This window comes from Ictalurus furcatus, chromosome 1, assembly GCF_023375685.1.
Source record: "Ictalurus furcatus strain D&B chromosome 1, Billie_1.0, whole genome shotgun sequence".
Classification (NCBI taxonomy): domain Eukaryota; kingdom Metazoa; phylum Chordata; class Actinopteri; order Siluriformes; family Ictaluridae; genus Ictalurus; species Ictalurus furcatus.
Window position 1 is genome coordinate 15,073,678 of NC_071255.1, and position 122,942 is coordinate 15,196,619.

At 40.2% G+C, this 122,942-nt stretch overlaps 6 protein-coding genes and 1 long non-coding RNA gene across 14 annotated transcripts in view; 3 read left to right on the forward strand and 4 right to left on the reverse strand.

The window, feature by feature from the left end:
• LOC128619420 (immunoglobulin superfamily DCC subclass member 3) overlaps nt 1–7,269 on the forward strand; it is a 10,802-nt gene extending 3,533 nt beyond the window's left edge. The window contains exons 7-13 of the mRNA XM_053643994.1: nt 1–127; nt 4,110–4,275; nt 4,417–4,705; nt 4,833–5,034; nt 5,231–5,419; nt 6,055–6,171; nt 6,973–7,269. The exon at nt 1–127 is cut by the window's left edge and continues 32 nt beyond it. Coding sequence (XP_053499969.1) covers nt 1–127; nt 4,110–4,275; nt 4,417–4,705; nt 4,833–5,034; nt 5,231–5,419; nt 6,055–6,171; nt 6,973–7,106 — 1,224 coding nt within the window. The 3' untranslated portion in view covers nt 7,107–7,269. The remainder of the gene's footprint in view (nt 128–4,109; nt 4,276–4,416; nt 4,706–4,832; nt 5,035–5,230; nt 5,420–6,054; nt 6,172–6,972) is intronic.
• A 16,674-nt stretch (nt 7,270–23,943) lies between these two features.
• Nucleotides 23,944–27,775, reverse strand: LOC128620774 (gonadotropin-releasing hormone II receptor-like). The gene is made up of 3 exons (XM_053646447.1): nt 27,248–27,775; nt 25,475–25,676; nt 23,944–24,341 (listed from the first exon to the last, which is right to left on the reverse strand). The coding sequence occupies exons 1-3, from the start codon at nt 27,773–27,775 to the stop codon at nt 23,944–23,946; spliced, it is 1,128 nt and encodes a 375-aa protein (XP_053502422.1).
• Nucleotides 27,776–36,904: 9,129 nt separating this feature from the next.
• LOC128609591 (tetratricopeptide repeat protein 24) lies at nt 36,905–47,022 on the reverse strand. 5 transcript variants are annotated; one of them, XM_053628166.1, is made up of 14 exons: nt 46,440–47,022; nt 45,840–45,975; nt 45,316–45,609; nt 44,519–44,720; nt 44,115–44,321; nt 43,334–43,462; nt 43,106–43,227; nt 42,613–42,690; nt 42,459–42,517; nt 42,223–42,308; nt 40,949–41,066; nt 38,965–39,041; nt 38,793–38,841; nt 36,905–38,708 (listed from the first exon to the last, which is right to left on the reverse strand). In XM_053628166.1, the coding sequence occupies exons 2-14, from the start codon at nt 45,936–45,938 to the stop codon at nt 38,597–38,599; spliced, it is 1,632 nt and encodes a 543-aa protein (XP_053484141.1). In that variant the 5' UTR covers nt 45,939–45,975; nt 46,440–47,022; the 3' UTR covers nt 36,905–38,596. The 5 variants fall into 5 exon arrangements, with proteins under 5 accessions (XP_053484141.1, XP_053484132.1, XP_053484150.1 ...); XM_053628157.1 differs by having other exon boundaries at nt 45,741–45,975; nt 46,440–47,021; XM_053628175.1 differs by having other exon boundaries at nt 38,549–38,708; nt 38,793–38,812; nt 45,741–45,975; nt 46,440–47,021.
• A 1,365-nt stretch (nt 47,023–48,387) lies between these two features.
• iqgap3 (IQ motif containing GTPase activating protein 3) lies at nt 48,388–68,621 on the forward strand. The gene is made up of 38 exons (XM_053628208.1): nt 48,388–48,712; nt 49,069–49,156; nt 49,759–49,915; nt 50,614–50,691; nt 50,803–50,879; nt 51,022–51,089; nt 51,209–51,322; nt 51,649–51,827; nt 51,924–52,005; nt 52,130–52,293; nt 52,401–52,488; nt 52,603–52,766; nt 53,189–53,349; nt 54,088–54,203; nt 54,322–54,485; nt 54,612–54,702; nt 54,904–55,071; nt 55,207–55,349; nt 56,313–56,483; nt 56,635–56,718; nt 56,801–56,872; nt 56,959–57,028; nt 57,236–57,444; nt 57,653–57,805; nt 58,496–58,659; nt 58,791–59,015; nt 59,156–59,296; nt 60,610–60,694; nt 60,854–61,086; nt 61,180–61,312; nt 61,437–61,539; nt 61,846–61,993; nt 63,328–63,415; nt 63,574–63,786; nt 66,128–66,288; nt 66,492–66,620; nt 67,040–67,148; nt 67,394–68,621. Exons 1-38 carry the CDS (start codon nt 48,679–48,681, stop codon nt 67,505–67,507), a joined length of 4,941 nt encoding a protein of 1,646 aa, XP_053484183.1. The 5' UTR covers nt 48,388–48,678; the 3' UTR covers nt 67,508–68,621.
• Nucleotides 68,622–69,205: 584 nt separating this feature from the next.
• Nucleotides 69,206–99,361, forward strand: LOC128609615 (transcriptional repressor p66-beta-like). Of its 4 annotated transcripts, none has more exons than XM_053628223.1 (11): nt 69,206–69,393; nt 83,877–84,254; nt 85,204–85,330; nt 85,415–85,546; nt 89,510–89,641; nt 89,877–90,047; nt 91,754–92,117; nt 92,218–92,420; nt 92,540–92,650; nt 95,243–95,456; nt 96,186–99,361. In XM_053628223.1, exons 2-11 carry the CDS (start codon nt 83,878–83,880, stop codon nt 96,320–96,322), a joined length of 1,968 nt encoding a protein of 655 aa, XP_053484198.1. In that variant the 5' UTR covers nt 69,206–69,393; nt 83,877; the 3' UTR covers nt 96,323–99,361. The 4 variants fall into 4 exon arrangements, with proteins under 4 accessions (XP_053484198.1, XP_053484207.1, XP_053484225.1 ...); XM_053628232.1 differs by lacking the exon at nt 69,206–69,393 and adding an exon at nt 69,445–69,528; XM_053628250.1 differs by lacking the exon at nt 69,206–69,393 and adding an exon at nt 78,108–79,211.
• A 6,685-nt stretch (nt 99,362–106,046) lies between these two features.
• Nucleotides 106,047–107,753, reverse strand: LOC128612829 (ankyrin repeat domain-containing protein 34A). The gene has a single exon (XM_053633300.1). The coding sequence runs from the start codon at nt 107,607–107,609 to the stop codon at nt 106,047–106,049; it is 1,563 nt and encodes a 520-aa protein (XP_053489275.1). The 5' UTR covers nt 107,610–107,753.
• Nucleotides 107,754–117,872: 10,119 nt separating this feature from the next.
• Nucleotides 117,873–119,539, reverse strand: LOC128609649 (uncharacterized). Its single transcript, XR_008386267.1, has 2 exons — nt 118,659–119,539; nt 117,873–118,368 (listed from the first exon to the last, which is right to left on the reverse strand). It is a non-coding gene; the product is annotated as an uncharacterized LOC128609649 (long non-coding RNA).
• Between the last annotated feature and the right edge of the window lie 3,403 nt (nt 119,540–122,942).

Consider the following 122,942-nt stretch of genomic DNA (forward strand, 5'->3'; position numbering starts at 1 on the left):
GTGTTGGGCACGGGTAATCTTATGATCTCCGACGTTTCCCTACAGCACTCTGGAGTATACGTGTGCTCAGCCAACAGACCCGGAAGCAGGATGAGACGTACCGCGTTGGGTAGACTGGTGGTACAAGGTAGGAAAAAAATTCCATTCAGACTGGTCCAATACCTCCACCATTTACTTACCTTATATTTTTCTGCTAGTTATGCTAGTGCACTGGGGAAAAACATTTTCTCAAGTAGATAATAATAGGCATTAGGTAGCTGATATCAAACTGGTTTACACACTACAATTCAATAATAAGTAACAACTAAAAGGGGATAGTTTTAGCTGTTTTTATTTTTACAGAATTCAGCCATGGCAACATCCATTGGGTTTTCCCTGACCAACACACATAATAGTAACCTGCAACTTTAGCATAACAGAAATACTCTTTTTGGGGTCTCTCACTACTTTGCATAGAATAAGGGTAGAGCAGACAAATAATACTTTTCCTCTATAGCATCTTCATTCACATACAGTACATAACATCTTTTCTGATTATTCTTACTGTTTCTACAGAAACGTAATTATAAATATGGATAGTAAGAAAGCATTTCTTATATTCAGTCAAGGTCTGATACCTGTGATATTAACCTGGTATATGAGGTACACTGTATATGTACTGAATATTTGCTCTTTAAATGGAATATGGCTGACCTAGGACTGCTGTCATTCAGACTTTTGGCTAATGTCAAGTATCAGATGCTGATCATAAGCAACGTGCAGCTGCCCTGAGGAGGTCACATATGAAATGAAATTGGCTCAGAGCAGATCTGGTTGGTTTTATGTGTATAGCCCCAAGCCCTTCCATTCAGCCATATCTTAATTCTGTCCACACATGCACACACACACACACACACACACACACACACACTGATGTGTATGAGAGTAGGTTTGCGCTTTTGGGTAGGCCAGACTAGATTAACTTGGCCCAGGCCTGACTGTGACCTCTGAGCTGAGCTCACACTCTTTCCTTCAAAACCCCTGACCTTCTGCACACACACACACACATAGACACACACCCGCATTTCGTGATAAATGAGTGGGACTCCAGCTGGACTCTGATAATGCCCTATAAGCCACTCCAGTGTGAATTACCCTCCCTGCCTCCCACACCAGGGTGGGAGGGGGTTCATATAATCATGTACATATTGCAGTAAGCTCTTAGTACAATGCTGCTTGCATTCAAACAATAACACAACATCCAGTGCTTTACTATGAAGCTACTGAAATTAACAAGACTTCAGAATTATTTATAAATGTACATATGTAATTCTTTCTGTGCTTAATTCATTCAGGTCAAAACATTGTACATGTAAAGAACATTGCAATTTTATTTGAAATGAAAGATAATATATAAATCTATAGTTTGATATATTTGATATGATTACATGTTTCTTATATCTACGTAAAGATGCACATATGTGGTAAGCATACAATTAAAGGTTGAATGTCTGTCATTTGTGTCAGAGATTTTCTGCTTCTGTCCTCATAAACCAGTCAGTCAATCACTCCGTCTATCAGCCTTTCCCCCTCACAGACTCTTGCAGTGACTGGATAATGCATTCATTCATTTATTGATTGAGCTGGTAGAGGAACAAAGAAAAAGAAACACTCCTGCCTTTCCACCTCTGCTTCACCTCCCAGTAGTAGTCCTGTTCAGAATTTTGCTTATCTGTGCTTTTTTTGTTGTTGTTATTGTTCTAATGTCACAGAATCACTGCTTTAGATAACACATTCCCTGGTAATGTTAATTTAACACTTCTTTTTATCACCTTAGGTTTAACTGACTCTCTACCATTTGTGACTCAGCATCCAGCTTCAGTGTTAATTAAATTTCTGCTATATGCAGCAATGCAGGTGCCACATATATGTGCAATTACTAGGCTGTCTGGTGCTTATTCTTACTCATCCTGCTCATCACACCATCTGCTTGCGGTTCCCAGACAGATTCTCCTGTTTTGCCCCAGGCCCTTGAACTTGAGCTGTTTTTTTTTATAGATTTGATTAGCTTTGAGCATGGGAAGCTCTAGTTTGCATAAAATGGAAGTATGTAAATGAGAATTAGTCATGGGTTGGCCTGCTCTGACCCTGTCTGCTCTCTGTCCTCATGCTAGGCAAGCTTGAACAAGTTTGGCATATGTGGCCTGATATGATTCAGACAATGATAAGCCATCTTGGTGCAGAAAGACAGAGAGAGAACTTTTAAGTTTCTACTTTGTTTGGACAGTACATATTAGATAAGGTTTAGGGATTAGATTTGACTATAAATTTACACTCACTTTGACAGAGAGAAAAAGAGATGTGCATGGAAAGGATTATAAATAAAGAACATATTAGGACTTTATAGACAGAGAGAATAAGGAAGAGGGGACGAGGCCGGGTTGATGCATAAAGGTGGAGCAGTGTGAGAGAGACAATAAGAGGGTGAGAATGAAAGAATAGGAGAAGGGAGGGGGAAAAAGGAGGAGTGGCAGAATAATGTGTCTCAGTGTAGGATCACCTCCCACCTTTGACCCCTGACCCTATTCCAGCAGGAATCTAGGAAATGGTGTGTGTTAGGGGTGGGGGTGGGAGTGTGCCTGGGAGTGGGTGGGGTGCTGTGAGAGGTTGGGGATTGGGGGGACTGATGCTTGCAGTCTTTGGGGATTGCAGGCGGCCTATCAGCGACATGCAGCCGACAAATTGACGTAGAATGACTAGAGAGATGGAAGACAAAATGGAGTAGGTCCATTGTGTTTGCACAACAGAGTATTCTGATGTGGTTCTGTCCACTCAATCATTTCCCATGACCATGAACTTCTTCAGCTGAACTTCTTGTGTACGCCGAGGAGCCTCTCGAGTCATCCTTTCTCTTTCAGCACCAAACTGAGACAAACTACCTCATTCAGCCTGAGAGAGAAGCGTAGTTAGTTCACAAAGACAGACAGACGAATACAGCGCCTCGGTGTATACGATAATGAAGCTTGTGCTTCATTCAGTGCGCCTCTGTTTGCAGAGCATTCAGCTCTATGGGAGTTAATGCTTTCGCTTATACTCGCTTGTGAAGAGCTCTTCAAACTGCTAGGCAGGTCCGATAGGGTGGATTTATTACAAGAAAGCACCCCCCTCCGTCTCCCTGCAATGTACTGCCATTAAAATGAGCTCTGAACACACACATGAGCACCGGTCTCAGTGTATGCTTTACACTTCACTTGAGGTTAGTGTGTAAAGATTGTTGAGTGGTCTCTATTCCTGGGCATAAAGGGCTTTGGAAGTGGAGCAAAAAAAATGCTTAGCTTCTTTTAGATACTTGTACACATACATGCTCATTCTCTACATTTTTATTAATTGCACAAAAAATTGTATTATTATTCATAATAACACTAATCCTGCCTGTCTGTCAGCCTGCATACAGTAAAGCAAATTTAGATATTTTCTAACTATTTGGTCAGAAATTATAGTAGATCACGTTTTCTTATTTGCGCTACATGTTGTCGAGTGTGTACTCTGCTGTATGTGATCTCTTTACTGTCGCACCAAGGCCTTGGAGAATACTATTTCATTCTACTGTATACATGTATATGACTAGGATGGCAATAAAAACTCCCGAACTATATCAAATAGATCCGGACCTGAAGGATCTATTTATCTGAGTTATAAACTCTATGCTGCCAATGACTGATGTCTTCTTTTGTCTTTTTTTGTTATGTACTGTTAGTCAGATCCTGCATATGTGTCTCTTTTGTTGATAGCTGGTACATTTTTTGCTCCCTGTAGGAAAGGTCAATGATAGACTGATTAATCTTGCTGTTCATAGAAAATGTGTATGCTCATTATTTACAACCAGTTATGCATAGTTTAAGAAGAATAATCCAGTTTAAGATGTGGCCTGGTTCTGTAAAGGGGCTGTGCTTCATACTACATTTATTTTAGGGATTGGACTGTATTAAACCTCCCCTTCTGTTAGTAAAATATGTCTACAGACACACAGTTAAAGAAATAATGTGGACTTTGTTTATAATGTGAATAATGAATGTGATCTCTCTCTCTCTCTCTCTCTCTCTCTCTCTCTCTCTCTCTCTCTCTCTCAGCCCCACCCGAGTTCCTGCAGTGGCCGCAATCCGTGTCTAAACCAGTAGGGGGCAGCGCAGTGTTTACCTGCCAGGCTCAGGGAGTCCCAGAGCCTCACCTCATCTGGCTGAAAAATGGCAAGATCCTCACTCCTGGAGACAACGTCAAACTTACCAACAACAACAGGTACAATCTCACATCTGTTCAGATTCCCTTTCTGCTCTTATCAAAGCTCATACTGACACTCCATATTAATCACAAAATTCAGCGCACTTCATATTCTCCGAATATATAATTTCACCTTTGATGATGCTTGTTGCTTTGCAGCACTCTGGCTGTGACCCGGATCACTGCTGAGGATGAGGCCATCTATCAGTGCATAGCAGAGAACAGCGCCGGCACCAACCAGGCCAGTGCACGCTTAGCTGTGTCCCAATCTCCTGAGAATCCGCATCCTGAGGCTCCGCAGGACCTGACAGCCACACCGCTCACACACACATCCCTGCAGCTCAGCTGGAACCAGCCTGAAAGCCACGTGACTGAAAACATCATCGGCTACGTCCTGCACATCCGCATGCTTGGCGGTGAGAGAGGACAGGAATTTCTAGGGTTGTGGGTTTGATTGTAGGAATTATAATATGATTCTGACATGGGTTAAACCAAATAAACTAGTGGTGGTGTGGAGATTGCAGAAATGGTCTTCAACTACTTACCTTTTTAGTGAAGCTGGAATTCTGTGCAAGTATCTGATCAATAAAATTCACATTATTTCATTTCCAGAGCCAGACAGTAAAGAGCTCCAGGAGGCTGTGAGTAAGGACACATTCGAGCATGAGTTTAATAATCTGGAACCAGCAACCACTTATTCCATTTACCTCAAAGCTTACTCTCCTCTGGGGGCCAGCCAGAAGTCCAACACTGTCATTGCCACAACACTAGGGGGCGGTAAGTCGTCACACATCATGCTGATACCAAAACACAGCAAGTCAATGAGGATGACATGAAATGCATTAAATACTAACAACTAAGCCTTCAGAATAATAAAACTGATTCTTGACATATTTATTAATGTGTAAGCTCTCTCTCTGTCTCTCTCTCTCTCTCTCTCTCTCTCTCCATATCTTTCTGTCTCTCGCTATAGTTCCCACCATGCCCAATTTCTTCACTAAAGTTCTGAACAGCACGGCAATGCAGATTTATTGGGAACTGCCCAGTAAACCAGGGAAGCTGGAAGGATTTAAACTGTCGCACCGTGTCGTGCCTCAGGAGCAGTTTGGTCCAGAGGAGCTCTTCCCCAGCCACATAAACACACACACCATCTCACACCTCGGTTAGCTTTACACACACACACACACACCCACACAGAGCTGCATAGCTAGACTGATTTTTAACACTGTACCATACGACTACTAATATTATATAACGGCACTTTTAAAAAAAAAAATTGGCAAAACGGTTTAATTCGGACATGAGGAAGTTCTAAGAAATTTGACCAGTGCAGAGAAGTATATTGTCAGCTAATTACTTACGTTTATGTTTTAAGTATATAGCCTATGAAAATATTCTTGACTTGACATACTTTGTGATATACTTTGTATGCTTTAGTAACCTGCAAGTTACATTTCCGCATAATTTTTATACACTGTAGCGTCAGTAATCTGAAAATATTCTTGATTGTAGACATGGAAAACTATTTAAATACTCACATAACGATTTATTGAAATTTCCCTTACCGATGCTCAAGTGAATTATCACTAGAGTAGTAGTACTTTTACTCATGTCATATTCTTTCAATACGCTTGCCACTACTGATCACGTCACTTAAAACATTTGCAAATAATTCTGGATTAGCCCTGCAATGTACATACAGACATACTGAACATATTCATGACGTGATATTTAATAGTAATCGCTATATTGATTGGATTGTCACAGTTAATGGTGATTGTCTATGTGTCTTCACAGAGCCAGCAGCTGTGTATGAGATCCAGCTGGTCGCGTTTAATGGGAACGGAGACAGCATCGGCAATAAGCGCCTTGTCTCTTTGGCAGAGAATGGAACAGGAGACAAGAACAGTGCTGGTGAGCTACAATATACACTCGGCACCCGATAATCAGTCCATCTTAGTTCACCTTTTTCACCATTTATATATTTACATAAAGGCAGATATTCATACATCACATGTTTCTGAGTACATCTTATTGCCCTTAGCATAATTTCATCCAGCTCTCTGTAGTGAGCTTTCTCTACCACAAGATGAGGACAGAATGTTAAGAAAGCTTATGGTGCTGCTGTATCTGACTTATATATATATTTCCTATCTATGGTAATGTTAAGAGCACCGCCAGTAATTTTTTTTGTAGCATGTACAATGTAATTTTTTTTTTTTAATTTTTTTATAAGTGTAAAGATATCTTGCTGCCAACACTTCATATATTCTCAGAATATAATTGGGTTTTATTTGTACAAACCTTAAACACAATCCCACAGCGTTTAGTTTATTAATGAAGTTAAGTGTACAGCAGAGAGCTTCTTGCTTCATTACAAGATCAGTTGATGGTCTATACTTCAGAGATCCTGGGATTTAGATATTTCGAGGTTTAAACTATTGCTGTCTGAAGGGCATTTCAGAGCTTCCATATAAATGAGTTTGTTAGAGGAAGACAGAGCTGTGTAGAGGGAGTTGTCTCCTGTGAGATGTAGGTTTAGGAAGGAGTGTTAAATCAATTACCACTTTTCCCAAAAAAACAGCTCGGCTGATTGGGCTTTACGAATTGGCAGCAAACCAACATGGAACATTGACAATTTTTTTCAGACTGTCCCGGCTGCGGAGAAAAGGTGGTAATCATGTGAAATGTGTGTGTCTGTGTGTATGGAAACAGGAGGGCAAAGCATGTGTAACTGCAGGCAGGATGGAGAGAGCTCTGTAACTGGCATAGTGGTTGGCATCCACATTGGAATGGCCTGCATCATCTTCTGCGTGCTGTTCCTCATGTTCGCATACCGCCGCAGGTGAGCTTTCCACTCCACAAATACTTATCCAATCAGAGAGTCATGCCATTTAGTGTCAGTGAAGCTTTTCCTTCAGTGCTGATCTGTAACCAGCTGTTTTACATTCTGTTGGTCCATGGTTTAAGCTGGGTGAATTTGGTGGCAGGTTTGCACCAGATTTGTACAGGTTTGAAAAATACTATTCAAATAGGTGTATAGTATTGTTTTATGGGATTTGTAATGTGAATGTAAATTAATATTTGCATGAAAATTTATACTTTGACCCCCTACATTTTCATTTAGACCCCGTGCTCATTAAGATTTTGACACAATACCCATATTTTCACTGAAGTCTATCCTTTTAACCCTTGACTATATGTACCTATACTGATACACTTGATCTGTGTGTCTGTGTGTGTACCCATGAGTAGCTCAGTTTGTAAAAAGGGCACCCAGGATGACTGGACAGTACCACAGAGAGGAGCAGGACCACTGGGAGACGCAGTGCCTAAAGAGGGAGTGATACGGACCACTGAGGCTATTGAGCTAATGCCACAGGTAAACACACACACACACACACACACACACACACACACACACACACACACACACACACACACAGACAGACAGACACACACACACACACACACACACACACACACACACCTAAAGAGCCCATTCCTTGCTGTTCTCACTACTAGCCGTAGTGTCATTAACTCATGTGCCATTTGCTCTGTGTTCACAGCCTCAGAGTAGCTCTGCAGTGAGCCAGCCTGCAGGGGCACACTGCCATGTTCTCATTGAGCAGCAAGCCAACTGCCAACAAGGCACAAGCATGAGTACAGACACTGGCACAGGCTAAGGATAACCCCTTACACCCTGTTTTCTACCCTTCTACCCTTCAAAGTGCAGTGCTTGGCCACTCCATTTCACACTATTCACCAAAGCCTTATTCCAACCTGCCCATTGCAACCTTTACCACATTCACATTTTAGTAATAATTCTGATTTTATGTTCTTGTTACAAACACTTTAATTTTCATTATTGTAATTTTACAGATAAGAAAGGGCAATTACTGATTCTGTTGGTTCTCCAGTTTCTTTACATAAGAATTTATAAAGGTGGACCAAAATAAAGTAGAAAATATAGTAGAAAACTGCCAAACTGAAAATTCTGAGGCCTTAGCTTGACTGAACAGATACTGTAGATTCCTATTTTATGTGATGTTTATGAGTACATAGCATAATAGTAGAATTGTTATTGTCAGTTCAATTCAGCTGTGAGTGAGACGCCCCAGTGTAGCCTTATAAATGTGATAGTGTCACCGCGTTAGCCTCCCAGAAGAGTGGAATGGAGTGGCTAACCTTGCACCGTCTGTCCTCCTGTCCCTTCCTCCCCTCGCACCAAATTACCTCCAAAGATAGCTACCTCAGCCTGACGAGAACGTCGGAGCTATCAAGGTAAACCATCTGCCTGCCTTGCTGCTGGTTAAGCATACCTACCTCGACCAAAAGCTCTGTGCACATCAGAGCCAATTTTTTTTTGTCATTCGGGCGCTAGTGCCAGTGTCCTGTGCCATTCAGACAACAATGTTGATACTTTTGCCTTCGACCAGCACCAGCCACTCTGTCCCCTGTGTCTCACACTCTACAAGTTCCACACTTAAACCTTTCCACAATGCTCAAGCCTTCACTCTGAGCCTTAGGATGACTCCCTGACTTGGGGCTTTTTTTGGATGTGTTGTTAACAGAGATGCTGCCCTTAAGGTACAAAATTTCTCTCCTGTCCAGACAGAGTGAATGTGAGAGAGCTTGCTATCGATGTATGTGACCTCTGTGTCGATGTTGCGAGACTCTGCAGAGAAGAGACCAGCACAGAGGAGCACATTCTGCTTTTGGAATACAACATACAGTTCAAAACAAGCCTAAAAATAACACTGGTAGGAAGGAATAGACTTTGAGAGCACTATTTCATCAGCCTGCTGTGGCTGATGGAGGTGTTCTAGCACTTTCCTATCAGCACCGCACACAGGAGGAAGGCTATCAGAGAACCAGCGGTTGTCCTGGAATTCTGTTATTGTTTTTAAGTACTTACTAACCAATGTCCAGGTTTCTTTGGTGACCCTTTTTCATGAAAGTCTTTGCTGTCAAAAAGCTAGGCACAAAGCTAGTTTCTGTCTTTTTCTGCTTTTAACCTCTCCAAATACTCAGTGAAAGCCAAGTTGAGTGATATCCAAAGATGTTGTATTGTAATGGTTTTCGTTGCTTTCTAAAATCTTTCTATTCGTCTTTTCCTTCAGTGGACATTTTAGATGTCATGCTTTTTCCTGTTTTAAGGGTAGCCATGATATTAAAAACATTAGTATATCAGCTTCCCGTTAACCAAAGCAAAAACAGAAAAACAAAAAACAAAACCCAGTAGAGTTCCTCACATTTTAGTTCAAGTCTTTCTACGGTTACCTTTAAGACATGGAATTCTATATAGAACTAGCATATATAACTTAAAATAAAATAATAACTAGTGAATAATGCATATATTTTCATACACTGATACCAGAAAGTAATAACTGCTTTTCTCTTTTTACTGATGGAGTTGATATTGCCAAATAACTCTGATGATTTACTGTATAGTGAAATGTCAAGAAAATACCTCATATGTACTTTACCTTTTGTATGAATTGTTCTCTTTGAGTAAGGCACATAATATGCTCAGTGCTTTTTTACTCTGTTTGGCATAGTCATGCTTTTTCACATGTTGGTATATATGAGCGCTGAATTGCTGACAGTTCTAATTACACTGCACAAGGAAGATACCGCTGTTTTACTGGTTGTGAATGAACTGTTAGGGTTTCACATGTGAAAGTTGTCTTTAATAGAGAATGATCTCACAGTTTTATATAGTGAGAGTGCATTGCTTATGAGAGCAACAAGTATGCCAAAATGTGAAAATATAAAAAAAAACTAATGTAAAAAAAAAAAAACCAGACGAAACCTAATATCCAGAAAAAAAATGAAACAAAAAAGAATATTTTTTACCTGTTCTCTTGAGAATTATTATTTTAATTTTTTTTAATTTTGGGTTTCCTCTCATTTGTTTCCTTCTGTTATAAATGGAAAACATTGCCAAAAACTTTTTGACATTTTGATAAGTTCCTAAAAACTGGTTATTGTAATTATTATTATTTATAATAATAATGTAATTGGATTTCTTGTCATACTCAAATTTGATTTTCAGTGATTTTTTTTCTTTCTCAGTAGATTGAAAGAAGAATGTTAGAACATGTTTGAGAATTTGAAACAGAACTGCATGTTGATGGCAAGCTGGGCGTGACCTTTTTTTTTTTTTTGCTTCATTCTCTGTTCATCGTAGTTATTTATTCACAATGTTCATAATATGTTTCTTCAGAATATGTTTATTATTTGGACTTTTGCCATAGTTTAATAAGCCATATATGAATTAGTTTAATGCATAATTAAAAAAAAGATTTTACCTTATTAATCTATTCCATCCATTGATTTCAGTATTACATCATGCAGTACTTCAGATTTATCTTAATTTGTATATTCATTTGGCTTGTCAGTACTGCAACATTTGCTGCTACGTGTCACATGCCCCAGTGTTAATACGTTCACGAGGGACATTACTAGAATAAGTTCATGTGCTCTTGCTTGCCCAACATGTGTATTATTTAGAATAAGTGATCAAATGAGTAGAGATGTAGTGAATGCCTGATGCTTGTACCAATGAGAAAGCAATGCTTTAATGTTTGTATTTTCTGTTTTGTTTATAACATACTTGTGTGATTCAGAACCAAACTCACCATAGCTTTAAATTACTGTTCAATTGGTGCAGCTCCATACTGTGGAGTCATTTATCCTGAGACACATTGAAGTACATAAAACAAACGTCTACTGCAAACCTGATTAAATTCCTGAATTGTTCCTGGAAAACAGTTTGAAACCATCTAGTGAATACAGAAGGACTCTGATTGCTGAGTGTGTCTCAGTTTAAATAAATACGATTCTTTTTCTGTTTTCATTCGGTCATACTGATGCCTATGTACCAAATAAAAGACTGCTAAGTAGATGTCAGTGTTTCCAGATTTATTGAACTTTTGTAGTTGACACATTTAATGTCCGATTCTTCGTGTCTTCACTCCTGTGTTGTGTCTGAAACTGCACCCTTTATTTACTACGTAATGCACTGTTTTTGGAGTTTGCCATTTTGTATCCATGCCAGAAAGCCTCTTCCATGTCATGAATTGAATTTATTCTCTACCATACAGGGCACTGTTTGAGAAGTACTGTAGAGTTGTTAAATTTCCCTGTAGATAAATTATATTCCCTGGTTATTTTCCTATATTATTACCTTTGTGCACCATAAATCCAGTGTTGTGTACACTATTACTACTCTATTACTACTACAATCTGAAATATTTTCCAGTTCCAAATGGTTACTCATGGATAATTAATTAACATAACATACATACAGCACAGCTCATTATATATACATTTATGTATATCGTTATAGCTAAATTACTGCATAAAGCATTGTTAATCAACTGCACAACAATTGAGCTGTAATGTGTAATTTATTGTGCAAAGTACAAACAAAAGGTTTAAAACAAGAAGCATCAATATGAACTATGAATGCAAGGCACATACGGACTATAGGCTATAATAGGGTACACACGACAACAATAAAAGCTTCCAGCGAGACGCAGAAAAACTGGAACTTAAATAGTGGTGCTAATCAAGGTGAAACAGGAAACCGGTGCAAATGATCTGTGATGGTGTGGCAAGATCATGTGACATGCAGGGACTGATGAGTATTGTAGTTCTGCTCCATTTGGCACTACCATGACATGATGTTCTTAACAGGTCAATAGAGTCATCGTATTTAGAATTCCATATTTACCTACCCAAACCTCAAATGAGCAAATGAATATGTCTCTGTGTGTAATCATATTTTATTGGCTCTGTGCACAGGGATATTGAGGTGATGGGTAACGAAGTAAGACATATTTTAATCAATTTCATTGGAACTGACAAAAATGTATTTTTTGCCAACATTATTAATATATCAAGATTGGTTTAGAATGGGTTATGCGTGCGCATGGTGGCTTAGTGGTTAGCACGTTTTCCTCACACCTCCAGGGTTGTGCGTTTGATTCCTGTCATCACTCTGTGTGTGTGGAGTTTGCATGTTTTCCCCGTGCTTTGGGGGTTTCCTCCTGGTAATTGGGTTTCCTCCCAAGTCCTAAGAGATGTGTTGTAGGCTGATTGGCATCTCTAAATTTTCCAAATTGTGTGAATGGGTGTGTGAGTGGGTTGGCATCCCATACAGGGTGTCCCCTGCCTTGTGCCTGAGTTCCCTGGGATAGGCTCCAGGCTCCCCGTGACCCTGTGTAGGATATGTGGTACAGAAAATGGATGTTTGGATGTATGGATCATGCCTTAAATGATGAAGAATAACTGTCTGGTTCCACCATAATTACATGAGTGCGGATCATGTGGTGACTGAGGAGAAGAACATACAAAACACAACACATACAGTATCCCAGCCTCAGAAACATACCGACCATGGGTTGGACATGATTAAGCCGCCTCACATGAGTACTGTATCTAGTGGCGTGAACAGATGTTTGGGTAGATGCTGATGCTTGTCTGTTGTGTGTTTTGTGTTTTGTGTGTGAGTGTGTGTTCAAGTCTCATTGCCAGTTCAGAAGTCATGCTGAAATGTATGCCCATTCTGCACCATTGGGCAGTGTGCCAACTCAGACAGAGTCAAGATGAGAGCAGCATCAGCGAAATCTTCACTACAGGAAGCCGAAATGCAAATGTATATTTTCACTAAAGAGAAATGATATCATCTATTTCCTTATTTCTCTCAGACATTGTAAAGCTTTTTTTTTTTTTTTGCTTTATTCAGTGATATAGCATATTCTCCTTAAAATATATTGTTTAGTGTGTGTTCATTAATGCAAATATTTTAATGTGAAAATTTATGGGGATATTTATGTAAATGAATAAATTTAAAAAAACAACAACAACAAAATGCAATAATATCACATTTCCCTAACAGAGCTAGACTATGTTCTTAATCTCTGTTGCTGATTACATCAGCGTCAGGAGCTGACAGATTATGCATGCTTTCCATGCATAAAAAGAACACTTCATGATCCAGTTGTACACCAGACTTTGAGATTTTCTAGAATCTCTCATAGCACTTCTTTGTCAGCACTTCTGTGTTCTCTGTTTTGGACCCTGTTCATTAATATCTCTTATGTATGTGTGTGTGTGTTTTCCCCCCAGAACATAAGGAAAGGGTACAGCAGCCTGGTAAGTAAGACAATCTCATCAGTGCGTGACTCATAGAAGGTGCAGGACTGCGGTGCAGCAGCGTCTGCAGTCTGCCACAGAAGTAAACAGCTTCCACCCACATACTACAGGCTCACGCCTATCTATTACTGAGTGCTCCAAAAATACACATACTGCTGCCACACTGAACTACGAGCACAAACAATCAATATGGATTTTCACAGATATTCCACTTTCTTCATCCAGGATGTCACTGGATGGTTGGCTCAGATTACAGTAACATGGTCAGATCGAATCCCTGCAATCCATTAACAATTGTAGTCTTCAGCACCATAATAAGCCACAATGTTGTAAAGGTCATAAAGCTGTTGCTGTTTTCTTTTGAGAGACATGTTCCAAATATGGTGCAAAGAAACAGAAGTCCAGATTCTTCTACTATGGAACATTTTCAAAACTTTTCTGCAAGGGTTTTCTGCAATATTTTTCTGACACGTCCATCCACTCCATCACAACATGCCCATCTAGACAATTAAAGCGGTTCCTGCTTCACCTCGCAAACATGTCTGAGTGCAATTTCAAAGCAGCTCATGAAGGACCATTAGACATTTTCAAAATCAACACTTATGGATAAAGAGCTCTACTTTAAATTCACCGTGAGTAGCATAGACCCCAGAAATCCAGTTTCATAGAAAAGTATGGATAGTGTTCAAAGCTTTTCTACAACGTGACCAATAGACAATAAGTGAAACACATTTTTTTGGATAGACTTACATCCAGGTCTAACCACTCCATCATGACCATTAGACATTTTCAAAATATATACTTCTGGATAAAGAGCTCAACTTTTAAATTCACTGTGAGTAGCATACATATATTGCTGCAGGTAAAAAAATAAATAAATAAAGATGGAAATGGAAAAAAAAGAAGGAAAAATGAAATTTGCTCAAGTACAATTTGCTCAAATGAAATTATTTGTTCTTGTGCAGATCTTCTCATGCAAATTGTACCTGTAAAATAATACCCTTGTAATGGTTTAGGAAGATTTCATGCAACAATTAGTAATCATGTTGAAAGTGAAGGCTTTTCCCAAAATAACACTCAAATTGAAAAATCTACAGAGCCATAGCAAAGACCTCAAACATCCCTGTCAGTACAACTGGTTCAATAATATGCAGGTGAAAAGTTCATGGAACCACAACTACACCTCACAGCTGAGATTAATGATAAGGAAGTTAGGAGAGAAGCCAGCAATCACGCGAAAATAGTTGCAGGATGACCTGAAGACAGCAGGAACAACAATTACACAGAGAACCATAAGCAATTCACTTCATCTCCATTACTAAACCCCATGCAAAACGTCTCTGCTAAAAAAAAAACCCCAGAAGCACAGAGATGCGAATCTAAAATCAAATCAGAACTCATTTGAAACAATATACTCTGGTCAAACTCAAAATTAGAACTCTCTGGCAATAATTCAGCTCAACATGTTTGAAGAACGAAAGGTTGCATGTGCGATCCCAAGAACACCACACCCACAGTGAAGTACAGAAGCAGGACCATCATGATATGGGGGCTGCTTCTCTGCAACATTACATGTCACTGAAGGAAACATGAATGGAGCAGTGTAACAGGGTATATTGGAGGAATATTTAATCTCATCGGTAAAGAAACTGAATCTGGAGACAACATGGATATTTCAACAAGACAATGAACCTAAACATACTGTCAAAATAACTCAAGAAGGCCTTTCATTTCTCCTGAGTTTGATCCCAATGAAAACTTATGGAGGATTTCGAAATTACAAATCCAACTAGATGGTCAACAACAGCTTTGCAACAGAGTGTTGATGTTGATCATTTGTGGTACTTTTTCACTATCAATTTCAGGTTTTAAACATATCTTTACTTATGCTTATGAATACAGGCATGGGGGGCATGGTGGCTTAGTGGTGATCACATTTGCATTGCACTTCCAGGGTTTGGGGTTCAAATCCCACCTCCACCCTGAGTGCACTGAGTTGGCATGTTCTCCTCGTGCTTCAGGGGTTTCCTCCTTCAGTCCTCCCCCAAAGACATGCGTTGTAGGCTGATTGGCATTACCAAATTGTCCGTAGTGTGTGAATGTGTGTCCTGCAAAGGGTTTGTACCCCATCCAGGGTGTCCCCTGCCTTGTGCCCCAAGTTTGCACAAGGCAGGCATGGCTGTGATTTGGCCGTAGAGTAGACACGAGCTTGCAGGACGAGTGTAATCTAATATTCTGAATAAGCACATGATTGCGAGTGTGATATTGCATTTATACAAAAGTTTATAAACAAGAAATTAACATTGGGTAAGTGACATTTTGGATACAGTATGGCCAAATCTTCTGTATTTTTTTTGCTCTGCTAGCGGAAATAGATCCCGAAGAAGCCACACTCACTTTATAGCACATCGGCTAACTCGGTAGCTAGCTCACATTGATTTGTACATCCCCATTCAAGGTGTATCCGGTCAAATTGGTTTCCTGTTTAGTTTAAGTCAAAAGTTATATTTCTGAAATTATTGTTTGCCACTGATGATGTCACTACCGCTACTGTAGAAATGGCTTTGAAATTGGAAATGGAATATTGTTGGTGGTGAATATAGGTGAGGGGAGTGATACACACAATGAAACGTGGTTAAAGGAAATATAGGCACTTGGAACGCTGCTCAAATTAGTGGACTGGAACAAAATGTTGTAAAACCTGTTAAAGGTGAAAAAAGATTATACTGCAGCTCTGAAATTCTTTGCTTACAGCTTATTGATTATGGTCGATAGATGATCATTTTATCATATAAAAATGTATTAATGCATGGTCTTTTCCATGTCTAAAAGACTAGCTCAGAGCTGTTTCTTTATCATGCCTCTGTCTTCTATAGCAGCTTCATGCTGGCTGATCGCCTGTGTGTGGATTTGCCTTTCTGATAGGACAGTAGTATAATCAGGATTGATGATGGCAATCTAAGGCAGAAGACCTGTAGTGTCCCAGGAGACTGCAGTAAGTCTGAATATCACTGCACACTGTTTATTGCAGTGAGTGTAAGTGGCTTACAGAATGGTCTCATACAGACCAACAAAGCAGGTGAATAGTTTATGCTTTATAGTCTTCAAATGTAATACTTTAAAGGGGAGAATGACACAAGCTTCGTATTTGGGCTGTCACTTTGAAATATCAGACATGAATAAAGCATGACTCACGAACTCCATTCACACCCACACTATCCTCTGTATGCTGGTCATTTTGATGTCACTGATCAGCCAGTTACATAAAAAAAAAACCTGTGATGACACTTAACTCCTGCTCTGGGAATTTAAAGGAAAGATGGAAAGTACAAAATAAATACCTCGGTACATACTGATGTTAAGCTCAGCTGATTCTTTTGTTGTCATATCCTGGGCTTTTTTGTGTGACAATATTCTCCAAATGTACCTCATCTACATCTATTTTTGTCAAGCCTCTTAACCCTAGAGTAGGGATGTATCAATAACATTTTTTTCCAACTATACATACTTACCATTACATGTTTTTTTTGGTTTTTTTTGTTTTTTTAAATACAGATCCTGAAATGAGTAAGCTATTTAGTAGTAATCAATCAGGGGCATCAGAACATTTGATGTATTTCTGTTTATGTTTCCTCAGTTTACATAGTGACCATGAAAAGCACACGTGTCCACACACATACATAGCTTGTTCTTTATAATGTTAGCTAGTTGGTTTTAAAGAAGTGCATTAGCTAGCTACATGAGTTACCTAGGATTGAGCAGAGGTGAAGTAGAGATGAGTTGATTTTGTTTCAATTTGGAGAAATGTTTCACTTGTCAATACCCGATAGTGGCTGATCGCTAAGACTGATATACTGGTTAAGAGTTTCATTTATTTTTTTGTCTTGCCTAGATAGGTGCAGCATTGGGTGATATTCTGTATTACTAGCAATGAACTCCTCAAGTTTTTTTTTTTTAGATGTTTTATCAGGTTATGTATATATTTCCTGCTGTTGATATTTTCACAGAGTAGAGTTTGCAGTCTGCTTTGCTTTGATTGCCATCAATAATCGTGAAAAACAGTCCAGATCGGTATCGTTTTGCACAGCAACGCACACTAGGCTTATGTCACATAATAGCATAGTATTGGATGTTAGTATTGGAGCATTTTTACAAGTATGAGTAGGAGTATTGGACAGATACTTGATAGCAGTATCAGCATCCCTACCCTCAAGTGCTCATTTGTATGAATTTAATTTAGCTCTTAGAGACTAAGATATAAGCCCCAGGTAGACCTATGCATAGAGTTATAGAGCTGAAAACTGAGTTATGGAAGTGCAAAAGGCCATTTATTTTCACCACAAAGAATTGAATTATTATCAGTAACGTAGAATATACAGTGGTATATGGTTCTGTGCTACTCACAATCCTAAGCAAAGCCCAGCAGTCACAGTTTCACTATTCTAGATGGTGTAGCTTTTTTTTGTTTAGGTTTGTTTAAGTATAGGTTTAAAAAATTACTTTAAATCAGGCCATTTGGTTGAGTGCACTGTGTCTGAAGGAGAATATTTTTCAGTACGAAAGACAAAACATACAGGGTTGAGGTGAGTTTCTACTGGATAGGTAGCTAATTATTAATGTGAAATGTTAATCAACATCTCACAGTGCACATTATAAAATAAGATCTACCAATAATATTTTGTATGATTTTAGACAATATATATACATGGCTCAGCCATAACATTAAAACCACGGACAGGTGATGCGAATAATATTGATTATCTCGTTACAGTGGCACCTGTCGAGGGGTGAGATATATTAGGCAGCAAGTGAACAGTCAGTTCTCAAAATTTATGTATTTCTAAGCAGGAAAAATAGGAAAGCGTAAGGATCTGAGTAACTTTGACAACGGCCAAATTGTGATGTCTAGACGACTGGGTCTGAGCATCTCTTGTGGGGAGTTCCTACCAAAACTGCTCCAAGCAAGGACAACCTGCGACAGGGTCATGGGCTCCCAAGGCTCACTGATGCGCATGGGGTAGCAAAGGATAATCTGTCTGGTCTGATCCCACAGAAAAGCTTCTGTAGAACAAATTGCTGAAAAAGTTAATGCTGGCTGTGAGAGAAAGATGTTAGAACACACAGTGCATCACAGGGTGTATGGGGCTGTGTAGCCAAAGGCTGGTCAGTGTGCCCATGCTGACCCCTGTCCACCACTGAAAGCTCCTACAATGTGCATGTGAACACCAGAACTGGACCATGGAGCAATGGAAGAAGGTGGCCTTGAAACTTACAGGACTTAAAGGATCAGCTGCTAATTTCTTGGGCCCAGACACCACAGCACACCTTCAGAGGTCTTGTGAAGTCCATGCTTCCATGTTATGGCTGGCTGATATATATATATATATATATATATATATATATATACACACACACACACAAACACAGCAGATACACTGTACACCAAACACCAAAAAAAATCCCTGTGCTATTTTAGTGGTTTTCAGACCATAAAACACAATAGTGACATTTTTGCCAAGAAAACACAGAGGAAAAAAAAAATCAGAAATGTGTACATTTTATTAACCACACAAACACATTATGTCTTCACAATCTCAATGAAAAATACAAAACTGTTATTCTGCATAAGAAAACACACTCACAACTCATTGCAGTAGGCACATCTAAGTCCTGTATGGCCTAAGAAAAACACACATGGCCCCTGTCAGTAATTTCATTGTTTTACATGTTGAGACATTTTGCTAAATGAACAACAGTCAGGAACACTGGAATAATAGTCACAGAACCACCATCGGTGTGCTAGTCACTGTCAACAACAGAGATTCACTCGAATCAATGTTTTAAAGAATGAATGCAGAATTGTCCAAAAGCCAAATGTAATTAGTTCCATAAGGTGAACAATCTGTATTACACTTAGGAAACAAAATTGGAAGGATGAACTATTGGTAAGGGTAAAATCTTTGCCAGTGTATATTTGTGATAAAATATGATGCTACATTACAAGTTAATTATAATATATGACCACATTGCATGCTGAAGAACTATTACAGCTGTACTGAGACTGAAGTGAACCATACGCATCAGTTTCAGACATCAGACTATGAGGAAAGCATCCTCTCAGAATGTTCTGGCTTGGCTACCTGCTTACAAATCAATCAATCAATTAATCAACCAATCAGAGGTAAAGCTTCAGTCAATACCAGAAGGAAAATGGTAAATGAGGATTTATAATATCCTCTTCAGGCCAATAAACCGTTTAATAGCCAAAAAGCCTAATGTGGCTCCTCCAGATAGCCTCTGGGTTGCCTTCCTCTAATTATATATTGACTGCACCCAGAGTACTTAAGAAGAAGAAAATTCCTTTAGCACTCCCCCGGTCCAGTAATGCTACAAAAAGAAGCCAAAGGCAGATTTTCATTAAGAATTAACAGTTTAAATGAGTAGTGAAAATCAACATTTTTTTACAATGCAAAGATATGCAAGGCAGATCCATTTGCACACACGGTGGTTCATATACAGCCTGAGAATCCCAGTTGGTTTAGTTTTATATGGATACTGAATAATTCATGATCTGGGAGCATAATTAGCCTGAAGGAGCCAAATTCAGAAGGATGAGCTTTAGATTATACACACAGTGGCCCGTATTCATCAAGGTTGTGTAGAATTGAGTGCAGATTTGAGCGTCTAAGATGGAGATGTCTGGAAGATTTGTGACAAAAGTGTATTTTGCCTTTACATACAGTATGGATTTGCAGAAGATGGTAGCATTTTGGGGTCTCGAGTCTCCATATCTACAATCAGACACCACCTACATCCATCCATCCATTTTCTATATCGCTTATCCTACAGGGTCATGGAAACCTGGCGCCTATCCCAGGGAGCATCGGGCACAAGGCGGGTACACACTGGACAGGGTGCCAACCCATTGCAGGGCACAATCACATACACATAACACACCCATTCATACACTACGGACACTTTGGAAATGCCAATCAGCCTACGATGCATGTCTTTATACTGGGGGAGGAAACCGGAGTACCCGGAGGAAACCCCCGCAGCACGGGGAGAACATGCAAACTCCACATACACAGAGCTGCATACACAGCAGGAATCGTGCTAACATGCTAACCACTAAGCCACCGTGTGCCCGATACCACCTACATGCTAATTGGAATGAAATGGTCTTCAATCTAACCTCATACTGTACATGAGCACATGGGGTATAGAGCTTTCTGGCAACAAATACTAAGGAAGGTTTTTCGGGGGAAAAGAAGGATGGTTATACAGAAATGAACCTAATCCCCACTGTTAATTATGGTGGAGGATCTGTGATGTGATGCTGTGGTGCTTTGTCCCTCCAAAGACCCTGTGAACATTGTTAGGATACAGGACATCACAGACTCTGTGAAGTACCACGAGATTTTTCAACCCATTTTCTCCCAAAGGTCATTTGCTAATTGCCAACCACTTGCTAGTTCTCTCGCATCAGCAGGGCTTAACACATGTTTCATCCAAGACACTCAGAGGAAAGCGTTTACAGACCTCTTCTGCGTAAACAAGCTTTTCAGGTTGTTACAATGTTATGCTCATTTTTACACTCACTGAGACCAGGCATAAATACAGACAACCACGGCCATGCCCAACTTTGATGAACGAGGGCCAATTTTTTTTAAACCATGATTTAAAACAGCAACAGTTTAATAGATGTATTGAATTTAGACTACTGGTCTATGCATCAGATCTGATCAGGACAGCATTTTTCATTTGCTCAGAAAACAGGGGAGATGACATGCAGTAATTGCTTTTCTTTTGGCCACACCATCCAGAAATCTTCATCACACCAGCAAAATGGACTTGAAGTGTTGCCATGGCAGCTAGCAGGACCCTGGGGACCTTTCTACAGAGGCAGACCCCGTGTATGTGTGTTCTGTAGGGTGTGTTTGAGAGTGTATGTGTGAGCTCAAGGAAGAACGTGGAAGACGTTCTGGTGATATCTCAATCTTAAAAGATGCCGACTTGCTTTTATAGACTCACTGACATCCCTGCTTTATTATGTACAGGAACATTTGTTGCGCGTGTTAGCTCACAGTAGGAATTAATCCTGACACAATCCCTGCTTTAACCATCCACGCAAAAGGGAAAATTCCATTAAGACTCAAGCCTGAAAATTAGTTTAATTATTTCAGATAAGCTATTCAGTAATTTCACACAGGACTATACAGTTTCCCATGACATTTCCCATTATTATAAACAACTGATATCTTGTTTGTATGTGTAGTATGTACATATAAAACGTACTGATTATGTTATGTAAGCAGGTTTGGTAACTAAGCTGAATCTCTCATTACTGAGTCTGTGGGCAATACTGAGTTTAGGAGGTAAACTAATGCAGGAGATTTCACTGCATTCTCATCTCTCTTACCTTTAAATAATTTTGATCCTATCGTCACTGACAACAAAATAATAATATCTTGTATAAACTCACATCCAGAGCAGAGAAATGATTGCCTGCCAGGTGTGCATTAATTACTTATACCTCTAAAATACATACTGTGACAGTTTAGACTAGGTCTGTAGCATGATCCGCTCTTGCCTGTCTGCATTCATGGCAGCTAAATGAAAATGATATTGGATTTAATTTGTTTCGAGAGTGCAAACTGTAGACAACGTGAAGCAGCAGAGTTTTAGAGCTTTTTTCGAGAAGCCGGAGAGACACTGCATTACCACATCACTCTCAATGTGGCAGTGAAAAAGTCTCCTCTATTGGTCCTGATATTCAAGGTATAACATCTTAGCAGAAATACCAAAGAATATGCTCTGCCTTTTTCACCATTAAAATTCAACATTGATGAAGACTAATTTTAATTTAATTTTGTTTCGCTGGCTGATTAACCTGAGCTCCCTGCAAGCAAGAGTGCTTTATAAAGAAGCCTGTATACCAGTAGCCAGTATACAGTCAATGTCGATTAAAGCCTGGGCTTATTAATCTTCATTACAAGTTTTTGTTTTATTTCATGGGGCATATGGTGGCTTAGTGGTTAGCATGTTTCCTCGCACTTCCGGTATAGGCGGGTCGATTCCCACCTCCACCCTGTGTGTGTCGAATTTGCATGTTCTTCATGTGCTTCCGGGGGTTTCCTCTGGGTACACCGGTTTCCTCCCCCAGACCAAAGACATGCTGACTGGCATCTCTAAACTGTTCGTGGTATGTGAATGTGTGTGATTGTGTCCTACGATGTGCTGGCACCCCATCCAGGGTGTCCCCTGCCTTGTGTCCCAAGTTCCTTGGGATAGGCTCCAGGCTCCCTGTGACCCTGTGTAGGATAAGCAGTACAGAAAATGGATGGAGGTTTTATTTCATATTTGTCCTCACCTTTTACATTATCAAATAACTACTGTTGCATTTGGAAATAATAATAATAATAATAATAATAATAATAATAACAGACTTGGTGGAGGAAACCCACAAGCCTTCATCTTGTCTTTTATTCTGTAATATCAGGAAACTTTGGGGTTGTTCTCTCTTACTTAATTTAGCACAAGTGTTAGTCAATATCCCATAATAGACAAACTGAGATGGGAGAAAATTGTGTGCGTACAACTCCTCTTCCTCAGATTATTATTCAGTTGTCTTTAATGTGCACACTGGGTGACAAAGCAAGCACTGAGCCTATGTACAGCAGTGACCAGAGCCCATTACAGTAATCTGCAGTGAACGCAGCTCTGTTGATTAGACCCAAGTGCTATTGCTGAATTTATTTAAGACATATTAACACTTATAAACATCTCTCTCTTTCTCATACTGCATACATTGATCCGGAATTCAAACATACCAAACTCACAACTCACAAAGCATTAATAAGCGGACTTGTGACTCACTGAAGACCATGCAGTTTATGCGTGACTTGTACAAGGTCTCCATTTAATTCTGTGCTAAGCCAGTTTCAGTGTGGAACAATGTGAAATCAGATTCCTTTTCAATTTCAAAATGAGTTAAAGCCTGCAGTCTGACGAGGCAGAGTGCCGTTCTGGCTTTAAACACACTTTTAACACACTTAATCAGTCACTGTGGTCTCTGTGAAGGCCATGCAAGGTTATTAAACTTAATTATGTAACTATGAAATGGTGTAAGATTTGTTCTTTAAAGAGTAGCACAGAGACTCAGACTTGCAGCAAGAAATGTCACTCACTGCAGTTGTAAAAATGTAAACTATTGCTAAAGTTCAAAGTACCAGCTGTGCACCTGGCAGCATCACAGAAATCAGTGGCAACGCTAATGTATTTGCTGCAATGCATGTCTTATAAGAGTAATTCATCCAACAACAGTATTTATGTTCTGACATTATAGAGTTTTACATTACATTACATTTCTAAATAAAAACATTGCTTCCCTTGTAATCCACCCTCGGTGAACTTTCTTATATATTTCAAGGTATGCATGTCTGCTTGCGGGTGTGTATATATATATATATATATATATATATATATATATATATATATATATATATATGCACACACACATTACCTCTCAGTCCCTTTCACACTGGCAGGATCGGACTCCTGCTCTGCGCTGTGATGCCCCTGTCGAGTGGAGAGTCGTTCCAGAGAGCGAGGAGAGTCGCTGGTTGATCGGCAGCCCCAGCAACGTGCAAGGTCAGCACGGAAAGAGGGAGTGTACAGGCCGTAGATTACTGGGTCACAGCAGGTATTCAGGTTACCAAAGACAAAGAGCACGTGGTGGACATACTCTGGAGTGACCTTCAGCATCTCTGGCTGGAACCAGTACCAAATCCCCAACAGGTAATATGGAGTCCAACAGACTATGAATGACAGGACGATGATTATGGTCATCTTCAGCGTCTTCATTCTTGCTTTAGGGATCATATCTGTTCGGCTGCGCCGGAGACATGACTCCCCCGCTGCACAGAGGAAGCAGATTGCATCAGCTGAAATACTTTATATGGAACCTAGAATGGGAATAACTTGAATTCTGCATTAAAATTGGATTAAATTGTATTAAATATTAATAGATGCTAGAGTCACATAGGACTTCTCTTATAAAGTTAAATCATGATGGCCTCTGATCTGGAAAAATGCACTGCATTATGCAATATTAATGTGCCTACTTTACAGTCCTAGATGCAGGCTTAACTATGTGACAATAACTGCTCCTTCAGCAGGTTTAAGTGTGTGTCGCAAAAGAGTATGCAAGTGCATGGAACATACTGACACATCATGTAACGGAAGAGAACACTGCTGCCTAGTTATGAACACAGTCACTGTAAACAAACTCATCGTAACATTTCAGCTTTTCTTCATTCATTATTCCTTTATACTATATCATTTAATTTCCCTTGATTTATTTTCCCATATTTCAGTTCTAAAATGCGAGTTACACTCGTCTGCCATGTTTGCAGGTTGAAATCTCCTCCTCCCTCGCACAAGGAGGGCAATATTAGCTGAAAAAGTGTCCACGGATCCACACCAGAATATCTACTGGAAATATTAAACCATCCAGGTACCTTTGGGATGCTAATTTCAACATACTGCAATTTGTAGTATGTAATTCTAATCTCCGGTACTATTTAGGACGGATAGTACGCGAATTGGGACGCAGCATTTGTCTTTATCTGCATCAGAGAGATTAGCTTTATCCCTCGATTTATGCAATTTCAAAATGCTTGAGAACGACAGATACATACATACATTAGGTTTTATTCCATTTATCATATATTTAGTTTAACATGGTAAATGTAGAGTAGACTGACTGGTCTGTGGATAGCCGTTGACACAGTGTGCTACTGATTTAAAAATGGATGCAAAACTCTGAGGATTGTGCAAGCATGTGCAGAACAAAGAATTGTTGCACTGAGCTGTACTATCACTAAGTTCACTCCACCAAGCCTTGCATTGAGCTACATTAGCAGAATGCTAAGTTACCAATAAATCTACTACCTACAAAGAGCTGACTGGATACCCAGGATGGTGAAAAAGAAATTAATGGTTGCTGCTGTCTGAGGTAGTTAGTTCAGTATAAAATTACTGCAGTTACCTTTATTTTTGTGCTCCTGTCTGCTGATCTCGACAAGGATGCGGGTGTAACAGCAGCTCATGACTAGCAGTGGGATAACGTAGAGCGTGACAAAGTGGAACATGTTGTAGACCGTCTCCTGCCATCGCTCGTGGAAACTCCCGTGTGTCACACATTGAGTGAAATCCACTTTTTCAGCTTTGACTGCTCTGAAGATAAATAACTGAAGAAGAGGCAAACTTTTGAGGTTCAGTATAGAAAAATGTCACATTTTTCAACAATCCACCAAACCAACCAATATAGATGTCATTTAAAATGCTTTCATATGTTATTATCCCATGGCATATTTTAATCTGGACACAACATATCTTGACACACACACCACTGTGATGATGCATAGAAGCCTGCATTTTTATTCAGTCCATTTATTTCCTGCTTTGTATATAAAGTGTACTTTATCGGGTGGAGATCATGGATCTCTCCGTGTTGATCATGGATATACTGTCAAGTATTTTGCATTTCTTTTCATATTGTGCTTTGGGTACACAGACGTTTGATGTCATATAAATGCCAAAATTCACACTGATGATAAGCATACTATTATTAGCCTTTATACCACAGTGCTGTCCATTTATTCTTCATAATCTTCAGTAGTTCACCTGTTTATAGCTGTTATAGCAAAAGAGATAGTAGGAACTTACTTGGACCTTGCACAACATTTAGTGTAACTTTAAACAGATTTATTTTTTTTAATTATGATGTGTTGTTCTTTAATAAATAAAAAGTTGTTGGCGATTTTTATCATATAAGATGAGTAAAGATGTATTCCTATAAACCTGTTTATAGTTACATTTAATGTTGTGCAAGGTTTGTGGCATGCCTCAGTAATATGTGTGCTTTGAGCCCTCTTAATTACTACTGCATTTTTCATACCATGACCCCCACATGACCCTCTGAGCCAATGTTTTGGGCAGAAAAAAGCCAAAGCAATTATGGCTGAAAAAGCCTTATTCATGGCTTCAGTTTATACCTGATATATACAAATTGCACAGGGCGTACAGCAATGAGCTCAATGTGTGTGTCAGTCTGGAAAGGATCTGTCAGAGGGCTTGCAGGTGGATTGAATCTCATCCTCTTCAACTTGGTGGTGAAAATATGCCATAATACATTCAGTAAGCAACATAATGTTAGGGTGGAAATGTCACCCACAGCAGATTCTAACTCACTATGTAAGACACAGCATATGTAAAAATAGATATGTACTTATGCATGTGGGAGGATGAGCTACTTATTCAAGGCAATTGTTCGAGGTCTTCAGTACATTAGTTTATAAAAGAAGCTTCATAGGTCTCTACTGTACACAGTTCTTTGATCTGTTAAATAATGGTTGTCCTGAACTCTATGGAAGCAGCAGTATTCAGATTGGGTTTACTTCATACCACATTAATGAAAGACCACATAAAAATTCACTGGAAGTTGTCATCAAATATGGATTCACCCTCTTCCTTATTTCCCCAATTTAGATAACCGTTTATCTTTATCAATTAGGTAAACTGTTTGAATGAGTGAATTAGCAAAATATTCACTTTAACTAATTAAACTACTCAATATCTGCAATTAATCCAATATCACAGAGGCCTTAATGGGCCATTTGAGCAGTGACTTTGGGTCAAAGAACCAAGAAAAATTACACTATTAACATAGTGCACAGTGCATGCTTGTGCATCTATGAGGAAAATAGCACTACATAGTTTCACCTTCTTTTTTTTTTATGTGGGAGGTGCTGTAGCCCACCTGTGGGGAGGCGAGGAGCAAGCTGAGGCTCCATGCAAACACTAGCATTCTCTTGTTGCGCCGATGTGCATTAATGGTGTCGAGAGGGTTCAGGATGGCATGCTGTCGGTCCAGACTGATCACCACCAGGATAAATGCAGAGGCCTGCATGGCAAACAACTTAAGGAAGCTAAGCAACTTGCAAAGACCATCACCACCATGCCACTGCACCGTCACATTCCACACCATGTCCAGTGGCATCATGATGAACGTCATCATAAGATCTGCGGCAGCCAGGCTCGTAATGAGGGGCCGCAGGTGGGAGGCCAGGCGTCGTCCCCGTCCGTGGCACACGCTGATGAGAAGTGCCAGGTTACTGACTGCAGCAAACAGGAAGAGCACCAGTGTGGCACCAACTCGGAACTGTGCCGCCCGTGTGAATGTGGGAGCTTCCCAATCAGCCAGCGGGGGGGAGAGAGAAGAGTTTGAGACATTCTGCAGAGAGATGTCCAGCTCTGAGGGCGAAAAGAGAGAGTTGTTCCTCGGCATCCAGTTATCCAGAATCCACAACCTCTAAAGAAAAACAGCAGGTCATTACATTGTTCTATATTTTGTACAGAAAAGAAAACTGGTTTGAACACTGCAAGAGCTGACATCTTAGCAAGTGAAAATATATTGAATATAGTCAAATGTATCTAGTATTTTCTATTAAAAGATTACAATAAAACAAATACAAGTTTATTAAACCTATTTTGAGACATTGTTTACTCATTTTAAGCTTTCCATTTTCTTATTCTATTAGCAAATCATTTTGCTTCTTTCTAGAAAAAATCCTTTTTCTCATCTCATCTGCCAATAGAACAAGAATATTTCAAGATTAAGATTAGTACAAAAAAGTCTAGAAATAGGTTTTATAATCTTATATTTGGTTTATGGTAATCTTATCATAGGAAATACTAGATAGATTTGACAACATTCAAGATATTATCACTTGCTAAGATGCCATTTTTTGCAGTGAAAGAGGTCTGAAGGCTGCGATGTTGTCATTCCAGTGTGTTTGCACCAACAGATTCACACCAATGCTCACCTCCAGAACTTAATGACATCACTGGAGCAGATGAGACAGAGGTTTAAATGTCAAAAGTCAGGTGACCTTGACATTCACTAGCTAGTTTGCTAGTTTTACCTAGTATTTTCTTCACTACATACAGTATCTCACAAAAGCGAGTACACCCCTCACATTTTTGTAAATATTTGATTATATCTTTTCATGTGACAACACTGAAGAAATGACACTTTGCTACAATGTAAAGTAGTGAGTGTACAGCTTGTGTAACAGTGTAAATTTGCTGTCCCCTCAAAATAACTCAACACACAGACATTAATGTCAAACCGCTGGCAACAAAAGTGAGTACACCCCTAAGTGAAAATGTCCAAATTGGGCCCAATTAGCCATTTTCCCTGACTGGTGTCATATGACTTGTTATGTTACAAGGTCTCAGGTGTGAATGGGGAGCAGGTGTGTTAAATTTGGTGTCATCGCTCTCACACTCCCTCATACTGGTCACTGGAAGTTCAACATGGCACCTCATGGCAAAGAACTCTCTGAGGATCTGAAAAAAAGAATTGTTGCTCTACATAAAGATGGCCTAGGCTATAATAAGATTGCCAAGACCCTGACACTGAGCTGCAGCACGGTGGCCAAGACCATACAGCGGTTTAACAGGACAGGTTCCACTCAGAACAGGCCTCGCCATGGTCGACCAAAGAAGTTGAGTGCACGTGCTCAGCGTCATATCCAGAGGTTGTCTTTGGGAAACAGACGTATGAGTGCTGCCAGCATTGCTGCAGAGGTTGAAGGGGTGGGGGGTCAGCCTGTCAGTGCTCAGACCATATGCCGAACACTGCATCAAATTGGTCTGCATGGTTGTCGTCCCAGAAGGAAGCCTCTTCTAAAGATGATGCACAAGAAAGCCCGCAAACAGTTTGCTGAAGACAAGCAGACTAAGGACATGGATTACTGGAACCATGTCCTGTGGTCTGATGAGACCAAGATAAACTTATTTGTTTCAGATGGTGTCGAGCGTGTGTGGCGGCAACCAGGTGAGGAGTACAAAGACAAGTGTGTCTTGCCTACAGTTAAGCATGGTGGTGAGAGTGTCATGGTCTGGGGCTGCATGAGTGCTGCCAGCACTGGGGAGCTACAGTTCATTGAGGGAACCATGAATGACAACATGTACTGTGACATACTGAAGCAGTGCATGATCAGTATGCAGTATTCCAGCATGATAACGATCCCAAACACACCTCCAAGACGACCACTGCCTTGCTAAAGAAGCTGAAGGTGATGGACTGGCCAAGCATGTCTCCAGGCCTAAACCCTATTGAGCATCTGTGGGGCATCCTCAAACGGAAGGTGGAGGAGCACAAGGTGTCTAACATCCACCAGCTCCGTGATGTCGTCATGGAGGAGTGGAAGAGGACTCCAGTGGCAACCTGTGAAGCTCTGGAGAACTCCATGCCCAAGAGGGTTAAGGCAGTACTGGAAAATAATGGTGGCCACACAAAATATTGACACTTTGGGCCCAATTTGGACATTTTCACTTAGGGGTGTACTCACTTTTGTTGCCAGCGGTTTAGACATTATTGGCTGTGTGTTGAGTTATTTTGAGGGGACAGCAAATTTACACTGTTACACAAGCTGTACACTCACTACTTTACATTGTAGCAAAGTGTCATTTATTCAGTGTTGTCACATGAAAAGATATAATCAAATATTTACAAAAATGTGAGGGGTGTACTCACTTTTGTGAGATACTGTAGCCTATCCAAGCTTTAATTGGCCTTAACTCCACAAGACATAATTGTAAACAAACACTTAAACTACGCTATCAGCATGTGCAGTACATGGGGAATGTGGTTGCTAACTGAAAACAGCATAATTCTGAACCATTACTGCTACTTTATTAAGCTGTGCCAAAAAAGACAGCAATTTATTAGATAATATAGACCGCCCATAAAGTTTGATTTGGTTTGAGGCCATTTATCTTTCTTCGAAATTTTTCACTCACACTGTCAGTAGGGAAATGGCAGCCCCAGTAAGAGCTGGATTAAAAAACATTTTCAACACAATCCTCTGGGAATGCCTTCAAAAACATGACAGAATGTATTTAAGGCATGTCTGGAGAATCGCCATGTTTGTATAAGAAAAATATTCACAGCAGAAAGGTTTTTTTTTAAGGTATTTAATGCTTAATTTTTTTAGTCATTATCACAAATCAAATGTGCTTTTCTCCAAATATACATTGCTTTAGTTTTTAATTTTTCATTCTAACCAGACAAAGAAAATACTGCTTCATTAAAAATCTAGGAACCCCTAACCCTCTCATCTAACTGCTTTAATATTCCCAGCAGCACAGCAGAAAGCGCAGACATGAATCAAATTTGCCACTGAAAGCAGATGAGACTCACAGCTCCAGAGAAAATGAGTAATGAGTAAATTATTTGGCAACTGTAAAGCTATTTTTAGATGCACCTCTAAAGGGCAATTGAAGTATCAGTTTCTTTCTGTATACAATGGGGTGGTCGCTTCAACAGCATGTATAGCACCACATGTGAATGAGAATGCGGTGTACCTTTAAAACTCATGTGTATATATCTTGATATTGCACTTTTACATTGTCCATACCTCTGGAAAATAAAATGTTTCTATTCAATACATATTTGCTTATGTGTGTATAAGGGTGTAAAAATGTCAGCGTGAATACATTTAGCACTAGCTAAGCTGTAGTTGGACAGTGATAGAGCGTATTGCCTTCAATTGCCTGAATTCGGTCTTTACTGTATTGCTAACAAGCCTGAAGTGCACAGAGAACACCAGATGCTCAAATAGTAATGCTAGAAGAATTTATTACATGTAAGTGATCCTGTCGTTTGATGCAGAGATTTGCTGCAAAATGGGAGTAAAGAACTCGCATTCTCACTCAGTATATAATACGTGTGGCAATGGATCTCCACCAGGACTACTGAAATATGCACTACTGAAATCTACAAGAGAGCTGAAACATTTTGGTTGATGTTGTCTTGAAAGTATGATGCCCAAATACTGTCAAATGATCTGGAAAGATCATGGAACTGCTTGCATATGTCCTTGTTGAAAATCACTCTGCTGAATTCATTACCTTCAATCTATTTCTGCATGTACACAAAGCTGCAAAAATAAATTTAAAAAATAAAAATGAAAGGATCAATGGCCTCCAAATCCACACTACTCGGACATGTACTGTAACTTGACAAATTTACTTAGAAAGAACATTGTGTAATTGAACAGATAATACTGAACTTTATTTTACTGCAGTACTGGGTCTCTAAACGATTACAGAGGTTCATTCACATTGTAGAATACATAATCTTCTTTGAGACATTGATTTAATCAATCAGAAAATAGACAGCAAATCAATCCATCTTATTTATAGAAATGCTTTAAACAATAGTGCACTGGTTTGACCTCTCAGTGCATTTTAAAGGTCAGCCAAAATGGAATTATAATTAAAACCTAAACTACATATAATAAATATTACTTAAGGGCAGTATGTCTGGCATGCATCAACACTGTAGTGCAGTGATAGTGCAGGAAAACCAATTGCAGAAAAATGTCCGTTCTTTGCAGCTATCACTGTAAAGAAGATACAGAAATAAAAATATTACTACACACACTGTAGATTCAGCAGCAGTGCACTTATGTAAATGTAGTGCGACTGGGCTCTCTGGTTGTTATATAAATGGTGTTTAAAGTAATTTAATTAAGTTAAATTAACTTAAGCAATAAGTAGTTCAAATGTATTACATATTACTTGAGGTTAATGAAGTTAACTGCTGTACTACAGGAGCTCATCCACACAAATGAAGACATTTTAATTAGCTCTACTCTGTCCTGGTGCTTCTTAAAGGCCCAGTCTCACCTATTCCCTTTTCAATTAGACAATCTTATGTCAGCTCACTTGTAAGGAACCTGTTAAGAAGAATACCTCTTAGTGAGCCTGAATAGTGTTTGATGCTTGTGTAAGTGTATTGATCTATTTTCAGCAACTGGCAGATTGACCACTCCCCCCCACCCGCTACAGTGGATCCCCACCTGAGGCAGGCCATCATTCAGGCTGATCACAGGCTGATAGCAGTGGGAGCAGTGACAAAACCTGTCCTCATCTCCTTTGTGCTCTCCTACTCAAAGTCTGACCTGTGTGCTGCATTTCAGATCACATACTGAAAGGCCAGGCTTTAAGACTGTACAGGTAGGAGCAGTGTCTTGTCTATAGAGCCTTCCCAGTCTGCCTTTTCAAAAGCTCAGTGTTTTTTAAACCTTCATGCTGAAAAACGAATCATTTCAAGTCAACTTGCTAATCCGATTCATAATGACTGGACACCCACTAAGCTCAGTATGTCCTCATGAGGACTTTCAGCCTTAAGCCTGAGGAATTTCTTATTAATGTGCAATGGGATTTTAAGAGTGAAAGAAAAAAGAGGGGTCTGTCATATCATAGTATGGCACAGAACAGACTTGCAATGACTTATTACACATGTAACTAAGAAGTCAGATAATTCTAAGCACTATTTCCCCCTCAAGTTGTTATATAACACTGGTTATATACGGTATTTGGGGGTCTAAATTGACAAAAAACAAGAAAGAAGTAAATTTCCATCCATCCATCTTCTATACCACTTATCCTTTCCAGGGTCACGGGGAACCTGGAGCCTATCCCAGGAAGCATCGGGCACAAGGCGGGGTACACCCTGGACCAGGGTGCCAATCCATCGTAGGCACAATCACATACACATTCATACTCTACGGACATTTTAGACATGCCAATCAACCTACCATGCATGTCTTTAGACTGGGGGAGGAAACCCCTGCAGCACGGGGAGAACATGCAAAGTCTGCACACACAGGGCCACGGGAATCAAACCCCCGACCCTGGAGGTGTGAGGCAAACGTGCTAACCACTAAGCCACTGTGTGCCCCAGAAGTAAATTTATTCCTAGTAAATAAAAAAACTAATATTTGAAACATATATTTGTATATTTATTTTTGTCCACAGTCATCGAATATATGAAGGATATAATAGTAAATCTTACATTGGCATTATATTGTTACACAGTGAGATTCCAGTGAATCTAGAAATATTTTTAAAATGTTGCCATTGGTCTTGCTTGGTTAGAGATGTGTCATGGTTCAAGATGGCCTGAAACCAAAATCATTTAGGTTTGTTTGACTACATGGATGTGAAAAATCAGAACTCTTATAGAAACACTTACTTGGAACCTCCATGATTGGTCAGGATGCTCACAGCACACAATAAAACAAAATAGATCATTTGGGAAAGAAGGAATCTAAAGATAGCCATGGCCCAGGGGTCAACAGTGGTACAAAATGCAATAGTATCGCATGAATAATTGTAATACAATAGTTTTTACTTATTAGTTAATGCACATCCGACTGCTTATTTAAGAGATTCCATTGTATAGCCAATTATACATTTTACGTGCACCCTCTACAGTGTAAGTACTGTGAGAACCAATACAATGATAGCAGCTTACAAATGACTTTCTAATCAGCAGTCGTAGCATGACCGATGGTAGAGCCACTGCACCAAATGACTTTTCCCTCCCACCTGCCATTTGAAATTACACGACATTAAATTCCCTCTTTAATTAAAGCTTTTTAATTAAAGCAAGAATGTTTCAGTCATGGCTGTGAACTTAATCTCAACAGGAATGAGCTCTATTTACAGTAAAGCCCTGTAAGAGCCCTGCCTGTGAGAGTCCAAACTGTCTCACCAGCTCTAACTTAGATAATAGGCTATAGTTATTGCTGAGACAAATGACAGTTTATCAAAACCCTGTATGGACAGCTGTAGGTTGTGAATTCAAATCAACACCACCAAGCTGCCACTGCTGGGCCCTTGAGCAAGGCCCTTAACCCTCAACTGCTCAGCTGTGTTTAAAAAAAAAAGAAGAGAGAGACAGAGAGAGAGAGAGAGAGAGAGAGAGAGAGAGAGAGAGAGAAATGTAAGCTGCTCTGGATAAGGGCTTTGGCCAAATGCTGTAAATGTTAATGTAAAAAAAGTTATATATAGGAAGTAAATGTAGGCTATATAGCCTATGTATATTGGGAAAGAAAGACGAACTACTACTACAGAGGGGCATCTGTTGTTGTTTTTTTTATCCATTGGTAGTTTACCTTATTATACTGTTATAGACACAGCCTCAGTCTAGCTATTAAACAATTATATCTTTTCTAGCATCAAGCAGGATCCGTCCAAATCTGAGGTACATATACTTCTGATTTCCTAATAAATATGAACATACCCTGGTTATTAGACACTGATTAACATTCATGGAGAATAAAAACAATTCACAATTCAATAATAATAATAAAACGATCCTACCTACTTCATGTAATGCAGACTCCACCTACAAAGAGTCGCGTCCTTTAGAACGACAAAAAAAAACACGTTTCTTCTTCCTCAACAATACTCAGTCGAGTCCTAGTACTCTTTCCACTGTAAAGCTCCATTTCTGAAATAAATCTGTTTGGGTTTTTTTTTTTTAATCACGGGAAAAGTCCAGGAAGGTGTGATGCTGTTGTGCTGGGACACTGCAGCAGGTGAGCTCAATCCGGTATCCAGTAAGAAACACAGCGCGCGGCGGTGTTAAAGCGTCAGCACTCAGCACATCATGCGTCATGACGCAGAAACCGAGCTCTTCACTGTGACCTGCTCACACACCTCGACATCTAACACGCTTCTCACTGCGGACAATAAAAGCCCGTGGACAGCTTGCAGTCTACACTGAATTCACTTAGGACCGAGATTGCTGTAAGACCGAGCAGATGTCTGAATATCTTAACTGATTATTAACAACGACCTCTGGGAGAGAGAGTGTTATACTTTACACTATGAGTTGTATATGTGGGCAGAGAAGATCTCCATTTCCCACTGAAGTGCCTTGACAAGGAGACTTGGGAGAAAAGCTGTTAGACTTTTCTATTTCGTTAGCACACAAGGTTGCATCTCCACCATTTAAAAAAAAAAAAAAATGAGGACCCAATATATTATTTAGATTGCACCTTTGAGAACCCTTTTAAGCTGAACTAAATATATAAAGAAAGAATTACAGCTCCTTGCATAAGTATTAAACCCACTCATGCATAGTGGTCCCTACAGTGGACAGTGGACATTTTCTGGCTATTGCAAGGATTTCAATTGAATAAATGTATAACAGCCACTAGAGTGGACACTAATTCTTCATTTGAGCGCATGCAGTCCACTGGACACTTCAATAACGTTTTGAAGAATGTATGCAAAAGTAAAATGAAGGTAAAATAAGTTTTTTTTATGCCTAAAGAAGAGTAAAAAAAAAAAAACCAAGAAAAAAAATCCTCGAACAGGATTTCATCGTTCATGCGTGAAAGGGTTAAAGGTTTCAGAGTTTATAAGAAACCATAGAAACAAACAAATAAACAAACAAATAAACAACAAATCAACTGAGATATCAAAACTGGTTATTAAAAGATATATCCCAAACTTTTAATGTCCCATGGAGCACCATAAATTCATTATTTAAATATTGGAAGAAAAAAAAAAAAAGATAACCACAACTGTGCCAAGAGGAGGCTGTCCAACAAAATCAGCGACCAGGTAAGGAGGACATTTCAGTTATGACAACTCTGAGATTGACGACTTTTATTGATAGGAATGGAGTGCAAGTTGGTTTGGTCTTGGTGGACTAGATCTGCTATGCTGGGATAGACATGCACGGATAGACATGCACAGATATAGAGATGTAGAGAACCATGCTGCTACTGCAAAGGGTACAGTAGGAGGAACCCCCCATAGCAGATCTATATGGTGGTGCTGGGGGAGAGGGGGGGGGAGGGGGTGCATTGGGGTGGGATGCAAAATCTTGTAGCACAAGCAGAGACCATAGCCAATGAATTAGTTGGGATAATAAAGGATTACTTAGACAGAGAAGCGTGGCTGATAGACTGCTGCACCGGTATCATGGGAAACAATCAGTGTGTAGATACAGCTTCATGACTGAACTAGACATTAATCAGAGAATCAACCAAGAGTCCAAGGGTAACTCTGAAGTAGATGGAAAGATCCACATCAGATTGGAGGAGCCACTCTATAGCCACTGACACTCCACAAAACTGGGCTTTATGGAAGAGTGATGAGTCGAGTGAAATCCAATTTCATGCCAAAAGGCATGTTGGAGAGTCAAAAACATGTGGAAAATAGTTCTCTGGTCTGATGAGAGCAAAATTGAATTTTTGGCCTTGGCACAAAGCCAAAAAATCTAACATTGCTCAATGTCATGAGAACACCACCCCCACAGTGAAGCATGGTAGCATCATGTTGAGCATTACCCTTGGCCTCTTGGTTGTTAAAGAACTGTAGGACATATCTAAATAAAGCTGCATTATGACTATTTCAGTTGCCAAGTCATGAAATAGCTCTGTATTACCATGTTTTCATCGGTTTTTCAAAAAAGTAATTCAAAAAGAAAGTAATTGAACTGATTCTCTATAAATAGTTTTAGATATGTCCGCTTGAGTAGATGTGGGTGACTGTGCTTGTATAACACTGAATAGGTGGAATGTTAAAAGGAATGAATTTAGCCTTTGGTTAACTTAAATCAGGTTTAGGTTTTAATCTTTGCTTCAAACATTGAAAGCAACAATATCAATTAGGGAAAATATAAACACTTTTTTTGCCTGAAAGTTGTAATCATTGAATGGAGTCAACACTTACTCTCTAAATGTAGCTTAGTCTAGAGTGTTACAGTGTATAAATGTTTTCTCTGATTTACATCTGATATGTACACTCACTGAACACATTATTAGGAACACCTGTATGCCTACTATTTATGCAATTATCTAAACGAGCAGCAGTGCAATGCATAAAATCATGTATACACGGGACAGCAGCTTTGGGTAAAGTTCACATCAGCCATCAGAATGGGGAAAATGATTTTAACCATGGCGTGATTGTTGGTGCCAGGCAGGCTTGTTTTAGTATTTTTATAACTGCTGATCTCCTGGGATTTTCAAGCACAAGTCTCTAGAGTTTACTCAGAATGGTGCAATAAAGAAAAAAAATCCAGTGAGCAGCAGTTCTGCACACGGAAACGCTTTGTTGATGAGAGAGGTTAATGGAGAATGGCTAGACTGGTTTCGGCTCCAGAAAGGCTACAGTATCTCAGATAACCACGCTGTACAATTGTGGTAAGCAGAAAAGCATCTCAGAATGTACAATACATCAAAACTTGAGGCGGATGAGCTACAACAGCAGAAGAACACATCAGGTTCCACTTCTGTCAGCCGAGAACAGAAAGCTGAGGCTTCAGTGGGCACAGGTTCACCAAAACTGACAGCTGAAGACTGGAAAAACGTAGCCTGAGCTGATGGATCTCAAGTTCTGCTGGATAATGATTTCTGCTCAATTTCTGCTGGACAGAATTGGAGTTCAATGTTCTTCAGTGGCCTTCCCAGTTACTGGATCTGAATCCAATAAAACTCCTTTGGGATGTTTTTAGAACGGGAGATTCACAGCATGAAAGTGCACCTGAAAAATCTGCAGGAATTGTGTGATGTAATCATGTCAACATGGACCAGAATCTCAAAGAAATGTTTCCAACATCTTGTGGAATCCATGCCATAATGAATTGAGGCTGTTTTGAGGCAAAGAGAGGCCCAACCAAGTATTAGTATAGTGTTCCTAATAAAGTGCTCGGTGAGTGTATGTTTGTTCTTTAAAATGTAGGTTACCCTATTTATCACACCTATACTGATATAATATAATGTTAACAGTATAAATATTTTAGATTCCCTCAGTATCTTAGTATACCAGCATAGTGCCATATTGTCACAGTCCTCGAAAGCTGGCACATAAACTCTCTGTCTTCAGCAAACTAAGATAAGAACAATTTCACACAATATCAATATCAGCCTTGGAGGCAGTGCTGTATTCAATAATCCAGTGATAGTATTTCAAGTCCCAATTAGGGCAAACTTTCATCACACAGATGCTCATTTGTGGCAGATAAGTGAGGAAGAAAATGGATGCATAGACTATAAAAGCAGGACAATCAGTAGATAATTTGAGATTATGAACATTGTTTAAAAATTAGATTTTCATATGGCATCAGTAGATTTAATCAATATTTATAACAGGATATAATGTGTCCTTGGTCTTTTTTTTGCTCCAGGTCACCCAGAAAGAATATAGTTCAGTTTCGATTTGAAAATGAACCTGAAGCTGTTCTGATAAAATCCCCGGGAGAGGAAAGACAGATATGACCTGGCCGTGGTCACATGACTGTGCAGAATCTGGACTTTAAGGTCCTGTGTATGGATGTCGACTCCTCACTGTGAAGATGCGCTGAAGGTAAGGCCTCAGTGCGCTCCTCCAATGGGGGTGCACTAAAAATGGTCACGTATCATCAGTCAGATTTCACCATCCACATCTGGTTAGACGATTATAATAAACGAGCTGGAGTCTCATACCTGGTTGATTCCAGTGGGTTCTGTATGGAGGTTTCACACATGGCTTCATCTATGGTAAGATATACATTTGTTCACACAGTGTAATCAGTACAAATTTAAAAAGACAAAATATTTAAGTATTATCTTATGAATGAGCAGCTCTGAATAGATATTTGAGTATGCGTATACCTACCCTGCTGTGAGTGTAAATGGGAGTCTGTGGGATTCTTATACTCAAGACGAGGTTTCTCATATGTGTTATTCAGATTCCTGCCATGGATAAGACATTTACATTTTAAAATCAATATTAGACTTCATTAAATCACACAAAGTAAAAACTAAAATTGGTATTGTATGTGAGCAGCACAGCGACAGAGGTGGGCTGATAACACTGAAATATCACGCCTATGGGAGGAACATCACTGCATGTTGTGCAGTTTACACCAAAGGACAGCCTCTGTCCCCATGGAAGAACTGCTGCCCCAAAGGGAAATTTCCTTCTCTTCAGTGATATTTTAAATTCACACTTGTAGAGCCCAGCAGTATGTGTCTAAAACCTCAGGCAGTATGTGTCTAAAACCTCAGGCTGAGTTCTAGCAGTTATATTGTATGACAGTAGAATGAGGACAGATATCACGTTTGCCCAAATGTAGAAATATTAGCACCTTTCTTCCGAGGTCTGAGTATTGTTCAAAGATGTACTAGGTTCAGTATGTGTCCAACTGAATATGAAGTACTCACATGAAATTGAAGGTACAGACCAAAGCCTCATGCCACTCTGAATCAAACATTTGTGCTAGTAGCTGTTAGTTACGAGGGAATAATCAAAAATGAATACTGTTTGGAAAACAGTATATGAAAAGCACTATTGCACGAGCAGCCAACTAGAACACATACTGTCCTGTTTTACTCAGTTACAGTCAAACTGTAGCATTTCTATTCATGTTTTCAGAACTCGGATGGATGCATTAATGCACACGTATTAATAAACTGTGCCTAAACTTGCACTTCAGACCCACGAAATAAACTCTTATTCATCAGATACATAAAATTGAGCACAGCCTTGAACGCATGGAATGACATAAAACAATGAATGTTGATCATGCTGAACAATATCAAGAACTCACTAGTCCCTTATTTTCATGTCAGATTTATACAGCATGCCCCAACTGACCTCATATACTGTAGGTTGAAATGAAATGAAGCACATTAAGTTACACTAATATGCATATACAGGTTTTTCTGATGATGAGCCATGAAAAGATTTGAGGAAAAGCAAATCTGAGTTTGCCCGAGTGTGTGGAAAACAAAGATGATCTTTTTGGAATCCTCAAATGAAAACTTAACAAAACATCAAATAAAATCAACTGTTTCAACTGAAGAACACTGGCTGCCTTTGAAATCATTTCCTTTTAGCAAAATTATTTATATGAAGTAAGTACATAAAGATTTACTTACTTAATACAAATAAGCACGTAAAGATGTATAAAGATTTATGGAGGTCTGCTGTTTTTTATAAAACAGAAAACTGAACCATTTTCCAACTTCACCTGTAGGTAGTTATGTGACTTTTTAGATTTATAGCTAGGTCAGAATAGGTCAGGCTTCATTTTTAAATATATAGATAACCAAAGTTTCAAACAGTTTAAAGCAACCAAAAAATGTATCTAAAAGCATGTTCAGCATGTTGGAACTAAGTCACCATAATCTAAAAGGGAAAAAAAACACAATTACTGGAGAAATATTTACTTACTCACTTCTGTAAATAATTAAATGACTGAAGTCAATAAAGGTTGGAAGCAAAAAGATATCCATTGTGATTTTTGCTAAAATCAATACACCCTGCGTGGGACATAAGTCGCTTGCACACACACACATTTGCTTACTCATTCACACCTAGGCACAATTTAGAGCAGCTAAGTTATCCATCAACTTGTTTTTAGTAGGCAGGAGCAAACTGAAGATAGAGTTTAGTGTAAATTGTTCATCAAAACTGTTACTTTTCATTCAGCCATTGCTATAATTAACCTGAATGCCAAAAGGCCAATGCAATGCCTGGACAGTAAAAAATGACTTAAATAATAAAATGACAGCTCTCGGCTTCCAAAACAATGAGAAATGAGCAGACAGTCCACAGCAGAACATTTTATCTTCAGAGTATCTACCTATGTATCTACCTATTGGCTTCTGGTAGCGTGTTCATGTGATCAGGACACTCTGTTTGTGTTGCTCTTGATGATATTAACATATCACCGTGAGGTTTCCTCTGTTCACATGTTTCTGTAGGTCTCCATTCTGCAAAGCAAAATACAGCAGAAATGTGGTGTTATACCAAAGTCCTTATAGTAAATTCTGCCTTATCAACTTAGCAACCATCTTAACAACGCTCGTGGGCAGCTACTGTATTTGCAGTAATCCAAGAACAGGCTGCTGTTTACTTAAATACGGAAAGACCCATAAAGCAGAAACAGATTGACAAGATGGCATTTCAAACATGGATTTAAATTTGCTGATAAAATCAGACACAAATGGCATAAGCAGTGTGTCGTTTTTGGCTGCAGTATGAAAAACCTTTTTCTTCAGGTTACTCCGGATACTGCGCATGAACGTTTCTCCTTAACTGATAGGACAAAGTGCCCTATGCATCAGGATAAGATTCAGATAAGTCAGGCCTTTTCACTAACATCTGTATCAAGAATACTGACTGGCTCTTTCTATTACAGGTCAGTCCGTACAGGTTTCGCAGAGTATTTTTGTGATTGTTGCGGCCAAAAATGCTTGATTTTGCTGCGGCTTCTTTCAAAATTTGTGATACATTTTGCGTTGTTGTTTTTGTGCTTTTTTGACACGTCTTGGCCCAAATCTGCAGAAAATCTGCAGTAATTTTGAAAAATTGCAAGCTCCTCCGCAAATATTGCAGAGTTTGCTTGATTTTGCGTTCATTTCAACAATCGTAAACTTACGAAATCCTGGAGGGATTGAAAGGTGGTACTTGTGTATTATAGCCACTTTGCTGAGTGTTACATGCTGCCCTATTCATGCAGTCTGTTACTATATAACATTTCTCTAACATCTCAGAAATATTTTCCTTACACTCTGAATCTTTGCAAGAATTTGACCAAGAGTTATTTACAATTAATGTTCCAAAATGTACTCGAAGTTAAAGATTTTTAAAGAATTTTTGCAATATTCTCCTACTGGTCATCCTTTCAACACACTTAATACTGCTTGCCTTTACTCTTGCTCACTTGCCTTTATGCTTGTAATGTCACCCAGAAGAGGATGAGTTCCTTTTTTGAATCTGGTTCTTCTCAAGATTTCCTCAAATGAAGACATCTAAATCTAAATCGAGATTTCTGTACTGCTGCTTTGTGCCAACATCTATTGTTAAAAGCGCTACACAAATAAAAATGAATTGAATTGAATATGGAACTGAAGTATCACATCTTACCTTTATCCTCTATCCTGTGACTACTCAATGGTTCTTTTCTGCTGTGCTCGGCCATCAATTCCTCAGTGTTCCTCATCTGAGTTATTCTGCATGAAAGCAATTACAGGGAACCAATGGGATACGGCAAAATTCTCTTCAGCTCTTTGTCAAAAATCACTTAACACATGAGAAGAGTGAGTATAGAGCCATGGGCTTTGGAAATAAGATACGGTATTATCAGTGCTGCGCAGTATTACCGCAGGTGTTGCCTGTTCATGTTTCTCTCCTTGATAGCTTGCCTTACAAGGGGACCTCTCTGTGTGGGAGAATGTTGCAATACAGTGACATTTCTGCTGTATCGAGATCAAATAAACATAGTCCCAGCTTAGAATGTTAAAACCAGGAGTTTACCTGCTGGATGGCCAGTTTCATCTGTAAAGCCTCACTTAGCTTATTGACAAGGCTTTCCTGCACAGAGCTAGAGACATCCTGGAAGCAAGACGTTGATGTGTTCAGCAACAGCTATGATGTACATCAATCAATACATATTTAATAAATCAAAAAGAGTAGAGGGCAAAAATGCCAAGCTCGCGAGAATTTACTCAGCTCTGGTGTGTCGATCATACAAAATGTGTTGAGCTCGTTTACCATAATAAATATATTTTTAATTTTTCACTTATTTTGCTCTACTTTCTGTCATAACGAGCTCTGTGTAGTTCTTTACTCTGTCATGTGCCTGATAGTTTGAATTTGCTTACTGGATCCTTTTTGAACTGCTGGCCACACAGCTTGAGTTGACTGCTAACTGTACAAATTCATCTAGCAGATGTCCAGATTGGCAAGTGCATTACTCAAAGTGGGAGTATTTTTGCCTAATGAATAGGTTTGGGATCAAACCTTTTACCTTGCACTTGGAGAGCAGTGCTAGTGCCTGCTTATAACAGAGAATGGCTTTGTCTGGGTCCCTCAGTCTCATTTTGATTCCACCCAGACCTTCACACGCTTGCCACTGCCCTGACGAATCATCTATAGACAAACAGACAGGCAGAATTAGCATTTAAGTAGAGTAATTGATTTCAAGCAGTTTGCCACTGAAGCATGACAATTTCTATGGACATATTCAGGTGAGTACCGCTGTCTTTGAAAGCCTGTTGAGCATGTAGGTAGCTCTCTCCTGCCTCATCCAGTTCCCCTAGTTCACTGAGAGCGTAAGCCAGGTTACAGAAACAGCAGCCCTGAGCCCGACGGCTACCCAACGACCCTACCAAGACAGCAGGAGAAATATAATGAGCAAGATAAATAGTGGTGGCTTTGCTATAACCTTCAGGATTATGAGTTATCTGACATGCTCCAGTTCATTACTGTTGTCCAATTAAACATATTCATAAACACATGAGCACATGCAAAGAACAAAAACACTAACAAATGTAGTGAATAAATTGCAAGCTGTGTCACTCAGCTGTGAATGTTTACATCCCTTCTGTGTAATTAGCATTAAAGAAAGGGGCAATAAAATACAGCGGTGGATTTTAAAGCCGCAACATACAGCAATGCCAGCAGATGGAAACATATAAAGGCAGCCCATGCATTTGAGGGAGGAGATAGAAAGAGGGAAACATAGCAAGTGACAGAAAGATGCTGGTATAAGCTTTTTCTCACTGTCCCCTGAGACTGAGACATGGCCTGCAGTGATGTATTTCATGGATGCTGCCACTGACAAGAGCATTGCAATTCCAGCAAAGAAACTTCGAAGTAATACAGGAGAAATAACTTACACTTAACTAGAAGTGTGCATGGATATTGACGGTAGGGCTGTTTAACATTGTAGTTTAGTGACTGAAAGCATTTTTGTGATTTAATATTAGAATGCATTGAAATATATTTTATATCACTTGGCTTGGTGGTTTGCTAACCATGCAGTGCAGCTGCTTCTCTGTGGTATTCCAGAGCTTTCCGGTATTGCGCCAGGGAGTTGTGGACCGCACCCAGATTCTGCATGACCACGGCTAGCCTACGTGGAGTGGAGCGCACCAGAGGCAGAGCCAGCTCATAGCACTCAGCAGCCTCAGGAAAAAGCTTCAGCTGAGAGAAACTCAACCCCACTGCATTATACAGCTTACCTGAAAAAAACGTAAAATAAATAGTACAGGATAAATGTCTCAAGGATTTACAGTGGTTTCCTGTCTCACTGCTGTACGTAGAAAAGTTTAGTCATCAAGCCCATTAATCTTTATAGCAGTTGAGGCTAATCACCATATATATTCCCTATTTAAGATAACAGGCGATTACTACTAATATATTATTGCTTATAATTTACCTAATGTCTCTGGTTCTGTGATTTTGGCACTCAGCTCCAAACACTCCGTGAGAACACTAATGACATCATCTGTTGTGAAGCAGTCACATTTCAACATGTGATTCCCAGCATCCTTCAGGGCCACAGCAGAAGAGGCCAGCTTCCCTGACACCTTATAGCTTTCTGCTGCACGCAGGTAATTCTCTGCTGCGCCACTCCACTCCTAAAACACAGGAAAGGTGTCTGAGCAATTCACTGATAATGCTATGAACTCCACACAACAGATGGCATGTCACTGCATGGAATCAGGTTTTTAATACAAAATCATATAACATTTGGCACATAATGATTGCAAACCGTAACTGTGGAATCAACAAGCAATGGCCACGCCGGTATAAAATCAAAGATTCACATATGATAAAATTAAAGGAGCAGTCTGTAATTTTAAAGCCCTCTGATGCTTGCACTCACAACAGATCACGTCACCTCTTCTGCTGAAACTCAGGACACTTGCATACCAACCTCGTTCGGTGTAGATGAATTGAACTTTATCTACAGTACAGATTTGATTAAACAGACTAGGTGTGAAAACAACCTAAATACGCCTAGTGAGTTACGAGTTAGAGAAGACGCAGAGCTGAGAAGCACTAATTTATCTTGGCGCTATAGTGGGCCAATCATAGTTTACGATGTCTAAGATATTTTTTGTAAATCTATGATAATGTATATGGGTTTTTAAAAACTCCACCTAAAAATAACTAACTCCCACTCTAATATTCCACTACGTTTCGTACACTTTTTCTTACAGAGACACTGACCTTCCTGCGCAGGTGACAGTGGGCCAGTCTGATGCAGGTGTCCCCTTCACTACTCCCATCACCTTGTGAGCAATAAAGGTGTGTAGCTTGTTGGTAGTGTCTGACAGCTTGCACATGGTCATCCAGAGCCTCATGTGCTGCTGCTAGATTAAACTGCAGATCCGCCACGCGCTCACCTTTCTCACTTGGCTCAGCTTGTGACAGAAAATCAAGCCCTTTCTGGGGCTTACCTGCCTCCACATATGCTGCTCCAAGGTTAAAAGCACAAGCCCGCTGTACTTTAGTCTCTTTGAGCTGAGAAAGGAGGAATAAAAGTTGTTTTCGTTAATGCAACACACAGGGATAGATTATAAACCATAAACGCTGCAGCAGGCGGAGTCTAAAACATTGTTGGAGTTAAATTAATCCCTCAACACCTTCCTTACGTTCACGGCAGTTTTGAAAGCCTTTTTGAAGTATTCAAGAGCCTTTGAGCTGTCTCCCTGTTGTAGAGCGCCGTGTCCACATGCTGTAAGACTCTCTACCTGGATCTCTGTGTCCTTTACGCCTTCACCCTTTCCCTTTCTACTCGTTTTCTTTTTCTTCTTCTGAGAATCTTGGGATGGTGAACCATCAGAGGCCATGACAGGAAACAGATTAAGGTCATGTGCTGGTGTCGTACTAAAATAAATAAATAAATAAATAAATAAATAAACAAACAAACAAACAAACAAACTGAATCAATTTTCCAGAAACGGACAAATATGTGACTCAGTAGTTTTGTTGCAAGAGAAATTGTATCCTAATGCTGTAAGGGTGTGTAAGTAGGATACAATCCTCAAACCATTAGTGATGTTAAGTCACAGATACTGTTGTTGTGAGCAGTTGCGAGGATTCACGCTTCACTAATGAATGTTTTATCACCAGTCTAAAGTATCAGCACTACACACCCTTTCCCAAGCACATTAGTCTCTTTTTTGTATGGCTTAAAGTGTAAAACAACACTTTAGATCACTTCAGTGCATAAAAAGCTATATATAATTAGCTAACACTACCTATTACATTAAGACATGCACTGTAGCATTAGTTAAGACGCACATTAGCCAACTAGCAAACCATATAACGTTACTACTTGTTCAACTTACTCTTTTTGGAAGTGAAGCCATGTTTACTGAAGTCTTCAGCTGGAGCAGCTAGCAGGGGAATAATACCTACTGCCTAAATATAAGCTACAGCATCTACACAGTCATCTGGGTAATTACACGATTACTAATAAAACCGTAATTTGACAGGTGCAGAGTATGGACGTCTGGCTCTGACCACGTGATTGTCTGACTCCGTTACCATGGTGACAAAATTGGAAACATTTCAGTGACTGTAATAAAGTGAAATGAATACCACCACACGAAAGTTGTTTGTTTGATATTGATACATTTTGCTAAAGTTCACTCGTTGTGGCGGTTTTAGTTAAAAAAAAAAAAAGTAGTGAACTAGTGATGTGCCGTTCATGAACGATTCGTTCATTTTGAACGAATCTTTAATATGACTCGGGAACAACGAGTTGTCTCAGAGAGTGGAGTGAGTCGTTCATTTTTGACCGCGCATGCGCAGCAACATCCCCATAGGTTAGAAACAGAAATGATTAGTTCACGTCTCAAGTCTTCGGGTTCGAGTCGTTCGTTCTTCCTGAGACCAATGCGTAGGCAAAGCACCATGCAATACCGCAATAGGGATGAACCAACGACTCGAACCCGAAGACTCGAGAGTAGAAATGAACCGATATATCGGCCAATATCAGCCGATAAAGGCAATTTTTTTTTAAAAAAGAGGGCGGGAAAACATCGCATTCATGCTGTGTATAAAAAAAGATGTCTCTTGTGTGGAATAGCAACAAAGCTGCAGTTTGTAAGCTCTGCACTGCTAAAATTTTACACCGCACACTTTAGCAGAGCAGAAGCTGTGCATATTTTTTTCGGTGTACATGTTAACGAATGAGTGCTTTTTCACCAGACGCTGCAGCAGTGAAGCGGGCGTATCAGTGTCGAGTCTAAATGTATTTTTTGGCACATGCTCGAGCTGAATTAAAGTGCCAGTACGTTGATGAGGATTTAAATGAAGATGAGTTTATATAAGTATATAGGCTATTGCACAGAAATATATATTTGTAGAGTAGTATATTTCATATCCAGTTAATGTTAATATATAAAAAAGTTGATATTATATATTACCAGTTTGATGTTCAGTGATGAAGTAGAAATGCCTTTGTTTGTGGTGAGTGAATATGAAGCCTAACAGGAGGTTTTTTAGAATTCAGTCAATGTTAATATGAATTAATAACATTCAATAAATTAAGAAATCTTACTTTAATCTTCAGAATGTAGTTCATGTGTTAATGTTAATTTGAGTAATGTGTTTTCTGTTTATGAGACCAGTTACTGTGAAACAATTTGTTGAAATGGAGAGAATAAAATTTTTATTTGCATTTCTTTCAAAATTGTGGAATTAATTATGATTCATTTTAAAGAAGGCATAAAAGGCAGAAATCTCAGTATCGGTATTGGTATCGGCCGATATCGGCTGAGAAATTTAGTATCGATGCATCTCTACACGAGAGGTGATCTAATCATTTCTATTTCCAGGGAACAGACAGGACAAATGTGTCCTGACAAAAGAAAGAACGACTCGGCTCGGCAGGTGAGGTGAACTAACAGACTGCATCGCCTGAAGACCAGCTAAACAATTAATTAATCATTTCTTTTTCTCATAATTCGGACCTGGCTGCATTAGCCTATAGTTTATTTTATAGTTTATTAAGTACTAGATGTGTTGGGGAATTTAACATGTAACATTTTAATTATATTCTACTGAAATGAACGAACTGACTCGAAAAAAAGATTCGTTCATTTTGCTGAACGAGATTCAAAGATCCGAGTCAGTAAAATGATCCGAACTTCCCATCACTATAGTGGACTAGTTGAATGCGGAAGTGTCATTCCAAGTTAGGACAACAATGACCATCATGCCTTGCGCGCGCCAGGCTCGCCAATGGGATCGCGGCGGGATATTCAAACTCACCGGAAAGTGAAAACACTCCCAAGTGTGACTTTCCTCTTTCAAACAACAAGCGTGTTAGATCGCGGATTATTATATTCGTTTGGCGCCGAAGTCGATTTTATTCTAAAGGCTCTTGTAGTTGATGAAGCCACATTATTGTAGGATTTGTTTTTAAACAGCGTTTCAGTTGTTGTTTTGTCAGATACACGGATATATAGCCAGGAGACGTTAGTGTTTTGTGCTGGGATAAATTTATAACTGGAAGCAGAGAGCTGTAAACTATTAAAAACAATAAAAACTTGCTCTGTCCATAACCATAACGAAGACAAAATGGGAGAATCCGGTGGTGAACTCCGGTCAGGATGTAAGTAAACGACTTATATTTCTGACGCATAAATGGCAGCTAGCTAATCAGATTAATTAATGCAGTTTGCACAGAAACAGCTATTGAAGTGTTTTCATAACTTCACGTAATTCAATTTAACAACACAATTTAATAAAAGGTGCCTATTATTTATAAAATAACTGTTATCTGGAGTCAGCACTAAGTTATATTGTGAGCTCTGTAGGTTAGTTTCTACTGAAACTTACCTCGCGGCCCTAATGAACCTCTACTGCTGTGAAAATACTTACACCCTTATCCTCGTCACATACTTTAGAAGCTGTTTCAGGTTTATGTTCAGGTTTAAACCTTTCTTATTGGAACTTATTATTTTATAGATGAAAGGTTGACAGCAGAAGAAATGGATGAACAGCGTATCCAAAATGTGGCGTACCAGTACCTGTGCCGCTTAGAGGAAGCAAAGAGGCAAGACACTTCTACTGTACACACTTCTGACTGCTTCAAAGAAAACTCCACCCTGAAGCACATTAAATATGTTTTTATATTGAAATAGTTCTGATGTGTTGATGGATACTGAGGCTAATTTGTTGGTTGGTGAGGTATTTTTGTTAGCATTATGTGATGCACTTTGGCATGTAATAGGGAGAGGAAAAAATCTCAAGCATCAACCTCAAGTGCTGTTAGCTCCTTAAACAAGAGCTTGTTTTCCCTTCACTTACCGTTGATGTTCAATGTCATATTGATGAGAAATGCAATGTAAAAGTGGTGAAGACGACAAACATTGGACTGAAATGTCCAGAGTTTGAGTTCGGTTGTAAAACTGAGTAGTGCAGTGTTGTAGCAGAGCTTTGGAAGCTGATCTGTTCGAGCTTTGTGTACAGTTATAACCATTAATATGCAAGTCATTCAGGGTGGATTTGAACTTTAACGTTCTACATTCATTTGGAAGTTGTGATTATTATTTTTTTTTTTTAATGTTGTATGTATGGTTTTTTTTGTTGTTGTGTGTTTTTATTTTTATTTATTTATTTATTTATTTATTTATTTTAAATGAACCTTGCTTTCAGGTGGATGGAGGCTTGCCTGAATGAGGAACTTCCACCTCCGACTGAGCTGGAGGAGGCACTGAGGAATGGAGTTGTGTTAGCTAAGCTTGGCCACTGCTTTGCTCCAAAAATTGTTCCTCTGAAGAAGATCTATGACCTCAACCAGGAGCGTTACAAGGTCTGTCTAATATTTTGTTGAGAACAGTCCACCTACCAAAAATATCCAAACATCATTATTATATAGTCAGACTTTGATAAGGGCAATTATCAGTCCATACAGGAATCTACCGTTTTGTTTTTTTGTTTTTTAAGATTGTTGCAGCCAAAAAATGCTTGATTTTGCTGTGTCTTTTTTCAAAATTTGCAGACAGTGTTGTGCTTTTCTTGCAGAAGGCTACATGAATTGGCACAATGATATTTGTTGGTAAATGAGACCTCTCAGCTGTACTCATGTTTGACACATGGCTTTGATCTAATGCGCTTTGTGATGTCCTATGATGCGTGTTGGCCCAAATCTGCTGAAAATCTGCTGTAGTTTTGAAAAATTGCAAACTCCTGTAATATCGTGGTGTTGTGTTGGTTTTGCGTTAATTTCCGCAATCCTGTAGGGACTGTGTGATCTTTTTACACACACAGGGTACATGTGTCTAATGGGGGAAAGAATAGGCCTATGTATCTAATGATTGGAAAAAACACTAGCATTGCTGCTTCCCCTGATGCACACTACTATGCTAAAATTATCCACCACATAAATGATGTGTAGCACCAGATACCAGTAATATTCTATGTACTGTGTATGGTAGGTGTGTCTAATAAACAAGCCACTGAGTGCATTTGACCATAAAATGCAAACCGATACATTGTTTGTGTTTATAGGGGGTAGGTCTGCAGTTCCGCCACACCGATAACATCAATCATTGGAGGAATGCACTAGTGGAGGTTGGCCTGCCAACGGTAAATTAAACTGATCTAGCATATTTCCCTTACACATGCATGTTCTTTCATTCAAAATAATGACCACACACAAACATCACTGTAATACATGTATATTTCCTCTCCTGTCAGATGTTCTACCCTGAGACCACAGACATCTATGATAAGAAGAATATGCCACGAACTGTCTACTGTATCCATGCTCTCAGGTCTGTACTAGCTTTTCTACTGATGCTGAAAATTGGAGATAAGTGGTGTATTTACAGGGCTAATACTTCTTTAAAAGGAGATTTCTGGTAGAATTACACTGTAATGTTTATCTACATTTGGTGTCTTTTTATTGTCTTGTAGTCTGTACCTTTTCCGTCAGGGTCTGGCTCCTCAAATCCATGACCTGTATGGCAAAGTCAAGTTCACAGGTAAAATCATACCTTTTTTTTTTTTTTTTCTTTCCCCAAGCCAGATTACATTTATTGTTTTGTTATTCTGAATGCTTAGTCTGAATATCGATATACCGTTTTTTTCATTCTATGCCTAGATGAGGAGATCAACAACATGAAGCTGGAACTGGATAAATACGGTATCCAGATGCCTGCTTTCAGCAAGATTGGTGGAATTCTAGCTAATGAGCTATCAGTGGATGAGGCTGCTGGTAAGGACAATCATGTGTAGGTTTAGCTGTAATGTGATTGAACAGGCATGCAGGTATGTGTTTGTGGACCACCAAACAAGAGAAGCCTGCTGTCATTGCTGATGCTTATAAATATTTTACGTTTCTACAAGGCCGTCATGAGTGTATGATGTTTTTATTATTACCATAAAATGAAGAATAGCCTATATACTATTACTCCTTACAAATAACAATAGTTTATGGTGTTTGCACAGGACAGTATATTATTTTCTGCTATATAGAGGCTAAATTAAGCAAATTGTGGATGTGAAAATCTTCTTTGATCACTTTAATGCTCATGTGTGCAGTGCATGCAGCAGTGATAGCCATTAATGAGGCGGTGGAGCGGGGCTGTGTGAAGGACACTGCACAAGCACTGCGCAATCCCAACGCCATGCTCACTAACCTGCAGGAGCAGCTCATGGCTGTCTATCAGGAGATGCTGCGCCAGGCTCGTGCTCACAAAGCGGCCAAAGCTTCTGCTAAAGTGAGGGGGAGGGTCTTTTGTCTGGTCCTGTCATAACATAAATGTAATATGTCTGAAACAGAATGCAATTAAGATGAATTCTTCAATGGTTTTTAGGCAAATGGCTCCATGGAGAAGGACATTTATGAAGAGTATCTGACACAAAGTGAGATTCAAGACAACATCACTAAAGTTAATGGTGAGTCAGTGCTCCAGTGTTGTGCCTATGGGGATGTTTGATCTTGTATCACAATTTGGTTATAATATGATCTATTTGTGATGTGTGTGTGTGTGTGTGTGTGTGTGTGTGTGTGTGTTTGTAGTGCGTGCAGCTGTAGAGCATGTGGATGAGGCAATAGACTGTGGCGATGCCCTGGCTCTACTCTCAGCCTTGCAGAACCCGAGTCTTGGCTTAAGAGGGCTGCTTAGAGATCACTCTGACTGGTATCTGGAGCAGCTCACATCAGACCGAGAACAGAAAGCTCTGGTGAGTAGAATTGCCTTGCATTACATATTCTTTACATTTGTATGCAATGCTTGAGGTGAGTGTCATTTAAGGTGCAAGTCACTATTTGTGTGTATGCTTTCTTCTAGGATCTGGGGTGTGTGGACCCTCTGGAGAGAGATGAGCTGCAGGAAGGTATCAGTGTGGCCAACGAGGAAGCTCAGCGCTCACGAACAAGTCAGTTCTAGCCCAACTTTGAGGCTTAATAGTTAAATTAAAGTGATGGTCAAGAGTTGACTGTGTGTGTGTGTGTGTGTGTGTGTGTGTGTGTGTGTGTGTGTGTATGTACAGTGCTGCAGGCAATATCCAGAATCAATGAGGCTTTGCGGTGTGGTGAGCCACGTCAGACGGTGCGTGCCCTGATGAACCCTGATGCCCACCTGCCTGATGTCTACCCTTTTGCTGCTGAGCTTTACCAGAGAGAACTCGCTCCTCTGCAGCAGCAGTGCCCACAGGTGGCTAAAGTAGCACCCCATTCACCACAAATTATAGATTCATACAGTTCCCCTTGCTCTAGGGTCATTAAAGCCTTCTAAGCTGTAGTGGTTTGATTTGTACATCACTGTCAAAATTTGCACTCCCAAAGGTATGAATTTGCAAATTAGACACTTCTGTAATCCAGTTTTACCTAAAAAATCTGTAATCTAAGCTCAAAAATCAGCAGTGTATGTGTATGCATAAGCAATCATCAAGAAACAGTGCAGCTAGCCCAAGGCTTTTTTCTTTTCTTTATTTATTTTTTTTCTTCAAGATACTTTGTATATATTGTATATAGGATGTATCTTAGCTAAAATTGAAACATGATATTTGGTTCGTTTATTTCTGCCTGTTTTGCTTCTATGCTGAATCTGCTTTGTTTGCGTGTGTGATTGTGTAGGGTGACCTGCAGCAGGAGGAGCTGTTTGTGGCTGTAGAAATGCTGTCTGCAGTGGCGTTGATAAACCAGGCACTGGAGGCTAAAGACATGGGAGCATTCTATGCCACTCTGGTCAGCCCTGCTGCTGGCCTTGCAGACACTGATGACAGCTTAATGCAAAGGTGCGACATTACTTCATACTATAGTTTGTTTTATCATTGGGCATTTTAATTAGGATTGCTTTTCTTTTTTTCAAAACTTTAACAGACATAAAGGACACATACTGTGTATATAACTAATCAGATGTTACAGTTGATTTTGAGCAAAATTTGCATTATCTGTGTATAATATAATTTCACACTTCTACTTTAAGATAACAATTATATTTTACAGTGTGTGTGTGTGTATGTATGTGTGTGTGTGTGTATGTGTATATATATATATATATATATATATATATATATATATATATATATATATATATATATATATATATATATAAAATGTATATGTGTGTATGTATATATAAATATATAAAATATACACACACCTATATTGTGTGTGTATGTACGCACATATATAATGTGTGTGTGCGTGTGTGTGTGTGTGTGTTGACTAAGGAGTCAGTTTAACAAACATGGTGGTAAAAACATTCAGTCTGCCCAAAGATATCTAAAACCTTGCTTGTGGGGCATGTTTTAGTGAAGTTGGGTTTAAATCTTTAAATGAAAATTTCTCCTTCCCTATTGTGGGTAACTAGAAGTGAAGACCTTTCATTTCAGGAAAGCCTGTAGTTTAGAACCATACAGTAAAAATACCAAGGTTTGACTATTTGAAAGGTTTTCCCAGGCACATATATGTGTGTGTGTATAATGTATAGTATATCTGTAGACATTATATTTAGTACAGTCTTTGCTTAGGTATTTTGAGGAGCTTTCAGACCTGAAGAGGAAGGCAGGCCGAGTGCTTCTGACCTGGAACGAGCTGCAAAGTGGAGTGAACAGTGTCAACATGGCAGCTCAGGAGGAGCATGATCGTAAGTACATGCTCCTACCTTTCCAACTTGTAAGAATTTTCTTGGTTTGTCTCAAATTGCTTGTGGTCTTTATATTGATAGAAAACCCATGCATCATTCCTCTTGTCTTTAATTGTAGAGATCCTGACTATTGGACTGATCAATCAGGCCCTCAGTCGCAGTGACCCTCAGAAAACTCTGGCTGCGTTGCTGCTGCTCTCTAGTGGCCTGATGGACGTAGTGCCACAGAACGGCAAGCGCTACCATGATGTACTGACCCGTCTCAAGAAGCGCAAGGCAGAGGTGTTGTATATCGCAGTATGGAGAAAGGACTGTAGAGAGATTGACTGATTTTATTGTTTTAAATTGGCCTAATTGGATTTTATGTTTATTTCTTGCCTTTTGTTTGTGTCTGTGCGCATGGTGCAGATGAGTCGGGACCCTGGAGCAGAGCTGTGGTTAGCTGATATTCAGGAGGGAGTGAGCCTTGCTAACCAGGATACTCAGAAAGCTCTGAAGAGTGAGTGTATACAGTATAAACAAACAAAGTGAAGCATTATGTTCATGGAGTTTAAAACTCAGCTTGCATACCCAGGACTGATCCAGGTGTGAAAGTGTGAACATGCTCTTAGGTCATCCATTTACAAGAATACAGACTTGTCTTTTTCTGGTTTTAAGAGTGTATTTTATAATAGTTCTTATGTGGGATTTATGTTTGCAGTGTCTCTGGGTCTGGCTGCTGTTAATCAGGCAGTGAAGGACGGTAAAGCCTCTCAGACCCTGCGAGTGATGCGTTTGCCAGAAGTGGCTCTGAGGAGTGTGGTAGCAGAGTGTGCGGCTGCGTACCAAACCGAGCTATCAGCATTGCTCCGTGCCAAGCACGTGGAGGGTCAGTCTTATGGTCATATCATAGACAATTACTGTACTGTCTTGCACTGCAACACGAACTGGAGCGTATTTGGCAGTTCTTCAGCGAGCTGTGTATAACTGTCCCTTTTGTTTTTGTGTCTCTCGTTCTAATCAGGTGATAACAAAAGCCCATGGATTAGGACAAAGACTCTAGATGGCAGCTCTTACTACTTCCACCTGCAAAAGCTGGAGGGTGCCTGGGAGAGACCTCACGGATTTGTCCAGAATAGCATCTTCCTCAGCCATGAAGAAATTCAGGTAGTCATTCATACTACGGGTTTCTGCAACTGCGAATAACAGGGATGCCTTCAACTGCCTAAATCGTTATGCAGTATTCATACATGTCCCATTAATAGTGTCCGTTTGTCTTCTGCTCCATTAAGCAGTAACATTCTCTTTGTTATCTTTGACTAATCATTACTTAAAAGCTTTAGAATTTGAATGCATTTGAGCCTATAATTTTATACTACTCACTCAAAATGAACAATATTATTATGAATAGCAGAAACTCTGTACTTTGCAATATTTCTATGGTATAAACCACATAAGTTGAACTGTGAAGCAAAGCAGGAGTTATTTATTTATTTATTCATTCATTCATTCATTCGTTCATCCATTCATTCATTTATTTATTTATCACCCCATCCCCCCCAAACATTTAATTTTTACCCACACTATTTCTTTATGTTCTAAGTCTACCCAGAAGGAATGATTTAAAAGCGTATCCTTTAAAAATTAATTGCGCATGAGGCATTGTTAAAGCGTCCTCAACAATTGTGCTACATCCCAAATAGTGTCTTGTATGCTATATATGCTTACTCCACAGGGTGCTTGGTGTTACTGAACCTATGTATAGTGTGAACTTGTAAGAACAAATTGAGTGGTGGAAAATGTTTAACTACTTATATAAAACTAAAAAAAAAACTTTTAGTGTAGATACATCGTTTTTATATTTTATTAGGGAAGTGAGGCATAATTATGAAAATACTTGCATTAAATGACATGCATTTCTTCAAGTCCATCTTCCTTACTTCAAGGAGCCAGGGTAATTAAAGTATATAAAGCAAAACGTTTGGTGACAAGAAGCAGAATATGTGAATTTGCACATTTTAATATTCAAAGAATACTTTATGTATTATGAAACTGAAGTAGCATTTATACAGTGAAATATATTCTGACAGCTGTTACTTACATAAACCTCCTTGCTGTCTCCCCTTGCAGGCAGTGTGCAGCAGTGTAACTGTAGCACACAGTCGGGAGGTGCAGTGGAAGGCCAGCGAGCTGTTGGTGGTGCAGATGCAGGCCCGTGCACGAGGCTTTCTCCTCCGGCAGAAACTTTCTGAGCGCCTGCACTTCCTCAACACTCAGCTACCTGCCATTATAACCATTCAGGTAGAGCAACGTCAAATGCTGTAGACTTGGTGTTATTTTAAAACAGGCCAAATCATTTTGCTGTTAGACGATTATGGAGTCATCCAGAATGATGCCTGTTTTGTATTATTGGGCAAAATAACTAATGATTGTGTTTGTGTTGTTCTGTTAGTCTCACTGGCGGAGGTGTCTGCAGCAGAGCACCTATAGGAAGAGGCTGGAGTACCTCTATTGGAACTGGAGAGCGGTGGTCAAAGTAAGGGCATATGTGCCTTTTTGTAATGCATATAGAAGTCCAGTTTTTCCATACAGTTTCTTACCTGGCTGTGCTCTCTTAGATCCAGGCATGGGTGAAGATGTGGCTAGCTCGTAGGAGGTATTTGGCTCGCCTGCGCTACTTCAGAAGACATGTTAGTGTCTCAGCTTTGTTGCAAGTTAGTGTTGAGCATATGGAGAAAAGAACAAGATGTAAATGTATGAAGTTTATATCTTCTAGGTTGGTGCCATCATAAAGATCCAGGCTTTCTTCAGAGCCAATAGGGCACGTGAAGAGTACAGGATGCTGGGTATGAAAAATTTTTGCCATATGAAATCGAAAAAATAAGTTCTTGGTTCAATCTTAAGTTATGGAATTTTTAAATTCTAAGGAGACATTTGCTAAGATGCTGTTTGATATCAGATCGGTAAGCTTGTAAAATTGTGCCGAAATCTTCCCTGAAGATTTTCGTTCTACATGTTCTTACTTTTTTTATTGTCTGTCTCTGTACACACAGTGCACTCCAGTACTCCCCCTTTGTCTGTCGTGCGCAAGTTTGCCCACCTGTTGGAACTGGGGGATAATGATATACGACAGGAGGGGGAGCTGCTGCGCCTGCGGGAGGAGGTGGTGCGCACCATCCGCTCCAACAGACAACTAGAGGCAGACCTGGACCTTATGGACCTGAAGATCGGCTTGCTGGTCCGCAACCGTGTCACGCTTCAGGTCGGAAACCACACACGAAGAAACTCATTTAGCCTGCGGACATGTTTTTCTTTGACATCCCGCATGACTTTAATTAGTTCATTGTTTTCAGAGAAATAATAAATGCCAGCATGCTTTAGTTGTTTATTCTGGGCGCCAGGATGTCTGTTCACGAAAGCTGCTCCATGTGTGTGACTCTGTCCTGTTTTGGTCTGGTCCTGGGGTGCAGGAGGTGGTGTCACACCACAAGAAACTCACCAAGAAGAACAAAGAAGAGCTGTCTGACATGATGGCCTTGGACAAACACAAAGGTCTCAAGTCTCTGAGCAAAGACAAAAGGGAGAAGTTGGAGGCTTATCAGCACCTGTTCTACCTGTTGCAGGTACACCCATTTCCTAGCAGCATATGGACCTTGATCTTGAATGCTCCAGTGTTTTTCCACCAAATATCTCTGCACCATCTGTAGTGTATGTATCACTGACATTAATTTCAGCATGTTTTCCTGTACTGAATATGAAACAGAAGAGCTGCTGACTTTAGAAAACATTACATGTATGCGACAAATGTAAAACTACAGTGGTTACACTCTAAAAGTACTAGTCTTAGATTGATTGGGAATGTCTTACTATAGTGGTTCTTATGTAGTTTTATTTAATATTAAGCTGTTTTACCTGTAAATTACATTCTAAATCCGTATCATCTGTACTTTTAAATACCTTTGGTTCAAAATTCATTAAAGCGTTTACACAAATGTTTCACATAAAGGTTTATTGGCTACTTCCCCTGGACTACCATTATATGCGATGTATGAGTAAAGTGGTTTTCCGTTTTCTTTTCACAATGTCGAGAAATGTTTAAATTATTTTCAGTGAATGTATGAATATGCAGTCCATTTATGCTAATGGTGCAGCAGATGGAGATTACATATGGCGAGGGGGGGGAGACACTGGAGAATAACCAGAGTTAGTATTACTCTGGAGTGCTATTTATGTAGTGCTTGTCTCTAGTATTTCTAGTGTTTTGGTTCTACATAAATGTACTGACGCTCACGTGTGTCTGTCTGTGACCACAGACCCAGCCATCATACCTGGCCCAGCTCATATTCCTGATGCAGCAGAATAAGAGCACACGTTTCATGGAGACGGTCATCTTCACGCTGTTTAACTACGGCTCCGACTGTAGAGAAGCATATCTGCTGTTGCAGCTCTTTACTACCGCCCTCCGCCATGAGATCAAGTATAGTTTCCACATCCGCACACGTTTTGTCTCCTCAAGCATGAACATCAGGAGATGCTGTACTGTCTTAATTTAGATTAAGTGTTCTATTGTGTTATTTATGTGTAGCATTTTATGTCTTTGTGAGAAAGACTGAAGGTGGACCAGCCTCAAGAGGTGGTGACGGGGAACCCCACAGTCATAAAGATGCTGGTGAGTTTCTATCGTCATGCTCGTGGCCAGAATGCATTGAGGGAGATTTTAGGGCCGGTGGTACGTGAGGTTCTGCAGGATCGCACACTCGGCATTCGCATAGATCCTGTGGAGATCTACAAGAGCTGGATCAACCAGACTGAGAGCCAGACCGGCCACAAGAGGTCAGTGCTGCATTTGGTCTATGAACTCATGCACTGTATATTGGGTGCAGTATTCACTCGTGTTATGTTGTCAGTTAATCATGTTCTTGTAGAATTTTGGTATTTTGTGTGTTTGTGCTATGTTTGTGGTGTTTTCACAGCTCACTGCCATATGAGGTGAGTGCAGAGCAGGCACTCAGTCACCCAGAGGTGCAGCAGCGTTTAAACATTGCGGTCACTAACCTGAAGACTCTGACTGACCGCGTGCTCCACACCATCACCAGCAACCTGCACAAATTGCCGTATGTATAAAAACACCTGCAAGTGTCTGGTCTTTCCAGATGGGTTATCCTTTTTCTCTTGTGTATGAACATTTTTAGAACTTCTGTCCATGCTTATGCAGAAACCCCAGTGGAAGAAAAGTGTGTTTGTCAGGTGGAGGTCCAAGTTATGTGGTTGTTAAATAAATCCATTTGTTTTAGTTAGTTAGACTTTTCCCTCCTTTATCCCAATTTTAACGATTTGCCAATTCCCACCAACTAGTTAGTTCTCCCCTGTTACACTACAGCTACCAACTAGTCAGGGTGAAGCCTTAGAACCTGGAAAACACTAACTGCCCTCTTACATGGGCATGAGCTTACACACTAGAGATATTGTGGGGTTTTTTTTTTTATTACCAATTATTTGCATGTTTGTACCCACCAATTATACAGAGCTGATATTTATTTATTTATTTATTTATTTATTGTTTTACTTCTGTTCTTCTGTTTTTGACACAATGGTAACAATACCATTGTCAATTTTACTTCCTCCTTGCATACTCCTTATTTATACACCAATAAATAGAAGGGTCTGAGAGTAAAAAAAAAATAAAGTGCACTGTTACTAAAGTTTTTGTTTTTTAAATAAATAAACAAAAGCTTTGATGAGGTAAAGAGATTACGTGACCCAATGAGTTTGTCTGTATTTCTTAGAGCCAAGCTGCTTAAACTGCATATCAAACATTTATGTAACACATCTAATTTGTGCATTAATGGCATTATTATGTAAAATAAAGTTTATTAATTAAAGCAAAGCAAGTATACTTTACCTGTGCACACTATTCTTATCTCGTCTCTCCTCCGACACAGTGCTGCAATAGCGGTCCTGCACGCAATTCTCATTTATCGGTGGATCTGATATTACAAAACCGATATCCGATTATGGAAAAATTGTAAAATATCGGTAAAACCGATTATCTGTCCATCTCTATTATGCACACCCACATTGGTTAGTTAGTATCACTCTCGTCAACAGCGGAGAGCCTTAAGCCATCCTTTGTCCCTAGATATTATCGCCTGTTTTGTACTTTGGATCTCTCTGGCCACAGATGGCTGTGCCGTTGTCAAGATTTGAACTCTTTTCTGTTTGCACCACTCAGGAGCCATGCCATTGGGGTCTTCTAAAGAGAGGATATTTATTACATAAATCCGTTTGTAGGACATGTGCTGTGTACACTTTGAGGTCTGTTTTTGGTCCTTAGTAAACAAAACCTCCACCCCCTGTCCTTCAGCTGTATTGAGGAATACTTTTGCCTTGATGTGTACTCTTACATGTGTCCGTGTGTGTGTGTTAGGTATGGGTTGCGCTACACTGCTAAAGTTCTGCGAGACTCCCTGCATGAGAAGTTTCCTCAAGCCAGTGAGGAGGAGTTGTACAAGGTTAGCAGCATAAAGGGTTTTATTTCCATAAGCAGGGATGGATGTGTATGTGAATTTTGTGTGGTTTGGTCAGTAGAAGTTGGTGCTTCTGTATCTCTCCCTGTATACGTAGTTTGCATTATAGATTTTTGCATGTGTAATTATTATTTAATGTTTTAGATTGTAGGTAACCTGGTGTACTACCGCTACATGAACCCTGCTGTGGTGGCTCCTGATGGATTTGATGTAGTGGAGTTTGGGGTAGGTTCGGTTCTTCTGCCTGATCAGCGACGAACCCTTTGTTCCATTGCCCGAATCCTGCAACACAGTGCGGCACATAAGCACTTCCAGGGGGACTCTGCACACCTGCGTGCCCTGAATGACTACATCACGCACATGCACAGCAAGTTCCGGTGAGTTCAACAGTCACTTATTAAATATTGTCACTGGAAGAATAATTTGAATTTTGTGACTGGAAACCGGAACGTTCCCTATTTGACTAACAGGAAGTTCCTGAAAATGGTGTGTGACGTTCCCGAGCCTGAGGAACGTTTTAACATTGATGAATATTCTGAGATGGTCATTCTCAACAAACCTGTTATCTACATCTCAATTGGGGAGCTCATTAACACACACAAGGTATGGCTGTTCATTAACAAAAAAAAATTTATTCACTTTTTTTTTCTGTACATTTTTAAATATTATATAAAAATGTCATTCTACTGTATGTTCTAATAGCGTTTGTGTCTTGGTCTGTGTTCAGCTGCTGCTGGAGCACCAGGATGCACTGTGTCCTGATCAGAATGATGCTCTCTTCCTTCTGCTGAGGGACCTTGGCAAAGTGCCTTCTGTCCAAGCCCTCGTTGGTTAGTCTGCACACCTGCATACTCTAAATAACGACATCACACATGGTCCCCAAATAACCGCCCTCCCCAAAATCTCAACCTACCTTCCCAAAATAGTGACCTCTCTGTAACACATCTTCAAACAAATTTGTACAGCTTTCTTTACAGTGTCCTATGTTATCTGAAGGTTTATTACCAGGAGTGAACCGATTATTACTCAGGAGTATAGGCATTAAAGAAAAGAGCATATAAGGCATTCAGTGTGTATAAATGATTTAATTACTTCTTACTCTTACAAACTTTTCTGACTGTAATGGTCACTCACAGGAGAGGGGGTTATCAACTCTGCAGACCCAAACCTGGAGCAGACTTTGGCTCAATACAATAAGATGGAGGTATCTCTCACCCTCACCACCAAGTTTGACATCTTCAAAGGCTCTGATGAGAAACCTGATGCCCGAGGCATTCTGCTTAGGTGAGGCAGCATGTGGCATTGCCTTGATTTAAATGGCAAAATGCTAAACATTTATAGCATGTATGGTGGTACACTGTATGGCCAAAAGTTTGTGGACACCTGACCTTCACACCCATATGTTCGCCTTCCCCAAACTGTCATCACAAAGTTACAAGCTGTACACAATTATATAGGCTGTCCCTGTATGCTGTAGCATTACAACTTCCCTTTGCTGGAAGTAAGTAACTGACTTGTCGCCGAAACTCGCTGCTGCAGCGTCCGGTGTAAGATTTTTGCGGTGCAGAGCTTACAGACTGCAGTTTTGTCGTCATTCCACACAGATGACATTTTTACACACAGCATAACATCGATGTGTTTTCCCGCCCTCTTTTGATTGACAGGATTTAATCGGCCGTGATCATCGGATGTTTTTAAACTATCGGCCGATACTGATTATTGGCCGATACTTCGGTGCATCTCTACTATGTAGTAGTAGTATTTAGTTGCGAGACTCTGAGGATATAATTTTCTGTTGTTAATGTTGTCCCTTATGGTTTATGGAAGTGTTATGGAAAAAAAAAAAGCTTAATAGTTTTAACTGATCGATGAACTCACCTGATATATCCATGTTTGTCATTTAAGTACATAGAAATGGGAGCTATATGCCATTAGGCACGCCAGCTACCAAGTCTTGATTGCTTTACTGTCACCCAATAAAACACTTATGATAAAATGCCAACAGATCAGATTATAAATATACACCAATCTGGCTAAATTACTCAGACTAAGTGTGAACAAAAGTGTTAATCGACTTACTCTTTCCGAATGTAACGGAGTATAAAATAGCATGCCATTAGGTGCTGACTGGCTCATTGAAGAAGCTTAACAACTGGCTATTGATCTAAAAAGCTCCAAATTGGCTGACTGTCATTTGACCGACTATCATTTGCTTCCTACCAAATTTCAGAACAGATACATGTCTTGTCTTGTCTTATCCATCAGTTCGGAAGTCTTAAAGCTCCATCACGCCTAAATCCATTTTCCTTACAGTGTAATATTTTATTCTTTGTCACACTCTCACACTCTATTCTGATTGGCCATGGATCCTGGCAGTCAATGTAAATTGGCAATAAAAAAATTCAACCAAATTTTTATATGTACTGTATCGTTAAGTATGACAAATTTATTTGCATATTGTGTAGCACAAATATACCTCAAACTTTAGATTTTTTTCTCTTCAAAGATAAGGTCAAATGATTGTCAACATCTTGTATAATATTTAGAGTACAAAGCATTACCAAACTTTCTTAATTATTACAGCTAGTGCAAATATGTATATTTTACCTGTGTTCCAGCACTAAGCAGCTGATCATTGATGTGATAAGAGCTCAGCCTGGAGATACACTGAGTGAGGTTCTCCGATCCTCTATCTCTCAGGATCAGGTATAAGAGACCGTACCTCCCCACACTCCTCTACCTCCAGCAGTCTCCCTTTCAGTACACTCGGGTACATAGAAGACAAAACGCTATACATTGTGTGTCCTCGTGTGTGTGTGTGTGTGTGTGTGTGTGTGTGTGTGTGTGTGTGTGTGTGTGTTTAGGAGGTGCAGCACGGCTGGATGATGCACCGCAGGGCGCAGCAAGACGCCCGCACTCCAGAAAAGATGAAGAGGAATCAGTCTCTGATTGCTGACAGCAACCTGACATTGGAGGAAAAGAAGCGGAAGATCCAGCGCAGCTTGAGGAGGCTGGAGGCTCTAGGAGTACTTACCCCACCAGATTCTGAGACTCAGATACTTCAGCTCATTGCCAAGGTACACACACGGGTACACACGTTCACGCTCTTATGAAGCATATTACCTATATGGCGCACATTAATGTGTACAGCCCCAATTCCAAAAAGTTGGGACAGTATGGAAAATTCAATTCTACTTTGTATGTTTTCAAAAATAAATTAAATATACACTCATTTCAAATCTGATGACTGCAACACACTCCAAAAAAATTGGGACAGTCGACTGTTTACCACTGTGTAACATCAACTTTTCTTTTAATAACACTTATTAAGCATTTGGGCGCTGAAGACACCAGTTGGTTAAGTTCAGTAAGTGGAATTTTCCCCCATTCATCCATTATGCATTTCTTCAGCTGCACAACTGTACAGGACCTTCATTGCCTTATTTTGCACTTCATAATGCGCCACACATTCTCAATGGGAGACAGGTCAGGACTGCAGGCAGCCCATGCCAGCACCCACGCTCTCTGCTTACGCAACCATGTGCTTGTAATCCGGGCAGAATGTGGTTTGGTGTTGTCCTGTTCTGGATGGCAGCATATGTTGGTCCAAAATGTGTACATATCTTTCTGCATTAATGGTGCCCTCACAGATGTTCAAGTTACCCATGCCATGGGCACTGACACACCCCCATACCATGACAGACGCTGGCTTTTGGACCTGACACTGATAACAACTTGGATGGTCCTTTTCCTCTTTGGCCCGGAGAAAAGAACTATTTGAAATGTTGACTCCTCTGACCACAAAACACGATTCCACTGTGCTACTGTCCATCTCCGATGAGACCAAGCCCAGAGAAGTGGGTGGCGCTTCTGGACAGTGTTGATGTATGGATTCTGCTTTGCATAGTAAAGCCTTGGCATGTGTCTGTGGATGCAGCAAGGAATGTTGTTGACTGACAAAGGTTTACCAAAGCATTCCTGAGCCCATGTCAGGATTTCCATTACAGACTCATGACGGTTATAAAGACAGTGACATCTGAGGGATCGGAGATTATGCGCATTCAGAAGTGGTTTTCAGCCTTGCCCTTTACACACCGAGATTTGACCAGATTCCTTGATACTTTTAATTATATTGTGCACTGTAGAGGGTGAAATGCCCAAAATCCTACTGATTTGTCTTTGAGGAAAGTTGTTCTCAAAGTGTTGATTATTCGCTGATGCATCTGTTGGCAGATTGACGAGCCTCACCCCGTCATTGCTCTTGAAGAACTAGGCCTTTTTTGGAGGCTCCTTAGATACCATGTTTAGACAATTGCTTCAACTGTTTCACATCACCTTCTTATTTCAACTTGTCACAAAAGTCCTAAATTGCCCCTGTCCCAACTTTTTTGGAACGTGTTGCATACATAAATTTCTAAATAAACCTTTATCTTCAAAAAACTATACAGTTGATTAGGTAAAACATCAAATACCTTGCCTTTTGTTTTTTTGTACATTTACAAATCACTCCCCTTTTGTTTTTATTAGCATTTTCCATACTGTCCCAACTTTTTTCGGAGTTGGGGTTGTAATATAGCTCTAAACTTTGTGTTGTCACTTATCAAGATCTACACAAATAAATAAATAAAATGTAAAAAAAAAAAAAAAAAAAAAGCAGGGAGATGTAAATCTAAATTATTCATTTCAGAGAGCTTTCACATATGCGGTGTTTAGTCGATTTGAATTGAACCCTGGTTTGTTTCCCCCTCTGTGCAGTTTGTTTTGTTAGGTGTGAAAACAGCACGATTCGTTTGCAGTGAGAAAGCAATTTGACTCTGAATTCACCAAACGGTGGACAAATATGTGTGTATGTTGGGGTGCAGGCAACATTTTTCTGTGCATGTGAGCTGCTAACAGAGCTGTAGTGTTGCAGAAATGAACAGTAAAATACTGGATGCATTAAATGTTTTAAACTCGTTAGTTCTGTAATTATGTAGTAATTTATTGCGCATGTTTCCGTGTTCTTAGTGCTTGGGTGAGTTTTATGATTTCTACTCACACTTGGGTAAACCTTTTTCTGACATAATATTTCTGACCATTTTTACGAGTACGTTTTCTGCCCTACACACCCCTCAGCCAAAGTTGTTTTTTATTATTATTTATTTATTTTTTTATTTTTTTATTTGGAATCAAAAATGTAAATGCAGTAATAGATGTAAAAGCAACAAACATTTGTGGCAGTTGAGAAATAAAACATGTAAAACAATGGAGCGTTTCATTGTTCAAAATCCGCACCAACAAAGCAGACAGTTGTGTTTGGTACTAGATGGCCTATGGATTCCCCTTAGATAGACCGTCACTAGAGCTATGCTTAATCCTCACAAGTATTGAAATGTTTGTGCATTTTTGTGGTAAAACAATATGTTGTCCCTACTATAGGATATCCGTCACCAGCGTCTGTACCGGCAAAGACGGCAAGCTGAGCTGGTGAAGCTGAAACACACATTGCACAGCCTCCACTGCAAGAGCTCCTTCCACTCTGAACAGATTGACTACTACAGCCAGTACATCTCCACCTGCTTGCACAACCTCACCGCCAGGTCTCTCACAGACACACACACACACTCACTCACTCTCTCTCTCTCTCTCTCTCTCTCTCTCTCTCTCTCTCTCTCTCTCTCTCTAACACACACAGACAGACAGACAGATATGGGTACATAAGCACTAAAACATGTGCAACATGGTGTGTGTGTGTGTGGAGAACAGTTCTGTGCTGACTGTGTTGTTTCTCCTGGCCCCTCAGTCAGACAAACGGGAAGAAGGCAGCAGACAGTAAAAGGAAGAAGAGCAAGCAGCTGACACTGACCTACACTGCTGCACGGCTCCATGAAAAGGGAGTCCTCCTGGAGATTGAAGACCTGCCTGTCACACAGTAGGAACTCTTTGAAAGGCCCACCACACACACACACACACACACACACACACACACACACACACACACACACACACACACACACTCACTCACACTCTGCCTTTTAAATCTTGCATGCCTGTAGAGCCTGGCATTAAGCACAAGGATCCTTGCTTCTGTTAAAACAATGTTACAGAAAATCTGTCTGGATGAATAGAAACTGAAGGGGAAAGTCTCTGTTATTGGATAAGCTTCCAGGAAAACCAAAAACATTTCAGTGTGACCCAAATCACACATCAGAGCACTGTCAGAGAATGGGAGTGCTGCTCTTAAGATTTATGAATATTTGTTTTGGGCCCGTTTCAAACCTGTGTGTGTGTGTGTGTGTGTGTGTGTGTGTGTGTGTGTGTGTGTGTGTGTGTGCGCGTGTGCGTGTGCAGGTTCAAGAATGTGATCTTTGACATCATACCCAGCGAAGAGGGAGGCACCTTCCTGGTTAAAGCTCGGTTTTTGGGAGTGGACATGGAACGATTTCCCTTGAAATATCAGGTAATTACCGAAAAATGCACAAATGCTATTCATGTAAACACTGGTCATCTGGATTGTATCAAAAACGGGCCAGTGCATTCGGAACATATAATGCTATGTAAATCTTTTTGCAATTAGTGGGTGGTGTTTTCCATTGTATGAGGAAATTGCTGTTACTTATGTAGACTCTGTCTGTGTGTGTGTGTGTGTGTGTGTGTGTGTGTGTGTGTGTGTGTGTGTGTGTGTGTGTGTGTGTGTGTGTATAGGACTTGCTGCAGCTCCAGTATGAAGGAGTCGCTGTGATGAAAATGTTTGATAAGGCCAAAGTCAATGTCAATCTTCTCATCTTCCTGCTTAACAAGAAATTCTTTAAGAAGTGATGTGGACCAAATCATGGTCAGGACCTTGTAGCATGTACACAAAACAATCCAAAATTCAGAGCTCAGCTTTATTTGATAAAACACCACCAATTGGACATGCACTTTATTATTACTAGACATATGAAAGTATGCAAGGAAATAAATAAATGCCTGGAAAGCCTTGTGAGTTTTATAAACACGTCATATGATGACATTATTGTAAACAAATGTGCCAGTAGCAGCCAATATTACTTTCTGGGGGTTGTTGGGAATATTTCCATATAGTATATAATAGATCCTCTTTGTTAAGCAGCACTTTGTCTCTTTACAACCATGTAGTACTTGCATATTGATATTCCATTACAACTCGGCCATTTTATATTCCAGAGGGAAAGAGAACACCTAAAGCTTTTGTGCAGTATATTTTAGAAAATACCAGGGTTGGCTTAGCTTACTCTTATATATGGACTTTTCTTTAACACTAAATTCACTATGCTCTATCTTTATATCTATCAGCCAACTGTGTTTTAACGAGTATTATTCTGTATCAAAAGGGCAATCTGTTATATTTGTGTTTATTCCTATGTTTATCTGTTATCTGCTTATGTAAGATCACCCCATCCCTCTTTCTTGCATCTGGCATTTACTGCATTAATTGTGTGCACTTAAATAGAGCACTTGATCTTAGCATTACTCCAGCAGTATTTGGTTTTACCCGCAACTTATCAAAAGCTGTACTCCAAAACCACACACACACACACACAGAGCTAGTCACTCCATGGTGTACTCAGTAGAGAGTTGTATTCTGTTCTGCTCCTACAAGCCTAGATGCTAGTGTATGACTGACAGCTCGGGCATGCTTCATTCTTCACTCAACTCAACTGATAATGCAACAGTTTTGAGTTTCACAGCTGGTCTGAATCTCTGCTCTTGAATCATGCTCAGTGTTTCTTATTGTGGCAGAATGGCAGTGTTTAAGCTTTCAAAAGTAGTAAGGTCCTGCATTGTTTTCTTAAACTTCACCATAAAGGTTGCAGGGTGTTGGTGTCAGATCAAGTGCTTGTTTATGGTGTGTGTGTGTGTGTGTGTGTGTGTGTGTGTGTGTGTGTGTGTATATATATATATATATATATATATATATATAAAATTTCATATTCTGTCCTCTTTTTCTTTTGCTGTTTTCAAATTTTCATGTGTTGCTCATTTTGTGATGTGATTCCATGTTACCTTCACATATTTGAGAGAATTTGGTACTCTTTGTTGTAACGCTATTTTAAAATAAAGTGGCTCTAATTTCTCTAACACGAGTAAGTTGTTTTGTTAATTGCTCAATTTGTACTGTAATTAATTAAAGACTAAGAATTTTAAGAATATACAATTATGGTGGACTTTGAGAACTAGGACTGCATTTACAGTTGAATGCCACTGTGCTAAGTCTTGTGTGTGTGTGTGTGTGTGTGTGTGTGTGTGTAGGCTAAACAGCACATTACCTAAAGCACTATTTAATACAGTGGTATGAAGTTTAGAAGCAGCTTATGTAACTGTAAAATAAGCACAAACTCGGTAAAGTCCCAGTGTAGAAACTCACTCGCCTGCTCGACCTTTAAACCACTACGGCCACTAGCCACAACAAGCCCATTCACATCTCTCCGTGACCGTCACCGTGGCCCCGCCCCCTTCCCTCCGGCTGACACGACAACAAACCGTAACGCCAGGAACGTCATCGACACTGGCGCCGACCAATCAATGATGCCGTCTGAGCGCGGAGCGAGCGCGCGCCGGGGCCCAATCACAGGCTTTGTGTTGCTCGCCGGTGCCGGGATCAGTCGCCAGAGGTAACGGCAGCGTCTCAGCATCCCAAAAGCAGACCGGAGCGAGAGGGAACCTGCGGGGTGAAGGCGACCAAGGTGAGACCGAGGATGTAGCCGCGGCCCGCGCGCACTCAACTCAACACAACTCAACCCCCCTACAACAATTGAAGGCACGCGCTGACGAGCAGTAAAACCGTGATATTCATACGCCAACGCTCGCGCTGCATTTCGGTACAGTGAGATTATGTACTGTATGACTGTGTGCTTAAAAGATCGCGTCGAGGTGTTAACGATCCCGTTAAAGTAAACACACACGATCGGCGTGTTAGAAGATATGTGATGCGTGTTCTTCATCTGCGACTTTTCACACATATATATCAAGATATTTCCGCTACTCTCGAAACGGTTTGCGCTGAGACGAGCTTTTATTGTTTCTTGGTGAGAACTGAGTCTCTCGGGGTTAAAACCCCCAGATTCGGGGGAAAAAATATTATTCTACCTGCTGCGCGATTACAGCAGCGAGACTGTAAACATAACCTACTGCAACATAAACAGTGATTTGATTATAAATTTGAGGATTTAAAAACAACAACAACAAAAAAACCCAAGTTGATGTTTTGATGTGATGCGTGTGGCTGTGAGTTGTGGATTGCGGACCTCCTGCTGAAGGATATAATAAAGAGATCCTGCCATCAGCCATTTGCGTAAGTCGAGACGTGTTCTCGCCCTCAACTTGTTTCGAGAGCATGCAAATGGCTACCTTGTAATGTCCTATTTATCAGTGCGCGATGATGCTGCTGCTGATGGGCAAGAAAACACAATGTAGTGGGTAAAGTAGCAGTGGAGCGTGAATTGTAACACATCTCCAGGTCAGTACATAGGTCAGTTTAACAGTTTAGTTCAGTTTGCTTTATTTCACTTTGCTTTCTGTGGTGTGTGTGTGTGGTGTTTTAGACAGTGTGTGACACTCAAGAGGCTGGAGTTGTTCACAGTAGACTGACCAAGCTGAATCATACCTACGACAGCCCCGAACACACATCTACACACATCATCTTGCTAGATTTGCTGAATAATAGGCTACACACTTGCACCAAGCACCCAGCAACCCCCTCCTCAGTTAATAGAGCGGAGTGGAGACATGACGGACATCTCTCATGTGACATTTCCTCTTCACTGTGCTTTGCTTCTATGAGGTTCTTGAAATCATCTGCGCTGGGTCCGTTACTACTTCCCAACTTGTTTTGTAAGCTCCTGGAAAATTGATGATCTTTATTGGTCACATGTACATTACAGCACAGTGAAATTATTTTCTTCGCATATGCCAGCATGTTAGGAAGTTGGGGTCAGAGCACAGGGTCAGCCATGATACGGCGCCCCTGGAGCAGAGAGGGTTAAGGGTCTTGCTCAAGGGCCCAACTGTGGCAGCTTGGCAGTGCTGGGGCTTGAACCCCCGACCTTCTGATCAGTAACCCAGCACCTTAACTGCTAACCACTGTCCCCATGATGAACGCAATAAACAACAGAGGAGCTGCACTTGTGCCATTACTTCAAACTTGTGCTTGTTGTACAATTTTTTTTTTTTAATTAAATATTTTTTTTATTAATACTTTGCTGTTATTATGTTGCATCATGTACTCTTCGAAATAAAGGTACCAAACTGGACTTTTCCTTGTTGATGGTGTGACGGCATCAAGGGAACATCTTTTGTAGCTTTTTAGTATGTATGGTTTACCAGGGAAAGTGCATGTGGTGTGTCTTTTAAAAAGCTTTTAAAATTAAGCTTTGACGTTGCATCAGTGTTCCTTAAGGTCCGAGGATGTACCTACACATTTTTTAATGTATAATGATACATACTAAAGGTACAAAAGATCTAACTTTGATAGTACCGCAGGGCAGTGGTGACTCCATGGTTAAGGTTTGGATCAGAAGGTAGGGGGTTCAAGACCCAGCACCGCCAGGCTGCCGCAATTGGGCCCTTGAGCAAGGCCCTTAACCCTCTCTGCTCCAGGGGCGCAGTTTCATGGCTGACCCCATGCTCTGACCTCAGCTCAGCTTCCTAACATCCTGGGATATGCAAAAGAAAAGAATTTCACTGTGCTGTAATGTATATGGGACTCAAGCTTTGTCTTCTAATTCCAAGGAAAAGTACAGCTTTATTTCTGAGAGTGTATATTTGGACTGACAAAGTTGACTTGAGACACTTGCCCCATGTTTGTAAGAATAATAGGTGATCCAATCCTTCTAACCACCTGACTGTCTTTTTAAAGGTGTTTAAATGTGACGTAGTCTATTAGTTAACTGTGGCTTACATGCATTTATGTCCATGCTTTTTTCTCATGTGTTTATTTCCCATGAGTCCTCTGTATGAGGCGATTGTGTGAGTGGACTCTGGAAGCAGACCTGCTGCGCTGTAATAAAAAAAAAAATGAAACCAGGCTTTAACACACACTCATCTCCAGCATTTTGTATCTAATGCAGCAACGTGAACTTGAGTAGAGTAACCACACATACACAAAGTATTTGTTATGTTACTTTTAACACATGACTTCAACAACATGATTTTGGGTGACAGTGTTCCAGTTTCCTAGTTAAAGCAAGGCAAAATGTTCCGGTAAATAAAATGGACAGCCAATGTTAGGAATCGCTTAAAAAATTATAGGCTCAGAAAGATTATGAATGAATCTACAGCACAGCCTATATCATAGTGTGGCATCAGTGAGTGTGGAACATCTGACACCAGTGAAGTTTTTGAGTTTTTATCATTGATTTCTCATCGAATTTTCATGTGTTTACTCATTTTTGTTAAACTGATATCTAAGCTATGGGCTACCATGCGTGAAGCGGTTTACCTTTGAAATGGTTTTTAAAGTGGCACTTCCAGTTTTCCTTCCCTTCATCTTATACCTACTGATGCTCCGGGTTGATTAGGTCTGTATATGCATGTAGATAGTGTTTGCAGACGTGTGTGTATATGGAGTACTGACCACTAATGGCTATGCTGAGGGATAAATCCCTGTTCTGAGGTTAGAAACCGGACTGAACCGGACTGTATACATTTTGATTGTGCTTGGGGCTACGGGTACAAAAAGACAAAGACTAGTGAATGGTGGGTCTTAAAGGAGAAAATAAATCAAAGCAACATAGTAGCACGGATCTCTCTCTCTCTCTCTCTCCTCTCTCTCTCTATCTATCTCTCTCTCTCTCTCTCTGTCTTACTTTCTCTCACTTACTGTCTTCCTGCTTATTTTGTTCTTAAAGCCAGTGTGTCTCATGTCATTGGAATCTGCCATATTTAATCATTGCTTATACCGGACACATACTGCTGGTCCACCTCCAGTATGCATGTGGGCACACACACATGCACACGGAGGCTTCTTTTAGTGTAACCTTACAGATAATCATGTGACCCTCCTCACGCCTGCCTCCCCACAGTCTGGGATCAGTCCTAATTCCTCTCACTCTCTTGCACACATAATCAAAAACAGGAGGCCAATTTTAGAGCACAGTGGCCACAACTACACCCCAGAATACCATGACTTCTCGAGGCTTTTGCGTATGAACACACACTGTTTGTTCAATGTGTTTATTCCACTTTAGGAGACACATCAAGCACTTTGGGTCACTTTGTGTTGATTTATGAACTGGGATGTTTGAGCACCTATACACACACTTGCTGATCCGTCTGTTTTTAACATTTTGTGCGTGTGTGTGTGTGTGTGTGCGCACACTTGTGCGATGGAGTGGGCATAGGGCTTAGACTTAATGGCTTATGGGGCGTCTGCAGTTTTTGGCATTTCTTCACAAGGCTCTGCTTCATTTCAGGGAGCTCTGTGCGTTCAGCTTAACCCTGTCCTGGTGCTGACTTTGTTCATCTCTCCTCTTTGTCTCTCTTTGTCCAAGGCCAGTCCTCTGTCCCTCCATGTTTGCCTTGGGCTACTGCAGAAATTAAATTGATTAGTGGTACTGTCTAAAAATAGATGTACTGGTTGCCATGGCAACCCCCCAGAGCCCGGAGTTGTTGCCTTGTTTGATGAAGACCTGTGCTTAAGTGTTGTAATATTGAGAGAGACACACACACATGCACACACGCACACAGGCTGCGTTATAGTTGACTGATGATGTCCTGATTTACATGGCTACTCCCTTCCTATTTTCTCTCCCCCAGGCGACCCTCTGTGTCTTCTCTTCCTCTTCGAAAAGTGTATTTTGTGCATGTTTTGTGCTTATGTGGAGTGTGTGTTTCCCCCACTCCTCCCCACCAGGTGAGCTCCTCTCCAGAGAAGAAGCCTCAGCTATAGACAGCAGTGACTGAGAGAACAGAAGCAGATATTCTGCTCCAGCTTGGAGAAGATAGGCTTTGGAGTCTACTCTGCACAAATTAGCAGCGTGCCCATTCTCTTGGCTGTCAACATGCTGTGTGTGTGTGTGTGTGTGTGTGTGTGTGTGTGTGGGTTGCTGAATGGTGATAAGGATGAAGTGCTGTCAGTTGGAGGAATGGGCACTTGTGCCAGATCTTCACTTCATTTTGGTGGCTCACTGAGTGTGTTTGGTGATTGCATCCAGTCCGGTATGGTGTCTTGTCTCACGTCTGATCTCCATTCGTGCTCATATGATGTGACTAGATTACACATGCTCCACTGTCCTGACCTCCCAACTCTGCCATTACGTCTTGTGCTGTTAGATTTGTCTGCAGATCATTTGGAATTGATGCATCCAAAAATGGTCAGCTGGGACTGGAGTAGACCGAGACGTAGAATTTTAGCTATTTTGTTCTAGCGGTTATTCATTATTTATTTTATTCATCTGCCACGATTGTGTCGTTCTTAAAAGGCAGCCATGCAGAGAATGATCGCTTCTGAGTTAAAGGTTAATGAATGTATGAAATGTTTGGAGTGTATCGGCAGGTGTCGGAGTCTTATGGTGCTTTTGCGTGACCTAAACAAGCAGAGCTGTGTGAAGACGAGTGGCTCCTCAGGAGTCTCTGAGGAGGTGTTTAGTGTTTAACGGTGACTTGCTGTTCTTTCCTGTACATGTGCAGTGTTTTGTCTTGCGTCAAACATGTCATGAGATGCTGTTTTATGTAATAGCTCAGCTTAAAGGAGCACTGTGGGACAAAGCTAATCGCTGTGTGTGTGAGAGAGTGTGTGTGTGTGTGCGCGCAGAGTTCCCTTAAACACAATGAATGTGTCTGAATCAAGGTCATTTATTGTTTTCTGCATTTTCATGTAAATTCTGTGCTTTTTTTTTGTTGATTGAGTGGCAAAGCAATACGCATTGATTAATTTAGTGGTATGTTTTATATGTCTTCTGTACTGTGTAAATATCAAGCTCAAGCTCAAGGTCATCAAAGTTAACCGACCCTAATTTTCCATGTTAATCATCGTCACTCCCAATGGTCTCAACTACTTTAACTAAATTTAGTTAACTGGGGTACAGTGGCTTAGTGGTTAGAACGTTTACCTCGCACCTCCAGGTTTGGGGGTTTGGGGGGGGTTCCAGGGTCCCACCTCTACACTGTGTACATGTTCTCCCTGTGCTTCAGGGGTTTCCTCCTAGTACTCCAGTTTCCTCCCCCAGTCCAAAAACATGCGCGGTAGACTGAGTGGCATTTCCAAACTATTCATATTATGTGAATGTGTGTTCGATTGTGCTCTGCAATGGTTTGTGCCCCGAGTTCCCTTGCATAGGCCCCGGGTTCCCCTGTGACCCTGTGTAGGATAAGCGGTACAGAAAATGGACAGATGCTTAGTTAACTGGTTTAAGTCTGACTTGGGCGCATTAAATCACGATCTAGCCATTCAGATTTAATACATTTAAATATAAGTTGAGTATAAACTTATAAGCTATAGAAAGTAAGGGCTTATTTATAATGATAAAAGGATAAAGTGTGATTAGGCAGTCTACATATTTATTAGCTGTGCCTTAATCATGGTGTGTTACAAGTCATCACATCTTGCTTTTTTGTGGGTCACCTAACAATGTGAAGTGCTCCAGTGTTCTCAGAGGGAAAAGTAAAGCACCTATCATTATGGTATCTTGCCTAAGAAGGGCCCAGAGAGGAATCTAGGTCTTCCAGTGAGAGCAGAGCTAATTGAATCTTTGGGGCTTTGGGCAGCGCAGGGCATGGCTGGGAAGCAAACCTGTGTCTCACAGCAGGGCAAATTTGACCAGTGCAGTGGAGTGTGTTATAGCTGAGACACCAGTGTTCAGTATAGGATATCATCAGGGTTACGTTAAAAATGTATTCCGTTACAGTTATAAATTACTTCAGAAAAAATGTCATCTGTAACGTAATCCAAGTATCACAATATGAAAGTAATGTAATCTGATTGTTTTTGGATTACTTCAAAGTCACATATGTAAATAAGGTCAAGAGAAAACAATATGATCTAAAATACTTTTATTTACAGCTTATTTTAGAGCTTAAAAACATGTTCAATGTTCGGATTTGTTTTCATAAAATAATGAAAAATTGAAAGAAAGATCACTGTCCCTGATGTGGGTAACATCACATGACAAAAGCTTTGCGCAAAGATTATTTGCGCATGCACCAGGAGGTTGTGAGCCATGACTGGCAAGAGAGAACCAGAACTATAATCAAGCATCTGTCTATATTGTGTTATATTAATCTAAGACTAATTTCTTTGGTTTAAATGAAAAATAAATTGTAATCCTGATAGAATTCCCACTTTTTACAAAATGTACCTGTAATCTGATTACTTAGTTTTTTGACGTAATTGTAACGGATTACAGTTACCAGTTTTTTGTATCCTGATTACGTAACGCTGTTACATGTAGTCTGTTACTCCCCAAGCTTGGATATCATTTGCGTGTAGTTGTATTACGTAAAACTACTGCTTCCATCCATCCATACATCCATTTTCTATACCGCTTATCCTTACTGGGTCTTGGGGAACCTGGAGCCTATCACAGGGAACATAGGGCACAAGGCAGGGGACACCCTGGACAGGGTGCCACTCCATCGCAGGGCACAATCTCATACACCCATTCTCACACACACTCATACACTACAGAAACTTTTGGACCTGCCAATCAGCCTACCATGCATCTCTTTGGACTAGGGGAAGAAACCGGAGTACCCAGAGGAAACCCCCGAAGGACAGGGAGAGCATGCAAACTCCACACATGCAGGGCCGTGGCAGGAATCGAACCCTCAACCCTGGAGGTGTGAGGCAAACGTGCTAACTTCTAAGCCACTATGCCCCCAAACTACTGTTTTTACACAGTGCTTATCTATCTATCTATCTATCTATCTATCTATAACACTATACTATACGGCCAAAAGTATGTGGACACCTGACCATCACAGCCATATGTGGGTCTTCCCCAAACTTTTGCCACAAAGTTGGAGGCACACAATTGTCTAGAATGACCATAATAATGCCATGTATTTGGAATGGGATGTTCATATGGGTGTCATGGTCAGCTGTCCACATGTTTATTTGTATGTGTCTATCTATCTACAGTGCCTCCACTAATATTGGCACCCTTGGTAAATATGAGCAAAGAAGGCTGTGAAAAATTGCCTTTATTGTTTTACCTTTTGATTTTTTGTTCAAAGAATTCACAAAAATACTCTGCTCTCATGGATATCAAACAATTGCAAACAAAACACAGCTTTATCCAACAACAGTCTTGTTAAATATAGGTGTGCAACAATTATAGGTGCCCTTTTAGTCAATACTTTGTGCTACCTCCCTTTGCCAAGATAACAACTCTGAGTCTTCTCCTATAATGCCTGATGAGATTGGAGAATACATGGCAAGGGATCTGAGACCATTCCTCCATACAGAATCACTCCAGATCCTTCAAATTTCGAGGTCCACGCTCGTGGACTCTCCTCTTCAGTTCACCCCACAGGTTTTCTATGGGTTTCAAGTCAGGAGACTGGGATGGCCATGGCAGGACCTTGATTTTGTGGTCAGTAAACCATTTTTGTGTTGATTTTGATGTATGTTTTGGATCACTGTCCTGCTGGAAGATCCAACCACGGCCCATTTTAAGCTTTCTGGCAGAGGCAGTCAGGTTTTCATTTAATATCTGTTGATATTTGATAGAGTCCATGATGCCATGTATCCTAACAAAATGTCCAGGTCCTCTGACAGAAAAACAACCCAAAACATTAAAGAGCCACCATCATATTTAACCATGGGCATGAGGTACTTTTCCATATGGCTACCTCTCTGTGTGCACCAAAACCACCTCTGGTGTTTATTGACAAAAAGCTCTATTTTGGTTTCATCTGGACCATAGAACCCGATCCCATTTGAAGTTCCAGTAGTGTCTGGCAAACTGAAGACGCTTGAGTTTTTGGATGAGAGTAGAGGCTTTTTTTCCTGAAACCCTTCCAAACAACTTGTGGTGATGTAGGTGACTTCGGATTGTAGTTTTGGAGACTTTCTGACCCCAAGATGCAGCTAACTTCTGCAGTTCTCCAGCTGTGATCCTTGGAGATTTTTTGGCCACTCGAACCATCCTCTTCACAGTGCGTTGAGACAATATAGACACACGTCCAATTCCAGGTTTATTCATAACATTTCCAGTTGACTGGAACTTCTTAATTATTGCCCTGATGTGGAAATGGGCATTTTCAATGCTTGTGCTATTTTCTTATAGCCACGTCACAGCTATATTCCTTGTGTATATTCCTTATATCCCCTGTGAAACAGGAAGTCATGTTTGAACAATTTCCTATTCCTAGTCACCCAGGTATACTAAAAAATGTCAAATGTCAATGAGAATATACTTCAAATATATTTTTCTCATATGAATTCATGAGGTGCCAATAATTGTTGCACACCTATATTTAACATAGATATTTTTTTTTTTTTGATAAACCTGTGTGTTGTGTTTGTAATTGTTTGATATCCATGAGAGCAGAGTATTTTTGTGAATTCTTTGAAGGAAAAAATCAAAAGGTTAAACAATAAAGGCAATTTTTCACAGCCTTCTTTGCTCATATTTACCAAGGGTGCCAATATTAGTGGAGGGTTGTGTTTCTGTCTATCTACCTCTCTTGTGCTTTATTTCTTTCTCTCTCTCACTCCTTTCTTTTATTCTTCCTTTCCTTTCTTTCAATCTGTCTTTCCTTTCTCACTTCTAAGTTTGTCCTGGCTTTTGGGACAGCATGTTGTCCCGGTGCATTGTGGGTTCTCAGCCAATGTGTCCGCATTACAATCATACATTGTTCAGTTTATGGCCGCACTGCACCTAGAGCTAACTCTTACTGCCCCGAGGACACACTTTTGGTTACTGTGTAGATATCTGTAACTATAACAAGGAAGTGAATAAACTGTGTGTGTCACTGCTATATTCAACATTTGCTCCTCAGTAGCTGTCACTGGTTTCATCTTTCTGTTTTCTTAAACTCCTCCTCTCCCAAAAAATTTATAACCATAATTTATCTATTTAATTTAAAAAAAAAAAAAAAAAAAAAGCTTTAAGAAACCTAAAACAGTAAACTTTGTATCTTGTGTGATTAAATGTTCAGCATGTCTGAATGTACTACTAACATTATCAGTGAGATCCACATTCCACATTTCTGTTGGACAGAGGCAACAGCACTTTGATCAGAATGCTAACAGATTATTTGGAAACATGACTGGGGGAGGTGTGTGTGTGTGTGCACGTGTGTGTGGGATGTCGGCTGTGAGAGTCTCTGTAGAAAAAGAAAGAAAGATGGGGGTTGGGTTCGTTGAGCCCAAACTGCCCAGTACAGTACAGCGAGCAGATTGATTGGCAGCCAGATGCGGAGTGAGCAGAGAGGATTGTGGGATGGGGGAGGGGCGGGACGAGGTATTGCTACACATGTGTGCCACTGACTGAGGAACAGTCGCTGGATTTGTGCCACTCTGCTGGCATTAAAAAAAACCTCTTCTTTGGGGTGGTTGTGTGTAAGTGTGTGTGTGTGTGTGTGTGTGTGTGTGTGTGTGTGTGTAGGAGAAGAAGAATGTCTGCGTGTGCATGTGTGTGTGTGTGTGTGTGTAAAAGAGTAGGAAGAGATGGAGTGAAAGAGCGCAAAAGTAAGTGTCTGTCTGTGTGTGTGTGTGTGTGTATGCAAGGGGAGGGGGGAGGACAGGGCTAACAAAGGATCTACACACACTGGCATGACTTAGGCTTCCGTGTGGATGTTTCTTTGTGTGTGTCTCCAGCAGTAATGTAATTCAGGCTCTCGCAGTCTGACTTTTAAAGCTTAATCAGTCTGTAGCTTTACTTCTTTCCTTTCTTCTAACCACACACACACTACACACTACACACACTTTGCACATATTTAATTGCCTTGTCTGGATAGTCACTCTACTTACTAAGTCTGATTTGGTGAAGATTTGGAGAGATGACTAATTCATGCATGTATAAGTGTATAAGGTTTGTTTACTCATTTTACACACTGCAAAATTTCATGTATTTATTTATTTTTTTATCTGTGGAAGGTGCATGTTCTTCTCAAACTATGGTCTGTTGATGAGATGGATGGTGGAAGTGTCTACAAGAGGGTATACGGTATGTGTGTGTTTGTGTGTCTGATCTTGTCGCTTACCATACCTCCATCTTAACACCTCCGTTTTCCTGCCATGTGAGAGCTGCTGGAGGCGTACAAGGACTGTGTTGACTGGCAGAGCGCCCAGTGCTCTGTGTGCGTGCGTGCGTGCGTGCGTGCGCGTGTGTGTGTGTGTGTGTGTGTGTGTGTGTGTGTGTGTGTGTGTGTGTGCGCATGTGTGGACACATATGCAGCTCTGTGTACAATTATGGCGTGTGTGTTGGGCAGGAAAGTAGGAAGCTGATTAGTTGAGGGAGGAAAAATGCAACAGACTTTAGAGAGAGAGAGAGGCATAGTGATTTTCTGTTTCAGAAGAGCATAAGATGGACCCTCTAGTGCGAATATCACATTTGAGGGTAGTTGCATCATGCAGATCTACCAAAGGCAGTTCCAAATGGTTACTATTCCCTGAGGGTTGGTTGGTTAGTTCCACCCTTCTTTTTTATACTGTACACAATCTGAGTTTTGCCTCCATATATCTCTTTCAGAAGTGCTTCTCCTGGTTGCTTCTGTGATCTCCGAACCTGTGGATCAGTGAATAGTCACTGCCTCCATAAGCATCCAGTTCTCTCTGCATATATAAATGTGTAAGTGGTGGAGAGAGCAGAAGGCTTTGTATGTGACGTGTTAAGGAAATGTGATATTTTGCCTTTATGCAGTACACACTGCACAGAATAACAGGAACAGCCTCAGATGAAAATACACTTGTAGACAAAAGGCTCCTCAAGGGTTCTTTGGATGGTTCTAAGTTTCTGAAGAGGTGCCTTTTCTGAAAGGGAAACCCTCTTTTTTTTAGGATTCTATGTAGAACCTTTAAGGGTTTCCCTGAAAACACAAACTGAATAATCCTTGAGTTGGTGTTAGGTGGTATCTTTTCTTCTTTTTTCCCCCCTAAGAGTATAGATGGTATAAATGCGCAGAAGTGAGCAGTCCGACTGTGATGTAAATCACATTTAAATCTAAGTTGCACTATAATTTAAAAAAACAACTTATTTGTTTAATGCACTTTTCACAACCAGTTACTAAACTTTTAAATAATACAGACAAATTATACAACAGAAAAAACAAGACAATTAAGACAATAAAATAGCATGTTTGTGCTTTTCTGCCTTAAGCCTAGATAAAATATATAGTATATGAAAAAAGAGTGAATTCAAGCATCTACACTTTGTGGGTGATAAATAAAAAGGCTGGATTGTTGAAGAGCAGGTTGGAGTGGCATAGAATTCTGTGAAAAGCTGTTTTGCTCTTAGCTTGGAAAGATATGGCTGTGTCAGGCACATCATGATGATGGGAGAGTAAAATTATGTCCAACAAAATATGCCTAAAATGACACTTTATTAGTTTAAATGTTGAAACATCTAACGAGAAAAAAATTACCATTTTGCTCAAGGGATGTTTTCTACTTCAGATTTGATGAAACGTATAAAAACACACCAACTCGATATGCAGACCATGTATAGTAGTTATATACACTAACTGAGCACTTAGCATTAGGAACACTATACTTATACTGGGTAGGGCCTCCCTTTGCTCTCAAAACAGCATCAATTCCTTGTGGCATTTATTCCACAAGATGTTGGAAGCATTCCTTTGAGATTCTGGTCCATGTTGACATGATTACATCACACAATTCCTGCAGATGTTTCAGGTTCACTGTCATGCTGTGAATCTCCCGTTCTACCACATCGCAAAGGAGTTCTATTGGATTCAGATCCGGCGACTGGGAAGGCCACTGAAGAACACTGAACCCATTATCATGTTCATGAAACCAGTTTGAGACGACTTTTGCTTTGTGACATGGTGCATTATCACGCTGGAAGTAGCCATTAGAAGATGGTAAATTGTGGCCATGAAGGGATGCACATGGTCAGCAACAATGCTCAAACAGGCTGTGGCATTCAAGCGATGATTGGTATTACAGGCTCAAATTGTACCAAGAAATCATTCCTCGCACCATTACACAACCTCCACCAGCCTGGACTGTTTCCACAAAGCAGGTTGGGTCCATGGATTCATGCTTTTGGAGCAAAATTCTGACTATCTGTATGATTTTATGCATTGTATTGCTACCACATGATTGGCAATAATGGTGCCTTTTTTAATGAATGCTTTTTAATTACTGCATTTAATTATTAAAAAAAAGCATATAATTGCAATTTATGCAACAGTACAGAAAGATAACTAAATAATATTCTTTATTGCTTGCTTGGTTTGTTGTTAAATCCAGCACTGTTTGTGATCCAGAGTGCCTTGAATTTTGGTTTTGGCTTTGGCCAAGAATTTTTATTTCGGTGCATCATTAGTGGAATCTAAAGGTGTTTAGCATCTCAACTGAATGTACTACCACCAACTGAGGAGAGGTGGGTGTAAGGAACAATGAGCAGTACCTGTCCAAGGACCTGAGGGTGGGAGTCTATGGAAGGAGAAGTTTAGGTAGGTGTATAAGGGCAGGGCTGTGTGGTACTTTGCAGGTCATAGTTTTTTGTTTTTTTTTTGTATGCAGTATGAGATGGGTAACCAGTGTAGGTGGTGATCCAGAGTAATATTAGTTGACTTTTTTTGTGTGTTTTTTTTTTTTTTTTTGGAATGGGTGAGTAATATGGTTGCAGTTGGAGATTTGAACACAGACTTTTGGAAAGGAGACTATTAAAAGGGTGTCAGAAATTCTCTATATGCCTCTGCATCCTTGAATGCTTGAATGCTGCTGTGGTTACAGTTGTTTGCAGTTTTCACAGTTAGTTTGATTACATCTGTCTTTACTACTAATCTGTGCAGCGCTGTGATGTCTATATGTGATATCATTGGAAACCACTGTATGCCTGCTTAAAGACCCACTTTTACTGCTGTGACTCCTCTCGGCTCTCTGGACCTGCCTGATTCATCCTGATATACGTCTGCTTGGAGCTTTCTTCGCTTGTGACTTACCTTCTCCTCTCGTTGGTCCTACATGGATACCCTGAAGACTCACCTTTGCTTCGGTTGATGATCATAATCTCACCATCACGCTGTAGATGAGTACTTGAGAAGTTCTGATGTCACAGTGTGCACAGTGTGCTCATAATGAACATCCTTTCCACTCAGTTAGTACTGTTTGCCTTTACTCTCCTACACCTGTATATACGCCTTTACTCTCCTACACCTGTGATGATTTATAATCCCACCATGCAGTGTCACTCTGGATGGGTTCTCTTTTGTGTCTGGTTCCTCTCAAGGTTTTTTTTTCCCTTGCCACTGTCACCTCTGTGATCTAAATCTACATCCTGATGTCTGCTAAGATGTTTTGTGACAATGTCTACAGCTAAAAGCACTACAAATCAAATGGAATTGAATTGAGTAGCAGCTTGGACATTTTGATTAGCTTTAAATAAGTGAGTCAGTCTGCGATCATTGTCGAAGACTGCTCTACACTGGCTTTTACGACGGAAAGTGTTCCTGAAAGGTCTTGCAAAATAGCAAATTAAACCTTCTTCGTTTATCTCATGATGAGTGATAAAGTGCTCTGATTTAGATTTAGACTCGGAACAGAAAGTGTGTATTGTAGTCAGATTTTCTGCTTTTCTGTTAATTGTCCCATATGTTTTAAGTGATGATCTGACTTAAGTCCAGATGGTAGGATTTGGTGAAATGGCGCAATCAAGGACATGAAGGAAGCACAGAGGACAGTAATTAGAATTGTCATGATTTTGGAGGCTATAAGGTTGTAATCTTTCCCTCATGAAGCAAGTCTTCTATATACAAAACTTTTCTGTGTTTAAAAGGATCATATGTCAAGGGCATAGAGCATGTCTAATTACAGAGACATTGTTTTCTCACAAACAATGGGAAAGAGGGAAGAATATGTTCAAAATTATATCAGCTTATATATATATATATATATATATATATATATATATATATATTCCATATAGCTGTGATGATTTATTGCACGACAGATTATAGTGCTTAACTTTGTTTTGCAAGAGAAACGTTTTGACGGCTGTATATGTTTTTTTGCATGTATATGCATGTTCTCCTCCAGAATGGACCGTATGAGTGAGGAGGCATTACGGCTGAACCTGCTAAAACGAGGCCTGGAGACAGGAGAGGAGCGCAGCCGAGCTCACGATGACGTCCTGCCCAAGAGGCTGAAAATGGAGGGTCATGAGGCCATGGAGAGACTGAAAATGCTCGCACTGCTGAAGCGCAAGGATCTGAGTGGTCTGGAGAGTGGCTCTGGCACACTAGGGGATCTCCGAGCCTCTGGAGCCAGCAGCCATGCTGCGTTACAGAGCTACACGGCTTATGAGGAGAAGCTTAACGGCAGCCTGAGGACGCCAGCCGTGTCCCACTCTCTTATGGGCCGCAGCGGGAAAGAGAACATCAATGATGAGCCGGTGGACATGAGTGCCAAGAGGAGGTGAGGGGGAGAGAGTGTGGTCAGTTTGTGCTGTGTGAGATACATATAATGTACAAAACTCAGCTCAGTGTTGTAAATATACTGGATTAATACAACAGAATCAGTATTACTAAATTAAATGGTGTGACTGGGAGTATCGTCCACTGTCAAGTGGTACTTATTTATGCAACCGTATAATAATTCTGTTATTGACTGAAAAGCTCTTTAAAATGCTATTGTCACAAAAAGCTGTCCTATTAGTATGATTATCACATTCAGCTGTCCTGCAGTGTATTGGAAGTAATTGGACGATTGTGAATTCATGTCCCAGGACTGACAGAAAGCCACTGATGGGCCCTTGAGCAGGCTCCTTTAACCCTCAACTGCTTAGCTTACAACCTGTCTCAGTTATATCCTGCCTTTAAAAATAATCTGCCATATGAGTCAATGTAAATGGGAAACACAATCAGCTGACATACTACTTTAAACATTACCTTAACTATTTAAACATTTCAAACTTGTCAATTAAAAAAAAATATATATATACATATTAAAGTATGTGTTGGGGGGGGGCACAGTGGCTACGTGGTTAGCACGTTTGCTTCTCACCTCTGGGATTAGGGGTTTGAATGCTGTGTGTTTGTGCCCTGTGTGCACAGAGTTTGCATATTCTCCCTGTGCTTTGGTGATTTCCTCCAAGTACTCCGGTTTCCTTCCCCAGTCCAAAGACAGCGCTGTAGTCTGATTGGCATCTTTAAATTGTCTAGAACTTGTGTGTGTGATTGTGCCCTGTGATTGGTTGGCAACCCATTAAGGGTTTCCCCTACCTGGTGTCCCCTGGGATGGGCTCTAGGCACCCCTGTGACCCTGTACAGGATAAGCGGTACAGGAAATGGATGGATGGATGGATGTATTAATGTATAGGAACATTGCACGATTTTTGACAATTTGATGTTATGTATGACTTCAGTGTTGTGGATCGAGAGCGTCAAACTCCCTCTCCAGATGTGATTGTCTTATCTGACAACGAGGCATCTAGCCCCAAAGGAGCAGGCAGAGAGGAGAAAGTGAAGCCTGTAAACCTGGACATGTTCAAGGTAAAAAGGCAGTGAGGAGACAGTCTGTGTTTTCTCCTCTCTGTGTGTTCGTGTGTGCATTATGTCTGGGTGTCTGTGTTGCAGGGGAAGAGTGTAGCTGAGCGCCAACGAGTGATTAAGGCTTTAAGAGAGGAGCTGAGACTTGAGGAGGCTCGTCTGGTTCTGCTAAAGAAACTCAGACAGTCTCAACTACAGAAGGAGAACCTCGCCCACAAGGTCTCTATCTCTAGAGAGACTCTCTCTGTCTCTCCCTTCACTTTTTTTTTTTTTAAACAGTTCATTTAATCCACTGCCTATTAAGCAGTAATGAAATTAAATTCAGTTTTGCTTTATTTTCGGAAAACCAGAGAAAAAAGGCTGTGTACTTTGTCCTGGTGTACAGAAACAGCATGTTTTTTAAAGTTATTTATTTTTATTTATTTAAGCACACATGCAAACAAATTAAGTGTAGTCTCATCGTCATTATATAAAAAAAAATCAATGTAACATTAAATGTCTGGTCTTGATTGATGGACAGTAGAAAGTGTCACTTTGTTGTTAGAATACATTTCTGTGATAAGAAAAGAAGTATGAAATGGACATGGACCAGCAACATCAGCTGTTTTGTGTGGGGGTTTTTTGTGTTATTTTCATCAGCTGTTCAGGTTCAGTCAGAGGTGTGCCAGATTGAAATGTTACCATAATGGTGAAAAAACAAACAAAAACATGAAATGCAGAACACAAATGGTATTGCTTTTCATTGGTGACATGCAGAAAACATGCCATCACTGTTCACTCACGGCTCTAAGCCATTGTTAGGGATATGGTTGTGAGAAGGACCTGACTGCATCTTGAAGCTTGAGCTTTACTTTCCAAGAGGCCCTATAAAGGAATCATATAAAGGAACACCCTTTATTCTTTCTTACTGGCTCATTGTGGCACCTGCATGGAATGTTGAACCCCTAATCATTAAACTTTCAAAAATTACTACTTAAACATGATAAAAGTGTCTCTATGACTGCATTTCAGTGTGGCGTGGTGCATACACACTGATGGAAGTGAAATACCAATGCAGCAGAGTGAAATACACTGACATCTGACATGACTTAAGCATTTAATTCTTAAAAATCATTGTCCTAATGATTGTCATTGAAGAATCAAGCAACATAAGAGCAGTGTAGTGAAAATTTTGCTTTTCAGTGTTGGCAAGTCACTAATGAAAAGCAATACTGTTTTGCATATTGTATGTCACATGTTTTTACTGTTGTGATTGCTTTTTGATCTGGCACTTAATCTTTGCCAATGGACATTCCCAGTTTTATACACACACACACAGCAAAAAAAGTAATGTTCTCTCACATTTACCTGCTTTTATTTCCAGCAAATTTCTTAACATGTATAAATATTTGTATTAACGTAAAAAGATTCAACAACTGAACAGACATTTGAGGAACAGAAATGGAATAATGAGTCCCTGAATAATGGGGGGTCAATATCAAAAGTAACAGTCAATATGTGGTGGCCACCAGCAGCTTTAAGTACTACAGCACATCTCATCCTCATGGACTGCACCAGATTGGTCAGTTCCTGCTGTGAGATGTTACCCCACTCTTCCACCAAGACATTTGCAGGTTCTCAATCTCGTCTGGTTGGGATGCATGTTTACATGTAATTTTCCACTGCAAGGACGATCAGCTGTCCTTCCTGTCTCCTTGTAGCACTGTCTTAGGCGTCTTATATTCCAGACATTGCAGTTTATTGCTCTGGACACATCTGCAGTCCTCATGCCTCCCTGCAGCAGGTCTATGGCATGTTCACGCAAGTGAGCAGGAACCCTAGGCATCTTTCTTCTGGTGTTTTTCAGAGTCAGTTGAAAGGTGTCTTTAGTGTCCAAAGGTATTGTAACTGTGACCTTAATTGCCTACCGCCTGTAAACTGTTAGTGTTTTAGGGACTGTTCCACAGGTGCATGTGCAATAATTGTTTATGGTTCATTGAAAAAAGCATGAAAAACATCGTTTAAACCCTTTCCAATAAAGATCTATAAACCTAAAATTATCAATTAAAATACAGTCTCCTGAAAAAGGGATGTTTCTTTTTTGCTGAGTATATACACCAATCAGCCATAACATGAAAACCACTGACAGGTGAAGTGAATAATATTGATTATCTCGTTAAAATGGCACCTGTTAAAGGGTGAGATATATTAGGCAGCAAGTGAACAGTCAGATCATGAAGTTGATGTGTTGGAAGCAGGAAAAATGGGCAAGTGTAAGGATCTGAGTGACTTTGACAAGGGCCAATTTGTGATGGCTAGACAACTGGGTCTGAGCATCTCCAAAACTGCAGGTCTTGTGGGGTGTTCTTGGTATGTAGTGGTTAGTACCTACCAAAATGGTCCAAGGAAGGACAAGTGGTGAACCAGCGCCAGGGTCATGGGCACCCAAGGCTCATTGATGCGCATGCAGAGCAAACGCTAGCCCGTCTGGTCCAATCCCACAGAAGAACTACTGTAGCACACATTGCTGAAAAAGTTCATGCTGGCTATAATAGAAAAGTGTCAGAACACACAGTGCATCACAGCCTGCTGCGTATGCGGCTGCGTAGCAACAGACCGGTCAGAGTGCCCATGCTGATCCCTGTACACTGCCGAAAGCACCTGCAATGGGCTCATGAGCACCAGAACTGGACCATGGCGCAAAGGAAGAAGATGGTCTGGTCTGATGAATCATGTTTTCCTTTACATCATGTGTGCGTCGCTTATCTGGGGAAAAGATGGCACCAGGATGCACTGTGGAAAGAAAGCAAGCTGGTGGAGGCAGTGTGATGCTCTGGGCAATGTTCTGCTGGGAAACATTGGGTCATGTGGATGTTACTTTGACACGTACCACCTACTTAAACATTGTTCCAGACCAAGTACGCCCCTTCATGGAAACGGCATTCCCTAATGTCAGTGGCCTCTTTCGTCAGGATAATGCGCCCTGCCACACTGCAAAAATTGTTCAGGAATGGTTTGAGGAACATGACAAAAGTTCAAGGTGTTGACTTGGTCACCAATTTCCCCAGATCTCAGTGTGATGAAGCATCTGTGGAATGTGCTGCACAAACAAGTCCGATCCGTGGAGGCCCCACCTCGTAACTTACAGGACTTAAAGGATCTGCTGCTAACATCTTGGTGCCAGATACTACAGCACACCTTTTGAGGTCTTGTCGAGTCCATGCCTTGACGGATCAGAGCTGTTTTGGTGGCATAATGGGAACCTACACAACATTAGGCAGGTGCTTTTAATGTTATGGCTGATCAGTGTATGTGCGTGTATCCAGAATGTCTCTCAGAAACCACTGAACCCCACTGACAACCCAAGCTGGCTATGTGAGATTTAGGTACGTTTCTTGCTTTTGAGGTTTAAATCAAGGGTTCTTATCTCCAATCCTCAGGTCCCTCTACCATGTGCAGTTTGATATTGTCCCTTCTGTTGACATGCCTGATCCATATGTTCAGCTCATTTTTAATCCCTTATTGAGATGGGCCAAGTGTGTAGCAAGGGTAGGGTGAACTTCAAACTGTGGGGTCTCAAGAACCTTTTGTTTTAAATTATTAAAGAATATCAAATATTAAAACATTTTATAACCATGATAAATGCTTCACCATAAAACGAATGAGCTCAGAGTACTCCACATTAACATCTGAACATTTTAAGTAATAAGAGGAAATTTGAATCATTATAATATTCTTCATCGTTTGTCAGCGTATGCTTATTACTGCTGTGGGAAAAACCCTTTTATTTGTCACATCGCCTTATAATTAAGTGCCCTGTGAAAAAATTAATACAAGACTGAATTCCCTTGGCCATAATGTGATATCGGCTGCCTTTGTCTTCTGGATGAATAAGAATTCCAAAAGACAGTGAAATAAGATAATGGAATCTTGGACAACAACTGTACTTATAATGTTCTACAGAATGTAAAAATATAACATTTTTCTGATTTTTCTCATTATTGTTATTATATATAATTCTCATCTCAGTATTATACATCATTAATATATACCATGGTTGCCCAGCAACATCTCTGGATTGAAGTAGGCAGTATATTTTATGGTAGGTGTAAAGGAAGTCTTCTTGTGTGTGTGTGTGTGTGTGTGTGTGTGTGTGTGTGTGTGTGTATATAAATGTTTTTTTTTTCTTCCTCTGTCACTCAGGTATCAGTGGTGCAGAGCAGTTCTTCATCCATTCATCCCTCAGCCCACAGCTCTCAGTCTAGCAACAAGCTACCCATCAGATCTGGCCACACGCACCACAGTGGAGATGCCCAGAACCTCCGTGCTGCACAGGTCAGGAGGACACATGCTAACCTCAGCACACATAACCACATACTCATAAGCTTTTACAGGACTTTATGTTGAGCAATGTAATGTCAAATATCAGCAGACATGCAGACGCAGCCCATGACTGCCATCCTGTGGTCATGAATAAGCTTGCATTCTTGAAATGCATAAGTCAAGCAGAGAGAGAATTTCACTGTAGCATTTGTGTAGTTTGGCACTGTGACGCTGTTTCTATCCTCAGGGACAGAGTGTGATCCGGTCTGCAGCCAGTGCCTCCATTCCCCAGATGATGATGTCACAGCGAGTGGTTGCTCCAAGCCCGGGGCAGCTGCAGGGCCACAGAGTGTCAGGCAAACCAGGCAGCATGCGCACATCCACTTCCAGCATCAACAGCACTGTCAACTATCAGCAGGTACTGTGTGTGTGTTTAAATGGGTCTGTAAACTATATAAACTTATTGAACACTTTATAAGGAACACCTACTGTGCACTACTCATTCATGCAATTATTTAATCAAGCAATCATGTGGCAGCAGTACAACGCATAAAATCATACAGATACGGGCCAGCAGCTTCGGGTAATGTTCACATCAACCATCAGAATGGGGAAAACATGTGATCCAAGTTATTTTGACTGTGGTATGATTGTTGGTGCCAGACAGGCTGGTTTGAGTTTTTCTATAACAGTCTCTAGAGCTTACTCTAGTAATGGTGCACTAAAGAAAAACTAACAGTGAGTGGCAGTTCTGCAGTCGGAAACGCCTTGTTGGTGCGAGAGATCTAAGGAGAACAGCCAGACTGGTTTGAGCTGACAGAAAGGCTACAGTAACTCAGATAAGCACTCTATACAATTGTGGTGAGCAGAAAAGCATCTCAGAATGCACAACATGTTGAACCTTGAGGCGGATGGAATACAACAGCAGAAGACTACGTCGGGTTCCACTTCTGTCAGCCAAGAACAGAAATCTGAGGCTGCAGTGGGCACAGGCTCACCAAAACTGGACAGATGATGACTGGGAAAATGTAGCCTGGTCTGATGAATCTGAATTTCTGCTGAGGCACACAGATGGTAGGGTCAGAATTTGGCAGCAACAACATGAATCCATGGACCTGACCTGCCTTGTGTAAACAGTCCAGGCTGGTGGAGGTGGTGTAATGGTGTGGGGAATGTTTTCTTGGCACACTTTGGGCCTGTAATACCAATCATTCATCGCTTGAATGCCACAGCCTGTTTGAGCATTGTTGCTGACCATGTGAATCCCTTCATGGCCACAATTTACCATCTTCTAATGGTTACTTCCAGCATGATAATGCACCATGTCACAAAGCAAAAGTCGTCTCAAACTGGTTTCATGAACATGATAATGAGTTCAGTGTTCTTCAGTGGCTTCAGTTCTTCAAAGGACTGTTCCCAACATCTTGCAGAATCCATGCCATGAAGATTTGAGCAAAGGGAGCCCCAACCCAGTATTGGTATAGTGTTCCTAATAAAATATTCAATGAGTTTATATACTATGTAGTCTTTCCTACAGCTCATATTTACATATTCATCATTGGATCTGTATATAACCACATTACTATACATATATAACGTGTCATTCTATTTATCTGCTTAAACGGCACAATTCCACTGCGACTTTTAATTGAATCTGATTTACATTCGCTAACGTAGGTCTCCATTTTAACAATTTTAAACCACCAAACAATGCTAATGAGTGTTATAGATGGACCCCTCTATGTTGTAGTACTAGCCTAGTTTATGGCTGGCTTTCAGGGATGTTCTTTCGTGAGATTCTTAAACTTGTATTGGGGTCTTAATTTGAACACAGTTGTGTGTCTGCCCAAAGTGTATATGTAGAGAAGACAAACAAAAACAGCCTCTTTTTAATTTTAAGAGATGAAGAAAAATTAAATAAAGTAAATGTTTATGGAAAATTGAAAGAAATGCTATAAAGTATACAGAGCATTCTCCTTAAAGTGAAAATGGGGTGTGATTTATTATATTACAGTATTTTTGTTTTGACACCATCTGAAACATCTTTTGCAAGTCAGTTTATGTATTAAACACGAATTAACACTGTGTGTGTGTGTGTCTGCACGCATGTGGTGCTTGTTACAGGCCTCTAGTCAGCAGGTGTCCGTCCCCCAGCGTTCCAGCTCCTCCTCCATCTACATGAACCTGGCACACATGCAGGCAGTGGGCGTGGCTGGGATAACAGGCGGAGTGGGTGTGGCTGGTGTGACAGGTGGAGTCAGTGTTTCTGGGGTGGGCTCTTCCTCCTCTAGCTCTGTGCAAGATGTGGCCAGCAGTCAGGCTGCAGCCAAATTGGCTCTACGTAAACAGCTGGAGAAAACCCTGCTGGAGATCCCGCTGCCTAAACCACCTGCACCTCTCCTCTACTTCCTGCCCTCAGCCGCCAACTCTGAGTTCATCTACCTGCTGGGCTTGGAGGAGGTGGTGCAGAGCGTCCTTGACAGCCAGGGTGAGAATGCTAATAGTGCAGAGATTCGTTTACCATTTGTTCGCCTTCTCTTTATTTTCTTTGTGATATTAATTCAAATTTAAAGTGTGTGTGTGTGTAGGTAAGCTGTGTGGAGCAAGTGGTCGCCTGGAGCCCTTTGCTTGTGCTCAGTGTAAAACTGACTTTACCCCTCACTGGAAGCAGGAGAAGGGTGGACGCATCCTTTGCGAAACATGCATGACGTCCAATCAGAAGAAGGCTCTGAAAGCCGAACACACTAACAGGCTGAAAAACGCCTTTGTGAAGGCTCTGCAGCAAGAGCAGGTAAAGTCGAGCTCGCCTAGGTGTTTGCCCAACTACAGCTTACCACTATGGAGAGGTACTTGTGTACTGTGTGCTTCATATGCTCATTCTTTGTATGCGTGTGTGTGTATGTTTTGTAGGAGATTGAACAGAGATTACAGCAACAAGCTGCTCTGTCCACCAGTTCTACAGTGTCTGCTGCTAGTGTGAGCAAAGCTGAGTCCATGATGAGGCACCACACCATCAGACAGGTATACACACACACACACACACACACACACACACACACACACACACGAACAAGCACTGTAAAGCCCTTTGAACCTACATAAGTGGATCGTATAAAGTTTATTAGATACACCTACTGTATAGTTTATTAGGTACACCTACTGTATATATAGCTACTATAGGTAGCAACCTATAGTAACTGAACTGCCAGTCGATCACCATACTATTTATCAGGCACTCTTTAACATGGTTGTGTGTGAGTGGTACTGTTCCAAGTGGTTCAGGTGCAGCGGTGCTGTTGGGGAATTGCAGGGACACCTCCAACCCAAAAATAGGAGGGACAACTAATAAATACTCAGCTAACAGCATCCTGTAGTCAGAAATGGTCAGAAAGTGACTATTAAAGGCTAAATGAAATGCAAAAATGAACACGCAGTACATGGAGGAAGCTGAGCTCAACAAAGTAGGCATAATAAAGTTGTTCAGAGGTGACACTTCTATGTCAGTGCCACTGATTTGTTGAGGATAATTTATAGTCAGCGGTGGTCCCATTTATTGATGTTCTGTTTATTAGGTGCTGACAAATTGTGCATATTGTGGCCTATGGTCAGTAATTGTATATGCAGGTGTACATGATAAAATACAGTGAGGGGAAAAAAGTATTTGATCCCCTGCTGATTTTGTACGTTTGCCCACTGACAAAGAAATGATCAGTCTATAATTTTAATGGTAGATTTATTTGAACAGTGAGAGACAGAATAACAACAAGAAAATCCAGAAAAACGCATGTCAAAAATGTTATAAATTGATTTGCATTTTAATGAGGGAAACAAGTATTTGGCCCCCTCTCAGTCAGAAAGATTTCTGGCTCCCAGGTGTCTTTTATACAGCTAACGAGCTGAGATTAGGAGCACACTCTTAAAGGGAGTGCTCCTAATCTCAGCTTGTTACCTGTATAAAAGACACCTGTCCACAGAAGCAATCAATCAATCAGATTCCAAACTCTCCACCATGGCCAAGACCAAAGAGCTCTCCAAGGATGTCAGGGACAAGATTGTAGACCTACACAAGTCTGGAATGGGCTACAAGACCATTGCCAAGCAGCTTGGTGAGAAGGTGACAACAGATGGTGCGATTATTCGCAAATGGAAGAGACACAAAAAAACTGTCAATCTCCCTCGGCCTGGGGCTCCATGCAAGATCTCATCTCGTGGAGTTGCAATGATCATGAACAGTGAGGAATCAGCCCAGAACTACACGGGAGGATCTTGTCAATGATCTCAAGGCAGCTGGGACCATAGTCACCAAGAAAACAATTGGTAACACCCAAACACGCCGTGAAGGACTGAAATCCTGCAGTGCCCGCAAGGTCCCCCTGATCAAGAAAGCACATATACATGCCCGTCTGAAGTTTGCCAATGAACATCTGAATGATTCAGAGGACAACTGGGTGAAAGTGTTGTGGTCAGATGAGACCAAAATGGAGCTCTTTGGCATCAACTCAACTTGCCGTGTTTGGAGGAGGAGGACTGCTGCCTATGACCCCAAGAACACCATCCCCACCGTCAAACATGGAGATGGAAACATTATGCTTTGGGGGTGTTTTTCTGCTAAGGGGACAGGACAACTTCACCGCATCAAAGGGACAATGGACGGGGCCATGTACCGTCAAATCTTGGGTGAGAACCTCTTTCCCTCAGCCGGGGCATTGAAAATGGGTCATGGATGGGTATTCCAGCATGACAATGACCCAAAACACATGGCCAAGGCGACAAAGTAGTGGCTCAAGAAGAAGCACATTAAGGTCCTGGAGTGGCCTAGCCAGTGTCCAGACCTTAATCCCATAGAAAATCTGTGGAGGGAGCTGAAGGTTCGAGTTGCCAAACGTCAGCCTCGAAACCTTAATGACTTGGAGAAGATCTGCAAAGAGGAGTGGGACAAAATTCCTCCTGAGATGTGTGCAAACCTGGTGGCCAACTACAAGAAACGTCTGACCTCTGTGATTGCCAATAAGGGTTTTGCCACCAAGTACTAAGTCATGTTTTGCAAAGGGGTCAAATACATATTTCCCTCATTAAAATGCAAATCAATTTATAACATTTTTGACATGCGTTTTTCTGGACTTTTTTTTGTTGTTATTCTGTCTCTCACTGTTCAAATAAATCTACCCTTAAAATTACAGACTGATCATTTCTTTGTCAGTGGGCAAACGTACAAAATCAGCAGGGGATCAAATACTTCTTTCCCTCACTGTACGCAAATGCACATGATACCTAATAAAGAAGAAGAAGATAAACACAGTCAACTATGCTTGTATTTCCTCATTTGTAAGTCGCTTTGGATAAAAGCGTCTGCTAAATGAATAAATGTAAATGTAACTATGTGTGTAAAAAAAAAATATAATGTTTGGAAACCTGCAAATAGAATTTCCGTCTTGCCATTTTCCATTAGGTATAATTAATTACCCAAGGTCCACGGCTTTTCTAAATAGGCTGCAATCGGGATGTAATATAAAAACTGAAAGGACTGAGAAGTTAGACATATTTCTAAACCCACCTGGTCACCCAAGTGTGTACATGTACTGTGAATGTGTGTGTGTGCATATTATCCTGCAGGCATCTTCGGTACAAGTTGCTCAGTCCCAGGTGTCCCTGCAGCGCAGTGTATCAGCTGCAGGTTCTGGGTCAGCACGAGGTGTCCTATCCAACTTTGCACAGGCGTCCCAGCTTGCGCTACCTGGCACTATAATGGGCATGACCAGCAAACACTGCTCTACCTCCAGCAGCCGGTCACAGCACGACAGCCGACATCAGCTGTACGGCATTCCTGGTAAGTAGTTTGTGCATTGGCACATGATGGACGTATAAGCAGATCCCTTGTGTCATGTAATGAGTATGTTACTACATGTTATACCAGAACACACAAAATAGAGTTATAGTTCTTATGGGGTGTTATTAAGTACGCAGAATTAAACAGAATAATCTAAATTAGATAAAAATGCAATTTAAAATATTGTAGCTTTATCTGAGTTTATAGGTGTGCAGATTTGTTTATAAGCTACAGAGCCTAAGTGATGTTCTTGTGTTAGGATTTAAAGGTGCAGTTTGAAGTGTTTTTAAATGTGTTCACGAAAGGTGGTTTTAAATCTTATTTATAAAGGACTCGTATGCGTGCAGATTGTTATTGCTGCCAGTGAAGAGCCACAACTAATTCTACTTGTATTAATTAATTGATCTTGGTCTTCAAATAATAATTAGTTCATTAATAGTTGTGGCTCTGATTAGACTCGAATGAAAACCTGTAGCCACACTGGCTCTTTTAAATTGGATTAAATGAGACTGTACTAAGATGGCATAAAGTTTGAAGACCCTTAAACTAGACCTAAAATAATCAAATACTGTAATTCATTTTTGTTTCCGTTGATGTTTTTTTGGCTCTTCATTAAATAAGGCTTATTAGAGATGAGTCCCAATTTTGCCTGATTTTATATCATAGTGAGGAAATACAGTGTAGTAAGCTTTTTAGATCCTAATCTTTTCTTTTTTTCACTCTCTGCAGGAGTCAACATTGCTTACCTGAGCTCTGGTAATGTTGGGGGTCATAAGTCATCTAGTTTAGCAGACAGACAGCGAGAGTACCTGCTGGACATGATTCCTCCTCGCTCCATATCCCAGTCCATTACTGGACAGAAATAGGCCTTCACTCTTAAACTTAACCCCAACACATGCATTAACAACCTACTCATGACAAGCTCACTCATATACTCTCTCTTTCTCTCTCTCTCTCTCTCTCTCTCTCTCTCTCTCTCCCTCTCTCTCTCTCTCTCTCACTCTCTCTCAGATGAGCACACACACACACAAACACACTCTTTCACATATCCTACCACGTCTCCCTGTTCCCGTTGCATGCAGTGCCTGTCAGTCTGCTTACCAGCTACTCTTTCTGTGTAACACAATCAGTGACCGTATGTGGTGAACTTCACCAGTAAACTGCAGTCACTCTCTGCAAGTATGCAATCCCTCCTCAACACTGCTTAACCCCTTCTCTCTTCATCACTCAAAATGCGTGTGTGTGGACGTTTTGTACATTAATGCACTTTCCGGTGAGAATGTGTTTTTAATTTTGCAGTTAATATTTTGAATGTGTGCGGGTGTGGCAGCACCATACACAGAGAGATGAAAGCTCTTCCTTGGCTGAGAGAATTGAATTGAAATGGACATCTGTTTTTTTTTTCCACTCTGAAAGCAACTATCAGTCTTTTTAAGAAGATGGGATTTAAATGAAGAAGTCTTATTATATGTGGAGAGCTTTGGTTTTGGCTACATTTAGCTGACTGCAATACTTACTCGCCATTACTCCCCATTTCCTAAAGACTTTTCTGTAAGGGTTTCTTGTGCAAACAGCCTGCAGTGTCTTTTCAGGTCTGTCTTTGTCCAGTTCTTTCCCAGCAAGGATAAGCCTGTCAGTAAGCTACATCATATTAAGCATTCAGTCCTGTGAGGTCACATTTACTAACTCCTTTTCCATTCACATACATGTATGCGCTTTGCATAAGATCATGTAGTAGTGTATCATTTATTTTATGGTGCTCTCCCTGAATTAGTCATTTTTCTCATCAAATGGGAAATGATCAGAATGACTTTTATGACAGTCCACCTTTGACTTTAAACATGTAAGGTTAAGTAAAAGTATAATTACTTATAGTGCTAAGTATTGAATTTTAAAGGTGCTGCTTGTCAGATTTTCCTCTCTTCATCATGTAGTTTACTGAGCAGAGGAATTTCTCATGTACTGCCCCTTTAAGTGCACAGTGCAATATTGGGCAAGAAGTGATCTTTATTCTTTTTTTTTTTTTTTTTTTATGACGTGACTGAAAATGAACAGTTATGGCCCTGCACCATGATAGATAATACCTTTTCCACATTTCTCTATTAAACATGTATCTTTGTTTATTCATCTTTTGTAAAATATGTACAGTATAATATGTTCCCTTTTTTATTTCATTATACCATTTGCCCCACGGTACATTTGTTGTTTAAAAAAAAAAGGTCTTCATATCTGTAAAACTGATTTTTAAAAATATTTCTTATGAACTACCTGTAAACAATTCTTTTAGAAATTTAAGCCATTTTTTCCCCTTTTCATGCCCCTGTATCTTACTTTACTTGAAAACTGGTCAAGGTTTTATGAATATTAAGCTTATAACAAGTATTACAAATACTTATTTGCATGAGCAGATGTATTCTTAATAATGTATTGTAAATATGCCTTTAGCTTTTGGGGCTCAAAACATGAAACAATGCATTTGTACATTGTATAGGAAAAAAACAAAAGCCATTGATATTGTGAGTGTCATTTTGTCACGTGTTCCCTGTGTAGTGCTACACAAAATGTATGAAATTACAATTTTATTTTTGATTCATTCTTAAATATGTTTTTGTCCCCTCTGTATCAGTTGTGCTCTGTGCTTCATCCACCTAAGACCTTCCGTTTGAAGACTTGGCCACAGTGTTTCACTTAATTGTCTGTGTTAAAGTTTGAAATTAACACATAGCCCTTTGTACATTAGCTCAGACAACTCAGTGAAATGTTGTTGCCTCTGGCAATCAGAGATGTACTCAGTTCTTTAATGTTAGTCCTCTGGAAATGGCCATTTATGATCCCAGGGCTGGAAAATGCTCTTGCTCTTCACTTTCTTTGCTGTTATTTGTTGTTATAAACGCAACATGCTGTATTTGCTATGGAATGCTAAGCCGAATGTGAAAACTGAACAGAAGGAAGAAAGAAACGTTTTCTTGCAGGCCAAATGTTGCTCCATATAATTTCAGTAAATAAGCTTACAATAAAAAAAAATGGAAGAAATTAATTAACAGTGGATTTTTATTTTTTTCACTTTCATCATTCGTCTGTTTTACCATCAGGGTCACCAGGAATTTTGGGCCTTTTGACTGTTTTATGCATTGGTTCTTCTGTGTGAGATCTTCCTTCCCTTGGATGATTTTCTTTCCCTAGAAGCCCACCTGCCCACTCCGAGCCCTTGTTATCATCTACACTTTCTCCGTTGTTGCAGCACCTCTAATCAGCAGACATGTGTTTCTTCTCTTTTCTTCTTTAGTCCTCTTCATTCTGCCATTTTGTTACAGGGTTGGAAATCACAACTCCTCATCAAAGATATAATATTTATTATTGAATTCTGCCACTGCTTGTTGTGGTGAGGGTTTTACCCAGTAACAGAAATGCTGTATATGTATTCATGAGATTGCTATTAGTACGTCAGAAACCATAAGGTTATGTGTATAAAGGGCACATCATATAAAGATATAAGAATTAGTTGCAAATTTAAATTAATGTGATTTACTTTTAAGGCTTACGTGAGTACAGACATGTTACTAATGTTGGGGTAATAGACTGGTCTTGTTACACTTTTAAGGATAAAAGGATCTGTCTTGCACCATAAAGTGTTCTTCACTTAATGTTTTATGTCAAATCCTACAACAGAGAGTATCCCTTTTTGCAAAGGTTAAAATGAGCTCCTCTTAGAAAGCTAGAACTATTAACTTTCCAAACTAAGCATTGAGAAACCTTTTTAGTGTAAGAGTATACCATGTGAGTTTAGTCTTCTTCTTATAATAATTTACTTTTTGCTGTGATACTAAATTAGATTCCATTTTAATTTACAATGTTACTTTACAAACAAAATACCTAGATAGACTAATTTAATAAGGTAATTTATTCTTTTTGCAGTATGTGCAATATACAGTGCATCCAGTAGAGAGTGCAGAAGAGTGCATCAAATACACCACGGGGACCATGTGTGAAGGAAGCTGGTCACATCTGACCTCTTAAAGCCATGTTTTCTCATTTCTTTAATAGTTTTTTCTTGCTACTCGCTTCCCTTCCTCACTTCTTAGTTCTTCCCTCTGAAGAAATGATACATGAAAAGGAAACAAACAGGAAGAATTGAGCACAAATGTATTAGCCAGAAGAGCCCTTCATGCGAATGTTGTGGGATATTGCTAGTTGTAGCCCTGGATAACCACCTGGGGTGGTGCACATCACCTTCTTATGCATGCATGCCAAGACCTTCAACAAAGTCACCATATGATGTAATATTTGATATAACAATATTTGTCATAACAAGGGAGCTGGTTTAGCAGGTCCACCCTCCTGGAATTCTGCCAGGTCAACCACGACATCATTCCATAGTCATCTGGTCACCAATACATGCAAGGTGAGCTTATCAGCAAAGGCATGCACGTCTCCCGTTAATTTTTATTGCACTTTATCACTCATGGGCTCATAAGGGGAAGTACTCTACTAACATGGGCTCGTAAGGGGAAGATCCCTTGTTAGGCACTTGGGGGAGGTTGTGAAGTTTATGAGCCCCCTAGTGAGACTCCATCCATGGTGCTGTGATGCACTGCCCAAGCTGCCACAAACAACCTTAGTGTAGATGGGGTCTTTCCACTGACTAGCAATCACTGCAGGAAGACTAGTACTAAAGTCATAAAGCAGTGCACTAGATCCAGATAAAGGGGTGCACACCATTTGCAGAACCAGCACCTCCTGGATACATCTCAAGACCACCTGTTGTGCTAGGAAGAGGCAGAATACTGATGTCTTTGAATCAGAACTGCTGTTCTTTGAAGATAAATTTCAAGAGGCATCTGTCTTCTGGGACAATGGAGAGATGGAAATATGCATTGCTCCGATCCACTGACGTAATCCACACTTGAACAACCCTGTTACACAGCAGAGGCTTCAGAGGGTTGATTTACACATGTCCATCAGTGAACACGCAAACCACACTTAGCACCATACATAAACAAGATTGGCAGAGAGCTGCCCTACATCTCTGTCACAGAGGGGTTGGTGCATGCAGATTGGAGTCTACTGCCAGCTTTGATGGACATGGTTACAAGTTGTACATGTTAAAAATGTAACATGAGGGTACGCTCATTTGGCACGGGAAGATGGAGGGTAATCATCTCAAAATTTTCCATTTCATGTTTATTTTAAGAATTAATACACCCTTAAAGATGGCATGATTTAATGTGTCAGATGTAAGATTGAAGAGACAAGAAGGGATCAATTAGAATACTGGGATGTATCCATAGGGCCTGTCCCAAAGTCACTCACTCGTACGCTGGTTCTCTTCTAAATAGCAAGATTAAGTACTTATTAAGACAACATTCATGCTTTTGTTTACTTACCTCCCATGTGCACACTTATTTGAAGCATTTCTGGAGTGGGCAAAAGTTCTCAGGTACACTTGCTGCATCCTGGAGCTTATGGTGAGTTACACATGGAGTGGAGTAATGTGCAATTAATTGACAGTTGGTCTTGCTACTGTTCCACTGATGGGTAGGAACACCTTTGTTACCCTACCTCAAATGGCTTTTCATTGGATATAACAATTGCTGTAACAGGATGATGTGATCTGAGAGTAAGGAAATGGTCTTGGATTCAATGGCAGGTTTATTTCTAGTTGTTTGTTTGCATGCAAGATATTTATTTATATGTAAAATGGTTTTATATTTTAATGTTTTAATTTTATGCATTACCACTGTGTTTTTAATGAAAAACATTCCAGCCATTTATTCGAGAATTAGGCACATTTCAAACCTTGAAACCACAACACAAATCAAACATTTTATGACCTGTGAAGACTGCATTTGTTGTTAAAAAGGATAAGCCAACATGAAGACCAGAGAGCTGTCTATAGGAGGAAAGCAAGCCATTTTGAAGCTGAGAAAATCAATCAGAGCCATTGCACAAGCATGGGCAAAAAAATCAGGATAATAATTTGTAATGTCATGAAAAAGAAAGAAACCACCAATAGACATGGTACAGGTTGGCCAAAAAATGCCCAACAGCTGTTGATGACAAACATAGTGAGAGCTTTGAAGAAAAACCCAAAACAACAGTTAGTGACATCACCAACAGCCTCCACAGGGCAGAGGTAAAGTTATCACAATCCACTGTTCAGAGAAGATAAAGAACAGAAATATAGAGACCATAGCACAAGATGCAAACCATTCTCACTCATCAGCAGTAAGAATCAGAAAGCTAGATTGGAATTTGCAAAGAAATACAGAGATGAGCCACAAAAGTTCTGGAACCAAGAATAATCTCTACCAGAATGATGGAAAAGCAAAAGGGTGGAGAAAGAAAGGATCTGCTCATGATCCAAAACATACAAGCTCATTGGTCAAGCATGGCGGAGTTAGTGCCATAGCTTGGGCTTGCATGGCTGCTTCTGGAACAAGTTCAATAGTCTTTATTGATGATGTAGCTCATGATGGTAGCAGTAGAATGAATTCAGAAGTTGACAGGAATATTTAGTCTGCCAATTTACTGAGAAATACATCCAGTATAATTGGGAGGAATGTCATCATGCAGCAAGACAATGACCCAAAACACACTGCCAACTCAACAAAAGAGTTGGGTTGTGGCAGTGGCAGTGTGACCCATGGGCTTAAATGTGACCCATGGGTTTGAGATTAAAATGGCAGTGTGACCCGTGAGCTTGAGTTTTATGCACAAACCCCCTTCCTTCCCAAAATAAAATAAAACAAATACAATAATAAAATACACTTTTGTGCAATCACATGGCATGGTGAAGGTCATCCTCAGAGGGATCTCAAAATTGTATTAATTTTTCAATATTTAGGCAAAACTAGGAAAGAGATGAAACACTACTTGAGGTAAGTTAACATTTATTCTTTGTCATTTAAACAAGTTTATATATTTTGAGTATTCTGTTAAATGGTAAAATGTGATTGTTGCCATACATGCATATTGTGGTATGTGCATTCATGAAATGAAACAGGTCTACATAGCAAAAAAGACACTAGGCTTCTCTAATAGCATATTTAAATTTTTTCACATTCAAAGTAAGAAAAACTTTTGTAATTTCAGACATTTTGCAATTGCACGATATGTTCTAAATGTTATGTTTCAAGAGAAAGAATTAAGAATTCAGGAATAAGAATGAAAAAGATACCCAAAACCTGTTTGGATCTAATTTTTGTATGTATTTTGAGTGAGTAAATCCGTCCACATACTTTGTACAACTGTAATTTCTTCCGAGAAGATAACTTCACATGCTTACTAGGTGGCAACAAAACTCTGAAACATATACTCTGGAAAATGCAGTAATTGGAAGTAATTGGAATTATAATCTCATACATGTTGTGTTATTTTTGATTATGTGACACTCTCTGCCATTGCACACTTTTGCCATATGACAACAATTTACCAATTACCCCATAACCACAACCACCCCCCCCCCCAAGCCCCCACTGAATATCTTCAGTATATATAAAAAACAAAAGAATTGCCTTTGCTGTTCCAACACTTTCAGAGGAGACTCTATATAATGTAGACATGAAACAGATAATGGGAAAATATGTAGCAAGCTAGTTTAGCTATGTAGCTACTGTGTATTAGCTAGCTTTATCTGCAGATTTATTTGCAATATGCAGTACTCAATATGACCAAACGTTTGTGGACAATTGACCATCACACCCATATGTGCTTGTTGAACATCCCACTCCTGATTTATTCCCAGTTTGATGTTATAATAACCTCCACTCTGGGATAATTCCACTAGATTTTGGAGCATGGCTGTGGGGATTCATCCACTCAACCACAAGAGCATTAGTGAGGTCAGGCACTGCTATTATTTTTGTAGCACTTTATTGAAAAACTGTTTGTTCAGCTCTTCTGGTATGACAATTTGTGCAGTATAAATTGCAGACATGTCAAACAGAGAGGATGCATCTACAAAACTGTATATTCCATGTAATGTATCATAAAGAGGCTAATGTATTTATTGTGCTCTTGCACACCGTGCTTTTACAAATTAGAGGTAAAGGATACTCTTGGACATTTACCAGAAAACACAAAGTCTGGTAGATGGACTTTGGGACATGGGAATAGTGATGACTATTTTAACCAGTTGAGGTCCCACTTAGCAAACTGTCTTGAGTTTCACCTTCAAACTTTCTGTTCATATTCTCTCTCCCTCTGCCATTGTAACATATTACAGTGGTATCTCTGAGATAACATGGAGCTAAATAACTTCACCAGACACAGTTTTTTGGTTTAGTCATGCCTTTATTCAAAGCACCATAAAATGTCTCACATGAATATGAGACTATTTCCCATCGTGGTGTTGTGCAGACTGTTACACGGACACTAGCCTAGTGCTTGTCGTCCCTAAGGCTTACTGCTAACACAAGAGTCATCTACGTTTTTAGCAAGTAATGATTCAGTTCAGTACAGTTTTATCAGTGTACCACACCAAACATACAAAATTACAATAAATAGTAAATCCATTGAAGTAGATGTTGATAGTGTAACTGCTATCCCTTTGACACAATGCAAACTAAAACACTCGGATACACAGTTGTTATTTTCCTGTTAACCAACGAGACTTAGCAGCACATCATGAAATGTCCTTTGTGTACACAGCCTAACACAACTGAAGACTCTTGTACTTTTTTTTAAATTTATTTTTAGGTCTGATCAGACATACCTGAGCACAATTTCAACAAGGTCACAGAGTTTTGTACAACATAGAATTTTGTGAACTTCCACAATGTTATTCAGAAACAGGGAAAACTCAGTGCAACTACTCACTGCTCTCTGGAGCATAGAGAGGTTTTGGAATGATGATGAGACACCACACTAGAATAAAGGTAGCAACTAGAGAACTTGCTAATTAAAATATAAAGTGGTGGTTTCAATAATATATATAAGAGGTGGTTTCAAATGGTTTTAAAAATATATAAGTCCATAATTAAATAACAAACATTTATGCTTGTACTTTTTTTTCTCCTTGAATGTTCTAAAATGTTAGTTGTGGGGAAAAAATGCCACACTGAAAGTAGAGATGATTTCCGCCCAAAGATCTACAGCAGTAATATTGTTTTGATTTATAAGATGGACAATAGATGATAAATGGGCCATCACAGAGGTATAGAAAAATATTACTCTACTTTTTTGTTTTCATATTAAAGTACATGTAGTTGAATCCACAGAAATAACTTATTTTCTAAACAAAATCACTTGAATATAGCATCAACAAAACAAAAGCAAGACTATTAAACACCTTTTAAGCTCTGTTAAACTAATTCTTGTTTATTTGTAATATATATATATAGATATTTCTCTCTCTACACTGACAAACACTACACTGAAAATAATTTAATTTCAAATGTGTGTATACTCTTTTTGTAAGGGTTAACATAGTTTGTTGTGTCCATGATTCCACACTACATTTTTCTGCAGAAGTGCAAATTACCCTTCGTGCTGCAAATGTAACTGATTATCCAACGTTCACCACAATAATATAAACCAGAGATCTTGCAGCACAAAATATTGCACACAGATATACTTGAAATACTAATGGTTATTTTACTGCCTGTGAAATCTGTACAATATCTACATGTGCGCTCTGCCTCTTGTGCACACATGACACAACATCCGTGCTCTTCGTATTGAGTTTTTTTGTATCTTCCCCGCATTTTAGTAAATGTGAGTGTGAACGGATATTAATCAACTTCTTTGGGATTCTCCAAGAATTGCACTTTTTAAGAATTTTTTTTAAATCATACATATAGTGGTCATCACACACCAGCGGTTTCAGTGGTGTACATTTGTAGTCATCAAAAATGTTTCGATTCTTGTTGTTAATGCTACAACCAAACAAAAGTGGTCAAAGTCCAACCTTAATAAAGTGATTAGTCATCAGTAAAAGGCATCTTAAATAATAGAGATTAGTGTGCAGTAAATGGAAGGGTTTTTTTTTTTTTTGGATTTTTTTTAGCAATCATAATGATTTTGGGGAAAAAAACTGAATGCTGGCATTTGGTTTGCACCCAGTAGAAACGGATCATTTTTATATTCTCCTTTGATATACTTTTAAAGGACAGCGCATCACTTTGCCAGCAACATTAACCTTGCTGACATATTTAACAAAACTTCATGAAACAAGTTCAAGTGTAAAAGTGAACATTTTGAAGAGAAGAACTGTTTGTCAAAAATGACAGTAAATATGCGAAATCAAAAATAAATGAAATGATTAAGGAACAGCTTGGCCATATGTGCTAACATGGCCAAAAATAATTGGAAGTCAGTAACCACCAGTTGGCATAACTGGTGCCTGTTCATTCTCATTCACTGTCAGTAACATTAGCCATAAAGAATATGGTTTATGTATTTTAGACTAGTCAGTGTTTCATTATCCAGTTGTAATGGTATTTCTCTCTCTCTCTCTCTCTCTCTCTCTCTTTCTTTCTCTCTCTCTCTCTCTCTCTCTCCCTCTGTGTGTGTGTGTGTGTGTGTGTGTGTGAGAGAGAGAGAGAGTGATTGACAGAGAGAGAGACAGAGTGAGATATTCTCTCTTAACTTTTAGTCTCCATTGACCTCCATGACCTTCTCTGCTATTAGCTCCTGAAAGGTGGAGAGCTGCTTCATCTGTTCTGTCTGCATGGAGTGCCTCCTCATCAGCTTCTTCTTCATCTTGAAATCCAGAACACGCTTTGGTGATGTGGGTGCTACGGGCAGCAAGATCTTGTTTCCAGAGTGCACGGGTGACGAGGGCTTGCCATTGGTCCGGATGTCCGGAATGGGTCTCTGAGGGTTGACATTGAGTGGGGGAAGAAATCCAGGGCGAGTGTGTGAGATGTGGTCCAGCAGGAGTGTGCCAGAGCCTCTCCGCTCCAACAAGCCTGGGGGTCTCCTCCTCATAGTGATGGGGGACACTGAGTTTGGGATGCTCTCTAGGGACTCCCGTGAGGAACTGGCAACTAATGATAGTGGTGAGGCATTGTACTTGCGACGCTCCACGGACACACGACCAGAATCTGGAGATCCAGGAATGGACTCAGGACACAGGTGTGTATCTGACTCATAGTGCTCCATGCGTGTAAGTTTGGGGTGAGTCAGAGCACGGTTATGACCGGCATTCTCTTGCGACTCAGGCGCCGTGTTTCTGCGGTACAGTGACTGATGCTGCTGCACCTTGTCAGCCCAAGAAGAACCAGAGAGGGCTGCACAATCTTCTGAGCAGGAGCGATCAATTGGCTTTGGTGAGCACGGGTCATGAGTTTCAATGCTGTGCCTGCGCGAGAGCAGTGGTCTCCCTGGACCAGAGATTGACATGCCATTCATCTCTGATACCACCTTGTCCTCCTCTGCTAGGCTGCCCTCCAACATCTCACCTCTCTCAGCCAGTACACTTGGTGCCACTAGGCCCCAGGGCTCTGAGTTCAGTCTTTTGAGAAGCTTGCGTGGTGGTGGTCTCCTCTCACCTGGTGGCCTGTTGGAGGGCAATGGAAGGGCAGAAGTAAGAGCAAAGCTGAAGATGCCTTCTTCCTCTTCTCCAGCAGGTGAGTTTGAGGTTCGGATCTCCACCTCTGAAGGAGACATACAGGCTGGTGAGAGTTTGTCAACCACACCTGGTGAAGGAGGAGAGTTCAGGTACTGCTTGGTCTTCTTAGTGCCTGAGGGTGAGGTATCTGTGGTTATAATGATCACCTCTTTGCCTTTGGCCTTACAGGCATCTAGAAGTATCTGTAGGGTTTCTCGATCACCTCTGTTGATGGCATGCATTAGAGCTGAGGACCCAGAGTAGTCTTTGAGACTTGGGTCTGCACCATTCTCCAGGAGTAGTGACACAACATCTTTGCCAGCCCGCTCAGAGCATGCGTGCATCAAGGCAGTCCGGCCTGACTTATCAGGGATATTCAGGTCAGCACCTTTCTCTAAAAGATAGCGTACCATTTTCTGACGTGTCTGCAGGTCATCGTATCCCGCCATGCAGGCAGCCATGATGGGTGTCTCCCCACGCTCATTGCCTTCATTGATGTATGCACCTCCCTCCAGTAGCAAACGGGCAAGACGAAGCTTGCCTTGGAACACAGCCTTCAGCAGGGCATTTCCCTCTGTCCGTAAAGCTCCTCCATCACCCATGGTGCCAACCTGTCTTCTTTTCCCGTTAACACAGCCAGCACATCTTCAGAGTAATTCTGAACAACCTGTAAAATGAAGAAATGCACAAGGTCTTATAAGGACAATTACGTATGTGTATTATTGCATATGTTTTGGTGTGCACTGTGCTCTCCGAATTGCTCATGGCATCGCAATGAAGGAGAGACTAATGTGATTTTTAGTCCTTATAAACTAATTTATGAAATAACAGCTTTGCACACTGCAGAGTGGGATAAAGAAGAGCGTAGTCTTCCATTATTACCACTGCTCACATTGATCCAACACAGTGACGCCTCTGGTGATCATTCATGGTCAAACATCCCTTAGAAGAAATCCTTGTTTATTACTTGCATATTGTATATAGACGTTTTAAATGACTGCATTCATTAAAGTCTTTTTACCTAATTTATTGATGACTCTGTTAGTCTGTCCCCCAACCCTCCCCCCCACCGCCATTTAAATATCAATAACAGCTTGTAGTATCATTTGCTCTGCCTTATGCATTGGTCTGTGTCCTAGAATTGTAATAAGACTTGCTCTATGCACGACTTGAATAGGTAATGAGAATATAATACATTGAAGCAGACATTGTATCATATGTCTTTTTCCTTAATAGGTTACAGTTTTAATATCTTTTCTTTTGACAGAAAATAGCTACATTTTGCCATTTTCTTACAGAATACAAGTATTTTAAAATGGAGTTTATGCAATGTAGAATTTTTATAGAGAATTGTAATTCAAATGAATGCATAGTAAGATACGTATTTAAACAGAGACAAAAGCAGTCATTTCCCACCTACAGAGGCTGCTGGGAGGTAGATTTGCAGCTATTGTAGTTATATACTCGGCTCTCATTATCAATATCCCCTCTGCTGTTGCTACATTAATACACTGCATTAGCTGACAATGAACCAACAGCTGTCTGTGGCTGTGGGGTGAGTCAAAGCGCTGATTGTGATGATCAAAGCAATAAAGGCAGCATTCACAAATTGCGCACAGCTCTGAGAGTTTCGCATCAATCTGCGTTTGCGTAACAGTAAGCAGAGAGAGATGCTCGTTGCACAGAAACAAGTTTGATGTGGTAATTAGGAAGGCATTACTACAACAGCACTGCAGGGTGAAAAGTGAGGGAGGTAAGCGAGCAAGGGGGTAAACAGGCAGAGAGACTCAACGACTGAGGGAGAGCGAGAGATACAGAGTGTTCCAGTGGCTTGGATTTATTCAGGCTGATTTAAAATTCAATGTGACCAAAGAAAGCCCCTGGTAGATTTATACAGACAACATGTGGAGAAAGTACAACGTCCTGTCACAGAGAAATCAATTAATGGGATAGTGGCTTGGTAGAGATGACAGACATGGGAGAGAGGAAGTGGAAAATTGGTGGGTCTGTGTGTCATTTCACTGTGCCTTGTCACTGTGTGCTGGTACAGATATATAGTTCTACTCCTGGCACTGGCAGAGGGAGTGGATGAAGGGATCTATTGATCTGACGCCTGTCCACTGCAGTGCTGAAGGCAGAATGCATAGAGAAATAACTTTTTTGGTCTATACGGTATGCATATTTCAAGTTAATTTTTAATCATGTTCTTAAATGTCATCATTCCATGTTGGGTTTACTGCAGATACTATATGTTCATTGACCAACACTGTTTATCTAGAGTTTTCTTTGCTCTGCTACCTGAGCACGGTGGCCATCGTTAGGAAAATAGCAGAGGATTGAGCATGTGTGTGCCCATGTGTGCTAGAGCCTGCGTTATAACTATATCGACAGCTTGTTTTCTCACACACTCATATTAATTCAGCAGATGCTGTGTAAGACCTGCGCTCTGCACCCTGTGCTGCACTCGATGTCCATTCCTTGTGATTCCACACCAGTCTCAACCCTATCATGTTTAATGAGCAAACGAGCACCTTTTACACAAACTGATATGCTGCTGTGAGCAAGAAAATGAGTAAGTGAGTGAGAAAGAAAGGCAAAGAGCTGTGCATTTTAGATGCAAAAACTGCACTGAGTGTCTTCCTTCTGAGAAACTGCGATTGCAGTCTTTCTCTGCTTGAGAACACTGGCGTGAGTCAATTCAAGAAAGAACTCAAATCAGGACTGTGAATCAAGGGCTCTTGTGCAGAACCTTCTACACTGAACAAATTCAATTTCATCAAGCAATCTCCACTACTCTATTTATACCTGCTGTTGTATTTTATTTACGATGGAGCTGAGTGGTTTCTCTCTCTCAGCTTGCTTAAATGATGACAGAGAGGTTGCAATCAGAAAGCCATGCTCTCAGCAGCAATAACTCTGTCCAGGAGACCTTCTGATCCTCCATTTCGCTAAAACTCACATGCTGTATCACAGTTACTATATTGGATAAAGGTGGAAGTATCCATCTTATTTTTCTGATGCTTGTCTGTGTGGGCTTGTTTGAACAAAATTAATCAAACTGCAGTCAGGAGACACTCTGTACTGTCATTTCACACTGTCTCCACCTCTCTCAATGTCTCACTCTCTTTCTGTTTTGCAGTCGGTTCTTCAAATTCTCTCTGTCCCTGTATGACCTGTGTGATGTGTGTGTGTGTGTGTGTGTGTGTGTGTACAAATTTATTTCTGTGGGAGGCAGTGAGATGTTTGACATCAATCAGAAGCAGACAGAGCTAGGCATTTCACACCAGTTGAAGTGCAGATCTCCTGCAGAGGGATTTCTTATTTTAATTGAAATTCTCATATTACACTGGGAGATGTAAATGACAAGCTGAACATCCTGGCAAGGCTCCAGAGTCCTCTCCAGTTCTCTTGGGTCTCTCAACAACAGAGAATGGAATTGATTCTTACGTCTTCACCCTCACGCTTACAACTCACCTATTCACTCAACAATGTTTCCCATTGAGTACATGTGACTCTCAGCCCAATGAAGAATCTCTTTGCTGCAGTTACGGCTGGGGATTGGGGTGGGGATGGTGTGTTTGTGTGGGTGGATGCATTGTTAGAAATTAACACGGAGTACAGAGGCCATCTCCTATCGCTATTCAGCTCATTAAATCTTGCTACTCCATGCATATGCATTGCTCTTCAAAGGCACTATGGTCCAGCTCTGAGAGCAGTGTCCATTTCTAGAGCTCTTCCATGCACTCCCACTGCTACAGCTGCTTCTACTGTTATATTGGGCAGCAATATAAAAGGGCATGAGCAGCTAATGGGACTGGTGTAGGTGTATCCAAGCTGATCTGGTGCCTCCTGGCTTTCTGACCCAGTCATAACTGATGAATCCTTTCATCAGTCATAGTGCTGCTTTAAGAGGGAGCACAGGTGCTGATGGTTATCGTTGTGCTGAGCAGTGCAGCATTCTCATGCATTGAGGTTAAGCATGTAGAGGCTGTGGATCTCTCTTTATGCTGTCTCCAGCAAAATAGTTATACGGCCATATTGAAATGAGCCTTAATCATGGCTATACACACCTGTTACCCCATTCATCAAAACATGTCTTAAACGATTTGTTTGATGGAATGCAACCAGTTGCATCCTGAAATTATCTGAGCTATGTAAATGTATATGATCCTATTTTTATATCTGTAAATTATTCTATTTTTAATGTGTAGAATACCCCTTGAAGTCAAGTATGATTATTAGATTTTTCTTTTTATCCAAAGTTAAAGTTTTACTGGTGCATGAAGAGTGAAGAGCATTACTTCTTTAAATCACTTTATAGTCAACCTACATTGTAAATTGTGCTGAAATTGGACATGTTTGAAACTGTAAAAAGGTCTTGAAGTTTTAAGTAGCTCATAGTTTAGTATTTATTTAGCAATAAAATTAGTCACCTGTTGTATTTGTCAGCAGCTGGGGGTCATTATAGGATTCCAGCTATATATATTCATAATGTAACAATCCTTTCATGTCACACCAGCTAGATGGACCAGATAACTTATATACCACATCGCATACTAATTTGAACACAGCTTAAACCTTAAAAATATGGAAAACAACATCTTTGAAGTGTGTGTTTCATCAAATGGGTCATCTTGTGTATTATGAAACACTTGTTATTCCTTACAGTGTTCCTACAATTTTCAGTGACCCATACCAGGAAACCATGCCTTAAACCATAATACTGTCTAATACTGTAGTGCCTATAAATGGATTTTTTAGGTCAAATAAACGCAGCCAAATGAAACAGTCCAGTAAAGGTCCTTCGAGGTGTGATCTCTGCTACACCCATTACACAGAGACAGTCTGTAAGAGGCAGAGCCTGTTTGAATGCAGCATCTTTTTTGGGTTGGTCAATCTATCAATCAGTCAATGAACTAATAAATAATTAAATGAATGAATGGGAAGAGTGAGTAATTATTTTAAAATGTCTTAATTTATTTAATCTGAGAAAAAGACATACAGATATATAGTCCCCTCCAAAAGTATCAGAACAGCATGGCCAATTCTTTTGTTTTTGCTATACTGTACGTTGAAGTCATTTGGGTTTAAGATCAAAAGATGAGTATTTGACAATAGATCAGAATTTCAGTTTTCATTTCCTGATATTTACATCTAGATGTGTTAAACAACTTAGAATATGACATCTTTGGTGTCACACCACCCAATTTTTAGGTGAGCAAAAGTATTGATACAGATCATCTTAAAGTAAATAACACTTAATATTTGGTTGCATATCCCTTGCTTGCAATTACTGGATCAAGCCGGCAACCCACAGACATCACTAAACTGCTGCTTTCTCTTTTGTGATGCTTTTCCCGGCTTGTACTGCAGTTTTTTACTTTCAGCTGTTGTTTGTTTTGAGGGGTTTCTCCCTTCACTCTGCTCTATAGGAGGTGAAATGCATGCTCAGTAGGGTCTGATGATTGACTTGGCCAGTCTAAATCCTTACAATTTTCCCCCTGATGAAGTCCTTTGTTGAGTTGGCAGTGTGTTTTGGATGTTTGTCTTGCTGAATTAAGTTCCTCCCAATTCAGCTGGATGTATTTCCCAATTAAATTGGATGTAAATTGTCAGACAAATGTTCCTGTCAACTTCTGAATTCATTCTGCTTCTCCCATCATGAGTTACATCATCAATAAAGATTAGTGAGCCTGTTCAGAATCAGCCATGCAAGCCCAAGCCATGACACTATCTCTACCGTGCTTGACCGATGAGCTCGTATGTTTAGGATTGTGCGTAGATCATTTCTTTCTCCACACTTTGGCCTTTCCATCACTATGGTAGAGTTTAATCTTGGTTCCAGAACATTTGTGGCTCATTTCTGTATTTCTTTGTGAATTCCAATCTGGCTTTCTGATTCTTACTGCTGATGAGTGGTTTGCATCTTGTGTTATGGCCTCTGTATTTCTGTTCTCAAAGTCTTTTTCAAGCAGTGAATTGTGATAACTTCACCTCTGCCCTGTGAAGGTTGTTGGTGACTAATTGTTGTTTTGGGTCATCGACTGCTCTTCAACTGTCAACCTGTTCCATGTCTGATTGTTAGTACACCAGTGGTTTATGTCTTTTTCAGGACATTCCAAATAGTTTTATTGAGCATACCCAATGTTTGTGCATTGGCTCTGTTATTTTTTCCCCTTTTCTCAGCTTCAGTATAGCTTGCTTTTTCCCATAGACAGCTTTCTGGTCTTCATGTTGGTTGATCCTTTTTAAGAACAAATGAAGTCTTCAAAGGCAAAACCCAGGGCTCAAACCAAGAGTAGACATTTAGAGCTTTATTTATTGTTCAAACAATTGATCTAACAGAGCACAACTAGGCGGCAAGAAACACCTTTCAGTCACATGTTCCAGTATTTTCATTGATCAGTTGAAAAATGGGTGGGTTCAAATAAAAGCTGCCATGTTCTAAGTTGTTTAACTCATCTAGATGTAAATATCAGGTAGTGAAAGCTGAAATTCACATCTATTGTCTCATATCCATCTTTTCATCTCAAACCCAAATGTCTTCAGTGTATATAGCATCATCAATCCTGTACCGAAAAAGACCCAGCCTGCCTGCTTCAACGACTATCATCCTCTCGCCTTGACATCTGTTGTGATGAAGTGCTTTGAAAGACTGGTCAGAGACTTCATCACCTCTTCACTACCTGACACCATGGATCCACTACAATTTGCATACCACCCTAATCGCTCCACAGATGATGCCATCATGCATCTTCTCCACACTTCTTTGTGCCATCTGGACTCCAGGAAGGGAAGTTATGTCAAAATGCTGTTTGTTGACTACAGTTCAGCATTTAACACTATAATTCCCACCAAAATCTACCACCAAGCTGGAGGAAATGGGTCTGAGACCATCACTGTGCCAGTGGATCTCCAACTTCCTGAACGACAGACCACAAGCAGTTAGGGTAGGCAAAGATGACTCCCCTCCCCCTCAGCACTGGAGCCCACCAGGGTTGTGTATTGAGCCCCCTGCTGTACTCCCTGTACACCTATGAATGTGTGGCCACTTCCAACTCTTCCACCATTATAAAGTTTGCTGATGATACTGTTGTGTTGGTCCTGATCTCCAATAATGTTGAGAAGGCCTATTTAGAGGAGATTAAGAGCCTGCAGAACTGGTTCCAGGAGAAGAATCTCATCTTGAACATCAGCAAGACAAAGGAGCTGGTTGTGGACTTCAGCACAAAGTAGGAGAGGAGCTACCATCCACCTGAAATCAACGGGACCCCAGTGGAGCATGTGGACAGTTTCTGTTACCTTGGTGTCAACATCACACAGGACCTGACATGGTCCTGCCACATCAACACCCTGGTGAAGAAGGCCCGTCAGCATCTATTCCACCTCTTGCACTTGAAAGACTTTAAATTGCCCTCTAAGGTGCTCAGGAACTTTTACACCTGCACCATTGAGAGCATCCTGATGGGAAACACCACAGCCTGGTTTGGGAACAGGTCTCCAGAGGGTGGTGCGAACAGCTGAGCGTATCAACCGCACTGAGCTCCCTGACCTGCAGTCCATCAAGTGGTGCTAGACCAAGGCCAGGAAGATAATGAAGGACCAAAAATGGACTGTTCTCTCTGTTACGGTCAGGGAAACATTTCCACTCCCTGAAGGCCAACACAGAGAGAATGAGGAGGAGCTTTTTGCTGCAGCTAATTCGGGCCTTCAACCAGGGGAACACCAAGGACTAGAACTGGACTCACACATACAACTTTCATTACCTCATCCTGCCTGTTATTACATCTTACATTCACTCACATCATACGTTGCACTCCCTAAAATTTGCACACCTCATTTACACATGTACAGTTTTTCTCCTCCATTTAATATATTATAATTGTACATTTTTACTTTTCAGTTTTATAATCTTACTATATTTTTCTAACATTTTCTATTCAGATATTCTAGTTTTATTCTCTATATGTGATATTCTTTATTTTTTTCTCTTATTATGTTTTTATCTTTATTATATTTTATCTTATTTTTTTATTCTCTTTTACATATTGGTGCGGTCGTAAAAAGCATTTCAGTGCGTGTCATATTATGTATGGTTATGTATGTGGCATATAAAATGTGATTTGATGTGATTTGATTTGAAACAAAAGAATCGGCCTTGCTGTTAAAATACTTTCAGAGGGGACTGTAACTATATATAGTGTAAAAGTATTCTGTATTTGTTTTGGTTTTATTTTAGCATTAGTCAAGTGGGTGCTTGGATTTAATTTGGAATGGGGAAAATATATGTAGTGGACATTTTTTTTTTTCCTGAATGCATCAAGTCGCTGTTGTTTTCTATGCCTAGACATGTGCGTCGCTATCCACGGTCCTGAAAAAGGAAAGGACGTAAAGCTGCTTGTTGAAAGCGACGCCTTAAAGTCAGTTTATATTGCTCAAAATATTTATAAAAATCAGAAAAATAACTAGGGCTCCGATGCTATTTATAAACCATAAACTGTGAGATCTGCTGTCGTACCAATTGCCTACGTCACCTCGTCTATCTGACGTAAGCTTCTTCCCTATTAACAGCCAAACAAAATGACGAAAGTCGCCTGATCGAAGATATATTTATACAAAGCAAATAGGCCTAGACACTAGACTATACCAGATAAAGATTTCCCCCCTTACTGTCAGGTACTACTTTACATAATTTTCATTCTTTTGTACTCTTCTGTACAAAAAAAAACTGTTGTGTTTGTTTTTGCGGTTTGTTTGGCGATCTTGTGCATACTTAGCCACATTCCATCACTTGCAATATTACATTCATTATCTAAAGCGCAACAAGCCTGTTTCATAGCTTTTAGAACCACACTGGCAGTGAATTTTCTCCACATCCGCACTGTTTATTCAGGCACGGTGTACACTGGAACAGCAATAAACATGCGGTCTAAATATAGGACACCTGAAAATCAGCAGCAGTCCTTCGCTTCAGGAGAAAGACACATAGCTCTAAAAACATCCCTACAAAACCTGACTGCCTTTTTCTCTAACTTCCATAATTAGCGGATCTGCCTCAGCCAGTCTGCGAGATGATCTCATGATCGCTTTAACACCTGACTGAAATCAAAAGAAACGCCAAGATGATGTGTTTATTGCTTATATATATATAGCCTATAACCCATGCCCAAGCCTATCGACTGGTTTGGAGATGTTACTTTTAAAGTTCTTTGAAGTCATATATAATCAAGGAACTGTAATGTAAACAATAAGAAATGGCATCCTGATTTAATCCAGTGTAATTGTAATAGTATGTGATTCTAAACGCTGTGCTCATAATTACATTTAACACAATCTCAATCCCTTCAACTCAGTGTGCGCACTAGATTAAGCACTATGAAGTGAAACAATGTGAAATATGTAGGATCCGCATCGCAGTGTCACTTTTCCCCTGCAGTTGTGCGGGTGGACGGTGTGGTTGTGCGGCACTTACCGCGGCTGCGCTGCGTTGCCTAAACGAATTCCATCGGCGCGCCGAGTTTTGTTTTTTTTTTCTTCCGCCCAAATCCGCTCGATGTGTGCGCTTCGACCACCAATCCTCCCGTGCCTCCGTGTGCTGGGCGTTAAAAGGGTGCCCCGTTTCCCCACATTTCTCCCGCTATCTCGGCTGTGTCTGGTGCTGCGGAGGCGGCCGGTGGGCAGCGGAGCTCCGAGTGATTTCCGAGCAGAACGGCGACCAAACGGACGCAGCCTATGCGGAGGGGGCGACACACTTCCTCAGTCTCATCATCATCATCATCATCATCACAGCCTATCTAATGCTGCCGCGGACTTCACACGATGGGCTTCCTCCTGTGGTGCAGATGCGCCTCTGCGCGTGTTTTTAGTTCTCGGGTCCTTCTTTATTTATTTATTTATTTATTTATTTATTTACTTATTTTTAACCCCCCTGCACTTGATTCCCAATCTGTTATTGTGTAGCACATAACCTGCTGGAAGTGGCTCTATATTTCTTAATCACTTTAATAGAGTTTTTCTTTCTTCTAAACACCTTGTGATAGAAATATTTTAAGCACAGGCAGGGCTGAGACTGTTCTCTGTATGAAGACCTAACGCATGCACTCTAGTCCTCATGGCCATGCAAAAATACTTCATCATCATCATCATCATCATCATCATATCTCGTTTTCTCTTCTAGATCTTAATTACTATCTTTCTTGACTTTTTCGTCTAAACACACACACACACACACACACACACACACACATCGCAATGGCAATATCTACTCAGTCCTGCCACTTTCCTCTGAGGTACAGGTGTTAGGAGTTTGGGGGTGCAGAGAAAATGCAGCATTTTTTTTGGCAGATGTTGCTGAAATTCTGTCACACCTGACACATCTTGCTGAAAAACATGTCTTGCCTCAACATAAATCATAACTCAACATCATTTGTGGCCTAAATGAATATTGAGGTGCCCTTTACAGAAAGTAAAGGTGTGATACAATTCCCAGACTGCATAAATACTAACTCAGTGACTGTAGCTATTATAGAACACAGTTTCTATGGTAACAGATTCTGTGGATTCCGACAGAAGCGTTCCCACGGTGACATGCACATGCCGAGAAATGAAGAAAGAGAGAGAGAGAGAGAGAGCGAGAGCGAGAGAGAGAGAGAGAAGAGCAACACCACTGATCTGCCAGCTGAAAATAAGACGCTAAATCTGTGCTTTTTATAGCAGACCCTGGGAGCTATGTACACATATATTTATTTTTGACATATTTGTATTAAAAGGTCTTATAGTTTTAGATTTTGCAAAATTGCTTTTTTTTTCATTTTTGAGCAACAAGAGAAGCTTCTGGCTGCAAAAGCAATGTCAATTACAAACTGTAAATTATACCTGACCACTTTTAATGCTTCTCCTAATGACTGCATACAGGACAACAATCCATGTAGCTCATCATATTAGCATCATTAATTAGCATCGTTAAACACTTAAATTATTGTGTTTTTGTTCAGCTATTCAGTTTAAACTCTAATACTATGAATTACACAATAACTCCAATTAAACTTATAAGGTATGGAAAATGCTGAGTTATTTTTGGTTGCTATAGTTAGTTACTGGGTTTAGCTTGCTGGGTCATTGTGAACCAACGTCAAGATTCATTTTCTGAACATTTCTGTGTGGGTTTACTCCATGCTCTCTGGTTTCCTTGCACCTCTTCAATAAGCTGGTAGGTGGATTGATAACTCTGAATGAGTGTGTGAATGTGTGTGCCTTGAGATGACCTGGATGAACTGCAGCCCCCTTCATAGTGTATTCCATCTTTTGCACCCAGTGTTCCCGGGATAGGCTCTGGATCCACCGCAACCCTTGAAGCGGTTACTGAGGATGAATGAATGAGCAAATGACTTCTTTGTTTTGCATGGAGAAGCTACACTATAAATATTTTAAATGACACATGTATGTACAGTGACTAGCACCCCCTTAAACTTTTTTTTTTTTTTTTTTTTTTTTGCATTTTGTAGTGTTACAACATGAAATTGACATGGACTTGGGCATTTGATTTGAACAAAATGTTTAACATTTGAAGTTGCCAAATATTCTTTTATGTTCACACAAAAAATAATTCAACAGAAAACATAAATGTGTTGATTGCATAAATATTCACTCACCTGGGTCAACACTTGGTAGAACATTTGGCTGCAATTACAGTTTCTAAGATATATCTCGATCAGCTTTGCAGATCTGGATCCTGATATTTTTGCCCATTCTTGCTGTCAAAATTGCCCAATCTTTGTCAGATTGGATGGAGAACTTTGGTAAGCAGCAATATCAAGTCTTGATTCAGATTCTCATTCAGAGTGATGTCTGGGTTTGATTCTGCCATTCTAACACATTTATATGCCTAGATTTGAAGCACTTTGGTGTGACTTTGGCAGTGTGTTTAGATTTATTGTCCTGTAGGAAGGTAAGCCTCCACCCCATCTCTTGCAGACTAGAACAGGTTTTCTTCTGGGATTACCCTGTATTTGACATCATCTATATTGCCCTCAACCCTATCCAGTTTCTCAGTCCCTTCTGATGAAAAGCATTCCCACAACATGATGCTACCACTTCCATGCTTCAATGTTAGGATGGCATTCTCTGGCTGATTGGGTGTAGGCTGATTTGTAGGCATTGTTGGGTTTCTGCCAAACAAAATGTCAATTTTGGTCTCATCAGACAAGAGAACCTTTTTCCACATGTTTGCTGATGGGATTTCAAATGGGATTTCTTGTGACACTACAAAATGTAGAAGAATAGGAATACTTATTCAACACTAAAAAAAATGCTGGGTTTTCTTTTTTTACCCAAACCCTGGGTTGAGTCATTTGGGTAATTTAATTGGGTTATTTTCTCAGTCTTGTGTAGTTTTGGGGTAGTTTTATGTAACCCAACAGCAGGGTTATTGGCTGGGTCATTTTCACTGACAGTTGTATCAATGCACCGATCCCCTACCCTGACGCCTCAGCCCAGTTCTTTGGGTCAAATCAATTCAGAGCAGACTGTTTGAATTCACCTCAGGTGGAGGCAGCCATTTTTCATGGCTTAGTGGGTAGCATGTTCGCCTCACACCTCCAGGGTCCGGGGTTCGATTCCTGCCGGGCCATGTGTGTGCGGAATTTGCATGCTCTCCCCATGCTACGGGGGTTTCCTCCGGGTACTCCGGTGTCCTCCCCCAGTCCAAAGACATGCATGGTAGGCTGATTGGCGTGTCTAAAGTGTCCGTAGTGTGTGAATGTGTATGTGATTGTGCCCTGCGATGGACTGGCACCCTGTCCAGGGTGTACCCCGCCTTCTGCCCGATGCTGCCTGGGATAGGCTCCAGGTTCCCCGTGACCCTGAAGAAGGAGTAAGTGGTAGAAGATGGATGGATGGATGGGAGGAAATACACTCAGAAAGGATGTGTTAATATCCTACACACTTTTTGTGTTATTACTATTTTAACACATATTGTGTCAACTTATCCAATAAATGTGTTAAAAAAATCACATAAGTGACCAACACAACATGTGTTAAATTATTGTCCAATCACATTGCGAACTATGTTGCCAACATCATCATCCAAATCTTAATTCACCTCAAAGTGTTTGTTGCTTTGACCTTTTGAGTGTGACCGCAGAGTCGGAGTCCTGAGGCGAGGAAACCAAATGACCACCGGTAAGTTAGTGTTCATCACTAAATAACATTAATGCTGCTGAAAATGCCCGGCTCAGTTTGTGATATTTAGGCAGGGAGCTCTTGAAAATGTATTCATTGGAAAACAGTAACTCAGCAAGTGATAATTAATTTTACCTATCGCGATGGCTTCAGAAGTGAATATCATGTACTGCATACTGTACTGTTTAGCATACAGCTGGTGGTAATGTTAGACGTTCCCATTCCATTTTTGAAAGTTAACGATAACGTAGCATTACATGATGTAATACAGCAAGTGGGTTAACGTTAACTATATTTAGCAAGTGTTTTGTACATGGCAAGCTGTAGTAATTAGCATAGGAGGATGGGTTAGGGCCGTGTGTTTTCATGTATTCGGTGAATGTTAATGCCGGGTAACAGGTGTAGACAGTCAGTGGCTAAAGGAACTTAGCTAGCTCAGTAATGTCGATGCCAAAAGTTCTTCACAAGGTTAACATGACAAAAAGAGAGGATGGGGTTTAGGTTGTAATGCTTTCCACTAGCTCTGTAATGTTGTTTGACTAAAGCCGGGTTCACATTGTACAATTTTGGCCACAATTTGGTCATCTGAGACAAATTTTGAGAATCCTTAAAGACTCCTATACTCCTAGGCCAAAATCTGTAGTCTTTGATCGCAAATTTAACATGTTCCCCGACAGACGATTAATAGCTGTTGCGATCAAATTTTCTCCCGTTAAATTCTGGCAGTGTCAGAAGATTTGAGGCACTGGCCTGTAGTGTGGCTTCTCCTACTCCGTACGAGTCTTCTCGCGTGTGTCCGTTTTTCGCATCTTGACTGTCGTGAATGACAACTGAGATCCTACAGTATGACAAGGCTTACAGCAGGGATCATGTTCGTACAGTCTGACAAGCAACAGTTGCAAAGGACTATTAAAAATTGTACAGTGTGCACCCGGCTTTAATTAGGTTGTGCAAAAACATTGGCATTGTTTGTTCGTTGTTCATTAGGAGAGTGGAGGTCACATTTCCAAAATTACACAATTTGGGATTCTGTAATGCAATTTCTCATTTGAAGCCCAAAGGCATTCATCCATATTTTGTAGCTAAGAATTAACCAACACTCTTTTTGTTCTTTTACAGCTTATCAAATGGAAGGGAGTGGGACTCCTGTCTTCCCAGATGGCAGGGAGATTTGTAAGAAGATGCATCAATTCCAATTCTTACATCTGTCAAATGTTTGAATGATTTTAATAAATGTCACCTGAATTTCATGCAATTGTTTGTTTGTTTTGTGAGCATTTTAGTGGAATTTTACCATACAAACAAATGACATTTTAGGATAATTGTAGGGAAAAAAGTATAAACAACACATCTGTGTTATTTTTTAACACATCTTTGTGTGGAAATGTACTAACACACAGCATGTGTTAAGTGTACTAACACACTGATATGTGTCCTTAACTAGACACACAGGTGTGTTAAAAATGAACACATGATGTGTTAAATATTTCCACATAAAGATGTGTTAAAAATAACACACGTGTTAAATGTACTAATACACTGATTGTGTTAAAAACAACACAAAATGGGTTGTCCTTAACTAGATATGCATCATGTGTTCATTTTTAAATAAGTTAATGTTTAAAGAGTGAAGGTTCGTATCAATATATTTATCCATAAAACCATTACTGTATACAAGAAAAAGCAAATATGTGCGATAACAGTCCAGTTTACATGACATTAAATGCACTGCTATCTTTGTTAGCTTTGGCTTACTTGTTTGTAATGCCCACTGGATTGTAAGTTGGTTACTCAGTTTTTTTTGGATGTTTTAAATGTCTCCTTTGATCAAAATCTGATGTGTTCATCTTAAATATATGTGACTTATATGAGTAATTTACTTCAAAGTCTATATATAAACACCACTTTAGCAGCTCTAGCAATACATTTCTGAACACCTTCTTGTATATGAATCAAGGAGATACCATGTTGACATATCCGTTTATAATGTGGTATACTGTATTTGACATTTTCAAAGGGTAAACATAACCCTGAAAATATTAACCCATTTATGAAATAAAATTAACCCAGTATTTTTTTTTTAAATGAAACCATTCTTTGGGTTGAAAAACAACCCATTTTCTGGGTTAAAATTAACAACCCAACTTGATGGGCTAGTTTAGCCCAAAATGTATTATTTATCCAGCCGTTGGGCTAAAAATAGCCCAGTTTGGGTTGTTTTTAACCCAGTGATTTTTAGCATGAAGACAATTCATGTTATATGCATGTAAGCTCCCAATTTGTTAGCTGTGACACTGGGTGAATAGGTTTTGACCCTTTATTGCACGTCCTTTGCTAATGTGATCATAAGCATGATATTTATTAGGCTACTAAAAGACTAATTAACAGTCATGATACTGTTACGAAATTGTCATCCTACCAAAGAGAAACTGAAGCTGCTATCTATAATGCTTCTACCTCTTGCATTTTCAAAATAAAAATAGTTCTTGTAATTCTTTTAAGTACATTTAATACCCAAGTGTATTTTAATATTCAGCTTGAAAGCTAGATAACACATATGTTGATAAAATGTTTATAATATTTTTATATAATTTTGAAATTGTTATTTTAATTATTGTTGATTAACGATAGAGGTTTGTTTCTTATGTCCGTATTTCATGTTGTATTTATTGTGTGTATGCCTTGCATGACCCAGTCAAAAATGTATTTAGATGTAGAGCTAAATATATGTCATTTATTTATCTGTTAGCCTTTTG

Bases quoted from the DNA above. Each gene is read 5' to 3' on its own strand.
- LOC128609615 (XM_053628223.1), top strand. From the start codon at position 83,878: ATGGACCGTATGAGTGAGGAGGCATTACGGCTGAACCTGCTAAAACGA. The intron at 85,331-85,414 runs GTAAAAAGGCAG...TCTGTGTTGCAG, and splicing joins TAAACCTGGACATGTTCAAG to GGGAAGAGTGTAGCTGAGCG. The intron at 92,421-92,539 runs GTAAAGTCGAGC...TATGTTTTGTAG, and splicing joins AGGCTCTGCAGCAAGAGCAG to GAGATTGAACAGAGATTACA.
- iqgap3 (XM_053628208.1), top strand. From the start codon at position 48,679: ATGGGAGAATCCGGTGGTGAACTCCGGTCAGGAT. The intron at 48,713-49,068 runs GTAAGTAAACGA...ATTATTTTATAG, and splicing joins TGGTGAACTCCGGTCAGGAT to ATGAAAGGTTGACAGCAGAA. The intron at 54,703-54,903 runs GTGAGTGTATAC...TTATGTTTGCAG, and splicing joins TACTCAGAAAGCTCTGAAGA to TGTCTCTGGGTCTGGCTGCT.
- LOC128612829 (XM_053633300.1), bottom strand. From the start codon at position 107,609: ATGGGTGATGGAGGAGCTTTACGGACAGAGGGAAATGCCCTGCTGAAG.
- LOC128609591 (XM_053628157.1), bottom strand. From the start codon at position 45,938: ATGGCCTCTGATGGTTCACCATCCCAAGATTCTCAGAAGAAGAAAAAG. The intron at 44,721-45,315 runs GTCAGTGTCTCT...CCTGTGTTTTAG, and splicing joins ACTGTCACCTGCGCAGGAAG to GAGTGGAGTGGCGCAGCAGA. The intron at 42,518-42,612 runs GTAAACTCCTGG...TCTCCCACACAG, and splicing joins TGAAACTGGCCATCCAGCAG to AGAGGTCCCCTTGTAAGGCA.
- LOC128620774 (XM_053646447.1), bottom strand. From the start codon at position 27,775: ATGCCGAGGAACAACTCTCTCTTTTCGCCCTCAGAGCTGGACATCTCT. The intron at 25,677-27,247 runs GTGGGCTACAGC...CCTCTTCTTCAG, and splicing joins TGCTCCTCGCCTCCCCACAG to TTATTTATCTTCAGAGCAGT. The intron at 24,342-25,474 runs GTAACTGCAGTA...TCCTCTGTGCAG, and splicing joins ACAGGAGCACAAAAATAAAG to CGGGGGAGTCATGTCTCCGG.